The sequence below is a fragment of the Styela clava genome, chromosome 11 (assembly GCF_964204865.1).
Source record: "Styela clava chromosome 11, kaStyClav1.hap1.2, whole genome shotgun sequence".
Classification (NCBI taxonomy): Eukaryota; Metazoa; Chordata; class Ascidiacea; order Stolidobranchia; family Styelidae; genus Styela; species Styela clava.
In genome coordinates, this window is record NC_135260.1 from 10,796,351 (window position 1) to 10,901,786 (window position 105,436).

At 34.9% G+C, this 105,436-nt stretch overlaps 3 protein-coding genes, 1 long non-coding RNA gene and 1 pseudogene across 9 annotated transcripts; 3 read left to right on the plus strand and 2 right to left on the minus strand.

The window, feature by feature from the left end:
* Positions 1-4,586: 4,586 nt before the first annotated feature.
* On the plus strand, positions 4,587-14,701 carry LOC120347741 (uncharacterized). Its single transcript, XM_039417812.2, has 11 exons — positions 4,587-4,736; positions 4,820-4,957; positions 5,914-5,960; positions 8,076-8,290; positions 8,593-8,736; positions 9,251-10,016; positions 10,413-11,445; positions 11,590-11,735; positions 12,251-12,528; positions 12,607-13,120; positions 13,492-14,701. The coding sequence occupies exons 1-11, from the start codon at positions 4,621-4,623 to the stop codon at positions 13,800-13,802; spliced, it is 3,708 nt and encodes a 1,235-aa protein (XP_039273746.2). The 5' UTR covers positions 4,587-4,620; the 3' UTR covers positions 13,803-14,701.
* Positions 14,702-20,996: 6,295 nt separating this feature from the next.
* On the plus strand, positions 20,997-21,785 carry LOC120347937 (phosphoglycerate mutase 2 pseudogene; annotated as a pseudogene).
* A 2,631-nt stretch (positions 21,786-24,416) lies between these two features.
* On the plus strand, positions 24,417-26,657 carry LOC120347633 (uncharacterized). The gene is made up of 3 exons (XM_039417680.2): positions 24,417-24,821; positions 25,159-25,348; positions 25,691-26,657. The coding sequence occupies exons 1-3, from the start codon at positions 24,631-24,633 to the stop codon at positions 26,408-26,410; spliced, it is 1,101 nt and encodes a 366-aa protein (XP_039273614.2). The 5' UTR covers positions 24,417-24,630; the 3' UTR covers positions 26,411-26,657.
* A 5,095-nt stretch (positions 26,658-31,752) lies between these two features.
* LOC120347508 (rap guanine nucleotide exchange factor 6-like) lies at positions 31,753-91,530 on the minus strand. Of its 6 annotated transcripts, none has more exons than XM_078117737.1 (34): positions 91,074-91,418; positions 90,397-90,524; positions 89,311-89,394; positions 63,029-63,104; positions 60,718-60,840; positions 59,548-59,827; positions 58,891-59,027; positions 57,991-58,158; positions 57,629-57,778; positions 56,939-57,100; positions 56,136-56,315; positions 55,620-55,740; positions 55,417-55,533; positions 54,851-55,030; positions 54,640-54,742; positions 51,288-51,478; positions 50,390-50,544; positions 49,772-49,857; positions 49,234-49,342; positions 48,823-48,943; positions 47,229-47,379; positions 46,437-46,648; positions 45,719-45,839; positions 45,550-45,642; positions 45,300-45,415; positions 44,734-44,949; positions 40,566-40,759; positions 39,750-39,819; positions 38,985-39,317; positions 35,660-37,882; positions 35,132-35,294; positions 33,840-34,114; positions 33,325-33,444; positions 31,753-33,036 (listed from the first exon to the last, which is right to left on the minus strand). In XM_078117737.1, exons 1-34 carry the CDS (start codon positions 91,143-91,145, stop codon positions 32,999-33,001), a joined length of 7,068 nt encoding a protein of 2,355 aa, XP_077973863.1. In that variant the 5' UTR covers positions 91,146-91,418; the 3' UTR covers positions 31,753-32,998. The 6 variants fall into 6 exon arrangements, with proteins under 6 accessions (XP_077973863.1, XP_039273455.2, XP_039273456.2 ...); XM_039417521.2 differs by lacking the exon at positions 54,640-54,742 and adding an exon at positions 53,446-53,563 and having other exon boundaries at positions 91,074-91,417; XM_039417522.2 differs by lacking the exon at positions 54,640-54,742 and adding an exon at positions 54,046-54,118 and having other exon boundaries at positions 91,074-91,417.
* A 12,409-nt stretch (positions 91,531-103,939) lies between these two features.
* On the minus strand, positions 103,940-104,295 carry LOC144429572 (uncharacterized). Its single transcript, XR_013478870.1, has 2 exons — positions 104,222-104,295; positions 103,940-104,152 (listed from the first exon to the last, which is right to left on the minus strand). It is a non-coding gene; the product is annotated as an uncharacterized LOC144429572 (long non-coding RNA).
* Positions 104,296-105,436: the final 1,141 nt, after the last annotated feature.

Here is a 105,436-nt window from a genome sequence, read left to right on the forward strand (position 1 = left end):
TCAACTAGATGGGCGGGTTGCTATTGCGCTCTGACAACTGCACTTTCGATGTTTCTATAATTTAAAACTGTACACAAAAAAGCTCTTTGAAGAGTTGGAAACGGCTATCCCAGTCCCGCATGTGAGCAGAACAAATGAACTGATCCTGACTGTTTACAAAATTGAGAACGCTCACATGACGATCACTTTTTGTTTTGCTCTTGAGCGTTTTTGTGTTTCTCGTGCGCCAACTGAGGGCTTGCTAAGTGACGGGAGTAAATCGGTAATTTGGAAAGGTTGATTTCAGTTTTCCTATTTATCTCAGAGAAGATCAATATATTTTGAAAAAGATCAGAAGTGGTGGGTGTCAAACATACTGTTTATAGCTAAACCTTGGACACATTAATCTGCAAATTGGGTAATAACTGAAACAAATAACTGGTAAACTATTCGCCTAACTGACATGAACTGACGACCGGACGACAGGCGTGGCATGGCATGTGAATATGCTATCTCATAGCCATTCTTCTCCCCAAAGATAAATATGATAATCCTATCCCCAATCCTAATCCCAGCGCTTCTTAAACAAGGGTCCACAAAAACTGTACATTTTTGTTATTTGCAAGTTAACTTAAAAAAACAATAGGCTACCTAGTAATGGGTATATTTTTATTATTACTGTAATAAATATAATGATTCAGAAATCATCATCGTCTTACTTTTCCAAAACTAACAAAGATACATTGTAGTTTAAAAGAAAAACGTCTATGAATCCGGTCAGACGTTAAAAAAGATGCGCCTACTTACATAAGTAGGTTAATAGACAGGAAGTATACTTTATTTGTCATCAGGAATGAGAGAATATAAATTCAATTCAATTCGTTTATTACTCCAGACCGCTGCAGTCCATATAAAAACAACACAAACAAATAAACACGAGCAAAAACAAAAATAACGCAATAAACATGCTACATAAAATACCTGATACGACAATCAGATTCACAGTAGATCTCAAAAAAGAGTAATACAGTAATGGGGCCAAAAGTGAAGTATAGAATCCAAGATAGCCTGTCACAAATAGTATCTGGGAATCAAATAATGATTGTTATATGATGTTATTGAATTTCCTGCATCTCGTCATTAACAACCACTGATTTTTTCTATGGGGTGCTCCGAAAGAGGGAATGTTACCAGATACCATCGCCATCGCCCGATTCCCATTGCTACAACAATAGTAACATAAAAGAATGTGCTCTCATTCTAAATGTGGCTCGGCGTGCTTTGTGTTGAAAGCGCGCCTGTCATCTAATGAATGCTCTGTTTGGATTTGTAAGAAATAAGAACGGAACACGTAGGTCAGTGATTCCCAAACTTTTTCGATAAATTCCTTTTTTTGCTGTTCTGGATCTCTTTATTCCTAACTCGCTAAACATAAGATTTTGTTCCCTTTTGTTGTTCAATCTCTAATTTTTCATTAGATACTGTTATGCACAACTCGCACTCTGGCTCTTGAACAAATTGAATAGTTTATAATTTGTAGATGAACAACTACACCAAACACAAAGTAAAATGTCTACTCCAAATCAGCCAATTCTCGCTCATGGGTGGAATTCCTTTCCGGTTGGGAAACGTCGACATAGGGCAACCAACAGCGAACCTACTACAATATTACCATCCCAATACTAAATCTGCGTTTCTAACCTTGGGGTTGGGGGTCGTCATTTGCCACCTTTTGCCGGTTTTACTTCCCCGGTATAAATATGCATATTTATCTTAAATTTTGCATTTAGTAATTTTGTTTGTGTTTTTGCTATTTTTATACTTTGCAACAAAAGATTTACATGAAAAGTTCCATAAGTTTATGGGCGTTTTTTTTTTGAGTCAACGAAACCACCAAATTGATTATTTATAATAACTAATATCCAAAAACTAGCTTAATTGAAGATATCAAATTAAAGGTTATTGGTTCGGTGATAAAATGAAGGAAATTTTTCGTCTCTTTCAGTTTATTAGGGATGATGCATTTCAGCCAGAAGTCAAAATGTTCGATGCAGTTTTTCACACGAGTTGGGCAACATATATATGGTATGGTTTTGCATTTTCCAGGTAATAAAGGCTCAAGCACTAAGTGCTCAAGTGAGTGACCTTGTCCCAATCAAACTATAATCAAAAGTTTGTTCTCTATTGTGATACGGGAACACTTTGCAAATCCCAAGAGACTCGTGGTTGCTTAAGCCAGCCGTATACCACAGCTGTTTGATGACGTTGCGTACCACGTGTCAAATTCAACTTTGCTGCTAACAAACCTGAGTTAGTGATCTCCAATTCTAAAAATAAACCCAATAATAGCTGGTCATTACCTAGTAATGAGCATCGATGCATTTATTGTGCTTGTGTGTTATTAAAGAGTATGTAACAGACAACCGGAGCACAGAAAACACGTCCCAATAATTTCAGGGGCCAATGAATTAAAATTTGGAAACTTATCTTAGAGACGAGTTTAGAGAAGACGCTGCACTCGATTTTTCTAAAATGATTTGTTGAACCAATAAATAACACTTATTTGCTTCACAAAATATATATGCATTTGCCTCACATATAAATGTTCGATAAAATGAAACACTTGCTCGGGCGTCTGAGTGGCTTGCCTAGGTGGATAAGAGGGGGCACAAAGGCGGTGAACAAGGCACCAATTTTAAAACCACCGAATTCACATTAGCCGATGTAAGTTGATGTCGAAAAAATGTTATGTGCCATAAACATTTCTACCTTGCTCACATACCTATGGATATCATATAAACTCTCGTTATGAACATTTTAGGGGTGCATAGACAAATTTCCACCGAGACGGTAAACTGTGTAGCGAGCGTAGTTTCTGACAATTCTTTTGGACGCTAGTGGGGCTACTTTTGCGTCATTGCAGTATAATATTAAATCATAACCTAACTTATTTCAAGACTCAGTCGCCTGTGCATAGAATATGAACTTATCGAAAGTATAATTTGTTTTTTTGTTTAAATAAAAAACAAAAATACTAAATAGTCAACAATTGAAACAACATCATAAAATATAACCTCACTTCTCTTCTGAAATGTTTTTATATTTATGATTAAATGTGATTATTCCAACCTGCAGTGATAATGCAAATAGACATATTTAAATATGACGACAGTGCTGGCCACGCACCTCTATTCAAAGAATAAAATCAAGAGGAGATATGATGCCATATTAATTACCATTAGTCTCAGATTAACATTTGCATCTTGAATTGTGCTGATCTAATAACGTCATGACGTAAGAACCCAATCTGGTAATACAAACCACAGATCCTTTGTGACATCGACGTTCAAATTCAAGGTGTGACGAAATTCAAATCAATGAAAATTGATCATGTAATATCCTCATGTAGAACTGTTAAAACCAGCAATTAAGGTTCATAACATCTTAAGGTAAGCTGCATTAATTGGGCGGAATAAAAATCAAGGTATTTCGTATGTATAGACTGGAATACTGCGTCTATGTCTATACGTATATATTTTGAAATAAAATTTTTGCCAGCATGTGGTAGTCACCGTAGTGGTTTATAGACTGGTCGTTCTCGTCCGATTCAACATTGCTGCTTATGTATACGCGGGGCCAATTCACATTAATTTGGTTGTTTTTGTCGTTTTACGCCAGATAAGATAATCATATCTTTGAGGATATCCAGATGTCTCTAATTACCTCAAGATAATATTCATCGTGTCTGAACAACATGCATGCGTGAAATAGTTGTAAGCGCGCACCACAGACTATTTTAGTCTGAACGTTTCGAGGCTCTCGGTGTGTAATAATTTGGGTAGGCTATACGCTAACCCAGTTTTACAAACCATGGTATCTCCTTACGTACTACTATTTGTAATTGCTTGTCTGTAATCTTGTTCAAAACATACGAATGAGCCACAAGAAAACTTATAGGCAATAAGTTTCGTTTCAACTCGAATTTCCAGGGTTAAAGTGTCATATTAATTTATACTACTTCCCCTGAGAATAGACGTACTCGGTTACCAAACACACACTTGCGTAGCGGTTTTGCTGCATAAAATTGACAAAGACCGATACTTCAGGTTGAGGTAACGATTCAAAGAACGTGAAATCATGCATCAATGATTTTGATAGAGGAGAATGATTAATGAAGATCAGTAGTTACCAGGATGACAGGAAAGCTCGCTTGCGATATATATATATATATATATAAAAGCGCAGAAAAGGCTATTGGAAATGTTATTATTGTCAATGTTAAATATGATGTTTCTATTATTTATCCATTATAAATAAGTCAGTCAAATTTTCCGAACATGCGATAGATAGTAAGATTGATATATATTATATAAATTACGCGTAGATTATTGCGTATCCTGAGTAATGTTCTTGCTAAAGTGGCAAGTAAAATTAGGGCCAGATCAACTCTATTATTATAGGGAACTATAACATACTCATCCTTGAAAATGTTTTCGAAATGGGTATATGCATACTTTGAACATAAGTTGAACAGGGAAATCCTTGAATATTATTAGTGTTTTGGAATTGATATGAAATATGTTTTGATTTGAAGGTAGTGAGGTCTTAACAGAGTAACAATACTATCATTAATACGTAATAATGGACTACTATTATGAAGACGACTCGGACGAGCGTTCGACTACATCCACACAAATCAGCCAAACTGGCGAAAACTATTCTTATGACAGCCAACGATCAGTTCCAAAGTCACCAAGGTAAGAAGATCAACTCAAAGCATCATAGCTGATATAGCCATACAAACTGTATTGTGTTATTTTTTAATATATATATATTATAGATTTCAAGCCCTTGGAAATTCAAGCAGGCGCAGTAGCGGGAATATCTCAAATTCTTATCACCCATCACCATATGGATGGCAGCCTCCGAACATGAGCAGACAACAAAGCAATACAAGCGAATTAGAATCTCTTCCCAGGTAATGAGTTCTTGTTAGTGTCATCATACCGTAACTAGAAACTACATTGTGGTATTAAAATACCCTTGTTATCAGAAATATTTGATACAAAGTTGGAAAAAAGTACCTAATGATTATAGGCGACTAAGGCTTGAAATTGCCATTATGGTTTGGGTTTGATAATTATCCCTGATTAATGTACCATAACCATAGAGAGGTGGTGGTCTGCATGTGTGACCCCCAGAACCAGTGAATGAACCAAGATCTCTAAGCTGTGATGACAAATTGGGTGGATCGACTCAATTTCAAAACTCTATCGCTGGGACATTCCAACCCACAAAAATTATTATTACAAAAAAGTACGCAATGTAGAAAAGCATGCAATATTTACCAATTTGAATGAATCCTTTCTGTAGTCATAGTGTAGTTTAATTTCTGTGTTTTCCCCAGAACTTTCGAACTTTTGAGAATAACAGTTTGGGTATTTTGCTCGACAATAGAGATAAGTCGTGAAATTCTTATTCGATATATCATGACCCCATTACCAAATATAAAACATTATTGATAAATGAAATTCGTTGCTGTTTAGATAAGTTAGAATAGAGGTATATCGGTATTTTTTTAGAAAACAAAGGCATTATTAGGGCTTAAACTTTGTAAATTAGTTTGAAGTAGCGTATTTTGTTTTAGGTTAAAGGATTAAGAGATTTCATATTTATGCAAATTTATTCATTCGACTGTATTTAATTTTTGACCCTTTTAGAATGTAAATATATATTTGGAACCAGAAACTTGATTAAAAAATTGAACGAATATAATATTAAACTGTTTTAATTTAACTCAAGCCTTCAAATTTTGAAAACGACTTGAATGAATAAAAGTTCAAAATGTCAAGGCTTGAGGCTCCTATAGGCTTCGGTCTACCTTGCCAAATGATAAACCCGGGCCTAATTGCCAGTATATATATCTGTTTGCAGCGATTTCGGAACAGAATTTTCAGACGGATTCATATATGTTAACCCAGGTGAGTGTTATGATTCAATTGTGCAATAACTGCTCTTGAAACCAAGGACCCCATAAATAAAGTCTGAAATAAGTAATATTAGGAATAAATAATCGAATTGAAGATGTTTCTCCCCTTTGAGGAAGGAGTCGCACGCGTGTCATAATTTTGGTCCAAACTGCTGCTGCCATCGGATGACTTATACGTGTTGACATATTATACGAACGTTTGTATAGTTAATTGAAGTTCAATGGTAATTACGCTACACATGCAAAAGGTCTTGTCACTCCATTACTCATACACCAGAACAGAATTGGTGCTGCATTTCGCACTTTTACTGAAATTAACGTTGTTTTAATTACTTTTAACTCGATTCGTCTTTGCTGATTCAATTAAACTATTACTAGAATGAAATTGGACGGTCATCGGTAGTCATTGTCACCTTTTTGGAACATCAATGCTTCGCGTTAACTAGCCTTGGCTTTTAAATAGCCAAGATTTGTAGATCGTCTTCATTATATAGAATGGATTCATTGAAACAGTTGGAGGTATTCAGCCAGTGCTAAAGCAATATGATACATATTACATGAAGTGTTTATATTTCAGCGTATAGTATAGACTAGAAATTTGAAAAATAGTATTTACTTCACCGCATTCGTTAAACTTTATTGTAACTGCCTTTTCATAATGTGGCAACATAGAATCATATATTGGAACCGGTAACTTGAATTATCCACAGTGAATTTCATTATTGTACCTAAGCTTGTCTCGGTCGAGATTATGGTAGTATCTTTTGAGCCATATGTTCTATATTTAGATGACAGGCGCAGGCAACAGTAACCGCAGTCCAGGAGCAATCGATAATCTATCATCGCGTAATTTGGTTGTTAGTCCGTGATTCATTATATTCGTAATGATTGTTGATTTGATGGTATGTGTTTTAGCGAGGCTCAAACCCTCCTTCGTGTTTGACCCATGAGAGGAATTGATCAATTGACATACGGTAACGTAACACAAAGCGCTAAACAACAATTTCTGCTCAATCAGGACTAATAGTGAGACTGCGTAGATGTATATCATTTCTGTAAATAGCGAATTTAAATTGACTCAACACCTGTCGATTAATGTTAGACATACCATTTTGATGCCAATGCTATAAACGATTTGTGATTCAACAAACAGCAAAAGTAGATGAAAACAATCCTCTGTTCCACGTTATGAATGAAATATTGGAGAAAACAACATAATTCATATGATATATTTGCAGCAAACTTTATCTCCTATTTCTATGCAAAAATAAATCCGAGTATACCGTTGAAATTGCTGTTAAAATGAATGAATACACACAAGTTGCCATCTGACGTTGTAATATTTGATCTATAATATGATCATGCATGGGCCGTCATATACCGAAAAATAATTCGGAATATTTAGTGTTTATAGTTTAAATACTTGAAGGCAGACACAGCTGCTATAAACCCTAAGTTTTCTCTTGGGAGCAATTATTAGTGGCTTCCGAAATGACGGTGCATTGATGCTTCATTTTGTATTCCGATTTAAAAAATGATTACTGAAAAAGATAATGTAGGAAAATGAGGGATTTCTGACTCGAAAAAGGTTTTAAAGTCGGTTCTTATTAAATTCATTTAATCAGAATATTTTAGCTTTATGCAGTACATTAGGGTCAAGGGTCAGTGTAGCATTTTTTGTAAATCTTGAGTGAGATGCATTTGGCGCTGATAGGTTATTCCTATCCCACTTTCGAGATTTCACATTGCAGCGTATATGCCGCTCATATTTATCTTAGGTCATAGATACGTTGCAATTTATATATATACTAGTTTAATATATGATGCTGAAATACAGATTCATGAATGGAAACAAATAAACTAAATGTGAGAATGGAGCAAACTTTAACTGATAGAGATATTTACGCCAAATGAAGCCGAATAAGGCATTTTAAGTCAATTTATCGCCACTATAAAATTTGTGTCTCGTTGCATCACTGATCAAAATAGTAAAAGTATTCCAATCTCCTTTAATTGGTTCCGAGATTGTGTTTTATTTAATATACAATCAATGCGATAAGCAGTAGAAATTTTTTAAATTCTCATAACTGATCATATTGCATTTCAGACCTGACCTATAGTAAAGTAGAAAAGACTGTCCCAGAAAACTTAGATAATAAAGGAGTACAAGCAAAAGACGTTTGTCGACAAATATCCAAGTTGCTCAGAGACAAAGATTCCCCTTCAAGGGGATCTCGGATGTTCCAGAAAAGACGAAAAAGAGCGCATAAGTTCACTACTGTGGGATACGGAACACAACCGCCTGACGAAAACCAGGCACAGGTATGCAAGACTAATCTATAAATATTTAATCGCACCTGAGCAGCTCAATCCCTATATTTGACGTTATCATTTATACCTAAACAGAAAAATCACTATTTAATATAGAGGAGAAATACTTGAATATTTGGACACCAACCTCAATAAAATGGCCACCGCAGCAAAACATTAACATCAACCTCAATAAGAACAATGTAGTAAAAAATCCACAGGATCACTTTATATCCAATAAAATGAGACACTCAACACCATTATCATTATTCAATGTAGTACAAACATTGTTATACCAATTCTTATTTTCTTAGGTAGTGTATAACGACGATACTTCATCATCTGAAGAACTATCAAGATTAGATTATACAACAGACGACGAAGAGATAGCAGCGTATGATAAACCAGGCGTGCACAACGTACTGACGTCAAGCACACACTTAAATCCTTCAGACCAGGTAAGCTGAAACCCTTTTTAAATTTTAGTTAGACCTAACAAATAGTAATCAACAATCCAAAAATTTTCCACGTCGGCGTAATTAATAGGGCAAGGGTGTATAAACTACAGAACGTAGACGCTCGCATAAGCTAACCAGTGCTCACTCCCGCTTCTGGATCCGAACTAGGCCAGTTACAATCAACCATTGGTATCTAACGAAAAAGCTCTCCAGACTCACTCTGTTTTCGAAGTTATCCCAGTTATAAAAGCGCGAGATTTCATCTATCTCAGTCGGTTGCTTTGGTGGAGGAATTGATAGTAAGCCAAGCACGTCAGTGAATCGGAGACAAATATGACAAAGTAGAGTTGAGAAAAAAGTAAGAATTTGTGTCTCCCAACAAAATACGTAAAATAGCACAGGTTGAATATTGAGTGTGGGGGTGGGGGGCATTCCCCCCAAACCTAATGTAGCTTCATATGATCTGCCATCTTCTATCTATTTATCTTTTATTCGACTTCAATTTTTCATACAGCTTATTCAAAAGCAATTACGAAATCTAGCTATGGACGCCAGTGGAATGCGTGGAAAGGGTGCAAAAATATTTGCTAAGCGACAACAGCGCATGGAAAATTACGTCATCACGGATGAGAATAGAAAGCAAGTTCGAAACCGAAGTGCATCAACCGATAGAGAGCTTCCGCCTAGAGCACCAAGAGATTATTCCCAGGGAAGCTACGTCAGACCAAGTTCTTCTATTGCAATCACCCCCAAACCAATGTACAATAAAGTACCTGTCAACTTTAATCGTGGCCAATCGGGGTATTCTACAGATGTAGAAGATGATCATAGAAGTTTTTCTAAACCCCAGGTAAACTATTTTAGTGACTGCGAGGGTATAGTTCCTGAAAGACAAAGCCGGTCAAGACGCACCCGACCGATCAACCGCAGAGCATGGGAAGACGATAATAGCCAGGAGAGTGATTATTCATTGAATAATGTATACACTGCTCAATCTATGAATAACAGCATTCAAAGGCCACCAAATCCAGGCTATGTCAGCGGCGTAGAAGAATCTCAATCAAGGTCGCCATTCAGAAGAGTACTTCCCCCTGGAAGATCCCCACTTATGTCTCCCAGTAGGGGTAGTCGAGAGTCATCTTTGACTAGAAATTGCAGCCTCTCGCCCGCAAGACCGGAGCTTTCAGTCGAAGAATCTCCTACACCAAGAAGAAATTGGTCACGTGTGACATTCAATCCTAGAAAAATTACAAGCCAGCCCGTCCCAACACCATCATCAGGTATATTGAATAGGCTGAGATTGTCCTGTATAAAATATGTGTTGCACAATAATGCGTGAATCAATGGCCATTTTAATATCATTTCTATATTAAATATTGCTTCCTGTGCAAATCTTTAAAAAGTAATCTTGCCTCCTCAATGAACGTTTGAATTGTGGTTTTTCTCGGAGTTATCAAATCTACAAATTATAAGGTTATATTATGCTGAATACTGTTTGTAATGATAGCCTAAAAATCAGTGTATTTTATAAGTATAAATATTCTTCTCATTAGCGTTTCTGATTCTAGAGACGGCTAAATGTATTCTAATCCTCCTTATATTGTAGATTATATCATATTAGCGTTAAATATTTTTGAGATTCAGAATCCATAATTATATTTTATATTCATTTTCAGTTGTCGACTATCCGTGTAATCGTACTCACGCTGCACAAAGTAAGCCTCTAATTGCTAAAAATCTTGTTTCGAGAGCACCGTCTAACTCTCCACAAAGGCAACATCCTACTCAGACCGCAACATATAGCAGACCACCAATGCCAAAGACTACTCCACAAGCTGCCCTTCCCATACCTCAGCCTCCTAGAGTACCAATGCAACAACAACCCAGAGTAAGCCAGAAACCGTTGGCTGCAAATCCGAACAACGCAACCGCGTCTTCTAGTAAAAATAACTTGAATCCGACTGCATACAAGCCAAGTTCAGCAGTTTCGTTGCTCGAAAAACCAATGGCCCGTAAAATCAAAACAACGGCGCATTTGACCCCAAATAAATTTGCTGATGATGTGCCTCCTAGTGACAACGATTTTATAGGAAATACAGAAATAAATTTATCAGATATTGTCTCTTCGATTAAAAATGAAATGCCCGAAGCATCAGAAAATAATCCCGAAAAGGATTCATTCGAGGAACAAGACAATGCTGCGCCAACTAATGGGGTAAAAGAAGAAGATAATGTTAGAGGGAGTTCCCCCGCCAGCGTGTTGTCGTATGTGAGCTCTAACTCGAATTCATCAACGTTCACATCAATGCTTCCTTCTAGATGTTTGACGCCACCTGCTCGCCCTTTCACGCCAAATGGATCCAGATCTGTCAAAGTTGTTTCAAAAAATTCTACATTGGAAAAACCTGCTTCTATTGTCACCCATAACACCGGTTCCGTTGGTACTGTAACAACAGAAGCGCCGATCAAGGCACCTCTTGTGTCTAGCTCGTTTGTGAAACAAAAAGAGGATCAACCACCTAAAGGGGATAAAATATCTGCTTGCATGAAGGTTCTGGATCCATCAAAAATGTTATTTAAACCAAAACCACCCGTGCAATACCAACCCTCCCCTACATTGAATGCTATACTTCAAAGCGAAAGCGAAAAGTCGTACGGGAATATGAAAACACCTCCAATGTCATACGAGTACCCATGCAAGAAAGTGACGTAAGAATAAAATATTTTACAAGTCATCTGTTTTAAATTACATCGCAATGAAATTTTAAAGTAGTTTTGTAAACGTATAGTATCTCGATTTAAACAATATCACGTAGACATGAGCGTGAAATGTAAATATTATTTTTATTTCAGTGAAGTTGAATCGCCTCTGCCCGTTCCAAAACCAGCAACGAAACAACAGTCGGCATTTTCTTACCACCCTCCCCCGTCGCCGTCAACAAAAAAACGGTATTCACCTCCTGGTCAAGAAGCTCTACCCCTTGGAATGATCGCGGAAGGTTTGTAACAGCATAATATCTTAGATATTTTGTTTCTTCTTCCCGTGTACAATCTATATATATACAAGAGTCTGATCAACTCTTTTCTACTATTAAGTTACCATATTTCAAACGGTGTGCAATTTGTTTCAGGTTTACTCGGAACAAGGTTTCATGCCCGTAGTTATAATTTCCCTTTTCAACCTACTAAACCCCTTACTCCACTTTACTTGGAAGAGTGGGCTATGATATTAGTAATGTCATTTTTTATTAATAAGGACAACATCCGTCCTTTCAGACACCGCAGTACAGTCAACTTGAACACCACGTACTGCAAAATAAAAAATAAGCCGTTAATCCTAAAGCATCTTTTTATTTAATATTGAATTTATTTAAACGGCTGATTTATGTGGCAAAAAAAACTACAGCCACTTTCACAGCTCATATAATACTTCCACTGTCTGTAACTTGGCGTAACGGTCATGCAATGAGCTGTATGTAATCTTTCTGAGCTGATACTATTTTGTTTTATGCAGGAATGAAAGGGAAGGGTGCAAAAATGTTTGAAAAGCAGTTGAAACGCATGCAACAATACACCAAAGAAACAACGCATGACGATTTTCCGGAGCTGTCAAGTCCACAGCCAAACGAATCTGCAAATTCTCCGACACCCAGTGGCCGTTTTACGTACCAACCTTTACGAATGGCGGGATTTTCACCAACAGGAAAAAAACTGGAGCCCGGAAAAGAAGTCAAAAATGGTATGAGAGATGTCATGGGTGAATTCAAAAATGGTTCAAAACCAGGCAAGGCGGTACGTATCTTTCTATCACATAACTCATCATATCAACCCAGTCAAAAGTTATCATGACTGTATTTTTTAATCATCCAGAAACGCCCAAGTGAAACAAAAAAGAAAGGAAGAGATCCGTTATATTATCAACAGCAGTTATTTTACCGACCACCATCTGCGGATGACTTTGTCGAACCACCCCCAGAAGTTATGGAGTCTCAATCTGATGCATCATCAGTTACGTCATCTAAAACAAATACCTCATCGCTATCATCGTTCAACACAGATCGGACTTCTACTGATGCGCTTCTCACGCCACAGCAGCACGACAATACCATCTTATCATCTCCAACTGCTTCTACGTCGTCATTGAGTGGTAACATACGTTCAACAAATTCCTCCTCTTCAATTTCATCACAAAAGTCAGTTGGACCAAAAACAGCGCCAAAACCTTCAAGGGCTCTTATAACACGTCAACTGTCAAAGCCTAACAGTCCTCCGCCATCCGATCTAGTAGTGTCAACTTCTCCTACGCCAGAAATACAGACGTTTATACCTACGTCACCTGCAAAAACTGATGAAGATAGTGCTTTCGTTTTCCAAGGAACTGAAGGTAACTGATTTATTCCAAACTATTAAAATTGATTTTGGGTTTTGAACGAGTGTGCTAGGGTTAGGATTTGCACGCTGGTGAGGAAATGTTTTCGCCAATGGTTGAAGATCTCGCCTTACTATTTTCTCCCATTGGTGGTAATGGTATAGCGACACCTAGGTCCGGGTCGCGTCGAATATTGATTGGTCGATTGATGTGTTGACGCGTTTCGATTTTGGGGGCGTTTATTAGATTGCCACTCGACCAACCAACGATCGACGCGAGCCGGACCTAGGTGTTGCTATAACGGTATAAACTTCACCAGAAACTTTTTTATGAAGTGCAGTAGATATACTGGTGGAAGTTACGAGTAATAAACTGATCAATTTCAGAAAAAGACCTGAAATGCATTGAAAATCTGATTGAAAGAATGCCGGACGATCATCGATGCGACGGTAGTATCGTGGATGAAACTAGATCAAGACGACGAGTCTTGTCAATTGATCAAACAAATGGACATTCTAACGACACGGAACAATCTCTTGGCTATGCTCCTGAGTTCCAGCCACCATCTTATGACGATGTAATATCATCTGCAGGGGAACCAGAAGTGAAAAGATCTGGTGGATTTGCAGTATCAAAGCCCAAATTTAACATAAAGAAAAGCGGTGTCCCGGTACAAATGTGGAAACCAGGACAATGAGACAAAAAATGACTAACCTGTTACAATGGTTTTGCCAAAGTAAAATGTGAAGATTTGAAAACTTTGAGCAGAAATATAGCAATTACCACTTCGTATTTTACTGTGTGAATTCGCAATTCGTTGACTTTTCACAAACTAACGGGCAAGCTTATGCATGCAAATTTCTTTACATACTTGCTTTATATTTGCTTGAAATAGATTCTACTGCAAAAAATATTTCACTGCAACTTTTATTTTGTTCTAAGATAATCCTATTATCACTTCAAAGTGTTTTGTATTATTGCGGAAATGTAATCCTAAAATAGAAGATTGTTTTAAGTTTATGGTTTGCGTTTGACCATAATGGGTAATACTGTCGAAAAGTTAAACAAATGTACTTGTATTCATGTTACACCATTTTTCTAACCTTAATTTGCTTTATCATTTTCCTTTTAAACTTATATTTCTCCCCAAGTTAAGTAACATTTTACTGGTATCAAGTGCATTATCTCTGTATTCTTTCTCTGTACGTTTTTAATACTTTTGCCTGGTAAAATTACCTTTAATTTATATAACTGTCAATAGTAATTGTTACAACAAAATTACGTTGAATCATCTCAAAAATCAGTTCAAACCATGTTGCTTTTAAATTGTCAATCCATGGCTTTTTGATATAACATAGCGAGCATTTACAGCAGAAGACTGATTTTTTGTGTGATTAGGATTATTTTATAATACAAATGTCGTGAAAAGTACGGTAGCTTTTTGTACTCCTTTGTCGAACTTGGAGATATGATATTTCCATTTTTGATTTTGCTACATTTATAAGCATAGTCATTTTCATAACTTTTGTAAAAAATATGAACTTGTAATTATCTATTTATTTGCATGATCAAACATGATGAAAATTTGTAACACAAGCTTTTGAAATGAGGTCAGATTGGGGATGCTGAATTAGGAATTGTAACGAATGAAGAAGCATTGATTTCTGTCTTGCACCGCGTTGCCGGAAAACCGATACCACAAACGATACGGCAAACGCATATTCAACTCATACACATCCGTATAGTAGAGCTTCATATTTCAGCGAATCTCGTGCTTAGCGAAAGTGTGAAGCCTATTTATGTGTCATGACATGAAAATAAGTTTATTTCGACTCCATACTCGAATAATACACGATAAAATAATTGATAAAAAAGAATAAACAAAACTGATTGCAGAATCGGGAGAGCAAACAAAACCTTTTGGTAAGGTTCAAAACGTATAGATTTTAGATTGAAGGGTGTTGTCAAAATAAGTGATACGTGTTTGCTCACCCAAAAGTATCGAATTAATTAAAATATGTAAATCCTAACACATACATACAATCGCGGAGACATAATAAATTAGAAAAGAACGAAAAAGAAACATAATATATATATATTACTCCACTGCAGATGGAAGTGGACTAAATACTGCGAAAAAGCGTTTCTCGAAGCCAAAAAGCTTATGACCTCGAGCACTGTATTAACTCATTATGATCCTTCATTAACTTTAAAACTGGCATGTGATGCTTCACAGTATGGTCTCGGGGCGGTAATGTCTCATGTAATGAAAGATGGTTCCGAACGTCCCATAGCTTTTGCTTCAAAATCGCTTACCGAGACACAAAGGAAATATTCACAAATAGAAAAAGAGGCCTTTGCAATTATTTGGGGAGTCAAAAAGTTCTATTGTTACGTATGTGGAAGGAAATTTACTCTAGTTACCGATCACCGTCCTCTAACGTCTATTTTCCATCCAAACAGAGGGATCCCTGTTACAACAGCTGCAAGGTTACAAAGATATGCTTTGTTTCTAGCAGGTTTCGACTATGAAATTGAATTCAAACCAACGGCAAAACACTGTAACGCAGATGGGTTATCTAGAACATAGGTTCTCAAAGTGCTCCGTACGGAGCCCCAGGGCTCCGCGAGAGAAACCTAGGGGCTCCGCGAGATATTCGATCAAAATACGGACTTGGTTGTTCTGTAACTGTTAATAAGCAAAAACACCAATGATAAAATTTGACGACAGTAGAGTTGAAATATGGCAACGAGGTGGTAATTCAAATTTGACAGTATCTGGAAGCAGAAGCGTAGTCAGGATTTTTAAAAGGGAGGGTAGAAGGTTCAAAATTGAAATTGGAAATTCCCGGGCAACATTATTCGCGATTAGGCCACTCGTTTCAAATAAACTTTTTCAGTGGATAACGAGTTTCCATCCATGGCCGATGCGAGCATTCAAAATGTTTTGGTCGTAGTAATTTAATTGTGTTCATCGTTGCCTTTGAGTCAGAAATAAGATCGGACCGAAAAATTCCATCCCGACACAGGACGTGGGTATCAAGCCCGACTGGATTTGCAGGCCCGAGACCGAAGCAAACCCGAAATTTTCATATTTTATTTAGGAGTTCTTTGAATTGTCATTGCAAGAGTTTAGTACAGTATGTTTCGTGTTGATAAGGCAACTTCTGTTTTTTGCAGACCACGGTCTCTCGTGGCCAAAACACGGTCGAAACGCCTCATTTAAAAGAAAAAGTCAGCGATAGAGAAGCCCGACCCGAACGTAATGATTGACATTTCAGGCCTGCCAACTATAAATAGATTGGAATCGTATTTTTGCTATCTTGGGATTCATCAAATTTGAGTTGTTTTCACATCTCAATGAATACAATTCACAATTGCGGAATCCTTGACCGATGCGCGCATGTTCAAATGTCTTGTTTATTGGTTCACTGTGTTCAATTCAACCTGCGGAAGAGTTGACTTACGACAATATAAAATCATTATCACCCACAATTAATTACCACGCCAATTCGCGGACCTCAAAGGAGAAACAATAAAGTCAAGTAAACGGAAAAAGGAAACATGAAAATTTATTTTGTTTTCAATAACAAATTATTTGATATAATCTTTATAATTATCTTGTATATCGTCACATATCGAAAAAAGTCGCATTTTGCTCTGTCGGTAGTTTCAGAATGGATAAAAAGGTACATCGGGCGCACAATTATTGGATTGATTTCAGTAACTACGGTACAACACCCATTGATAACCTAACATAACACCAAAGTTTGTGATCCACAATGTCTAGAAAAGCGTTTTTAATCTGTCGCGAGTCCGCTAAAACAAAAATTATCATGTTTTCTTCCGTGTTAGTATTTTATCTTTTCAATCAAGAAATTTGGGTTGCTGATTCACCTCCTTATTAATTATTTTTAGCATCTCGTCGCTGATGAGTATAAAGTATTAACTTGTTTTCCATACTGAACTCACAATTACGCACAGAGACAAAAACGTAATTATCGTATTCGCGGAACAAGCAAGAAAAATGTGTGATTAAGGGAGAATAAACACCCACATATAGATGTTAGGGTCTAACTAAAAAACACGCATCGCTACGAAAACAATCGGTGATTGCAGCAAAATGCAATCGCGCATGTTATGAGCGACTTCTTCATTCTTCCAAAATATCAAAAGGGAGTTCATTAATATGTGTGTCAAATTTACAGGCCTAATATATATAATTTATCCGTGCAATTTAGATTAAAGAGTTTTAGCATTTAAATTAGGTAAAGTAATTTTAACTTACTCAGGAATATTAATCAGTAAATATCAACATGTGTTTTTTGTCTGCTTTATTTTCAAAATTTATTTGTGGGGCTCCGTGAAGAATAGTCAACCTCTTCAAGGGCTCCGTAACATCAAAAGTTTGAGAACCACTGATCTAGAATGCCGCTTCAAACACAAGAGAGCGAAACTGAAGACGATATTACCGATGCTACAGTAAACAGCTCTGCCATTTGTGACTCTCTGCCGATAACGTGCAAACAGGTTAGAAATCAAACTTGTTGTGACGCTGATTTAATGGAAGTATATGACTCTGTAATGAAAGGGTGGTCGTTGTTCCAGTCACAAAAACCCAGTATCAAGCCCTACTATTTTCATAAACGTGAAATAACGGCACATGATGGTTGTTTGATGTGGGGTTCGAGAGTAATCATACCAAATTCTCTGAGATCACGTTTGTTAAAAGAATTGCATGATGGTCATGTTGGAATTGTGAAAATGAAATCTTTGGCTCGAAGTTATTTCTGGTGGCCAGGATTAGACAAAGACATAGAAAATATGATTAAAAATTGCAATGACTGCCAAATGCAGCAAAATGAACCTTTGAAAGCTCCTCTACACCACTGGGAGTGGCCCCAAGCACCATGGATCCGAGTCCATGTAGATTTTGCCGGGCCATTCAAGGGGGCGATGTTTTTAATAGTAGTAGATGCATATTCAAAATGGCCGGAAGTTATTAAAATGTCGTCAACTAACGCCAATAGTACTATCCGTGTCATAAGAAGTCTTTTTGCTAGATATGGTTTACCGGAATATCTTGTGAGTGACAATGGGCCTCAATTTTCTTCACATGAATTTGCGAACTTTTTAAAAGCAAATGGCATCAAGCATAAGAAATCTGCACCTTATCATCCAGCATCTAACGGCGCTGCCAAACGATTTGTACAAACGTTCAAGCGCGCTATGCGCTCAGTTAATGATGCCAACAAATTCGACTTACATTTGGATGATTTTTTACTGGGGTATCGAAATACTCCTCATTGCACAACGGGTGAGGCACCGTCTGTATTATTCTGTAAACGACGTCTTCGTACTATTTTGGACTTGATCAAACCTAACATTCGTAATCGTGTTGAGGAAAAACAATATACAGTGCGGACGAAGAGAAACAAAACTCTGCGATCATTTAACGTTGGTGGAACAGTCCTCGTTAGAGATTACCGTGGGAATTCGAATGGAAACGTGGTGAAATAACAAAAATAATAGGTCCACTGACTTATATGGTCAGTGTTGCTCCTAATGTTAGTTGGAAGAGGCATATAGACCAGATTATTAAATCTGACTTGAAGATCGAGCAAGAACATAGATATGAAGAGCAACTGCTTGAATCTGAAGATGATCATTTTGAACATGACGAGCCTGCAAGTAAGGATCTAGATGCAACAGACAGTGCAGTATCCAAAAGTCCAGTGCCGTCTCCAAACATAGAGTTATCACCACCGAACTCTCCCATCGATCAGACACCGGAAACAGACGAATCGCAGAATCCGACACCAACTCCAAAGTCGACAACAGACATGGAACGACGTTATCCACTTCGGCAGAGAAGGAGACCAGATAGATTTTAATTTTAAATTGTTTTGATGTAAAACTCTGGTTACTACGTCATTTTATATCATTGTCAGCTTTAAATCATGTTACTAACAATTCTTAGTTTTAGGAGGGAGGTGATGTGGTGTATTTATTACGTCATAAATCGCATGACTGCTCATGCGATTTACTTAACACGTTATGTCCTTGGCCGGAGTTCCCGGCCAGTCGATGGTTTGAGTTGGTCAATAAGGGGTGTTGCTACAACGTCTATACTCGTGTATTTCTGACAAATAAAGGGGACTTAAGAACACAACGGTAAAGCTTAAGCTTGTTGGGTGGGATTAAGATGTAGGTGCGATCACAATCATTACACAAAACAAAATCATAGTTATGCCAAATCATAGTCATGATATTTAGTAATCACGGAGTTTTCTAGGAGGTGCAACAGGTGAAGTTAATAAAAGCACTCTCTATTTCGTTTTTATAAAACAAAATTACTAATGTTGGAAAATCATAAGGCTTTAGTGATAATCTTGTTATTTTAGTAAGATTTTGCTTTTTTTTCAAATTACTAATATTAAACGAAGTCAAACCAGTTAATTTAGACTTTCTTGGAATTATAAACCATCATAACTTGTTTTTTCACTGGACACAATTAAGCTAAATAGCCCCAAGCTATTTCTCAAGGACTAACCTTTTTTTTATATAATTCATCTCATTTTTAGGACATTTTCGTGCATTGGTAGTTAGTATATGAGCTATTCAATATTCACTGATTATTTATGGTATCATAAAGTACCTTATCGTATTGTGTGGTATCGTGCAGCGATCATGTTGTACCGTGATCGTATGTTGGAAGCTGATAATAAAGACATTGTCTCGTTATGGCAGTGGTTCCAAACCACCGTGCCGTGGCACATTAGGGTGCCACGGAATGATTAATTATTGGTGTGCCGCGAAGAGATTTCATTTTTGAATTTATTTCAAGTGATTCCAATTTCCAAAAGACAGTTAAAAGTTAATATATCGACTAACAGGCGTGCATTTTGATTCAAAACTTAGAAAGAACATGAGAGTAAACTCCCTACCTATGTGAGCTAGTTTTTTTTTACCTAAACAATATTAAGATAAAAATGTGAAAGATCAAAAAACACAGAAGAAGAGTTAAGAGCATGTCTCTCTCACATTCGTCCACAAATTGAAGCAGTAGTAAAGAAGCACCAGGCACAACAGTCGCCCTGACATTCACCATTACTATTCTATACCTGTTACTATTAACAGGGTATGTTGTATTTACATGAATAATCCCGTATCTGATCTTCTTTGGTTTTTATTATTTTATGGCAATATGAGTAGAAAATGTTCATGATTTGTGATAGGTGTGAATGTTTAAAGAGCCCAGTGCCGCAATATAAAAAGCGAACCACTACGTTAAGTTAGGGTTTCTGAAAAAGTTTTTGGGAGATTGGTGAAAGTCTCTACCGTTGCTATTCGTCGTCGTTTAACGACAGACGATAAGCTGTCGTCTACCAGACAAGCCGACAAAAACAGTCAATTTATATAACTTTCTTACCGCTAAAAACCCTCCACAACTCACTAAATTGTTTTGAAATTTTATATACAATTGCCCTATTTGGCGTCTTTGACTTTGGCTTCACTGCATTTCCTTTGTACAGGAAGATACAGATCGATATCGAATATCCTGATGTCAACTACGAGCGGAGGAGTTTGTCTTCAATATGAGAGCCCAGTGCAAAAATTGCCAAATTGTGCGGACTGAGCTGTAGATTAATACCAAGTAGGCTACTATTCCAGTATGGTTAAGATTGTGTTTTCGAAATAGCAAAATGATAGTATTTCTACTACTAAGTTAATTTGGTAGATGGTTGTATTATCTGCGCTCTGTGATATAACAATTACCCACAAGCAATTCTATATATCGCCTTACCTTACTGAAGAATTGTTTTCCGTAATTAAGTTTTTTCCATTTTGTAGTGCTAAGTTTAAATAAAGTATCAAAGTAGGCTACATAATGTCAACCTTTACTATCGTTTTAGTTCGTCACGGAGAAAGCTCTTGGTACAAAGAATCTCGGTTTTGTGGATGGGTAGACGATCCCCTGACCGAAAATGGTAGACAGAATGCTATGGGAGCTGGGAAAGCATTGAAAAAAGCGGGCCTAACAGTTGACTTGGCGTATACTTCTGTTCTGCAACGAAGTCGTGAATCGGCTGCTTTGGCATTAGAAGTTCTAAGTCAGGGGTCAGAGGTCCCGATAAAATCATCGTGGAGACTGAATGAACGTCATTACGGAGAACTCACAGGTCAAAGTCCTAATGAGTTAGAGAAAAAACATGGCTACGACAACGTCATACTATGGAGACGAGGTTACGATGCCAAAATTCCTATTATGGGTGAAAATCATCCATTTTACGACCAAATTATGAATGATAGGAAATATGCAGATGTACCGAAGGACCAAATGCCCTTTGCGGAAAATCTGAAACAAACTTTCGAAAGAACAATTCCTTACTGGGAAGAAGAAATCGTGCCCCAAATCAAGGCCGGAAAAAAGATTCTAATATATGCGCATTGTAACAGTTTGAGATCCATTGTCCAACATATCGATGATTTGCCAGATAACGAAATTGTCAAATTAAACATACCTCCTGGAATACCATTCGTTTATGAGTTTGACGAAGCTATGAAACCGGTAGTTTCAATGAAGTTCCTAGATGACGAAGATAAAGTGAAAAATATGATGGCTTCTTTGGCCGCTAGAGGGACAAAGGGAGGACAGCTAATGCCACGATTTGGTTAGGAGACCTTGCACAAAGATTACAGAAACTTAATGTTGTTTGTAAGATGAAATTTGAAGATGCCACTATTCTATATTCAGAGTACTGTATTATTCGAGTGTTTGTGACGTTTTTTGTCCTCGTTATCTCTATCTATAACAGCTATCTTTACCTATAACAGCTATCTCATTTTGTGTTTTATTCACTCGACTCCTCGATTCACTCTTGGTGTCAAATCTTGTCAGGTATTAAATCTATATCAAATAAAGAAACTACTTTTGCTTGGTATAGTTGAGGGTGGTTAATCAGCTTTATCGAATATAGGTTTTGCTGAAGCAACAGAATTCTGTATACCAGAGGAGGCCAACACGTCGATCGCGTCTGATGTTGAGTGTATTTTATTGAAATACCACCAAAATTTGCCTCGAGTCAGAAGAATACAGTAGTACTTTACATGCGCAAAAAACAATATACACATTACACACAATATTTGAGTCTGGGCAAGCCCGATAAAGCATATTATTACGTGACAAATGTAAGTTTTTCCGCAGTTAAAGTTTTAAAAATGAGGTGTCGAATATCGCGTGTCTACTAGAGTCTAGACTGACAAACGATCCTACAATAACTTCCGCAGTATGCGAAAATTATTGTTTCACTCCAAGAGTAGTGTGATAAATTTTATTCGCAATGGTAGCAGTGGCAGCAAAATGCTCAATTTGTTCTAATTCTAAGCAAGCAAGAAAATTGTAAATTAGATAGGCTACTGAAGTTTGGGCAGTCATGTAATATTCATTCAATATTTATTTTTCGCTGTTTGGATAATACTTGGCAAGGTTGAAGAATTTTCAACGCTTACGAATTAAAATTAGGCACGCCCTTGAATTGTATGATTTAAATAAATGAATGAAACATTCACTCCGGGTACAATTAAATATTCAAACTAGATAGCGATCGACCGCCGACTTATCGATCTTGCGGTTTCGATTTCTTCGATCTGACTCAATAGCGACACCGCGTGTCCCATCACTAATTATTTAATAACTCGCTAATTACACGACATAATTCATCCAAAACCAATACGCTTCTGGTCCGAGATATGATGAATGCACAAAATTTGAAGTAGATACAACCTTGCTTTCGTGAGATATCGCGTAACATACGAAAGTGAAACAAACAAAATATCTATTAGCATACTTACCGATCGAGATCGATAAGTAACAACTTAAATGGAACACAAAAACTACAAATTTTGTGTCGATTTTGAATAATAATGTGCTCACAAAGCCTTGTTATTGGCAGCGGTGGAATTTTTTGTATGGGTGTTTGCAGTTATCTGCACATTCAGTGTCCATTCGTTTTTGTGAAAAACCTTATTACCGATCAGTCGATCGCGGTCGAAAGCAGGTTGGCCATCCCTGGTATATTTCAATATATCTATCTGTATTCGATTGTACAATATACGGACATTTTGCATTATAATACATTGTGTGCTCATTGACTTCTGAGGAGTCAGTTGGAGTTACACTCTATCAAACGTGTGTTAAATAAAACGGGAGTGCGGACACACAGTTAGGGCCAACTCTCCCCTATAGTGGTTCTGATTTTCGCGCGTATTACAAATACAATAAAAAGGTGGAATTACCACGAAAATTGCCACACTTTCAAGAGGTTACTTTTCACGTCATTCATGGTCTTTGAAGTATTGAACAAAATCAATTTGCATTTTTGTATAATAAATCAATCATCATTTTATCTGTCAACACGATATCATGAGTAAATATCAAAATCAATAACTGACTTAAATTGTGTGACAGCGACACCTACAGCGCTGACTAAAGTTGACGAGTATAAAAAATTAGCACATGCAGATACTTCTGAGATCTCCATAAAAAAAAACGAAAAGAACTGACTCGAAGCATCTAGCGCCCATCAACAGTCCAAACCTAAATTATTGTCAAGATAATAGAAAACGAAGCAACAGCCCACTTTAAAATATTTTTAAATCAAAGAACTATTTTAGAAAATAGGAAAATCACCGAATATGTAATAAAAATGTTTTACAAAAACAGAATGTCCCTGGTTGTGTGTACATATATTTTCAAATGTGCGCGATAGATTACATAAGATGCAGAATAAATAGCTGTGAGTGTGTATTTAATCATACATTGTGGAATGATGCAGGTCAAAATCATCGGCCATTCATATACTTTTCTCTGTCATATTAACTTGCAAAAGATGATGTTGGGCAATATGGCTAGTACTATACTAGAACTTGAAGAGACTTAGAATGGAAAATCGGTAAATGATTATAGCTTATTTCATGAATTCGAAAAGAGTCCCATGGGAAAATGGTTAACCTACTCATACATATTAAAACTTTTGTTTAACCAGTTTGTTGTTCCCCCGACAAGAGGTAGAAATGATTGTTATCTCCTTTTAGAAATGATATGAATTCATTCTGATCACGAATCAAAACGGCGCTTCTGATCGAAACTTCAAAATAATCTTCAATTTTGACATCCGGTCCACTATAAACATTTGATTGTAACGCGAACGGCGGTGCCTTCGAATACATATTTATTGCCTGATCTGTGTTAAACGGGTTAACCAACCAGTCGTAGGCGTCTAATTTTGGCTCCAGCTAAGAGCACCGCCAGGCCGTGGCAGCTGTTGTATAGCGGCGTCGAATACATCTCTTCTTGAGGTCTGGTGGCTAAGACGGAACGAAAATCTAATCTCTAAAATAGGGGGCGGAACACTTTTTTCGGTAGTGGAGCTTAGTCTCCATCGTGGAGAATAACGCATTTTATATTCTATTCATTATTTAAACCTGTTAGCGTTGATGCCGGTCCCAGTATAGTTACCAAGATGAAAATTGAAACGAAACTTCAGAAACCATATAGAAGAGTTCCGAGACCAATTGAGAAGTTCACCCCGTCAAAAGTTGTTTCCAAGCCTCCTGCGCCACCAGCTGTGTCCCACAAACCAGGAAGTAAGGTGTATTTGTACGTCTATGACAGCGAGCCAGAAACTCCAGCTTCAGCACCACAGTATTACAGGTAAGATATTATGCTGTGATAAGTTATATTAAAGACGTCTGCATTTATCATTCTTGTTTAGTATGAGAAACAAGTCCGAGATTTTGGCAGCATATATTCCAAACTTACATTCAAGATTGCTGTGTTTGGGATAAACCTGAGACTTGGTCATTATTAATATGAATATATAGATATAATAGTCCTGTCGTTTGCATAAGGGCTGCGAAGTCATATTTGTTGTCTAATTCATTTCATCATGTAACTGCACTAGGCTAAAATTTTGTGAAACGAAGTAGAGGATAATTCATTATAAAAATATATATATTAAACACGCAAACGTAGCTCTTTGTATACCTAGGAATCCACATTTCACAAGACAGACATCAGAGGGATCAGTTCAGTATCCATACGCAAACGAAAAGAAGCAAAGACAAGAAACTGATGCACAACACCCCTCACCTCCTATTGCACAAAACCGGACAGGGAGACAAAGAGTGAGAGATCAAGGAAAAAAGAGTGACAAGGGATACAAAGTGCTAGCCGAAGTGGTAAGAAATTATTTGGAGTAAAAAAATCATAGTTATTAGATTTTATCACCAATTACATTTATTCAAATACTATTTATTTTGTATTATTTTTCATGTTCACTTTTCGCAATTCAATCTACTTAAGCGTTTTAGCAGGGTTAAAGTAATATGGTTTCTAATATTTAAAGCAGTTACCACAATAAAATGTATCAAAATAGTAAAATCGCAGCGATTATTCGAGCCATAGTTAAGCCATGACTTACAACCGGGTCCCGAATCCAAGACCAGCCTATTTACGTCATATCACGTATTTCTCGTATAACCATCTGTTCAAACGTAACTGCGTTGTCGTTCACCTTTCAGACGCCTCACTTGAGGTCCAGTTCACGCGGAGGACGTATGTTCGTAAAACAAAGACAGAGAATGGAGCAATATACTAAGGAGAGTCAAAATACTAGAAATGATGAAAATAATCCTTACGCAGCAGGACATAATGATTTTGTCGATCAAGGAGCTAGTGACGGGTGGGCAACGCCTTGGAATATGGCAAACAAATCACCAACAGCTGTAAAATACATCACAGCAAAAAGGTTAGCCGGACCTATGAACAAAACGTCGAGGCGCGCTCTGAGAGACCCACTGGGTTTTCTACCAAAGCCACCAGATTTTTGGCGAGCAAAGGTGGAGCAAAATTTTCCTAATGGTCCCAAAGTAGCACCACCAATTCGTCCAAGAAGTCGACAGTGGCACAATCCTGGTTATGGGGAAATGAACGGCTACTCGCTTCATCGTCCGGACTCTGCTCCTCCAGATGATTCCCCTTCCCTACACGACGATCAATACTACAATCCTAATAATATTTATGACGAATACGATAATGGATATCTCTCCGAATATGATGTGCCCAGAAGGCCCGCATCAGTATCTCTTCCGGGGGCTACAATTCATTTCAATGCTAAGCAGTATTACGCAGCCCCGCATCGTCGTCAAGGGCTAAGAAAAGGATGGAACACCTATACTACTACGCCTCATGTCGAAAGGGATTTCAATGCAAGACCTAAAGGATGGAACCGATATTACTAGAATTCACGCATTTTAAACAAACGGATACATAAAAACGATGTTTTCATTGCTTCATTGGCCTTTGGCTACATAGAACCATGATAGTCAATATAGAATCTATATTTTTACAAAAATTATAATAATCGAGATTAGGAGAATCAGTGAGTGTATGAGAACATTTATGCGACCGCATATGAATGTTTGAGATGATCAACTATGTTTTAGAATTTCAGAATTGTTTACCAAATTATATCTTTTTTGTTCTGAATTCCGTTATGTGTGTATTGTCTAAGGTGGCTTATATTTTGTAGCTATTGGGGATAAAGTCAGAAACTTTGCAATTGTGGCGAAATGGCAGCGATCGTAATGCTATTTTTATTCGTGAAAAAGTCTTGTTCGATTTCAAGTCTGACTTGGCAAAATTTTGCTGAAGCGACGAATTATAGGAAAGAATTTGGTTAACATTGAAGTAATTCGTGAGAGCATCGTTGTTGTACTCTCATGTGAGGTTATATTTTGATGGTCTTGGAATGCGTAAACACAGTTTTTAATATTGGGTCTGAGGGACATGCTGTCACTGAAGCAATAAATCAAATTTTTTTTAAGTATTTTTCAGATCACACCTTACGTTCTCATAACTGCTATTGGCGCACCAGACAAATACCTGTGTACAATAATCAAATTCCTGCGTCATATATTACAGTTAGCCTACTGATTTCTAGATCTCTGGACATTTCTGTTTGAATATTTGCGCAAATCGACATGCTTGTTTTTCTTCGCAATATAAGCTAATCAACAATTAAGTGACTAAAAAACAGAAAACCAGTCGCCAAGACACTTTTTTACTCAAACATATTTTCAGGCATGATTGCAGAACATTAATTCGGCTTCGTTGTGATGTGTCGTATATCTATGTATGAATCAAATAACTCAGTGATCATTTTGTTGCGAGGAATTCCAATTTAGTTAAGGTAATCAAAAATGACTCGGAAAAGCTGGAATAGACTGCCAATAAATCTCAAAACTCCATACGAAGTGTAAAACTTATCTAACGAAATAAGAGTAGCACACGTGTCTTCCAAATAAAACAAACAAAACCGTAAATTATAATACCCGATTTGTATTAAATAAATCAACCATAATAATACTTCAAGTATATATGTTAACCTAATGACCGTAGTTAAACTATACAATAATAATCGCTGTAAATGGACTTGGATCGGTGGCAGGTCTCTCTATCTAAAGTCTTTTCTATCAAGTCGGTATATTGATTCTAAAATAGCCATAATTTCACAAATCCGAGACAACTCATCCACATTCACGAAGGTTTGAGTTGTAATGAATATAACGAATGTATATAACGCCAGTGGTTCACGACGCTATAAAAAGTTGCATCTCTTCACCGTGACGATATTTGTAAAATACCCGCGTATTCCACTTGTACAAATCACGGATACTTCCATACATGGAATATTGCTATCATATTTGGACTGACGCTGCAGTCAACGTACTAGACTTCCTAGGCTGCATTCAAAAGAGATTGTTAAATACGATAGGCTTCCAATTATCAAATAAAAAACAATTGTTCACGGTTCATGTTATCATTATTAGCGTATGATAGTTTTCGTAATATAGCGTATAAATATAAACAGTGTTAACATATGATCCATTCGACACAACCAGCGTGTAATAAGATATATATGTTGAATCTTTTGCCGGTGACAAGCTCCTCATACATATTTATTTAAATTTTTGTTTTATTTATTCCTTCCTAACCAATCTTTTGGTGATTTTCAACCTTTTTTTGATTTTTTGCGGAACACCAAACGAAAAATTCTGTGTATACTATCCGAATGACTAATCATCCCGATCAGCTGTAGCGTATGAATGAAATTACAACAATCGCTCATGACTAGAGTTGTAGAAAGACGTAAGAAAATTTAAAATCATGACTACAGAAAACAAAAGTACGCTGAAATACCAATGAGAGTTATTTAAAACTGGTTGTTCGTAGCGTTAATTGCAATGCAATATTAATATGATATATGAGATTGTTTAGATGAGCACCAATCCTATATTTCTGCTGGGATTTATGGAAGGCAAACTCGTCGTTCTTCTACAACGGTTGTCGGTTTTTATATGTATGATATATTGTGCAGTATGCATTATGAATAACGTTGATAAACTTCCTTGAAATAGCTTACTCAAATGAGATTCTGGTATTTTAGAGGTCGCGTTGTTGATGGACGTTATTGTTTCCCCGAGCATCGATTTTTTTTATACGTATTGATGACCAATCAGCAATAAGTTAAAATTGAAATTTAGGCGGTGCTTCGACTTATTGGCTCGATTTAATGTGACATTTGTCAGTTTTATTAGTGGCCCTAAAATTTAGACAAAAAATAAAATAACTCTTTCGCGCGTGAGAAATTTGACACAGGTTCTCACAGGTCGAAAATCAATTGCGTATGGAACCATACCGGTAAAATACGCTAGGCCAGTGCTCTTCAACCGGGTATACTGTATACCTAAGTGTATACCAGACCATTCGTAGGGTATACGACTGATAAAAGGTATACAACTGATAATTGGTATACGAAGGGTGTACAGCCTAAATCAGGAGCTGTAAGCTCTAATATAATAAATTATAAAATATTCAATTAGAGACAACAATGCAAACTCGACGCACATGAAACATAAAATGTCATTCGCGCAATGACTCGACTTGAGCAAATTGTTACATCACAAATTATGTAGATAAGGCAGGTCGCTAGATCTGCGGAAAGAAAATGAATTACACGATGTTCTACGAGAAGTCGTATATTTTTTGAATACGATTAAGAAAAGTTCAAAACAAACGAAAATTTTTTCGAAACTGTGTGAAGAAAAAGCTTTCAAAGAACTTCTTTTACATTCAGAAGTACGGTGGCAGTCCCGAGGAAAAGTTCTTTCCCGTGTGTTTGAACTTCGCGAGCAATTAGGGGCGTATTACACTGAAAAGGGAGACCAAAAAGCCACCAAGTTTCGTAATATATATTGGGTTGCAAAATTAGCGTACATGGCGTCGATTTTTGATCGTTTTAATCAAGTGACTGTCAGTCTTGAAGGGAAAGGATGTGATATATTTCGATCAACTAGCAAAATCAATGCTCTGAAGATGAAAATTCAACTCTGGAAAAACAATGCCTCTTCACGAAACTTTATTGACTTTCCTTTTTTAAATCAATCATTGAAAGAGTCTGGGTGGGAGTTTGAAGACGTTTCAACGATAAATACCATGTCTACCCTAATTGTTGGTCATTTGAACGTACTGGGTGATAAATGGGCTTTGTACTTTCCCTAAGATAATAACAGACGCCTGGAAGAAAACTCGTGGATAATGCAGCCATTTACTAATAACCAACAGAAGACGAAGAATTGTTGGAACTCCGTGAGGATTTAAATCAAAAAATGTTATTCCGCGAAATGGATTACTCGGGAGTTTTGGGTTTCTCTTTTTAAATTTGCCGATCACAAAAATCTGGCAGATGCGTACGACTTATTTGTGTGAAGAAGGGGTTTCCAGTCTTGTTGAAATCAAGCCGAAAAAGCGAAACTCAATACTTGATATTGATTCACTAATGCGGGGAGCAATTGAAAAGGAACTAAAACCCTGTTATGAACTAATTGCCGAAACTATACAAGAACAAAGAAGCCACTGGAACTAAATTAACATTGTCTTTACTTTTTTTACACAATTTGATGTTAAATTAATTGCATCTGTGAGTAAAAACTAAAAGAAGCATGCATAATGACTCGCCCCGCTACCTAGATTTTAGTTTTTTCTCAATATGTGCCCAACATTTCATGTTCATTTTAGCTTGAAATAAACATTGGTATTTGTAAGGTATACGAAGTTCTCGAAAAACTGTAAAAGGTATACCACGGTAAAAAAGGTTGAAGAACACTGCAGCGGCTGTGGCTTAGTAACGAGTTCGCAAAATCTTGGAGGACAGTCGTTGATGCCACACTTAACGGGACTTTTTTTCTGACGCAGTTCTATTCGATAGGCCTATACACAGTTTAGCCTAAAACGATTGTTCGAAAGATCTTTATTCTCGAATGTTGACTAATATGGTATGGGCAAAATTGGTGAAATAGCAGTCAAATAGAAATCCGGTAAAATACAGTGCTATCTCACAGGAGGGACTAATATTAACTATATCAAACAAGGAAAACATAAACATTAGTTATAAATGCAGACCAAGCCTAAATAATGTTCTCTTCGAACCCCCCGATTGGCGAGATACAAATTTAAAACATTCTACCTCCAAGCGGCTCACGTCGAAAGAGATCGAGCCAACGCCAAAATGGTCAGGCTTCAATGCCCAAGTTACCGTTGCCAGTTTGGTGACATAAGCAAAATACTGAGAGCGATCACTGTCTAGAACAGTGGTTCTCAAACTTTTTAAGCCGTGCCCCCATTTTCGACTTTGTCAAGTCTCGCGCCCAACTTCGAAAATAACTAGCTAACAATAAGCAATGGTAAACATGCATGAAGTTGAACCCTCAGACATGCTAAGGTCAATCAAGGTACAAGCACAAAAGCTCTCGGCAATCTCTAACTAAACAATAAAGAAATATAAAAATATCCAAAATGAGGCGAGCAAGATCAAATCTAATAAATATTTTTTATTTTTAACTAGCTTTACTCCCCTTCGCAGAATTGTCTACGTCGTCCTTGTGGGGCGCGCCTCGCCGTTTGAAAACCACTGGTCTTGAATCATGGTCTCTACAACATTGAAAAAATACAAAAGTAATAGCTTTATGGCGACAAATGCCATCTTTTGGGTATCGAGAGTCTTGAAGTCTGTACCGAATAACTTTGTTTATCTTTATTGTTGCAATGCTTGTTTTCTGGTCTATGAAAAAATAAATCTGTTCGAAATTGATCAGCCGATCAGTTACGGATGACAGAGTTTTCCCACACCAAATACGTCACCCAACGACAACGCTTTAGTAGAAGGATCCAAATGACTATTTCGTGTACAATTAGAATTTACATATTTATCCCGTGTAGAGGAAAGACGGCTTAATCTTATGGTTAACAATGGCCTCACGTCCGATTGCAGGTCCATGTCTGGTATTATATGGGATAAGTTACCAATTATACGTTTTCTGATGCATAAACTCGATGGTGTAGGAAGCAGCGAAGAGTCCAGCAATCCTCTCGCTTAGCACGACGCGCCATACTGCCGAGCCAGTTAGCTTAGAGTGGAGATACCTAATAAAACTACATGTACAGATCTGACAAGGAATCAGTATGTCGAAAGAAACAAGTTTTTATCTGCCCCCTTAAGTCGGTAACAATAAGAATCACAAAATATACTTTCTAATTTTCTTATCTTCATTTGTAATCGATCAGAATGGAAACATTGCTGAGCATAATAACAATAAGTAGGATAACCATAGAAATAAGAAGAAAACAAAAAATAATAAAAAGAAAACATAAAAAACAGTAGTTTAGCAAACGCAAAATTGTCGTCAGTTTCTGTTGAGCACGAAATGTAATTAAGACGTTACAAAACGTACTTATCCACACACATTACCAACGCTCAGTCTATGATGACGTCATCACATCTCCCAGTCGAGAGTTGATAAAAAAATCTTTTCTTTTATTCAGACCGAAGAACGAGTGTAAACTACCTTACAGACTAGGCCGAATATGATCTTTCAAAAGTAAAATAAGCAGCAAAAACGTCATGGTTTTTAAAGGATATAACATACAAATTCTTTATAGTTAAATAAGTTACAAACGCTCGAACCAGCATGGCCATGGTAGAACGGATAATATGTTATAAGTAATAAATTATATATCAAAAACTCGTCCTCTATAACTTTCAGAATGAAAAACGTCAGACTGACTCGATGCTCATTCGATCAAAATATTAGTGTGATGAAATAGAAATATTGTACTGATTAAAATAACCTCCTTCACTAATGAATTATCACTTTATTTAGAAGTGAAAAATAGATTTAATTCATTAACTTTTAGAGTAACAGTTTGAGAGAAACCAAGCATAATATTTGATGTCTATAGAATCTAGATTTCATTTTTGATTGAGTTTGTAACAAAACAAAGATATATTCTGATAAAATGGTAGGAAAACAATGAACACTACTTCATGAATCTGTATATGGAAATGAAATCATTAGATAGGTATATTTTTCAGTGTTTGCAATATAATATATGGTCTATGGTGTGAAGTTGATTTAACTCCGAAATTAATTGGCGGTCACAAATTTCTTTAACAAAGTTTTGGGCAGTAGAGAGAAAATATTTCTGATGTGATTTCATTTGAACAATTCATCTGAAATATAGAAAACAGACCAACACTCATATCATAAACAGGGCAGTCGTAAACGAAAATTGATGTAAAATTTAAAAAAAAAAATTGGTAAATTCATGGATTTTCACAGCGAAAATAAAATCGATTAGAGAATGAACGAAAAAGCAAAAAATAGCAATGTAATTTTTAAGTAATAAAATTAGAACATTTTCATAGTTTTTTATATAGTAAATCATTCAACGTCTGCACAGAAAAGACTATGCTGGTGGAAAATATAATATCACACTTGTGACGTCTGCTCCTTAGTCTCTCTCATATCTGAAAAGTAAAAGAAGTTATAAATAAACAGAGCCCTAATACCCAGTAAGAGTTAGAGATTTAGTTTTTAAAGAAAGTCTGATATGAAAAGTGTTAAATTTGGAATAATCAAATCAGTTTTATACAATAATTCCTTTGAATTGGGTATTTTTCTGTAAAAGGAATTATGAAAATTTTTCACAGAATTTCAATATTAACAAAAAGTTCCGACATACAATATAATCTCTAAAATGTTCTTATTTGACAATGAACAATGGTGATTCAACCTGAACAGCTTATAAAATTTACCTTGATAGTTTTGGTAACTCGGTAAATTGGAATTAGATGGTGAAAAAGATGACTGCAGTGAAATATGATTCATAGCTTCATTATAAGATGGTAAAGTTCTTCCAGAAGTGAATGACGATTCTAAATTGATGGCAAATTGATTAAAACTGTATCAAACATGAATGAAACAAAATGTTTTGTCGTCAAGAACAGTTCAGTTTGAAAAAAAAAGCAAACGATAAGTGAAAAAAGTCAGTAATACTTCCTCGGGGTAGATATTGAAATCACATACATTAATTAATAGTTTTGGGCTAGCAGCTCTGCAGTTTAGAATTTTTTCTTTCTATTCGAAAAACTTCATTATAAGCTACCGAACCATTAAGAATTTTATTAGCTGCGAAAAGCTAATAATTTTACAAAACATATTTGAATTTGGATTTCACTTTTAGGATAGCTGTTTCAATTTCAATCAAAACACAAACTTTCTAGCGAGTTACTGGCAATATATAAAATATATAAGGATAAAAAAATCCTACCTGAATGAAAAGATGTATCTTTCCTTATCATATTACTCTGTGTCATGTTCGGAACTACGCCATTCGATTGCACAAGAGGTTTTGATCGTGTTGTTTGTGGAACATCGCTAGAATTAAGATTCGGTCCATTCACCATTGTTTTAACAACTAATTGAGGATGTGTCTCACTCAGAGATATTTTCATCATAGCCATTGGTGTTGTGGGTGAGTTTGGTGGTGATGATAATGGTGATAACGTACTGCTACTGAGACGAAGTTGTCGTGTGGCACCATAACTGAAAAGTGAAAAATGTTCCAATGAATGACGTAAGCTGTAAGAAAGTAACTAAAAAGAGGAAATGGATAACTAAAAATTCCATATTTCTTTGTGCTAATTACAAGAAACATTCGGAATAGAAAGGTAAATCTAATCTCTTTAATCACACGGCATCATGGTTTGTTGGTCAACTACATTGATCATTGGTCACGACCGATTTCGTCTGATGCCCTTTTACTTCCGAAAAAATTATCGTGACAGCTTTCGTTATCAATCTTTGTCAAAAACATAGTTGAAAAATTATTGCATGCATTGAAAAATGGGTACTCCTGAAGTATGCGCACCAAGATGTCGCACAACCTGAACCCTAACCTGGTACACAACCTGAGTTCAGGTTGTGCGCCATCTTGGTGCGCATACTTCAGGAGGTCCAAAAAATGTTATGAACTGCAAGAGTTTATTTGATACTCCTATTGCCACATACCAACTGTGCTAATTTTTTTAATATCAGTGCAGCAACAGTAGTTAACATACAATGATTGGAAGTAACAGCCTGTAGTCACCAAGATATAGCACGCCAAAATTTTACAAAAATCTGGTATTCCTCCGTGCCAGAATGTTATAGCCAGAACTGTTATCCAAACCATCATGCAATGCCGACATAGTCAAGCCAAGGTTCTAACTCTGACACGGGCAAACTATGGCCCGCGGGCCAAGTCTGGTCCGCTGGGTAATTCAATCTGGCCTGCCTGATACTGCCACAACCAAACTAAAACCAAATTTTGATGTTTTAGCTAAAAATAGCTCAAGGGATTTGTTGAGATTGCAATTAAATTTAGTTTCAGCACGAGGCTTATTGTTTTCCACTTTTGCTTTTGTAACACTGTTAATATTGTTCATGAAATGTAATTTTTTACGTCACACTCAGTTTAGGTGGGCAAAACTTTTTGGCCCCTGAAACCTTGCCCCCCACTGTTATAACCTCCAGGTGAGAGATCTTAAAATAATTGACACATTGTAAGAATATGAAAAATACCTCGAGTTTCTTTGGGGAGGAAGTGGAGGAGGCGGCTTCTTTCTTTTCTGTACAGTCTGTGTTGGGGGAGGTTGATCTTTAGATGGCGTTGATGTATTGCTTTTACCACCGATAGATGAATCGTTTGATGCATTTATAGTTGATGAAGAACTGCTTGTCCAAACTGAAATATATGGAATAGCATCATTAATATGGATTCTTATTTAAAAAAAATTTACGTATTTTATATTCATCTCTGAAACAGCACATCTTGTACAATTTCTCAATTATACTATCAAAAATTATGTGATATAGGGTATAAGTCCTGTTGCAATCGAAATTTTGTTAGAAAGTCAGTTCTCAATATATCCTAACCAGGTTAGTATTATTTTAATCGGTCTTGATTCAGGCATTACCTATCCAATTGTCCTTTTTTGGAGGAATAAGCCATGAAAACCTCATATACCAACTCTTAGATAAAGACGTTACACTTGAAGAAAATTTCAGTCAAATTTTTAAAAGAATATTAACAGAACTGTTATGACGAACCTTGCATTGCTTGTTGATTATTTTCTTTGTCTAAATCAGTGACGGCCCACTCGCTTGATTTTCTGCGAACGGGTGGATTGGCAGAAGAATTATGTAATTTTGGTGTTGAGTTAATAGAAACATTGCTCAAAGAATTCCGACTTGTCTGTAATGATTGTGGTGTTTCATTAGGAGAATCTCTGTAATATCCACCTTTTAGACGAGGACTATCCACATAACTATCAATCGGGCTCGGATACATTTGACCATTATCTATACTTTTCAATGAAGTGTTTTGAGTATTCGAGTCTGCGAATTCATACCCACTCGAATGCAGACTTATATCGCTTGAACTTCGTGTGTGGGCTATTACATGCTTCTCGGAAATGTCATTCATATGATTTTGGTGTCTGTAATTATAACGTGGGTCAACCCTGTAATGCATTTCAGGTGCATCAGGTGTTCCACTCAATGGAGGCGGAAGCGGCAAGCTAGAAAATTCCGGTAGACCGTGAAATGCTTGTGGACTACTAGTTTTGTAATGAGCCCCCGCATGCTGGTTAATATAAGGACTTCCATGTTTTGGACAGTGGAACGGACCGGAAACGTTATCTTCTTCGGACAATCTGATATTGTCTCTGTTGGGATACATGCCTTGGTCGGGACGTGCTCTGACAAATGTTCTTGGATCAGGATTGCCAAAATCAGACATGTACATATTTTCACCCTCTCTTCGAAACGGAACTTTGCCACGCATATCAGGTGGTAAAGCATTTTGTTTAGGTGATGAAGTTCTGCCAGGAGAAGTGAACTCGAAACCTCTTTTGATAGCGGCTGAGTTGGGTTGTTCTTGTATAGAACGAGAAGCAGGGCATTTACATCCTGGTTTCGTACATACATTTCCTGAACATGGATAATTTGAATACTCTGAAGGAAAATTCCCTTTCATTCCTGAATTTCGTATTGATGGATCCGAGCTATCCAAACTCAACTGATGCATCATGGGAAGGTTTGACGAGACTGGAGTACCTGGGGTGCTTGAACTGTCATGGTACCCAGGAGGTAGACCCCCGAATGATGCTGAATGCCTCTCGCACAGTGGGGCTTGGTTGCGACCATTTCGAGACTGATAATACACAGAGCTACTAGCGCTGTCGAAACTTTTATTTAATCTCGGTTTTTGTTGTTGCAACTCGAGAAGTAATTTTTCTTCTAAAATTGCTTCGGGTGTTTTTGAATCACAACTTCGTGAAGGCCCCATACGGAAATTCAGTGTTGATGGCGGATTTGGACGCTCTTGTAGTCTCAATCGCTCATAGTATTGTTGTATTTCAGCTCCTGTTCCAGAAACAGCTCTTTTCTTCGGTGAATATTGCATTGTTCCGTCGACAGAATCCCCACCCCCACCTTTGAATTCTCTCGACAAAGGAGAGTTCGGAATTGTTTTCTGTGACTGGTTTCTTGGAAATTCGCTGCGGTTAGGACCAACAGAAGACATGTTGTCAGCAGGAGATTGCGATGACCAGCTCAAAGGCGGCATCGCAACTCCTGGTGGCATCATGGCTTCTATCGGCCAGGGATCTTTATCTCTCATTAGCGGGGCATCCCCCCAACCCCTAGATCCAGATAAAAAAGTCTGTTTAATGTCATCTGTACCCTCGTTTTCGGTTTGTGAAGTAGTGACCCTAGGAGGGGTAGCTCCTGGTCCACCTGGAACAATTCTTTGAGTAGTAGCGCTTACACAACCGTCGGCTCCCTCCGACAATCTACTATTTCCCTTAGATGCATCATCTTGCTTATGTTGCATGTTACGTAAATGTCGTCGCATCACTGGACTTTGACTATTACCCTCACCCTGTATATGTTGAAGTGATTGCTGACTGGCAAACCCTTCGCTGGATAAAAGACTGACTGTGCTTCGGTGCGCAGGTCTTTGAAATATTTCACCGGGGTCGGAGTTCAAAAAACGTGTAGAATCGGCAGAGAGTGACCCCATACTGACCACACCACTATCCATACTCGGAGATCTCGGTAATTGAGGATTAAATTGATTTGGTAAAATCAAATGATGTTGGCTCGCTGCTGCTCGTACGGAGAGTGAGGGCGATGATGAAGATCCAGTCATTTTTCGTTCCGAACTACCCGGTGGAATAAGTCTTTCTGACTTCACTGTTGTAACAGAAAGAGCACCGAATGATCCACTTCGACCTTGCATGATAACTGGACGATCAGAAACCGGTCGACCTGTAAAATAAAATTTAACTATAAAGGATATATCACAGCTTAAAATTACTGCCATTTGAAGTTCCATAAGGCATTTTGATAATATCAATGCTACACGGTATACACGAGCAATAACTACAAAAATTATATTCTTAGGACAAACAAGCTATAAAATTGAATTAAAAATAACACAGTAATATGCTGTATATAACAATTGATACTTGAGTCACTATGGTTACAATTCTTCGTAAAATTTTCATGATAAAATGAATGAAATCAAAAAAAATTTTCCCAATGATGGTTACTTATAATTAACTTAATAATCATCTTATACCAAATTAATATTTGTAAATGTGCCCATAAATGCATGTACTTTGAGAGTTCTAGATAAATTGGAACATAATATAACAAATCATATCCAACTATAACAAAACAAATTAGCCATATTTCATATTTTAAAATGGCCTTATTAGATAAGCTGACTTGTACCATGTCAATATAAATTTGATTGAAAAGAGGTTTGGCAAAAAATAGACAGTTTTTTCTGCTGTTTATTTTTGAGTGAATTTCCTTTCGAGTACATTCTTGAGACTTTTCTCAGAGCAACTATTATTGAATGAACAGAATGAACTAAAAATCATTCTAACAATAATAAGTTATCGCTGTATACACCAATTATGATTATAAAATTATGAATGCTACATGCAAAATGAATTATTATAATGAGAAAGTACTGCACACCATGCTAAAATAACAGACTAACAGTCCTTCATCCCCAAAATTTCTCCATCAAAAAGTTCCACTCATGAAAAATCCCTTCCATAAAATATTTTAGACAATTTAGTTTGATTTTCTGTAGATTTCATACTTTTTAAAGTTGTTTTGAAATTTTCTAGAGCAGTGGTTCTCAAACGGCGAGTCGTAGACAATTTTTTTAGGGGCGCGAAGCTAATTAAAAATAAAAATATGTTAGATGTGATCTTGCTCGCCTTATTTTAGATATTTAAGTGGGGCGCGAGACTTGACAAATTCTAAAAAGGGGGCGCGGCCCAAAAAGTTTGAGAACTACTGTTCTAGAGGGATTTTTCATGGGTGAAATTCTCCTTACACCAGAATAACATACCATGGCCTGTTGATTTAATTGTGTCAGCAGATGAACTTGAACTTGACCTAACTGGGCTGTTACGAAATGTCGAATGATGAGACTTATTTGAGTGTGTTCCTCTAGATGCCATGATGTGATTCGGTGATGAGCGAGGACTGAGTGAGTGACTCGAAGAAGATGATGAAAGACCGGGAGCATTGAGTGAAGTGGATGAAATCCCCAAGCTTGAGGAACTCGCTATACTCGATCTAGCACTCGATGAGTTTGAGTGAGAAGCGAGTGCAGGTGGATGAGAAAGATGTTTAGATTGAATCGATGCTCGAGAGACGGAAGAAGATAAATCATGTCGTCCTGCGATTAGAAAATCAAAATTCATGATCTTCACAAAACCATGAATTTCTATAAGGAAGAGACCAAATAAAATAATGCTATCATTATTTAGTATGGAGCACCCGAAGAATAATGGAATCATGCAAAAATTAAATTATAAAAATGACATGAATTAAAAATTAAAATGAATTACTAAACTGGAAATTTGAAAAGCACCAAGCTTGATTATAATGAAATATCACCCAAATTTGTGACTACTTTATTCAAAATATGGCCATAGATGAAACAGCTTAAAAGTGTGGCCTGACCACTATTTGTGACTTGCGACCTTTATTTTGATTTGAAGTAGCAATGATAAAATTGAAAATAAGAAAAGCAAATTATAAAAAAAATAATTCACCAGTTAATAATGACAAATGAATATATTATATCAAAAATCTTCAATAGCAGTACCTTTATTATTGTTTCGATTTGAATTTTCGTGAGCCACACTGTGTCCACTGTCGCTGCTGCTTATACTTCCCTGAAATGATAAAACAAACTTATTTTATTTCCACTTACAAAACTACATGATAAGAAGACATGTGCATTTCATGAGCAAATTACAACTGGTCAGTTGGTGGGTCAATTTCTTTGGTCAGTTGGTAGGATCAATTTCGCTGGTCAGTCGGCCAGTCAATTTTGTTGGTCAGTCGAACAAAAGAACAAATTACATTTTACATATGAGATGGACGAACCCTCTTATAATATACTATGTCTCTTGTCAATATAATCATTACAAAGAGCCTTTTAAGTCAAAAAAACACCAGTTTTAGGCAGAGCATACTGGTATATGATTCTAGTCGAAAAATGCAGTATGGCAAGTTGGCAACATAATGGACGTTTCCCTGACCCTTGATCCCAGAAAATTACTTCCTATACTAAATTTTTGATACTTATTTCGAGAGTGTTGGTGATAATAAACTGGTTTACCTGTTTGAAACCATCATTTTTATTGAAACTATTCAACAACGTGCCGCTTATAGGTACACATAGCTAATTTTGGCCTAGTCTATCGCAGCATTTGCGAGACTAATTTTTGATTCCCGCAACTAAACTAAAGCTCTTCGGTAGACATAATGACAATTAAAGTATTCAGTTTACAACTATTTTCAATATCTGTCTGAGCTACAGAACTGTCTGAGTGGTGGCGAAAATTGCGATTGTTACATCATCGATGAGTTATTGTTACAAAAATAAACAAGAACATCCACGGCATGCTTTACTAACCTTAGATCTTGTCACATCTCTGTCTCGTCTAGGAGACAAATACGGTGAAGTGGCAGGTGAAAGTTCACGACTGCTGGCAGAGCCGCTACGTCTTTGTTCCAGCGAGCCGCGCTTGCTACTTCCAGATGAACCACCATCCCCACTCTCTTCGGAAAGTGCAAGTAATTTTCTGATAGCTTGAGGTGATGTTGTGCCTAACGAAATACTAACTGGTGATATTTGCCACTAATTTTTGAAGAAAGTTGTACAAGAAAGAATAGATGTGCATAAGAGAGATCCTCTTACTAGTGTAAATAGCTTGTTGAGTATAGTTTTGAAGCTCAACAAATCCAGATTAGCTTTTATTACTAAATTTTCAAATTATTATCAAATAAATTGTCAAATAAATAAAATAAAATTTTTCACTAATCAAATAGATTAATTTTTGTACCAAAATTAATTTAGGTTTGCATTCTGAATTTCCCAAAATTCATATCAACTACTCTTATTACTCATCATTCCCAGAATTCGGAAAAACTTAGTAACCCAAAAAGACTGGGATTTTATTATCCTAATTTTGTCATAAATTCCAGCACGCTACCGACTGTATATTACGGAGAGAGATATGGGCTAATATAACATTAGAACAGTAATTTCAATGGAAATGTGTTTCATTTTGTTACAAAATTCATGATTACTTAGATCCGAGTTTTTTTTTAAATATGAAGACAAAAACTGAATTGTTAGTGAAACTCGCGTCATCTGTAGATAAAATTTCGGTAACCTCGTAGTGTGTGTACCAGGTTAGGGTTAGGCCACAATTTTATTCAGAGTTTCCTTATTTTGGTTCTATTACGAGTTCGGGACTGTCTGTGTTAGCCATGTGATAACCCCATAGGTTTCAGTCCCTTCAACTTGATATAAAGTAGGCGAACAAATTTAGTAACCCCCATATTGGTACACACTTCTGGAGCGTCAAAATTTCTACCAACATGTAACTCTACTCGAAAAAGAGTTTGCTTTGCTTAGAGCAAATTCGCATACCAAAAGCACATGGCCATTGTGGGTCAATCGAAATGCTTGAAATCATGAACATTTGAGCCAATTCTGTAAAAATGACTATTCCTATAAGAACATCCCTAAACTTAACATGAAAACTACCTAATACTAATCATTTCTATTTAATAACGAAGCCGAGAAAGATTTCAGAAAAAAAATGTATTGTGAAAAGATTTGTATACACTGTCAGGCACAGAGTAGAAAAAGCCAAGCCTTCATGCAGTGGAATAAATATTCAGAACAAAAGAGATGGAAAAGAGAAAGATACTGTTATAAAAATTCAGTAAATTGTAAGATGAACTCGAGCGTCATGATAAAAGTAATGAAACAAGTATGAGCGAGAAATAGTAAAGATAAATATTATATAAGAATATGGTAATATAACGAAACACAGTTTATAAAACAAGATCATGAAATAGCATGAAGTGAAGTAAGAAGACAAACAAAAAGAATGATACTGATGTAGTATGTGTACCAGGTTAAGGTTAGGCCATGATTTTATTCTGATTTTCCTTATTTTAGTTCTATTACGAGTTCGTAGACTGTCTGTGTTAGCCAAGTGAATAGGTTTCAGTCCTTTTACACATCTTGATGTAAAATAGGCGAACCAAATTAGTTAACTCCATATTGGTACACATACTTCTGGAGCGCTGATTGAAGATAGGTAATAAAAAGGATCAAACAGTTGATATGTCCTTTCATTCCAAAAAGCAGGTCATTGTCATCAACTTCTATTACCAATTTGTGATTCAATGCAAAAATCTTCGTTCAGTAGCTGGGGATGCTAAAACCTTCTTCGGAATCAAGGATCCACTTTTTACAGAATTTGACTTTATTTTTGCGGAATTACGAGGAATCGTGTTTGTGCTATACTCTGATTTTCTTTGTACAGCGAGGATTAATTCAAAGTGTTTCTTATGTCGCGTCGAAGCAATTCCATCTTTGACATTTTCGACAATATTTATTTCTGGTGATAGATGATTACCATTAGCAATACAATCATTTCTAGTGGTGCCATCAGGCATTCTAAATGTCTTTTGTAATTTAATTTTCAATTCCTGTGGGTCAAGATGGGATTGCTGTGAAGGGCGGAATAAAGTTTGAGGGCGATGAGCAAATACATAATTATTATTACATTCATCATTGTCCTTAGTTTTATACGAGAGCAGCGTAGGTGCAGAATTGACTTTCTCTTGTAAAGATGTTGAACGTCTGATTGCCAATTTCGCGGATGTTTTGATTTGTAATCCAGAATATGTTGTCAATTCTTTAGGCTTTGGAATTTTGGGGCGTACCCTTGGCGATGGGGTCGGGATGGTAGATAATTGCCTTGATGACGTTGACTTTGTGCTTGTGATGCTATCCGATCTCGATAAACTTCTAACTGGCGTTTGTGGCGATGACCTAATTTCTGGGCATGGGACTGGGATAAGTCTAGATTTTCTGGTCAATGTACCATTAGGTGTATCAGGCGAGGGTATTCCAGTTTTCAATTTCCGATTTAAAGTACTTTTGTATGGCCGTGACAAGATATTTTTATGCGATGTATCACATGATTTTTGTTCAACGGAAGCTGTATTTTGTGGACTTTCATGTTGCAGGACGTTTTCATTCCGAAGACATTTCTTGCAAACACCCTTTGACAAACGTGTTTTGGTCGGAGTTCGCAGTGATTTAACATCACTGGGTTTTATATTAGCAACTTTATCGCTGTTGTCGACTGTGCAGCCATATGGTAAAGGTGGTAACTTGGTTCTATTGTTAGCGTTTCCAACAGCAGTTTTCGTTTTCACATGGTTTGGCGATAAACTTTCTTTGTCTTTTTTAACATTTTTAGCTTCATGTTTCTTACGTTTTTCAACTGCTTTGTTCGTTTCTATCTTAATGATTTCTGAATTTGGTTCTTTTTTTTTTGAATTTTTCTTGTCTATTTTTACTTCAGTTAGGCTTCTTGATTTCTTCGGCTGGTTTTCTTCAAGTAAAGAGGGTTTAGATTTTGAACGAGGTAATAGTAGCCTGGATAACGATCTAGACTTTTCCTTTGTTTTGTTTGATTTGTCTCTGCCAACTTTAGGTGACTTTGGAATAGCACTCTTCTTTTCATTCTTTGCGACAGAATTACCATTGCAATTTTTATCCACCAAAGTATCCATTTTTTGTGTCTTTTTCAACTTTTCATTCTTTGGCTCCTTGGTAGGTTTCGTGGTAATGGTCTCTGGAGTTTTAAGCTGCCTTTTTGGAGAAGATATCTTGGATTCACAATTTGTTTTTGAAATAGAATCAGAAACTATTTTTGGTGGAAGATCTACTTCAATTTCTGGATGCGGGGCAAGCGACAGATGATTTATATTCGGCATAAAGGAGAGAGACTTTCTTTTTATTCTTGATAAATGCCTGCTGTGTTTCGCACGTCCGAGCTGTCGTATTTGTGACAAATCTTGTATCGACAATTGCATTTCACCATCGAGTGATCTAGTTTCATGTTCAAGAATGGGTATGTCCGAAAAGATGGGAAAGCAGTCATCATTAGCGAGTTTCCCTAAATCACAAGTCGACGCAGATCTTGATTCTGTGTTTAATTGCAGAGGAGTAATACGTTTGTTATTGCCGACTGTTGCCAGAAGCGACCAGTTTGAACCGGATAAAGTTCGCAAAGATTGATAACTGTTAGTAAGAAGGAGTGAAGATTCTGAAGTATTATCAGTTGATTTAGTAGTATCATCTGAAGTTGGAGATTGTTGTGAAGATTTCTTCGTTTTAGAAGGAGAATAATAGGTATTGAGAAGAGAAGAGAAAGACTTAGATCGACTTCGAATACCTTAGAAAAAAGGCAAGAAAGAAAGAATCAAAAAGTAGAAAGACAAAGCAAACAATTAAAAAAACAGATAGGAAAGGGAACGTGGAATAAGTAGATGAATAAAAGAACGGTGAAGAAAGTATAGTGGAAAATCCAAAATTAAATCGCACCTCACAAAAAAAGGCGGAAAACTATCCTACAGGTTGTAAGTCTTCAATGAAAATTATGGGAGAAAAGCAGGGCAGTCCTACAGTTAGTTCTTTGTGCAAGAGTTCTGCTAACTCACAATCGTCTCTAAAACCATAACATTTTTGATAGCAGAAACCAACTTACCAAATTTTGGAAAAGACGAGACTGGATTCTTCTTGCGAGCATTCTGTTGTGTTATCATTCCAGGAACAACTGGAATCTGTGGTTCTGAATTGTTGCGACCTTGCGAACGTTTTGCTGCATTTGCCGACAATCCTTGTCCGCCAGGTAAGGTCTTTGATGACCTTGAAGGGGAATCTGCTGATCCAGCATTTCGTCTCTTTGTTTGTGCAGATGACACTGAAATTTCAAAATAGATTTGAAATAATATATAAAAAATTGCGGTTTTTAAATTGGAGAAAAATGAATTCTTTTAACAAATAACCAAGAAAATATTGATCAATTATGAAGTAGAACAATATGTGTTCTTAACCGGCATTTGAATGGCATTCTCCTTATTGGGTTGTCAAATATACAGACTGTTCGATTTTGCACTGCTACACAAGAGGGCCAACAAGACGATTTTCAAAAAAATGTGTCATTGGTATAGGTTTGCAAATAAGTCACAATTTGGCACAAAGCTACCTTCTCGATACTATCAGCTTTGAAAATTCATACAAAATTTGTTACTCCATTTGTTTTTTTCTTACCAGAAGATGGTTCGACTTGTTTTGACATCTCCATCAATTTGTCTTCATCTTTTTCTATGTCGAGTTGTTGCATGTATTGTTTCACTCTCCTTGCATTGACGGCATCTTCATACATCCTGTGAAAGAAACATTTGGAATTTAAAAAAAAAATAAAATACAATATTTTGTTCAAGAAAGATATGAATCAACAAGTTTAAAAATGAACGATGAAAACAGATGTTTACTAAAAAGAATCAAAAAATTCACTCACTTTCTCGCATTATTGAATGATGACCTACGACCTTTTCTCGTTAATGTGTGGTAAATATTTGATGACGGTCTATCTGCTTCATGATTGTGTGCACTGTCATAAAAAACAAAGTTTTAGATATTGCTAATGCAAGCATTGATTCTAATAAATAGTTGTCTTCAAAACTTACATTGCACTGGAAATAATCTGTGACGAATCAGCGGAACAAAGTCGACATACGTTCCGTACTTCACGTCCTATCATTCTCATTTTTTCAAAATTGACCAGATCATCAACTTTTGTATCATTTCCTGAAAAAAACAACAGAAAAAGGTTTATGAAACTGAATATAGTAATCCATAAAAGCACTATAAATCCGAAACAAAATGCTTAAGCGCACGATGGCACAGTTGTCTGAAACTTGAGGTGTGCAACAGGCGGCTCGCAACCCTGCCTACCAAGCCATCTATCCAGTGTGGCCCGTCTCTCAAAATATTTCTCCAGCAAGCATAAAATCCTAATCCGACAATTTATGTTTAAAAAGGCGCTCAAACATGGATATTATACAATAACAGAATATTTTGATAAATTTATTTGTTGAACATAACACAATATAGAATATATTCATTATTCCATATTCCAAATAAATATTTTAGAATACATCGAAATAGTTAATTATTGAATTTTGGCAGTCCCGCTTCATAGCCATGCCTAGGAAAGTTATTTTTGATCAATTTCCATATTTACGTTTCATAAAATCTTTTTTAATGGAAAAATAATGTTACTTTTTTACTTATTTTTAAATTGAAAATAAATACTTTTAGCCAAAAATTTTTAACCATAATCTACTAACAACTTTGTTTCAACATTGAAAAGCTTAATAAAAAAAATAAGAGTTGATAACTCACCCAAATGCAAGAACGTTAAATCTTTCTTAACGACAGGGATATATGGTAATGCAGGTGGTTGTGCTGCTAGCTCATTCAATAATGTTCGATATTTTGACATATTTCGTGACGGATCCATAAGAGATTGTAAATCATCAAATGTTCTTTGTACTTTAGCTGGAACTTTTTCCCACGAAGCTTTCATACGTGATACAGCTCTATATCCGAGCCCACTGAATGGAAAACGTATGACAGTAAATTAGTTTTGTTAATGTAAGCTTATATAGTGACTGAGTGCATCTAAAAAATTATCAAGTTTGAAAAGGAATTTCAAATGGTTCAACTGAATCGAATTTGAAAAAAATGCAATAGTAAGAGATTTGATATTCATGTGGGCAAAGAAATAATCTGTTAAGCTGACATAGTGATATGGCAAGTTGTAGCCTGTAAGCAAGCCAAAGGAACATTCCCATTGAATGGTCATGGCGGAAGTAATTTGCAAACCAAGTTTTTAGGGAAATACCACAATAACAACAATCCCCTCAATGTGCCAACATCTGGCAATACTAAAGCATTTGATGGGAAAAGTTATATTGCAGCGTTCCCAGCCCTGGAGTAATCTTGTAGTGTTGAAGGTAGAATAAAGAGGTCTGAGCAAAAAATGAGCAAAGAGAGGAATTTAGCGTGAAAACGTTGGGAACCACTGTTCTATTGCCAAATCCTAGATACATTCTGAAATTTCAGAAATGCATACCGGTAATTATATATTTCTATACAACGACTATGACTCTGTAATAGAACATGATGACATACCTTATGATTGCAAAAGTTGAGTTGAGATTTTTCAACGCTTTACAATGATGAGCAATCTTTGTAAAATGTTTTAACATTTTTGATCTTCTTAATAAATTTGGTTCCAAACAAAGAGTTGATACAACCCAGAACAATTCCCGATTCACAAGATCTAAATAAACATTGACGTTATGTTCATATAGTGCAAGGATGGCGAACCACTGACCCGCGGGTCACAAAGTGACCCACCGCGTTTTATTCGTGACCCACCAAGGCACGAATAAAGTAGAAATAAAATACCAACATATCTGCGATTATAATTGATGAAACCGGCCTTAAATTAGTCTAACAATAAGTAAACTATTATAATGTACCGTCGTTTGGGCAGTCAGGGCTGCGATTGCTCATATTTAAATTGTAAATTCCTGGCCGGTATGGTAATTTTCAAAACCCCTAATCTTAGACGCATGTCTGCACCGCTGTGTACCTTTATTCGGCGCTCCGGAAGGATGTGTACCAAGATGATGCATAACCTGAAACCTTACCTGGTACACATACCATGTTCAGGTTGTGCGTCATCTTGGTACACATACTTTGGGAGCATCTTTTATTCAGCTATTGGCTCAGACATCGTTTATGACATAACAATGCAATTGATATTAATATCTCGCAATGTCTTGTCTCTTCAGGAAGTGCATTTGCAGACTGTTTTAGGGGTTATGCGAAAACAATGTCATTTGCGAGAACTAGAAGCTACTTTGTATTTTATTAGTTTCTCGCCTACAATGCCGTTCAGAAAACAAAATTTTTCAGACTTGAAATAAAAACCTAGAAATAACAATGGGACAGCGTAAAAGTGCCTCAATGTGGTATAAAGCTGATCAAAAAGTATAACACTATCAGAGTGGTATTACCTCCAAACTCTTTGGAAGGAATTCACCGTAAATAATTTGCGCATCATCCTAAACGTATTTGGTAATTCGTATGCGTGTTTTCGTACTCTAATTTCCTAAAATCGAGTGCCATAAGAGTCCATGATAGAAGACATGCTAATAAGATATGTTTCAGAAGTTTCTTATTGATACAAACATTGTTCAAATATCTGTGACCCACTATCTTCTGTTCCGCGATGAAAATATAATATTTTGACCCATTCTCTGAAAAAGGTTCGCCCTCCCTGATATAGTGGATCAAATAATATATATCGGTACTAAGCACCAATGATAGCAATACTAGCAAAAAAGGGTGCACCAGAAGTATGTGTACCAATATGGAGGTAACTAATTTTGTTCGTCTACTTTACATCAAGTTGCGTAAAGGGACTGAAACCTATGAGCAGGGGTTATATCCACTTGGCTAACACAGACAGTATCTGAACTCGTAATAGGACTAAAATAGGGAAAATTGGAATGAAATTATGGCCTAACCCTAACCAGATACACATACTGGAGTGCTGGGTCTTGTACAAAGCCAAATACACTCAATATAGAAAATCCATTTAAAAATTTTGTGAAAATAACTGGAATTTTATAGCAAATCACATCTATTCTCTTTTATAGAAATGTGTATAAATAACTCAAATTGTAACAAACTAAAAGTGAACAAAAGACATTACCTTCAAAAGACTTGAAGTTTGTCAAACTTTCCTCATTCAAATGAAACAAATCATCAATGAAATCGGTTTGTTCCACAGTCTTGAAACGTTCATAATCTTGAAGTGTTAAATGAAGAGCAACCTGGCGTGCAAAGGTCATAGGTCAAAAACAAGGAAAACAGAAAGAAATGAGAAAATTAGATCATTAACAGTAATAAAAATATGACAGAAACGCGTGAAAAATGTTACAATTGAACAGAAGTAAAATTTCTGGCGCTCCCGAAGTATGTGGACCAAGATAGCGCACAACCTGAACCCTAACCTGTTACACATATTATGTTCAGGTTGTGCATCATCTTGATGCACATACTTCTGGAGGTCCAAATTTTTTGCTAATTTTTCAATTTATAATAAATATGCAAATAAAGTTACCTCAAAGCAATTCAAATCGAGGAAAGTATAATTTGCTTCTTTCAAAAGTTCAGGAATGTTTTCATCTGGAAGTAACTGTTCACTTTCCATGTTATTTTTCAAATAGTACCTGAATCAAGCAAAGAGATTTAAGTAATATTGAATGGTCGAGTAATACATTATGATTGACAATAACTAAACATAAATTCAAAAACTAACAAAACAATATAAATGTCTCTTTGAAAGTTATATTCTTTTTGCCACATACTGGACCACAATAAAAACAAATGCAATATTGAAACAGACAAGGCTCAATAATTTATATGCCGCACATGTGATGATTAATATGCACTTTTGTATTAGATTCCATAAAATTTGTAATAAATCATCACGCTTTTTATAAATTTACCAAAATTCCACCCCAAAAATTATTGTTATAATAAAATGTGTGGATATTCAAACCAGAACACTCAAAAAATTTCATTTTAAAAACAGATTTTTCCTTGAAACTATATCTAATAAGAAAATTCTGTTGAAGAATCTACAAAGCATTACATACCTTGCACTTAATGGTATTTCTGATAATTTCGACCAAGTATCTGGTAGTTTTGATTGTTTAACGAATGTTTCATTTTGAACTGTTACCTGTAAATAAAGTGGAATAATTATTTGCATCTGTCGTTTTTATATTCAAATGAAGACTACTTTAAGATGATTAGAACAGAACAGCAGATGTTCTTCTCCATTTATATCATTTATTCAAAAGTGCGTGTATTTAAGAAAATAAATTAAAAATAAATAATGAGTGAAAAGTAATATCTTTCCACAATAAAATAGTATAAAATACCAAATAATTATAATTATTAAACCAGACAATCAACTAGTAGGAAGAATCTTATTAGTGCACATTGGATGATTAAAATATCAACCGCTTACATAATGAGACAATTTGCTACGAAAAGTCACAATGCCATTGTTTTGATAACATCGGGTAACCATATTTTATATGCAAGACCTTAAACGCATTTCAGTTTTTTATTTTGTTAATATTTGTTTAACTATTTTCAAACCTAGCTATATTATGATCATTTTTCTTAGTGGAGTAACTTATTAACCGAAAGTAAGTTATTGGATAAAAGCATTTTTGCTGGTAATTGGATTAAACCTGTATACTTACTCGACAGAGTGAATAATTTTTTGAACTATCGGCTGCAATTCCAAATTCTTTACAAGCCGCTCTCACAGCTTCTTCTGCTGTTGTATCTTGATTTACAAAAACAAATCTGTACGTCTGATCAGCTCTGAATACTTTGATGACATCTTCAGGAACTTCTGTAATTTTGGGAAAATAATGATTAACAAATTAAATATAGAAATAGACAATTTTTTTCATGTCCAACTATTCGAGAATAAGTGGGAAATATTCAAATGTGTCCATGAAACATGAAAATTTTTTGAATTAGCATTGTCATCTTTGAACAAGAAAAAAATAACCTTCAATCATCTACGACCTTTAGGAATATTCTATTAAAGTTTCATTTATATTATTATCATGAATATTATCTTATTCATCTGGGGGGAAACAAAGCTGATAAGACGATATACAGTGGACCATAAACATATAAATCTGATAAACATATAAAATCTCTCCTGGAGCATCGTCTTGGATTAGGTAAAGGCCCTGAACAACTAGTGAACTAGTGAATAGGTAATCTGCGTAATGATCACCTCGCACATAATCATCCTGATATTCATACAAACATGGGTACGGCAATAGGTGCACTTGTAACATTAAGTGCATCAGAACGATGCGTCATTTGGCTGAGAAAAATACCAAAACTCAACTTTGGATAGGATTCAGACCTCCCAATCTGCATCGATTTGTTAAGAGCAAATCAAAAAGATAATCTTGCTTCTGACAAAATTCTTGGAAATTTTCTATAATTCTATAATAATCTATCATTGATACCAACACTTATTCTGCAGACAACCTTTTCTCAACTAATAAAAAATCAATATACTTGTACAATAATCAATGAAAAAAAAGTAAAATTAAAAACATCCTGTTTTGTCACCTGCCAGTGACGGATTCTCCACTCCAACATAACACCCAGGATCAAGTAAATCTGGATTGCTTGAACTGTGTGCTGCAGCCTGCCTAAATGACCGTGGTCCATCTACAGTGGCGGCAGAACCAGGCTGATATTTCGTGTTTTTCAATGCCGACAAAAATGAATCATCCTTGGCGACAGCATCCGTTTCGCTACTGTATTTTGGAAGTAATGTGAAGATGTAGGTTTGTTTTACAATGTGTTTTTGTTATATTGAATCAATGTAATAATGTATTGTTGGTATGTATTTGAATGTTAATAACAGATTTGAGTTTTTTTTTTAAATTTTATCAAAGTATTGATGAACGGGTATGATAATGAAGAATTCAAGATGAAGAGGGATGAAATGGGAGAAAATAGGAAATATAATACAAAGATAAGATGTCGTGAAATGATAGAAGAACAGCGTTCATGTAATTTCAGTAGTAGATTGAAAATAATATTTTAGAAAAGACGGAGATTTGAGAATTGTTGAAGATGCATGAAAAAGTCATGCGAAAATGATGTGACATTGCATTAATGGATTTTAATATGAAGATATGCATGTGTGTTAATAATTTTATAAATGTGGTGATGAGAAGCATTCAATAATATTGTGATATGTGGGATAGAATAGAAAGAATGTGTGAAAAAAGATTAGAAAAATTTATTAGTTAAAATTCCAATTATAATAAATACAATTTCAAAATATTAATTATTATATTTATATAGACCAAAATTATCACCAAATACAAATTTCTTTACAAATACATTGTGATATCATAAATGAAACTGACTGTTTAGGATTTTTTTCTTCTTTTCTAATCAATGAAGGTAGATCAATATTAGTAATTTACAAAATTTAGGGACAAATTGTAATAAATATATAACATTTCAATGAATTTTTTTTCCAATTTACAATATAAATCAATCAACTATTTTTAAGAAAAAATCCAATTTCTACCACTATGACAGTACTAAACTAACATGAATGGTAGAACCTGGTATGATACTACAATTTTGCATTTTGAAATTTTTGACCTTCATGTTAGTTGTATACTTTTATCTACAAATTAAATGATATTAAATATAGCTAGTGCAGTGAGCCACCCATGCAAATCAAAATGAGGCATAAGTGAAATAAAAATGATAATTTGAATTTAGACGGTAATGAAATCATATTTTTAAATGTGATCAGTGATTTTCATGCATTTGAATAAAACAGAAGTGCAATTACATATGATTGTGAAATGTGAAATGAATGTATATTTTTTACAAATAAAATGAAAATAAGAGACATGCATTTGGGTTTAGGGCAATACTAAAATATGTCATGGATCTGCGAGATATTACCAATGATTGAGTTAGATACTTTGTGATAAAGTTAGTGCTCGCAAGCTCGCAAGTTACTGCGATTAGTATATACTGTGAGTAAATGATGGTTACCCAATTAAACAAAGATACAAAAGAGTTTCTATGAATTCTGTGTCTAACATTCATTTATTTTTGAGAAAAAAGGGGTAATATATTTATATACTTTAACAAATGTGTATATTTTGTAATCTATTTTTTGTAAAGATTTGTAAATTTATATTTTGAATTACTGAAACACCAAATGGATAATAGATTTCAGTGTTTATTTCTACCTGTGAGGTTATATATTTATCAAAAACCATAGTTAACTAAGACGGATATTTTGAATTACTGAAACACCAAATGGATAATAGATTTCAGTGTTTATTTCTACCTGTGAGGTTATATATTTATCAAAAACCATAGTTAACTAAGACGGATATTTTGAATTACTGAAACACCAAATGGATAATAGATTTCAGTGTTTATTTCTACCTGTGAGGTTATATATTTACCAAAAACCATAGTCTTTCAAAATAGGGATTTGATTTAATTTTGATACTTCGATATTGTGCTTTGTTACATATACCAGATTGACCCTGACTGCAAATTAACAAAATTTAGAACAAATGTGAATTTTTTAGGAATGACGTACAGCATCATGAAACAATAGACAACGTAAATGAACGAAACTGATCAGAACGAAAATGCAAATTTTAATAACGGAAACAAAATAAACTGATTTTTTTTGAATGCCACAATTCACAACGTTTAACCATTCTTATCTTACATCATTCCACCGTGCTGATCGAGATATTCTCGAAACGATGGATCTCTTTTTGTTTGAAACATCTTACTTCGTACTCTATTCACTTTATTCAAGCCTCGCCTGCCAAGCGTGCCAGCTCCTGAATTGTTTTATATGGTTATGGTGAGTTAATAATACATTTGACTAAGCAATAACTTCTCAGAAAAACTGGCGTTTTGTGAAAATAATGGTGAATAAGATTCAATAACAAAAAATACATCTTGCTAAGTTGGCTTGAATGAATTTCTAAATTATTTTGATTTGGAAATTTCAGTTGAAAAATGAAATCGAGTTTTCTGTGAAATTTCTCTTTTTTAGGTTTGAATTTGAATATAGACACTACAAAACTCTGTGGATTATAAACAAATTCTTAAGGCAAAAAACATGACTCAAATATCAACTCAAAAAAATGGCAAAACCCTTGAAAAAAGTGTTGTGTGTATAAGTATAATGCATATATATTATAAAACTCAAGCGTATCAAATGATGATACATCTTGTAATTTGTTACAAGCCGTGCCATAGTAGTGTATGTTAAAAGCAAGAGCAATTACTAAAATTGTTTTTGTGCCAAGCGACTCACTCTATGTAAAGTTTGGGTAAGACAGAAAACTTTTGCATCAGTCTTTTCTTTTTATCAGAAAAACTTCCATATCCTAGATAGAAGTTTTTTATCAGATTTATGCAAATGAAATTTTTAAATTCTATTTAATTGTATAATCGAACAAGACATCGTCCTGACAAACAAAAACCGAGACTGGGTATTTCGACGACAGATAGTGGCCGATTGAATAGGGGAATGTTCGGAGCGAAAAACGTAAATAAGCGTCGGATAAAAAAATGCCCAATCTTGGCAAATAAACCAGGTCAGATATAGTCATCATATTTTACTATGATAAGTTGAAAACTCGAAAATTTTTCTATCTTAGTGGGCACCGTTATCATAACGTAATTTGGGTACAAAATGCGTTACATCAAGCAAAAAAAAGTTAACAATAAAATAGCAGGTATAAATTATTTCAATTTTGAAAGCATAATCATATTCTGAACCTTTCTACTAGCAGGAGATCAACAATATTAAATAAATACACTACCCTGATATTTTCTATCTACACCAACTAATACCACTATGATTTGCAATTTATTTGGTTTCCGATTTTGTTTTCTACGGACTTACAACTTCCGATAATTTACGAGAGGTAAAACAGGCATCCTGGTTATAGCAAGGCTCAATTTTCGCATTCTTGTGACTGCGACCGTTCCAATATTTCCTATCGATGCTATATTCAAATAGAAATCGAATTTATTTAATCATTATCAAATGACTGTAACTGCAATAAAAAATGTTTTAGGTTTATGTAGTCGAAAAAACAATAACTTCAACAAACCTTTCTTAGTTTTTCCATCGTACGCTTCGGCTTCAGATGTTATAGATGGCATTCGAGATGCTTTCGTAGGTTGCATTGTTAAAATCTGTGCAATCACTGGTGTGTTTTCGTGTTTCCCTTTTTTCGCTTTTTCTCTCTTCTTTTGGGGATTTTTAATGTCTGCCATCATTTCTTTGAAGGCTATTAGAAAATATGTTGAATAGTAAGTTAAATACAATTTAATACAAGTCACCGAAGATGTTATAAATTGGGAATTTCAAACCAGAAAGACTCCGGTTTCGTTCACAAAACTCTCTGCATATTAGTCTTTACAGAACCACGTTCGTAGTGAAAGGTGGATAAAATGATGTATAAAAATATTTTATTAAATAAATTTGATTTCATTATTAAATATTTATATTTTTTATTCTTGCATTGTGTTAATATCTTTTCATACATCGGACATAGACACTTTAATGGGAGGAAATAAGAAAAGGTGCTGTTTCCAAATTACTATCTCACTGCAACATCACATAGTTTTTTGCTTGTGTTAGACCAAAAAAATTAAAAAAAAAAAAGCTACATACCAAATAAATTAGTTTTTACAGTAAGAGTTAAATCCGTGTTTTTCCGTAATATTGCGTTTGCTCTCTCCATGTTGAGTTTTTCAAAATTTTGTCCATTCACATTGAGAAGTTGGTCACCTGAAAAATTTATTAAATCATTCAACTCACAAACCATCGAAAACAAAGCAATCGACGAGACAAACTTAAAGAAATAAAACACCAACCTCTTTTTAAACCTTTTTCTTCTGCGACTGAGTTAGCGGTGACTTTTAATATATAAATAGGATAACCATCTGTACCTCCTGTTATGCTGAAACCAAGATCTTCTTCATTTGATGATCGTGACTAAAAAAAGGAATCAAATTTCATGTTGGTGTTTAGATATTAAATGGCCACCTTTTATACATCATTTAATTTAGAATAGCTATCAGATACCATTATCCTCTAGATTTGAAAAAAAAATTATGTATTCCGAATATTCAATGCATGTAAGTTGCTAGATGCTACAACGTGTGTGCTGAATGTTTCCTAGACTCAAATAAGATAGTTTTGCGAAATTTGATGTTCTTGTTGAAATTTTTTATTATGAAAAAAATCGATTCTCCGCAACAACTAGAACAACCAACTTCAAATTTTCAGTTCTCAAAGATGAAAGATTTTACGTTATTACTTACTTAGGCCTCCTCTTGGGGGACCAACGACCGAGTTTAAAAAAGAAAAAAAAAGTTTAAAATATTTACCAGTGTTATGATTTTGGATTTTGCTTTAGTTGAGCAAGCAATATTGAACAATTTACATTGCCCTGTTTTATTGCACGTTTGTAATTTTTCTTCAAATTTTTCAAGTAAGTTCATCATGTGTCGATCGCGTTCAAAGTCGTTAAAATGATTGTTAACCCAGAGTAATATTACTCTTGTCACCTGGAATTGAGATAAATAATATTTTAGAGTGTGTTAAAGAATTAAATAAGAGAGACAATAATCAGATGATAGATTAAAATTCAAAAATAACTTTAGCTTGACTAAACTGATGTAAAGTATGTTGTATATCACGTTGAAAATAGCTTATAAAAAAATGATAATTTAACTGGATGGTGAAACAGGATTGTATTTTAAGCAAGTATTTTTCCCGAAGTACAATCAAAATTGTATTTCAGATTAATGGTAATAACTGCAAACTTTGTCAGAGAAAAATATATCCGCACCAGCACTTTATATTTAAACAATTTAATCAAAAGACTTCTCAACTCAAAATACAGTGCTATCATATTATGTTTTTAGCATAAAGCAAGGCAAAAATATTTTATTGTTTTTATCAGATGTTATGACGGCTACAATGATCAAAAAGTTTGAGGTATACAAAATATATTGTTATTATGTAACTATCATACAATTAGAGAGCGCATGTCTTTGAATTCAGTGCTCAGAAAATAATAGGAGTTTAAAATATGATAAGCAAAATTGACTCAGGATACAAAAGATTAATAGTATGCTTGTATTCCATTGTTCTTATTAATTAATTAAAATAAACTTTGATTCTGTACCTTGGCCTGAAATTCTTCTCTGTCAAACCATTCTAATAACTGATTACAAATTTTTATTGGTTCGTTAGAAAAAGCTCTGTATGTAAGGAGGTAGTCTTCTGCATAAGTGGTATCGATTGAATTTTCTTCTAACAAATGAGCACGTAATGTTTCTGGAGTTCCCTGTAAAAATAAACAACAGTTAATAGAGGGTAAATGGCAAATGACATCATGGTAAGAAAATACTCTTAATACAAATATTACAGATAGCTCATGTTTCATGACTACTGTAATGAAATTTTGAATTTCCAAAAATTGAAATTCAAAATATTTTAAAAATACGAGACTCGAAATAATTGAAAATCACCATATTTGACAATAAATTCAATATTTTCCCATTAATATCCTTGTTCTTTTAAACAAAACTTCATGGACAACTTCAAATGTAATCCTGTAGAAATGTACTCCAAATCAATTACATGCTCTATTAGCATCCAATAACAAAATAATTTCAAAATAAACAAAACCTCATTCAAATAGGGCCGTATATTCGAAACACCCATCAACAAGAGCAAAAGATTGTGAAATATAATGTAAATAAATAGAAAATGTTTGCAGTAGGCAAAAATAAACCATTATGAACAAAATAGCCATTAGGAACAGCTGTTGTTTAGGATTATATTTCAGTTAACTATATCATAGATGACGCACCCTGATGACAATATGGCCTTTCCTTCCACCTTCGATTTCACGTTTTTCTTTGACCATTTCTACAACGCCATCTTCTCCCATAATATTTTCCATATTCTCTTTGCCTTGGTGGAGAACATTGCAATAGTCTTCTTGTGCTATACAGAGGAACTGAAAAAATAATGAAAAATATTTTAATGGTATTCATTTTCGCTGTGAAAAAACATCAGAATGACTACTGGAATCTATTAGAAATCTTCTATCTATGAAGAAATATTGACACAAGGTATTCCAAATGATAAAAAAAAAAATTCACCTAGGACAAGTGGGAAATTCTTAAACAGCATTGTTAGTGCAATTGGTGTATATAATATATATAATACCTGGCAATCGTCGACCATAGTGTACATTGTACCCTTGTGATATTGGGTCTGCATGCTGGGTGTAACCCCAAAACTTTCGCCCATATATAATAATGTATCATTATTTTCATCACTATCAGGATATACGATTTGAACTTGTCCATTGATGATGACAGACCATGAATCAAGCTGAAAAATAAAGAAAATTAAGATCATGAATTTTCAATAAAATGGATATTTATGGGTAATGATATATGAATAAATGGGAGTGTTCTCATTGTTTGCAGTTGGGAGGATAGTTGTTACTGGGATATGAGATAACTAAAATATTTCTGGTTCAATATAATATAGTATGTCAAATTTAAAGATTCTAGTACTGATGCACCAAAATATTTAATAATATACTAAGAAAATGGTATATTTTACAAAACTTATTGATTGTTTAGCTAAATTGCTGTTTCGAAAAAAATTACTTTTTCTTAGACTACTGGACCAATTGCTTTGCAATTTTTAGTGGTTTAAGATTGTTTTTTCTGATATTATATTCATCAATTTCAAAATTTCTGTAAGCTCTATGGATTCATTTTTCACTTCAAAGTTTTGTGTGATGACGTCATCAAAATCGAATATTGTACAATGTAGGCTACATCATGCGGCCGTTTAGCGATTGAATTCAAGCGATTTCAGCGAACTCATGGTTGGTGAAGTCTGGGTTTTCTTTGATAAGGTAGACTACTGTTACCAGTACTGTAAAAGATTTATTACTATTTCATTTTGACCTTCCTGTACTTATATTTGAGCAATACTCTCTCATTTTCTGCCTACAACATGGGTCTTTATAAAAATAGTCAACGGAGGTTAAATTATTATATAATAAACAGAACCCAGAGTTGGTCTCATAAAAATGATATATGAACTTACAGCTTCATTGTCTTTCAATAATTCAGTACCGGCTTTGTCGACATGTGCAAAGACCATAACTTTACATAACTCTCTTCTTGTTGGTTCTGTCATATTTGAGAATGCTTGCAAACTCCGTGTGAATTCCAGAAGGACATCTGAAAGTGAAAAAGCGAGCAATTTATTGCTTGGAAAGTTTAAGCTAAAACTTACAATGACATCTAATTTGGTTCAATAAGAGTTGATGATTGATACATAAACTCAATGTCTTAGTGACAAAGTAACATCTACTGTATTTGGAGTTGAAAATGAACAAAGCATTTCATTCATGAACATTTCATCGCCAGATATGAAAAAACTGGGTAATCAAATATTTTTGTTCGAGAATCTGGCATTTGAAGAAATACTGAGTGCCAATAACTTCCACCCCGTTAATAAACACAGGAATAGGAGTTGCGGGTGCGTCATATGTATATAGACAGAAATTGATGCTGAACCCATGCTACAGGAAATGTGTAGGCTATATATTTGGCCTGGTAATGCATAAAAGTTTGCCTACCACTCATCCAACTCTACTAACCTTGTAGGTCTTATTATTTCAGTGGGAAATATACTATTAGTACGGTTATCAAATTTAATGCTTTCAAATTTTTTTCCTTGCATTTCGTATATACATACCATGGTCATCCTCATTTCGTTCTGATATATCCTTCTTTAAAACATCTGTTACAAGATCCTTGATGACGAAAGAAGAAGATGAATGGAGTGAGATGCTATCCTCCTGCTCCTCCAAAAAATCTTCATCATCTTGTTCAGGATCATCTTGGCTTCTGGAATCTTCTTGATTTATATAATATTCCCGAGAATCCTTACTAATGTCTGAAGTATTGTCTGTTTGTACTTGTCCATTAGCCATTGTTCCACTGGACTTTCGTGAGACGTTTTGCTTGGGAGAACTCTGATTACACGAGAAAAGAAAAGAGGATCGATCAGAATTTAACAGTACATGCAAAGGACCAAAAAATGTGGAAAATTTAATTTTTTTTTGTGTGTGAATAAGAATGCAAAAAATTGAAATGATTACTAGTATATGAAATTCACAATTACTGATATAAGTGGAAAATTATATTTTGTATGCACTATTGCAATAAATTTTTTTATTTTTATTGGTGAAATTAGCCATCATTATAATAATAATTGAAATGGAAATTACTAATTACAACTACAAGACCACTAAGTACAATAAATAATGAAACATCTGCATCTAACTGTAATTTGAAAAATCAAATCCCAACCCATTAATACCGAATCAGGAATAGGGATGCTTATTATTGCGCTAATTGTCATTTGAATAGCCTCACCCACAATAAGCTGTTGTGCAATACAATCCTGCATTAACAAAACAACATACTAAAAGTTGGTAAATAACTTTTCTGCAGAGATAGCTAATGCCCTAAATATGGAGAATGTTTAAATAAGTCATACAAATACTCTTCATATCATGAAACAAATATACATAGATATTGGGTAAATAATAAATATAGGGTGTACCATAAAACATAATATTATGCAAACATGTATATTAACTACGAGGTCAAAAAGGCGTCTTCGAGTCGATGTCAAATATGTACATCGCGATGATAATACATTCGCATATCTGAGAGTGGGTTACTTAGAAATTGCTGTTTACTGAGCAAACGCCAGAGAAAGACTTAGCCTAATTGTAAGTTATCAGTATCCAATGCCATGCGTAACTGTGACATAAATAAAAAAGTTGCAATTTTGAAATCTTAAGTTAAAAATCTTTGTAAAAATTGTGTATTTATCTCACAAAAGTGCGTAACAAACCTCAACTGATGAGCTATTCGCTTCAGCAACACTGTCCAATGTACTTTTTGAACTTGTACTGTGATTCCGTAAATCCGGTACACGTACTGTGTGTAAAGGTGGATGCATTTCAGGGTAGTCAATCTATAACACAAAAGAAGAGAAACCCTGTTACTTGGGTTGGCAATTTGGTAAAATACACCATATATAACAACATAAACAAGTAGGTATTTCTGGAGATATGAATAAATAGTCAAACCCACAAGATGGCAAATGGCAAGTACTACCATGAACGTCAAGTACTTTGATATTTCAAAAAAAATGAATTGAATTTTTGAACGCAATCAAAATTTGATACATTCCATATCGTGAATTTTTAAAAAATTGAAAACAATTCCATTTGAAAATTTGACTTTTGCATAAATAAATTAATTAACTATAAATTTACATAAATGTATAATACGTAACTTGTTATATATATATATATATGTAATGCTTGATAGTGAAATACAGTTAGGTTAATTTCATTATGCAAATTAATATGTTAACCCGATGTAGAACATATCCAATTTCCATATTGAAAAATATTGTTTTAGAATGTATACGGTATAATAGATTATTCAGTTTTGGCCAAGCCAGATTTCAAGGTTAAAAATTATTTGTTACATTAAAATCAACCTATGACGATAGGCAGGTGATAAGAAATCTCAAATTCAGATCTCCACATAATTTCTTACCTTACATGTTCAATTATGAGCGAGTAAATGCCTTTAGGCTAGATTTTCACGTTGCTTTAACTAAATGTAGGCTAAATCACAGGCCTTCCTTTGTAATTAATGAACGACTAATAGAAATTATAATAGTATGCTTTCCCAACCACAGTATATTTGAGAGTTGCCAATTTAAAAACCTTCAATAAAGGTGTGAGAAGTGTTTCATAAGTAAAAACTATTCCTAACAATTTAGATAAGTAGGTAATATATTTTAGATGCCCTAAAATAAATTTTAGAGTACAAGCTATAAACTTATTATACAACATTTATTTCTTCAAAGTAGTTCACTATGTCATTAAATTTTTAAGAGAGAGATGCCGGTGACAAAAACACAATGCTATTATAAAATAACTTTTTTTATATTCAACTATAAAATGTAACTTATAATGTATGTAACATAAGATCTTGGGTGAGAAATGCCAAACCAAAAAAATTCTGGCCTTTCAAATTAAAGTAGCACCTTACCCAGCAGTGGCTGATTGTGCAGACCCTTATTCAGAGCAAAAGGCACATAATATGCTACTGTTACATAAAATGATTCTGAATCCAAATGTTTAGTTTTTCAATGGTCACAATGTAATATTGAAAATTAAATTGAAACTAATCACAATTTCACTTAAAACGAGTCAGTTTCAATATTGAATACAATATGGAACAATATTGAATTTCGTTTTCACAAATTCTCAAAAATTCCTGATTTATTTGACTGGGAATAAAAAAAGGCGAATAACGGTATTGACAACAAAAAGTTAGAATTACACCCTCAATGGGCAGTGTTTTTCAAAACACTTTACCGAACTTGCAAACAATAACGGAAATTACACATTAAAGTGCTGGACAGTGGTCAAAAGAATGTGGAGCACTATTTGAGTATTGATTTAATAGACCAGCCTAAAGACTCTCAGAAAGTTCTGAGTACTTTTTACCTCAAACCACACTCCATGCCAAAATGACAATTTATAAAAAAAAAGAATGCAAAAAACTGATTGACAAAAAGGAATAATTTTGATGTTACCCATATTTGAAAATATTATACAATAAACATTTGCTAATAGTCGAATTATAAGCAAAACAAAAACAATGCTTCATTATGAGCAATAGATACAGGAAAGTCCACTCATATGAGGAAATGACAATTATACATAGGCCTACATCATATTTTAACTCAAATAAAGATTTTTCTTCTAATAATTCCTATCGTATTTCACGAGCAACTTATTTATTCTCCAATTTGTGAAAATTCCAAAAATTCATAAAAAAAACTCATACAATTTGTTAAATTTATTTTGTCTAAGTCAAAGAATTTGTGAACAATAATAATACAAATCTACAGTAACTATTAAAACAATTCGTTATAACATATTTTTCAAAATATTTCTAAATTGAAATAATGACATATGGTTTTGAAACTATCAAATTACAGGAGTAAGAACACTTTATACGATGTCAAGGAAAGCAGTGAAAAGACTGTCTTAAATAGCATATTCCCTTTTAAACCAATTTAAAAAACGATATAAATTTTACGGTAGTTTTAGAAAAATATGAATAGTTTTACTCACTGCAATCATTTCAGATGGTTCAAGAACAAGGCATTGGCAACCTCTTGATGTAGTTCCAGGTATACGTTTACCAAAACTGTTTAAAAACAAAACATACTTAAGTTATGGCAACACAAGTATAAGAGATAAAGACTTATAAAAACAGGAAATATGAACATGTGGTTGTGGTGGGTGTAAAATTGACTGTACAATGTTTTCAAAGCAATGCAAACACCTTTACATACGCGAAAGAACTAACGACTTAACTTGGTCAACTAGTCAACTTGGTTAACATGATCTGATCTAAAGAATTCTCATTGAACTTTTGGTATTTACCTATAAGAAACTGCCAACTACAAAAGTCTGCTGAGGTAATCAGATAATGCCTGTTGAGACATCCACAGTGCTAAATATACTACAGAACTTTCTCTCAAATACAGAACCCTGCCTGTTACCTTGCTGAAACTACTTTCTCACAACTGATATTACAAAACCACAACGATATTATTATTCATATTATACCATATTGAGATAAATAAAACTAAACCCAAATATTGGAAATCCTAGGTGACATCTTTGTAGATAAATATAAAATATTGATATGTTTGTATAACATATATTGAACAATAGTTTGACAACTGAACATAAAAGACGTTAAATATAATATATTCGGCCCTCCTGAAGTATGAGCACCAAGATGGCGCACAACCTGAATTTAGGTTGTGTACCAGGTTGTGGTTCAGGTTGTGCGACATCTTGGTGTGCATACTTCAGGAGTACCATATATTCAATCAACTCCAATTAATATTTGTACGTTGCTGCTTCAAGAATCTGCAATCGACTTTGGCCAAACAATTTCCTAGCAACCAGTTCATCCAAGTTCATTACCATCGACTGATATTCACAACATAAATTTATTATTAGGCTATTAATATTTTTATAAATTCATTATTTCCCAGAAAATTTTAACAAATCCAGTTAATTATAAACCCTTTCAGTTTATTTTGTGAATTGTGAAAGGTTATTTAGAAGTCAAGAAAGCATATAGTACAAAACCCGGCGCTTCAGAAGTGTGTGTACCAATATGGAGGTAAATAATTTTGTCCGCCTACTTTGCATCAAGTTGTGTAAAGGGTATGAAACCTATGGGCAGGGTGGATATTCACTTGGCAAACACAGAGAGTCCCCGAACTCGTAATAGAACTAAACAAGTTCTATTACTAACGCTAAATTGGTACACACACTACGGGAATACCCAAAACCTGATACAAACTATATCATTATACTTTACTACTCGAAAAACTACCAACTCTCAAAAAGGCACCACTGCCTATAGTTATTATCTCGACATTTATTGTTTTAATATTATTACCTACTACAATATTGCGGACAAGCATAGCTAACAGAACAGTTCAGACTGTGTAACGCAGGTCAATATATATGAACGATAAATTGTCTCGGAATTTTGTAGTCATATCTTATCGCGCAGATGTAAAGTAAACAACAATAACAGACGTGTGATTTTAACGCACCGTTTCCGTAAAATAACTTAACCAGTCAGAGTCAGCCATTCACATATTCAGTAGTTCGTACCAATCAAAAGTACTCCCGCCTGATGTGTCGTCTGCAGAAGAGATTAATCTACAATCCATACCAGGCAATCGTAATATACGCTCTCGGCACGTGATCCATGGTTGAGCGAACACGGTTAAGATCAAAATACATATTACCACCAAATATCCAATAATACAAACCCATTGCGAACAACATAACCATAGAGAGTAACTTCTATATTATATGGATGTGTAAGAAATAATTGTATTGGGGAATATTCCCCAGGCCTAAGCTATTATTCGGATTGCTAAAAGTTGTAAGCGATACCTAGTCTAGCACACCGTGCGACATCAACACACAAAACTGCCGAAAATGGAAGTGCATACATTTTCCGTATCACTGAATTGAACAAATAACGGATCACGATCAGATAAGCAACAAAGCCTTACACGGACCTAGGGCCCGTTTCCATTCTAGCGACAGGTATGAAACAACTACCGTATTCCCAAACTAAATATCGTTACTTGTGTTGTGTCAAGTACCAATATGGAGGTAACTAATTTTGTTCGCCTACTTCACATCAAGTTGTGTACAGAGACTGATTGCTATGGGAATATGGGTATATTCACTCGGCTATCACAGACATTCCCCGAACTGGAAATAAAACTAAAATAAGGGAAATCGGAATAAAATTATGCTCTAACCCTAACCTGGTACAAATACTACGGAAGTGTACCTCAAGTTGTATATGTAGGTAGATTGTCATCTTTGTGCACCGGAATTGAATTTTCAAGGAGACAAATGTCTTGGATTCTATCCAGACAACATTTTGAAAAAAGTTATATATAAATCAAAACTGAAATATTCGATTTGAAATGTGTTTATTTCCTGTCTAGGGGCCATTACAAGGTAATACACAAAATAATTGACAATACACATGCCAAAGAGTAAGCCATTTGTACTGAGCCCAAAATTCTAAATTTCAAAGTGTAAACGGAGAAAAAAGTGACAGAGCGTTACCACGATCACGATCGTTACGAAAACAAGCGGAAACTGCGGCCGATATATAACATCATCAGTGAGCGAGCGGTCTAGACGTCTATTAGCTTAATCTAAAACTGCCGAGTCCAGAAAAATGTTACAATCCTGTTAGAAATTAAACCCAAAATCGTAAACCCAAAATAACAACAAAGAAGTTACATAGCATATTCAAAGGTAAGTAATTCAATCGAACTGACGAAATATTATACATACCCCAAGCACGAAACATGGATAGGCGTGCATGTTGTGTTACAAAAACATGTTTGGCCAAGGATATTCAGTGATATTAGCAAAGTTGAAAATCACAAAAATAATCATTTTTCTCATAGTGACGGCCGTTCTGATAAATCACACAAGGGGCCTCAACGGTACAGCAAGAATGTTATAACTTTCAGTGATAAATCATATTTTTTCATTTATTATTAGCGTAATTTATCTCAAAGAAATTAATCACCATTAGGGAAAGTATTCTACGCTCGATCGTATTTGGTTAACATAAATCGAAATATTAGAATTTAGGGATATGATGAACGACCAAGCATACGACAGAGTGAAAATCGTCAGAAAATAGAGGAAAGCTTTCATCTTTCGGGTATCGAGCGGGGGCGTCGGTATGAGCATGTTATTACATGATGATTTATACTTGCTGGTCTTCTACGGTCAATAATAAAATAAATCGTAATATGATGTCACGTAACCTATTTAGTCATAAAATTAATCAAAATATCGCTCTACGTATATATCTACAAGTTATACAATTGCGGATTACCAATATGGAACAGTTTCAAGGCGCAGATAATTATAAAGTTGAACGACGAAAAATTATTAGTCTTGTCCCGCCCAGACAAACAAAAAAATAATTAAACAAAATAATCGAAGTAGGTACCTATGGTAACAAAATGAATGTCCAGACTTATTGATAAACAATTTCCGATTCCGGTATTTGCAAATACCACAAGTAACTAACTTCTAAATCTAACTATACGATTTCAACCACGATGGTATTGTACACTTCCAAACATGAGCATATTTTCAAGTATATCCAGAACAAATCCATTAGCTTCCGTCGGCATCGGGTAATCAACGTTGGCAAATATCACGGCAAACCAAAAACTACTTACATATAAGATATTCACAATACCGTTTCTACCATCTCCAACAACATAGAAACATTGGAGCTTCCTTTCTACCATCCCACTAAAAACATTTGTGCTGGCGAATATTAAAATTGCGTGTTTTTCTCGCATTAGATCAGGAGCACTTACTGTAATATGGCATGATTGCAATTGGGAAACATAAAACATGGCCATATTGCCATGTCATGCAATGAAAGTGAAATCAACAACCGTTTTTCGTAGAACTACTGCAATATGTATTTCTCATAAACCACACTACTATACAAACTATCAATGATAGACTTGGAACTATTACTTGGCATGCTTACTGATTTACATCGTAAGGTATATTATATTTTGATGACGGTGACATGCTACATAAATCACATGTCTCTAGGGCCTAGGGCTTGCAAAATATATAAATTAAACGCTAGCTTAGATGAAATAACTTTTTACAAGCGACTTATTCGTGATACATGTTTGAAGCGCATTATATCCCTCGATGTGGAAATTGGTCATATTACGGTAATATAGGAGATGTTCTAAAAAGCAATTATTGTGCAACATTTTACGGTGGTAGGCATTGCTATCGTAATGATGTTTCAAATAACATTCATGACTGGCGCTGCAATTACAATATCCAAAACGTTCTAAATTATCTTTTGTCCTTCTGAATATTTCCGACATAAGTTTTACAAAAGTCTAAGAATTTAGCTTTTGGAAATATGGCCAACATGGGATACTCTAACACAGGGCTACTCGACTATTTTTTACCGAAGATCCGCATACAAAACTTTCTTTCTTTCCAGAAATTATATTTCGGCACCCTTAAACACGCACTTCCTCGGTCGACTAATGATTATTAGCTAATCAAGATTGTTTTGTATGGTGTTCTAGTTATTTTCATATATATTTAAATCCATAAACGGGATTTTATAAAAGGAAACTTCAAAAGTGCGGCTAATAATTCAAAATAAAGAATTAGACGCGGTCCGAATCGAATACCCGAAAGGTCCGGATTTGGACCGCGGTCCGCCAGTTGAGTAGCCCTGTCTAACAAACCACAGCGAGCAAAGTGAAATACGTTGTGATTTTGTATTATGTTAGTCACATACCGGCACATAGTACAACTGCGATTTGTTTCAAGAATATATATAAATATACTAATTCAAGGAGATGCAAAACACAGTTACAACTTGACGACAAACGATAAGACGAAAACTTTAATCTTATGAGCTTGTGAAAACGATTCCAAGGCCTGACAAGCTTCTGTAATTGAACTATACGGTGAATTCAGATAAATATTGAAATATGTTTCATGCTAAGATATCGCCAATTATCGCATACCAATTGAAAGACGTGGCAAAAAATGTGACAGAGATATCGCATGGGAAAAATGTGAAAATATAATTTCCACAAAAATGCCCTAAATAAAACGAAAATTCAATAACATAAAATTACAAGTAAATCAACTCAAAAGCACAAAGTTTCCTATTCAAGTTGTCAGGGATATCGCAATAAGTATATTCTAAAGAGACAAACTAACGTGTGGAAACACCCAAACGTTTTGATACTGTGAAATCGAATACTGATAAAAATCAACACAGTCTTGTACGAACAATGAACAAGTATAAAGATTGCGGAACGATTTTTTCTCGCTAAATGACGTATATCAGACGATTATCAAGGTTAGGTACTTCCTGGTATGACTACACTAAAAAAAGTAATAAACATTAAATAACTTATCAATACCAACTCAACGGGACATTGTTACATGAATACCGGTACATATTCATAGCATGATTAATGGATCGCGTTAGACATTGCTAAAATAGATAATTTTATTACTGAATATCGTACATTATCGTATTTAGAGTTCATGAACGTCCCACTTTCCTCGCCCTTAGAGAAACAATGGAACATTCTTATTTAACAAATTGCTTATCCTAAGATAATAAGATGCGAGCTAGCAGGGACCAGGGATAAGTACATAGTTAGATTTTCCACTGGAATACCTCGATGTGAGAATTATTATACTGGGGCTGGGCTATTTGCATGTAACCCCTTTTCATACAATAAAATGGTTAGCGAATCAGGATTGGAGCATACTACCTATGGTTCCTGGAACTCAAAACCAGAACAATTGCAACAGAATACCAATACCAATATGATATCACTATACTAGTATCTTATAATCCTCGCACAAAGCCTCGAAGCACACATCCTGAACAAAACCAGATAACAACAACACAGCGTTGTTACTTTAACAAGCATTGGCAGCGAAAGGTGCGAATTACTTCGACACAATAAATAATAATAATTTCAAGTCTGTAATTTAGCGTAGGTTTTTTATCGCGCGGTGGTACCGAGCGCGACTTGTCTCTGGTACATATATGGCCAAGCACGGAGGCAGAACACAACAATGCATTATTATGTAAGAAAGCAGTATTGTTCTATAAACCACTAGCCTAAGGCACTAGCTTAAACTTGTAGATCATGTAATGATACTACATAAGCCTGATAAACAGCTGCGTTCGAATCAACTATAAATAGGTCTTCTATCGCTGAGTTACAATTGGATTTTCGAACATGTAAATAATAGGTCTCACATCAATGAGAACCCGTATAAGTTTTCTGTTATTTACTATTAATTCCTATTAAAACTATTGTTTTTTGTAAATCAATATCCAGAACAAAGCTGTAAACCACGAAAGTTTGTCAGTTAATATGTTCAAGTCACAAAAAAATCAAAACTTAAGCTAATTCAAAGATCACGAGTGTCTTGTGTGCATGTTGTTATGAAGTCCAATACACACATAATAATCCTCTGGAAAGCATATCATTTTTAAACTAACGCGGTCTTTCAAATAATAATGACTCTTGGACATGCTATTGCCTCGTCACCTACCTGTCTGTTTTTCAGCAAACCAAACCTAAATATTTTTCTATTTTTCCCCGTATAACGCGCTGTTTTAAAGCCAGGTGAAATGCACATTGCGGTTTCGATCCAAATCGATATGTAGTTTCGTTGCAATAAAACAAACTTAAATAATTTAAATTTTCAAAATATTTTTACGTTGATAAAAGACAAAAAAAAAATGTTTCGTTTATTTTTTTACAATTGAGGTCTCTAGAGGTCAAGCACTATGTTTCACGCAGAAACAAAATTGTATAATTGGTAGCAATTATAGCTAATGTATGACACTAATTAACGTTCAACCACAATTTTAAACTTATTGATAAGAAAACGTTCGCGAAAACGATTTAATCAACAGTCGATTTTCAGAAGCATAAATGAAGTACTTTACCGCGAACTAAACAAAATTTGGTTTTCTGATAAATACAATGTAAACGATGATCATATACACATAATTTGTGTAATTTCATTCAATTGATTTGAATCTGAAAAACATCGAATTATATACGAACACCTGAGTTCCTGAGTTGGTATTGGAAGATCTATGCTACATACTCAACATCTATCATAATTGCGCTGCATGCGGACTAATTTAAAAGCTAGCCCGTAGTACCGGAGCTTCTAAATTTTATTATCCGAAATCGTTTACATTTAATTCTTTGCACATCTCTTATATTGAATACAAATACTGACTACCGTTTGCAAGTGTCAGATTTCCGAATGAAATAATCGACAGTGCAGTGATATACAGTAGAGTCATATACATGCAGGTTGCCTTATATAGGTAAAAGTTTTAAAGTGTCTTACATTTATGTCGAAAACTCCGGATATGTCGTCATCTTAATGTTAACAGGAGGACAATAGATGGAAGATACAGAAAAATCGACGATGGTGCATTGCTGTGAACGTACTAGTTTCTTATAAAGCTTGGCGCAAAACGACTAGTCTGATATTATAAGCAAGGCAGTAATGATGCATTACTTTCTTATAGTAAATAATATTTTACACGCCACAACTTTCTTAACAGTAGCATAGGAACAGATCAAAATATATAATTTCAGCGACATTTAAGCCAATTGGAAATATTTACAGGCATTTCTCTATAAAAACAGTCGGCGACTGATCTGCGCGATTCGCCGATTGATTTACCGTGTGTAATAATTTGCACATGCTTTCTCATCTCTGGAATATTTACCTTACATAGTCATAGTCAAAACTAACAACATATGCATCATAATGCAAAAAAAATAGAGCAGATTTCTATTGCGTTGCTAAATAATTTGAAAATATATATGCAAACGTCGCGTTGAACATTCAGCATTGAGTGACGTTGCGTCGTCACTTAATCTTAGCGACAGCTTCGTGCCTTCGCGAAAACGAATTTACTGCACGTTCCAGCGTGCCCTTTTGAACTACCAAGTCAATCATAAACTGAATAAATAAAAAAAAATGCGATTCAGAGAGTGACATTGAGTCACAACTATGAAGATGACAATCAAATAGAAATTCGAATATTGTTAAAAGTTTTGGTATACGTATTTAAAAATGCTTTTGGCACCGAAACTAACAATATAACTGAGAGACAAAATAACGAATGCATTGTAGAATCGAAAACAAACATGATGTCATTTCAACACCAAACAATAACAAACCGAAATTATAATATAGGCCGAAATTGTAATGCATGAACTTGACAATGGCATTGAAACCGATTATTTGGTAGTCATTTTGGTCTTGTAATAGATCTACTCAGCAATGAAACTGCAAACAGTATCGTTCAACAAAAATCACCCTTGCATCAGATATTATAAATAGAGAACAATGTCGAAATGGAAATTTCATTTTTCTGTTTCTATATCCGAAGTGGAATTAATTGTCGGCAATATTTTCCCTTCGAAAATCTCGATGACGAAATAACAATACAATGGTATATTTAGCTGGTTACTCAGTATTTGTACTCAAACTACCTCAACTGAGATATTCGTGTCAAGATAGTAGAACGGATTCATACATCCTCAAGACATCTTAACCAGTGTTAAATAATCTTTTTTTTTTACTTTTACACCTTTATATATGCTTACCATTAGGTTGCAAGAAGTACATCAACGTTTTCTTACCCAACCTATTATACAGGACTTTCTGAATACCCCGAATAATTCAGCATACCACAAGATACCTCGCAGTTATTGTAGCATAATATAATTAAAAGTAATCGAACAAAAAATATACATCTAGAGGGCTGATACCGATTATATACACCCATGCTTAATCAGAACACGTCACGATCATAATAAATTATCGGACTGGTACCTCGACAAATTCCATCTGATATTCATTCGGCCATAAATCATCACAAAATATCACTGAGGCAGAGAATAATAAAAACTAATTGCATTAGAATTCAAAATATTATTACAAGCCACAGTAATGCTTAATATAGTTCTTATGCTGCTATGAGACCAATTTTCGTTGTGGTGTAGACATGCCACAATCTGGACCTCTCTGCTAAGATGTATAATATTTCTTGCAAGACATTCAGCGAGTATTCACTACCTTTTCTCTACCGAGCGTTAATAGTCCACATTAATTTGAGGAGTTATCGATCGAACGTGCTTGGTTGGCCATTTCGTAAGCCTGACGAACACAGGGGAAACGGATAGATAGATAATCGGGCAATTGGTTTTGAATTACCACAACTTAGATGGGTAATTTGTTTACACAAGGCAAAAAACTTGTTGGATGGCATCGAAAAAATAACAGAAATGGAGAATTTGATACCCGATAAGTGCTTTCTATAAGAATGCACGAAAGGGGGCCTTTAAATGGGTAATAAGTATAAACATTAAAAGCGGGGGCTAATAGGCTCTTCTGAAAGACCACAATAGGAAAACCCGGTAAACCCCTTTTAAATATTATTCAATCAATGCCGAGTGTCAAGTAAAAAAAACGAGCAAATCTGATAACCGCATAAAAGGACAATAAAATTATGTCCTAACCCTAACATGGTACACACACTACGTTCCGGTGTTCGCCATCTTGACTCGCGTTACTACGTCCATCTTTTAACTGATACTCATATAGGGTCCTAAATCTGGTAGTATAAATAAGAAGGCTGTTATCCATCATTTGTCCTTCGTTCCGGCAGCATTGTATCAGTTTGTCTTGTACCATACTTGAGGGAAAACAAGTAACCAACACTTTCGGTTCTAAGCGATTTGCTCTGACAGCTGGTCCATTAAAACTGTTACTGAAAATAAAATTACGATACAAAAAGAACTTGACTGAAGAGAGCTCTTGTGATAACTGCAAACAAAGCAAGCAGACTTCAAGCATGCCGAACAACAACCAGACGCGTGGTAGCAAAGGTCTTATAGGTACTTTCAAAATGGTTTAATGGGATGACATTGGAGAATATAATGGGTTATCCCCAATGGGCGAACGAAACCAAGAAATCATCGACAAAATTTGCTGAAACAAATCGAATGTAATACTTGTTTTCCCAACCAACACGTGATTCAATCTACACATAATAACATAGACTACCTTCCAAGGCTATTTCATAAACCGGCAAAATTAAATTTTTTTCTCACTGTCTAAATCGCAAATAAGAATGGGGAAAACACACGTCCAGTTTACCATATCAAAAAATTATCTGCCAACAAGTTAAACTACCTATTATATTGATCTTAAAACAAAATGTCTTCTTTTGCATTTCCCAAAATTCAATATTCAAAACCAATGCAAATTCATGCCAATGAAAACTTTTAAAACTGTCCGATATCTGCACTTAATATTCTCACTCCAGTAGCCGTTTTCCTAACCCACAATCCAAACCTTAGAATTTATTTCAGAGGGCAGTAATTAACATCCATTTCGCGTCATAACATTACAAAGTTGTCCAAATAAGTTTCACGTCATCAGACGTCCGTAATCGTCCCTCATTAACCTTACTACACTCCAACGAACTATATCATAGCGGAAGATTAATAACTTCACTGAACTAGGTATCAATATCAAAGCTACTGGTAATAAATTAAAGTAACCTACCATCAACAAAGATATAGAATAGCAGAGGGACGTTAAATTAATGTCATAATTATTACGACGGACGTGACAATTTGATTATAGCGTAATGCCGCAATGACGCGGTTCGGCTATGAATTATCAGATGAGAATAAATAAACCAAAAAAAATCCCGCTAAGATTTAAGGAATAAAACGTCAGTGATTATTTTTGAAATGCAACCACTCAAAAAAAATAAAAATAAATGAGACCGTGTGAATACGATATAATTATATGCATATATATACGCCACATCGATGCCTGGTCCTGAAATACAGCCACAAGAACAAGAAGATTAGTCACTACTTGAAGCTTTCGCTAACGTCTAAAAATACAACAAAAAGATGTATCTAACTCTACCAGTATCATATATACTCGCCCTGAAATGGCCAACTTGGTGGAGCTCATTTTCTACGAGACTGCATTGTAAACTTCACAGATGATTCAACCAAGCATGTAAGAGCGAATTAACGCTGACAAGTGGCTTATGGTTAAGAGCCTCACCAAGAAAACCTGAGCTAACTAAGCGTCGGTTTCCTAATTTTGGAACAATGCCCAACATTATGCAAATATGCCCGGAACAGCGATCGTGCTGTGTCTAACAAAATACTATATGGCTTGCTGAGTTCCGGTACAACTCAGTGGGATTTCCGGTTAATATGGTGATTGCATTGACTTCATATTTCAACTGCATAATAATAAGAATGCGATCAAGTTCAAATTACACTGGGCAATTCGGTATCAATAGCAAGAACATGTCCATATCTCAATGCACAATGTTCGTTTTAATCAGAGCTTTAGAAAGATCATCGTCTGGCTACTCCAGACATATTAAATAGTTCATAATTAAGTTCAATGTTGGAATTTATAGTTTAATATTCCATATAATTGGAGGGCTAATACCAAAATTTTCTGACATTTACTACGAAGGAAATTTAACAGAAACCGATGTAAAACAGCGTTAAAAACGCACATTTGCGTTGTGTGGCATATTACGTAAAACGTTTAATTAGCATATAAAATTTCATGGAATAGACATAATTGCAGAGAAAGGCAACAACGGCTCAAGTTTCTACATAAATTAAGTTAAGAATGTGAAACACAATTTCACTGTCATTAGGAAAGAACCAAAGTAATAAATGATTACATTCATTATCTTAAAAACATTTCCAGCATTCCAGCTTACCTGTAAGTGTTCTGCGTTTATTATCCGTTTATAATGAAATTTTATCCCACAAAGTACATATTTTATAAGACATATAAACCATCTGATTTAAAGCCAAATTTATTCGAGCGCAAAAACGGAACTGAAAATCAGCTGTTTGTTCCTTAAAAAAGTTTTCTTACCTACTTATCAAAACATTTTCGCAAAGACCGGCATGTAAATCATGCTAGTCAGAGTCAATAAGTATCCAGCGTAAAATGCCAAAACGCAAAATTCATGAATAGTCGCAAATGAGCGTCTGTCTATAGACTGTCTTCCTATAACGGTTCTGAAGTTCATGTTAATTTATCAATACCCAGAAACTTTCGGCGGGATTCTGTCACGATCTGAGATTTTCGACATGTTAAACTCGACGCCGACTACACAAGGCGGACTAGTTAACAGATAACCAATTGCAAGTGCAATTGCGTGAAGTCTTTTTCAGGCTGAAAAGCGTGTAGAAATACCAATATAATACAGAAAACGCAAATCAAGCGATTGAATTGAACATATTGCTTCAATATTCATAAAACGTGACGATATTCTAGATCAAAATGGAGACGAGGCAGGTAACTTCGGAAGTTAACTGTGATGAACCGAAAGACACAAAAATAATCCATTGTCCTGTATAGGTATTAGAACGGTCATGAGAGTGCATGGACATCGAGATAATTCGCTTTCTATCGCCAGCTGTGTAGATAATAACAATAGTCGAAATAGGTTATCATTCTCATCGTTGACTTCTTATGCACTTTGTAAAGAAAATGCTTAAGGTCGACCCGATTCGACGTAAAAAGCATACGTATATTCCCCTCGAAATCAAAAGGGCTTCATCTGGTAGAGAATTCGATACCTTTGGTCACTGGTCAGCTCTTGTACCTCGATGATAGGACAACATAAATTTATTTTTAAAAAGAGACTAGGGCCAAAACGCGACACAGTATGCTTACATGTTTTGATGGTCTGACGAACTGCACAATATCTTATGATATGACATTTCATAACTGACAATTCAAAAATTATACATTGTGTAGGCGTAACATAAAAGTATACAAGTTTCAAAGGATATGCGAAAACATTGCTCAGAAAGATATGTTCGACAAGCGTGGGGTTCGATATACGACATAGTAATTGCACCACCTAGCCATGGCCAAATGTAATCAATAATATGTGCTTAAGAAATTTGATACCGATGTGTCTTGTTCAGTGCACGCGTCCCAATTAAAAAGACAATTAAATTATGAAACTGGAGGGCAACTGGATGTAATACAGTAATAAATCGCTGCTGCGTTTTGTAATCCGAGTGGTTAAAATAAAACACGATCTTCCACTAGAGAGTATTTTGACTACTCCATTGAAAAAGCATAGCACAAATGGTCGTCTGGCACAACAGGTACCATCTAACTAACGATACTATGTAGGAATGAATCGAAAAAAATCAGAATCTGGTACAAATTTGCAGAAGACACAAATGCAATATTAATACAGCATAAAATTCGCAACATAAATATCTAACTGACAATTCTGAACCTTCATTCTAAACTATATGGAAATCTGTAACACGGCCATTCAGCCGAGAAGCCTAAATGACGTCACCAGTGATTCACGGATATGTCATTTCACATTCTACATATATGGCTGGCAGAAGATCACGTAACTAAGACTTACATTAACTAATACAACATCACTTTCAATCAAGCAAGTCTGTAAATCATAGGATGAATAGAATCTAACCCGGCTATGATTGCATCACAAAAATGCGTGACGAGTTTTACACGGTTGGCGTAGTACAACTGGGCATAAGACAGTAAAACCGCGTTTACAAGCAAAAGAAATATAATACCCGATGACTGCATGTACGACATTCCTGAGCATACATTGATGATATACGTTGAGAGTATGTTAAATCATGTCAACTATCTCTAGTACAAATACACGAATATTGTACCAAACATATAAAAATGGAAGAAAAACTTATCATGATGTCGTTCGTCTATCAATCTGACTGCGCCTAAATCTGATCCCAACCGTTGTCTTGTGGCGCAAGAATATCTCCACAATCGCACATGGTGGCGATAAGTCACTTTATTTCATATCGAAGTTAAATTACACAGCTATTTTTGCTGGTAATAAACTTCAATTTTAGCCATTACTAATGTGGAGCTTAGTGCCATTGAGTTAACTTTTGCACAACATGGTTAACATGTCATAAGATAGAACACAAAACGTCTTGCGCGTTAGGTTCAAAGTAACGTATGCTGTCCATGAGAAAATACCCTATATAGCCTAATATTGCGCCAATTAAAGACACAAATTTGTAGCCGATGACGCACATTTCATATACTTGTGAGGCGCCGGTCATAAAAGCGGCTGGTCTTACTGTATCGAACAGCCAATAAATAGGGTTTGTCCTAAATTAGATGCACTTGCGCTCTGGAATACACTGCAGGTATAAATATAGCATACTATCTTAATTACCCTGCCAAACACTATACTACGATTTAATTTGAATTCAGTGAACTCTTTTTCAATTCATATTTGTTCGATTCAAAAGTTGCGGACAACAACGTTTTAGCAAATTAAGATTTCAATCTCTGAACATACCCGTCTCTTTATATCAAAAACTGACTCGAATACAATAGAACAGATAATATCGTATCACGACCTCTCACCAAACGCTGTAATCACACCCAAAATCGACGAATGCCTGCGAGCTTATCGCATATAATTTCCGCCTATTATCAATTTTTCTGTCAACCATATTATCATTGATGTTTCTGTTTTTTATGTACATGGGAAAAGACTAAATGGCATATATTCAGTTAACATTTAATAATAAAAAAAAACGATGTAAATGTCTCTAATATTGCTTTGGCCCCTGACAAACTAAATTACCACATATTAAAGTTAATCAAAATGGAGAATCATGCTAAACTGTGTCGTCATACATCCCTTCTGAAGATAAGCTCGTAAGATCATATATATTTCAAACTGATAACAAAATTTCCAATCAAACTGAAACACAAAAATGCACACTTCCATATTGGAAATATGGAAATTTAATCCTAAAAATTACTGAATATGAAATATTGGTCCTAAATTTCGCAATTTAAAATATAACTGTTCGAGTATACGGAAAAGACAAAATTTACTGAAACTTTCTAAATTTTCAGAAAACTCAATCATAGCTCAAATTTACAAGACACATGCCACGATATCGACTCAATACTGAAATAAATATAAATTAGGCTTCAAGCTCAGTATTAACGCTAAATGCGGCGAAAGACGAACATGCTTCGATGTCGACGATAAAAATCCACCATTGGCGAAGTGGAATCGAAGAAAAAATGTTTCATGGACTAGTAAGCACAAAACGAGCAGAGGGAAGAGAGAGGGAGAGAGCGATAGATTACGTTGCGCGGAAAAGTACTGTGTTTACCAATACTGGTCCAAGGGACAAAGGCACTCGACTATACACAGTAAAATTAAACTGCTAGATCTGTGAAAGCGTTATCCGCGCTTGATCTGGCACTTACGAAAATCTGTTTTGGAAGGAGGGGCATAGTATTACCGCTGTCTACTGTCGAGAGCTCAGAACGAAATTCAATACGACATTCACTCGTTACGGATAGTGAACGTTTTAAGATATAATTTGCAGCCACCCCTCTCCTATAAGGTACTACGTCAAAAACTATTGTCAAAACTTAAGTTTATTCGTACGTCACATGAAATTGTATTGTATTTGCAATCCTTGAAGACTTCCTGTGACTATTTACAGCTAGCGTAGCCTGGATTACCTTGGCAAAAAAATAAAAATACTTAACCTCAAAAGTAGCATTTTCAAAATTAGTTTCTCAAAAAAGGATTATCTGTTAGGCTTAACGCGTTTTAAAAACATCGCGGATTGCCAAACTACTGAAGCATGCAAAATTGACGGTTTTAGTGTTCATCGTATTAAATGGCAAATAAATTCTACAAAAACAGAATTAAAATGCAAATTGCAGCGGAGGTCGCCAAATTTTCATTCCATAACTTTGCTTAAAAATTTTTGATTCTGATTTTTGTGTTGTACGTTGATAGATAATGTGCTTTCAACCATTTCACTGCAATTGGTAATTTTAAATATTATTTAATCTGATGTTCTCAAGTTTCAATTCAGTCTATTCTCAGGGTCATGATTTATTCCCCAAAAATTTGTTAGGCCAGCGATGCATTGCCCAGTCAAAAAAGAAGAAAAACAATTTCATATGACATATAGGATATTGAGATAATTGTATAGTTATCATTGCCAAAGCGGAATACTACAAAACGAACATTTCCTTGATTATAGTCGAGGAGAATAGGACCAGCACTTGAGAGTCGCGTCGGAAAGACGTGAGCTCTGCTGTTATTGAATCACTAGAAAACCGACAACCAGGCCTCATAAGTCATAATGATTTCAATGCCAATGGGGGGAACGTCATAAAGTCGAAATTTCAAAATGTTTTTAACGCGCCTTCTCCATCTACGGTACAGGCAACTTAATATACTATTGAAATGTATTTTAGAAAGTATATTGAAATGACCCAGCGATACAATAGCGCTTTATATTCAAGTGGCACTTCAGTGGAAAATGAACTAACGACGTGGCAACGACGAAAAGGTTGAATACAATATAGGTTACCAAGGACACCTATTGAAACCGATTCCCTTCATACTTTCGGAAATCCAAAAATGGATAACAATATTGAATGACGCACGAGTCGAACCATGATTACAGAATTAGCATTAGTGAGGGAATAAACTTAATGTGCTACATTCAAAAAAATAAAAATTTCACCGATATATACAATGCTCTTGGCAATGTTAATACATGGGTTAAGTCATCACCCAACGCAAAATTACTATCTCAAAAACAATGACTTACAAAGAATACTGAACCAAACTATCCACATCCCACGCCTGACCTCGAATACGTAACTTGGTGTATTACTGTAGCTAGAAGGCGACACAATCACCAGGTGTAAAGTGAGATCTACCACATTATTGTGTGAGATTTACCTCAATTTAATAGAAAAGTGTAAGCTCCATGGCTGCATTTTCCATCCCTATTGCGCACAACCTATTTTTATACATTTTTTCATGGCATTTATGGCATGGATCTCAGCCTGCCGAGACTGGCATGGATCTCATCCTATAGCGACATAAGGCAATAGACCTCATGCTATATAGCATTATGTAATTTAACATGTGAGTCAGGATTTGTCATTGGAAATTTGCAAAAAAAAACGCCAATGTCACATTAATGAAAGAAACAATGACGTCGGTCGCAACTTCATTGGAATTTTTGATGACCTTTCTTTTGATCAGTGCCATGAAAATTTTCTAATAAGTTAAATCATATTGTTCTATTAAATACACTCATCGGCAAATAGGAATCAAGGCTATATACAGACCAGGTTATGTATCCATGATCAATTGAAATTACCTTGTGGTCGAAACGGAACTCAGCGGTTTTATTTCTTGAACTCCCGTATGTTTTTAACTAGAAGTTCACATTCTAAATGATTGCTCCTTGCTAAACGACTGAACCAATCAAAAACCACGAACTGTCTCATTCAACAAAAACTCTGCGCTGAAAATATTAAAAAATACATCGTCGCTGCATTTGAAATTTTGGTATTCCCGTGGTATGTGTACCAGGTTGGGCTTAGGCCATTCAGGTTCTATTACGAGTTCGAAGAATGTCTGTGTTAGCCAAGTGAATACACCCCCTGCCCATAGGCTTCCGTACCGTTACACAACTTGGTGTAAAAAAGACGAAAAAAAATTAGTTACCTTCATATTGGTACACATACTTCTGGAGCGCCGAAATTTTTATTCACAATTCTGATCTCATCCACTTAGCCACACCTAGCAACTGAAGGCCATCATGTGCAAGGTAGAGCAATTCTTGCTCAACTCCATTAATATAAATTATTCATTTGAATTTCTAATTTCCGCGAGCAAGACACGCCGGGTCGAAAGCGCAGAATTCGAGTACGTCGGGCCCAGTATGATCCAAACATATAAACGAATCTGGAGGTAATTGCGTGAAAATATGGGTTTCAATCGCATTAGTGTGGGTATCACATCACTTGTGAAACGTGATAGTTTTGCAACTTTTTATGTATTATCTTAAATTCTTATCATAAAGTAAAAAATGAGGAGCTTTTCAGAACAGACAAACGTTTTTAATCATCAAAATCGATCATTAAATTGAGAGATTATCATGACGGAAAACGAGACATGGGAATTTTGTATCAAAAATGACTGCGTAATTTTTGCCAGTATGAATTTTTAAACTCGAAATTTTTTTTCTATATACATTTGAAGCTAAATATGCCTTTCACAGTACGGACCCAACTCCTTTTTATAGTACTAATTAACAATTGGCACCATTCAAATTTTAAATGAGAAGATTGAGATACATTTGCGAACCATGTACCCTCTCCTCACCCAAACGGAGAAGATTCAAAACAATATTATACTATTCACTTGCCGTATATAAACTAACAAATTAGCACAAAAGTCATAATGGAGACCAAGCGCATAATCAATTTTAATTTAAAACAAGAAATTGCGTTTCAACACTAAGTCTGCTTCTATCTGACAATAATATGCGACATTAGTCCTCTGAAGATGACTACGAAATGATATGTTAATTCGATATATATCACAAGAAAAGGCAGGGACTATTGGACCTAATGGGACGAACCTAACGAAACAGTCAAGAGGTTAGATATTCAATAAATAAATGGTATAAATGAGATTTTACTAACGATCGAAGAATAGAAATCGATATGCATTTTGAGGAGGCGCCGAGATAGGTTCAAATTTATATGATATTTAAATTATGTAACCATAACGTCGATAACGATTTTACAACAAGATTGTCACTAACATACTTCGATTTGATAATTAATAAACCATGTTATCGCACTAGCAAGAGCTAAATTTGGAAAGATATAGTAAATTATTAAAATCCCGAAGCATGCAGGCACACCTAAACAAATAAAATAACTTCCGCCTCCCACAAGCAATTGAAAACTAGATAGCCAAATTCGGGATATAAAAACAACCAATTGTTACACAAACCAATCGTACAGGAAACTTAAGTGCTTCGATAGAATAGAGAACAAATATTATTAAAACTAATAATGCACACTATCTAAATTTAACATATAATAGACGGATATTAATACAAGAGCAACGTAATACAAAAGCTAAATCAAAAACGCTGCTAACTCAACAGTTGACATACGAAATTTAATGAATCACTAAGTTACATACATCGCTCAGCTGTTTTGACTAATTAGCAAATTATCTAATCCAAGTTCGATGAGGGGGATTAGTAAATACATGGGCGAAAAATTCATCACTTCATTACGATGCCTGTTTGGCAATGACCTTCACGACAGCCGTCCGGGATCTCGACCTATTATTATTATCATCATCTGTGTTAGGCGTAGCTAACTTTAATCCCCGTAATATCAGAAACTATACTCAGAACTCAGTCGCTGATAAGAATATGGTGAATCGCCAAACAATAAGTTACTGAGTTATTGTAAACGTTCGTAGCTGCGAACTTTATAATAATTACATTGATGGGTAGTGGAGTGTCATCCAATTCCCAAGTTGATTTCTTTCATATGGCTGCGATGAAACAATGCCAAGCAATGCTATAGACTAGCCCAAGCATAATGGGTATTCGAGTGTCGATGATGCTAAAATTATATTGCCACTTATGCTTCTGGTCAAAATGGCCGGTTGTTGCGGGCAATCGAACTTCACCAAGCACAATCAAATGAATAGATGATATTTAGTCGGCACAATTTCTCGATTCTATAATTTATCTTAGACTGTGAATATAGCAGTCAACCGGGCGAAGGTAAGAATATACGGTATATCAAGCTCGCTTCACGGTGAAAATTCAGCCAAATTACATCGATCAAATAAGCACATAAGCTGCAAACATTGACGGGACCACATAATTCAAACTTCTCTCTGGACCTGTCAAACGGGGAGCGTTCTAACAAATTGATTGACAACTGCGAACCTAACATTTACTGATTTACAAGATAAAGAAAACTCTCGACAAGTTCAGTCAGATTGATTAAATTAAATGTAATAATACTAATAACCGATTAGCAGATGCGATAGAAAAGCGAACGTACATTACAAAATATATTTTACTGAAACAGTAACACACTTTTTCGTTGAAAAGTGTACTAATCAAGTTCAGTGCGGTTATCTCAAAAACGAGAGCACATATTACCTGGAATAAAAACACACGGAATATTACTTCTATCAATGTTAATAATAATATTTCATAACAATCATCAGCTCTATATATTAAATAATTTTAAACTTGATACTCGCGAAATTAAATACATGACAATTTTAAGGAGGCTGTTGTTGTAAAAATGGTCGAATATTTTCAAATTTTAATTATCCATTTGGTATGCAGAAAACACTCTAATGCACCTTAATTTTACGTTTACAGCACACACAAGTCAAATCTAACTTTAAACATAAATGTTAAATATCGTTATAATGGCTAAATGCCAATTGACGTCAATTTCATTTATCTCATCAATCAGTTGTGATAATGTAGAAAAGAACACTCGAAAAATTATAAATATAGTCGTGTAATTCTAATCGATATTGTGTTACCAAAAGTCGAAACAAAAGTCAAAAGTTGCTTGTTGCGGTCCAAAATTTCAACCGGAATTGTGTGCGCCGCACAAACCATACACATATGTTCCACTTGAGCGTTTGAAAATGCAAGAACGCTATGCAAATTATCGAAGTATATGAAGACAGTTTCTTAGCAGGAGTAGCGGAATTTGACATAGCATGCCATCTTGGCTTTGTCATTTTATCGCAACTTCCTACATACAAGCATCACTTTCTTGGATAAAAATCAAAGTAACTCATTGAAGAAATAAACAATCTAACAAACCAATCTTGAGAAACGAACAATTGCTGGTATATTCTTTAAACAGCCGCCCGGAATAAACGTGATGAGTTGCTCAAAGCTCGTGGGTATTGGTTTAACAGGCGCATGGATCCTTTGGGACATCAACTATTGTCTTCTTATATAGGCGACAATATAAAAGATGATAATGATATCTAAGGAGTATGGACATTGCAAATGCTAGCCAAGACTATTTAGTGGTTCACGAGGTTAATCAATCTACTGTGGCAAACGGGTCACTAAAGGAATGTTACTAACTGATATTGTGAAATTTCGATAATTACGAAGTAATTGTTGTTCATAAATTGAAGTAATACCTAATACCATCTCTGAAGTTTCTAAACATTCAAAGGTGCCACTGATTTACAACGCCATATTATGCGTTTAAACATTTCATTATTCATGTAGGCCTACTGGTCTGGGACCATTCACTCGTTTTTATGAGTCAAACTTCAAACGTGTACCGGGTTTATAACCAGCAAAGCAGTTGGAAATTGCGTGATCGTATGTACAAGTCAATGCAAAAAGTGTAGAATTTTGCCCTAGTTCTATGAGATGGAATAGGCTAAACTTTCTCGTCCTTTTATCCTTAACAAATTTTTATAATATACAAAATTCATCGCGTCGAATTAAAATTCATTAGAGAAATACATAACAATAAAACATCACTACACCACACACGTGGCGCCAAAATTTGAGCCTTTGATCATTGGTATAAACGCCGACTTGAACGCGGAAATACGAAAGTAGTACTTGCATATTATTTCGAACTCACCAAGCGTAAATGAAATGTCATTAAAGCGAATGCGAACAAAAGAAATTAAGATGTACTTTCCACTCCTACATGAAAGAAACAACGCGCAATACATTAAGTGAAAATACGGAAATATAAATGGGAATATCTAGTAATTTAACCAAAAATCAATAAATCTTGAGCGCAACTAACCATAATCAAAAATAAAGCAGCCCTTCTCAGTACAAGGTTTGTTCACAATTGTAATATATTTTACATACATTTTTCACAGTATGCGTTATAAAGACTGTTTATGGCCCTCGTATTTATATTGCTTCACTTCACAATACACATACTTGGCTTTGATTGAAGATCAAGCGAAATAAATTTACGATTTAATGGCGACTTTCAGAGGTTTCTATTCATTATTTCTTTTTTAATTCTAATACAAAAATAGAACGTCAATTCAGATGTGTATTGTGAAAACAATCTTAATAATTTGTTCCATTTCACTTCAGCTGAACCTGGCTCTAATTAACATTCCTTCAATCTGAATCTGGGTACTCAAGTCTGGCTGTTTACCAAACGTGATAGTTATTCCAAAAAATAGCCTAAGTTTTTCAAATATGACAATAAAAAATGATTATGTTTTCGACGTTATTTACAACTGCTTTGCGCGACTGCCGCTTGATTTCAGTAACAAACTTCGCCACATATGGTTATGATTCGAAAGATAACAACGAGACATTGCATTTGCCGGGAGCATTGTGCATGAATCCTATTATCTAATCTTGAACGATCGTACGACAACAGTCAGGCGGTTGGTTGGAAAAACAAGTCAAGGCGGATGACAATCGGATAAACTGGAAAATGTTGAGTTCGTGGAACCGCAGGTCAATCGATTAAAAACTGAAGACTAGCAAGATCGCCCCGATGACGACTTAATTGATGACTAACTTGAGAATTTTGTCAAAAAAATAACTTATTTTCCAGCGTTATATAAACGCACGCACTTTTCGGGATGAAAATGTATAGATAGGTTCTAGTTATTTTGAAGAACGTGGTCACCCTTCGGCGGAACTGCCTATCGTGACCTGGATAGTAAAACAATAAACGCCAAAACAATGGATTAATACATACAACTATAAATGTGAATGAAATATTCACAACAAATACAGCGTAGTGTACAGCAATAGTACGGTAAGTTTTAAATTAAGACCCAACGTATCGTAATTAACACAAGAAACACAGGTTAATCTGATCTAATCATAAAAAAAATCAGAATTTATCGCAGCAGAATATCAGAATTTCTCTGGCACGATTAACAAACAAGCGGAGATAAGAATGATCTTGATAAGTGACGCATTGCGGTCGGTTAGAAGAAGACCAAACATACCTATCTGTTTGCTGTCCAAATAATTTTATGTACCAAGAACACGAGAGTAGTACTGATATCGCAAAGTGGAGTACTTGAACCGGAGACAGGAAGAGTGCTTAACTGAGTCTTTTCAAGCTAAACTGCAGCTGGAACTTGAGGTTACAGTAATGAACTCAACAACTAAGTAAACACGATATATATATATAATTCAGCAGGATAACCAAAACACATAACACAAAACACATTCACTTTCACCATATTATAATTCTATACTTTTAGTTGAGAAAGTGTTCGAAGTAGTGACAAAAATGAACCTCTTGCTGTAATAACTATTAAATTTTATTGAATTTCGGCAGTATTCTTTTGAACAGTGACCGCGCTCATATAAACCAGTTTATGTAAAGTACATAAAACAATAAATGCACTCCCGTTTCCAAATGTTTACAATGGCAAATTGAAATTCCACAGCGTTCAAGAGTCCCCCTTTTAATAATGCATGAATGGAGATGGCGAACGGGAAATTACGGTTTAATAGATACCAAGAAAACTAATGCCGTGCAAAATTATATTCTTTGATATCAAAGAGATACGTTTCAAGTATTTTCACTGTTCACAACATGATCATAGAAGATCAGTTTCCCCTGAATTAGCACTTGGTTAAGATTCGAAAACTTCATGACAATAGTGATATATGGCAGTGATATATGTTAAATATAACTGCACAATCACCAAGAAACAGTGAAAACATCATCTAAATGCAGGTCTGCAATTCGGGAACGCACCAAACGCTAAATTGTCAGTAGTGATTGCAACACGCTGTGCTTCAATTTTCATCGGCACATTTTCTCGCTCCACATCGCACTCTGGCGGACAACTTTTAAATGAAAACATGAAACGCCCGAGAAATGTTAAAACAACATCCGGCAGTATGGCGACTAAATCGGGATTGATGTTATCTCGGCAAGTAGAAAATACCCAAAAGAATATGCCTATTCAAACAACAGCTTGGTGTTATTCTAATATGAAGAGTGACGATATCGTAAACTAGGGCATAAAAATTACATAAATTATGGTATACAATCAAAATAGTTTTTGACCAACAGAAATAAAAAAGGAATTTTTTTTTATATTTATCGCATAGATGCCGATGAGAAGTGAATAAAATGGCTTAATCGTATGGAAAACCACAACCTCTCAACCAGTTACTAATTTAAGTTGGGTACGAATATGAAAGAACAGTTCAAGTTAATTGTTACAAATTAATTTGGTGGAAGACACTGTACGCACCCACAATACCATTGTTACATGAATCCCTCTAACATTCCTCTAGCACAAAATTATCCCCAATGCCAATCTACAGGCCAATGCAGTGGTAAGAGTGTTACTCATGAATGCAAGCTCCATTTTAAAAATTCCCAGAGTTCACATTACAAAAAAATACCTTGCTTCAGTGTGGATTTATTAAAGTAATTAATAATTGGTTATTGTACCAATATTTTACCAAATTCCAATGAAAAAATATCAACAATGGTGTAACATTCCCAGAAAAGATCAATCGAAACTAATCAATAGAAAACGACAATCAACTGCTAAGACTGTGTCCATTATGACCGACTGTTAGTGTGGTAATCATTCAATGTAGCGTGTATAAAAATGAATGCCAAAACTAATTTTAGAACAAGACAAGAATATCATCGGAAGTGTTTTACCAACAGTGAAAACACAGCGATGAATTTTTAGTAGATTAATATTTAACTGCTCTCAACAAAACGTAGCAAAATAGCTCGACGACTAATCACCAAATCCAGGATATAATTTTGCAGGAGAGCATGTGCACTTATCATTGAAACAGTCCTATTATTTTTCCTCTCCGCCAAGATAAATCTGAAATTCCATCACAAGACAACAAATCCATATATATAGTGTATTGCAGACTAGACATACTTATGATCATAACGACTCTATTAGGGTGTGTAATGAGGCAATATTCCATAATTACGAGCTATAAACTAAATATTGAACTATCGCTTCACCTCTTACTAATAGTTCTGATCATTAGTTGTTAAAACCAAAATAAAATACTATGTAAATAAAGTCTGTTTGGTACTTTCAGACAACTTCCATCAATTTAGCGTGATATGAATTATAGAACGTTCCATCTGAATCAATTTTGCAACATGGTTGTGTTATAAAGTATGTCTTAAATAAGTTCCTTTATTCAAAATGAAAAATTACAACATAAAATTTTTTTTTTCAATATTTGAATCATTGAAATGTTTGACAACAAAATAAATAACAAGCATAGGCATGTTAGGAAGTTGAAATTCTGCTTTGTAATTATTACATACAAAGTTGCCATTAACTTGATCAATATCCACGGCTAGCTTGAATCACTAGTAAGGCTGACCGAAGTATGACTTGGTTAGAGTTCTTCTTACAAAAGTAGATATGATTAATGCAATTAATGTTGTGAATTTGTTGGTCAATTATTTTTAGTTTGACACAAAATAGGCCTGACAAGTCAGGCTTCTTTAGGGCTGTGGAAAAGTTCAGATTGCAAAACATACAATATTTTAATAAAGCACAGGCACTTCGGTATTAGACTAAGTCAACCACTCAATTTCATTGTTATTCCCATTAAGCAAACATAACGATATGGCTAAGCTGAATTGACATGAATGATTAGGCTCATATGACATAGCCTTAGGGCAACGTCTCATATAATTGGGTTGAGGTGAATTTATGAACTCATGATTCCAAAATTAGTATAATGCATGAATAACAAGTACAATTATATTAATAAAAAATGTGTATGATCAAGAAGTAAATGTTAAAAATGTCCTTCAATGTATTATTTAAATTTTTGAGATATGATTATTTCAAATCTCCATTTGAAAAATATCACTTCTGAAGTTTATTTGTGAATAAGATATACTATTTTGCTTTATAAAATGGTTCATCTCCAGCATAACTTCATTTACTTAATAATAACTAAAGATTTTTTCCTTGAATAAAGCTGTTTTATCTTTATATCTAAACTGAGGTAACTAAATACGTGAGTCAATATCAACCTTTTCTTCTTGAAACCAGGATTTCCTTTCCTTCCTATTGATGTAGATTGTATGTAGATTGTGAACATGAAGCATTGTAATACAATACAAAATAGTACCTTAAATTCATTCAAGATGGTAAAACCAAAACTGCCTATTAACTATTCTTTTATGCATTATATACATCGAACTATTTATCAAATCTGAAATACTGTACATTTTTGAATAAAATTCATCACATAAATGCATACCTTGTGTTTCGTAGAAACATAGAGCCCTGAATAAATATGGATCCAGACAACAAAATAAACCAGCAGGTACAAGGATCATCTTTCCTAGAAACACAAGTTGAGAGACAAGATAAACAAAGTGGTAACATTATTTAAATTATACATTTCCCAGTTGACATGGTTAACACAACAAAACAAATTCATTCATGAGTTCATATTTCATAGACCAAGGCTCTTCAAACTGGGGTCCTGACCTCCCGGTTAAGTCGTGAAAGAGCACAATGGGGGTCGCATTAACATTTTTATAGCCACTAGCTTATGTCAAAACAAAATATATCTAAGATTTGAAACCAAATGCACCATCACCAAAATAAAGCCAAGATTCGATCTTTAGTGAGAGAATATGCAAACACATCAAGTTTAATAAGGTATTGTGATTTTTATGATTTATTTTTTAATATTTTCTGTATCAATAAATTTAACTTTATTTTTATTTTAGTTCTTGAAGCTCACAAAACATTTGGCCATGCCAAGTGGGTCACAATGAAAAAAGTTTTCAGAACATAGACATTGACCATCAAATCCAAATACTTCTGTGTTGAGGCTGAATTTGAAGTTCATAATTTGTAATGGAACTAGATGACATATAATTATTCATTCCTATTACATTTGGCTTTGGGATAATATTACTATCACCATTTTGTAATTTTTGTACAATACTTATTTATGTCTATTGCTATCATAATTAGAGCAAACAAACAATAACAAATTTTGAACTTTCTGTTTTTTTAAAGACTCTTGAATGCATCAAGAATCTCAAATCACAAAAAGAAAAGTACTGGTCATCTTGCTACAGTATCCATACGGACCATACCCAATATGCATACAGATACATCAGCACAAACATATAGAGCACAATAGGTAGTTAGTCTTGCGTAACCCTAACTGATGTAGAATACCAAATTTTATGAAAAATACAGCAACTTTAGCTATTTGAATACACAAAAAATATTTCTTGGAATTGCAATAATATTATCGTAATAGTAATAAAAACTATTACCCAAATATCACTAATTTATGGAGAATTATGAAAATATAATTACTTACCCATATAGTATCTCGTTTGAATCATGCCATTCATACCTCACTTCAGCACAAAGTTTTTTGAGACCTTGTTCTCTCAAATTTGAAAGAGCTTCAAATCGGTGTAGTCGAGAAAAGATGATCTCAAGATCCTGCCGTTTAAAATGGGTAGTTTATTATGTGTATATATATTGCATTTGTTAGCAGATATTACACTTACCAAAATAAATTTGAAGAAATATAAGTAAATTATAAAAAGAGTCCGAAACAAATTGATCATGGCATGTATCATCAATACATATGGCATCAATTCGAAAATTCACTCCGTAATTAATATAGTATTTTTATCACTGAAGATAGTTCAGAACCTCAATATTTGTATTTTTTTTCATTTTAATAATCAATAACAATGATATAATAATTCGACTGAGAGTAATAAACTTAGTAGTATATTAGATTACTAAATAGCATAACAGTTCGTTTTTCTCCGTCGTTCTCATAATCTCCGATTTAAAATATTCTACATATTATATTGGAAAATATTATAACTATAAGCATCAATCATTGAGTTGAAAATATATTGCAAAATTACCAATTTTGAGAGAAGCTACCTAGTTAAAACTACGAATATCAACCAGTACCACAAACCAAATCGACCCAGTCATTAAAAACATAAATATAATGAGTGGTTGTTATATTACCTTGTTTGTTCTTTGGTTTGGGTTCTTTTTGAGAGCGCAGATAAAAGCTTCATCTCGATTAAACATTGACATCTTACAGATATCACATTAAATCCAAACTACGCATAAGTCCTGTTTGACCTGAATCTTTTTGAAAAGCAAACTTTAGACAGCTCGTTGTATTGGAAGTCTTTCCCCCAATTTCAGGAATAAACAGCAGAAAATAAGAGTACGAAAGAAGTTTTCTTTGTTAGTTACTCAAGTCCAAGGACCAAGAGATTTCATGAAGTCGGAAGACATTATAAAATTACATTTACTGTCGATTCATGCAAAGAAAAGCTGTAGAAGAGATTTCAATATCTTGTTAATAAGCAAAGGCAATATTGAGGCAGCATGTCAAATATAATTTTTAGTTTACACCAAAATCCATATAGTTGCCAGAAAATGACAGGAAAGAAAATGCCATGCGGTTAATGTTGGGCATAAATTGAAGTTGAAATTATAGGCTAATGCATATAATAAACTTAGCACACAATGCACTCTTGCATATAAGAACCAAATATTATTAAAGAAACATATCTATACAACTTCTGCCTCACATTTTATATTTAACTTTGTCTAGTTTTGGGGAACGAGGCTACACTCTACTACATTGGCCCCACCCCTATATCAAAAAAAGATTACAGCATGAAGGTACCATTTCCGATTAGTCAAGATGAAAATGATAAGAACATCACAACTTCTAAATGTACAACATTATTCGTAACTAATGTAAAAATTGAACCTTAACAAAACAATTTGAAACATATCCAATAAATGCTCATTCATTTTAATACATGAAGAGCACTTGTCTGGAATAATTGTCAATCAATTCCGTCACATTATCTAATATACAATCACGAATGAACCCACTCAGCAGACCTGGACCATTATGCAAAATATTTCAGCTTCTTGGCCCTTACCATTTTACAACTGCTGATTATTACAAGATTCTAAATTTTATTTTGATTCTTCATTGATGATTTGCTTGGTAGTTTGAATGAAAGATCAGTTAAATCTCAGAGGATCACAATGGCATTTGTCTAACACTTCTTTCTTATCTAAATATATACGATACACTATATAACTCTAAGGCATGTGCTACACCCCTCTATTTAACCTTTATAATAAAGCACATGATTGTTTTTTCATTCCTACAGGGAATTAACGAGTTGAAATCATCACTCAGGCAGAGTTAACAGTATAGTTGATTGGGAATGAGACATAGCAATGCTGCATTTTAAACGACAATCAAGTATATAAAGATTTTGAAAACGACTTCAGCTGAGATATAAAATGATCCCAAGCATGGGCTTCGTCTGATTGTTCATGATTAAGCATTTCATTTTTAAATCTCCATATATCGTCATTATAACAGAATGAATTGGTACAGACTCTCATTTTGAAAAATCCGGACAAGTTAATTTCATGTCCACTAATTTTTAGGTAGCTACTCGGCCTACTCTCAGCTGGTTTCAAATGTCAAAATAAACTCAATTTCAAGAATGCCATACACTAAACCCAGTGCTGTTCAGTTCTGACAATCTTATCCTATCTGTAACCATTTAATAAATCACATCATGCATTCTCTAGTGATTTAGCACTTGCAGCAAAGCCACATTTAATCCATTACCAACTCCTTGATTGATTAGGAAATCCAATAAATTCAATTTCATTGCATTGCACTGCATTTACAAATCAATACTTTAGCCTTAAATGATGATTTTATCCTACTGCAATAATGTCTGAAAGAAAAAATTATGCACCTAAACACGTAAATTTCAAATCAACATTACATCAATACTCAGACTGCATTATGATAAAACATAGCTCCTTGTGAGTTAGCATTTAGTCAAATTTACACTAACAATTTGTAATCCTGAACTCTAGATTTGTTTTCTATAATTTCATTCAAACTTCGTCTAAGCTTATGTCTAAAAGAGATAAGGTCGGCATAGAAACAACACAATATAAGTAGCACAGTATATATTTTACTTTCTTCGGATATCAGTATTAGACAAACCAGCCAAACCAAACAGTTGGACAAAAATCATAAGAACTATACAATAATCAATAATCTGCATGAACAAGTAAGACGATGTGACAAAAATTTTTGGAGTGAGAATTCAGCACTACAATGTAAAAGTATGACCCGACAATAACAGTTGTCACCGGTCACACAATCCGCGCTGTCCAACTGTTGAGGCCTTTGGCGCGAGAAGTACCATTAGCAACAGCAATATTCTATTGGGTCTAAGAGCATCCTGTTTGGTATTCCGCGATACATTGCGTTCTTCATTAATAGTTACAAACTTATAAACGATACGCTAAGTCGTTTGAGCAGGGCCGACAATAATCGCGCTATAGTATGCACGGTTTATATATCACCCAGACTCGCCAAGCAAATAACCCGCGGTACAATTTTACTTTAGCCTACATGAAGTGACTAACTGATAGTCACTACGTTAGCTAACGCCTGTGTACGTAGGTGGTTAATTGTCATCTTGGATTACATTTCTGCATAGATTAAGTTAGTCTTTATTATTAGTTTATTTAGTTTTTATTTTTTTAATAAGAAACGTCGTGAGAAAACGAAAACGAAAAGCGTTTACCGGTCATAACGGCGGCATGTATATTATACAACAAACCATACGTCCTACTTTTACTTTTCTATCAATATCATATCCCAACTTGAAAACACTGTTTGTTGACTATTTGAAGGTCTAAATATGTCCCAAAATAATAATTAATCTATATTTATGTTGATAACGAATAACATACACTTGTGTAAAGCGATTGCTATAATCAAATTTAAATCAGCTTCTATTTCAAAATATCCGAGTCATAACAAAACTATTAACGAGAGCAATAAATGCCTTAACTTTTCAAGATATTTACTCTTTCGGCCCGCTATTAAATGCTGTAATGCTAAGGTCGGAATGCCGAGGTTTTATGATTGGGCTTCGCGGCGAACCATAATTTTACCGAGCCGTGCGCTTGGTAAATACTGATAACTTTTTGAAAAACAATACTACTAATCTACGGCGAAAGAAATATGACAAATACGAAAATGTAACTACTAAATGTATGAAGAAACAAAAACGGAAAAAGTCAAAGTACTTTTAATTCAGTAACGACAACATGAAACCGATAGCCATTTTACTACATTCACAATTTGACGTATAGCTTTCCTAATAAATTCGAATAACTGCAAGGCATGAATAATTTCGTACGTATTCCCCATCCTTTATGTATATCTATGCATTAAATTATAATAGAATACCTTTAATAGATACTTGTACAGATTTACGGAATACGGCACGCTGACCAAGATGAAAAAATAAATAAATAAATAAATAAATACGACGACAAGAAAATCGACGATCGCGCAAATTGAGGCCACGTATGATATGACACTAAGATTTCAATGAATCGGCACTGAATTTTTATCAAATTGGTGATTCAAAATAAAATTCCAATATACGTAGAGTGTAGACCCTCCCTTGTGGCAATTTAAATGTCGCAGTCGCCATACGAGTAAATCTCATTATCCGTCCAGACTAAACCCGGAAAACACTTTAACTGGTAGTCAGAAATTGGGGAGAAAATGACAAAAGCGTCCCGACTGGTTTGTCTCTCCGGACGATGATGAATCCCTTTAAATGCAGATCACAGTGTCATTTTTTAATTTAGGAATTAAAAAAGACCGCTATAAATATTTGCGGGGATTTCGAAAATATACGCCGAGACAAATTTAGTTTTCATTTTATTGAATTCAACAAACTGCAGTTTATGTAGGCAAATTTTAAAATAATTTTAATCCATGAACCGATCCAAGTTAACGGGTTTTACTAACCGAAAAGAATGAAAAGAATTATGGAGGGCTAATCGTCGATAAATTAATTGCTTTAATGATTACGATAGAGCAAGTCGCATAAGCGTTTATTACAATATAAATATCAAAACTGTTTTTGATAAACTGGTTCGGCGGAGTTGCATGTACATCTTTTACTCTGTTTGAACATTCTCGAGTTAGGAAAAATAAAGTCAAATCAAGAAGAAAATACCGGTGAATATAACTTCTTGCTTCGGTTTGGTGTCACATGCGTGAAAACACGCGCTGCTGTCGCGCCAGTCAATTTTGTCACGAATTCAACATTTAAATATTTATTTGAATGTCCTAAAACTATTCTAATTCTAACCCTTTTGTTTCAACATACGATACCACATCAAATGAAACATTTGGCTAAGCTTGAACATTCGGTACATACACTCCACAGGAGAATTAATAAATAAACCCACCGGCTAAACATGGTGATCATATCTAGTAAAAGCTAAATGCCTTTCAACCCTGCAACTCCAAGGGTTTTCAATTTTTCACCAAATAGGGTTTAACAAGCATGGCCTTGATGGATCAAAGTGAACAGAGATGTGCACTGTATATTCACTAATATTCATAGTCATATTAATGTTTGTTGTCTAGCTTCAATATAATTAGTACTTCCTGTCATTCAAAAATTTGTATTAGAAATTATATGTGTTCAACCAAAAATAAAAAATTAGGTCATGGTATCAATTTCCACTGTGCATTAGTTGTGCCCATGAGCAATGAACACAGAAAAAAAAACTTGTCAAACAAGTAATGTAAGAAGGCCTCCATTAGAAAACTCTTTGCCAAAATAGATTTTACATACCCAGCGCCTGACCTCAACAGTATATTAGGAGTTTTGAGCATTTTCATGTTATGTCTAAATTTTGAATAATCAAATTTCAAAAAAAATAATATCTATTTTGAGAATAAAACATACAATCAGTAACATTTTATCAATAACTATAAGTTCATTCAGCATCATTTACAGTTCAAATGGTTGGTTGATTTAATCAGAACTTCAAGAATGTATAAAATAGGCTACTTTACTGCTGAAATCAAAGAAAAACAGTTTAAATGATTAGAGCCCTAGTCAATTATATTATATATTATACCTATAAACCAATAAGGCTGTCAATATTTTACCTTTCAAATTACCATATTTTACGAACCATGAGGCGCAAATTGAATCATTTTTAATTGTCAAGATGTGATCGTGTGCCTTATAAGTCAGTGTGCCTAATGTATGGATCAGTTAGTGCTTTATGCTTTACTGCCAACACACAAAACGAGTACAGGTGCTTCAATAAAAACTGTTGCGTTTTTTAGCTCAATGCACATTATGTAGGAAAAAAATCCAATCTAAGCAATTTATTCACAGTGCGCCTTATGGTCTGTAAAATACGGTACCAAAGTTTTAGTTTGATCCTATATTGTAATTTAAGAAACATACAACAAAATAGTGGTGTTAATTAAATATATCGTCAAATCATTCCTTCTGATTGAAAAAAATGCATCTACAAAATGAAACTTCTGTGGAAGTTGAGCAAATTTATACTGTTACCAGTCGCCACAACCTTTTCTCAAATACATTATTATTTAACACACGCATTATTGTCTCACTCGTGTACTGAGCACATCAGCTGCCAAGCTCAAGCTGGTGTTACTGCACTTGCACTGAACTTGAAGTTGACTAAAAAATACCTAGTATGAGGAGGCCAAACTGGCGTAAAAATGTTGTTATCAATTTTACTCTGGTTTAATTGTGCATATATGCATTATATATTTATTAAGTTAAGTCACACTAATATTTCTATTCTGAAATCACACAATGAAACAGAAAATATAGAATGTATTCAATATTCCAAATTGGAAAATATTTTTTCAGAAAAATTTCGAAATATTCGGTTCTAATATTTGGCCATCCCTGTGTATAACAAAAGTGTACTTAATTTGCTGCACTCTCATTTATTCATTGTTTTTCCTTTATTATTCCCCAAAATTTCAACAAAATGAATCTCTCTCTGATACACATCTAACCAAATAGACATGCTCAATGTATCCACAAAAGATTTTACTATGTATAATATTTTCATAGAATTCACAGTAAGCAATTTTTAAATTAAGTATGTTAAATATATTTCTAAATTTTCTCTTCCAAATAGCTAATAAATAAACGATATCTGGAGTGAGAACAATGATGACTCATATCAGGAAAATCACCAGTTATCGACAGATCATCACAACGAAATAAATGATTCTATTTAGGAATAGCGTAACTTTATAATAATAGCATAGCATAATAGCACTTCCTAACCAATATACAAACACAAATATTGCTGCTTAATAAATCTTCAAATACCAAAGTTATACATCGCATTCTATTGTCTCTGCATTATTGGGACATTGATATATTAACCGCACCTTTAAACAGTTTAATGAAATTGCTCTGCAAATAATCTGCGCTACATTGCTTTTATGCAATAACCAAAAGCATAATAATAGCTACTGATATAATACATTACCAACCAAGAAATTAAAAACAGTAAACTCTACTAGCACAGCTGTTGGCAAGGTAATGTTACAAGCTTTGCAACTAAAACACACCAACTATGGCAATGCCTCCCTTGGTACTCTTACGGCGAAAATACATTTACCGCTAGCTCAAAAACAATACCACAGTCTAAATTAGTTGCTCGATATCATAAATCGGCACTTAATTCTTCGCAGAAAAAGAACTAAATAAAATCCAAGTTTTTTAAATTATATATAAACTTACTACGCAATCAATTTAAACACAAGAATTAGGAAAAGAATTATAAGTTATAACAAGTTAAAAGCATTCTAATAAAGCACACACACACCATGACAGTTAATAAAATGAAAGTATATCTGAGTAATTTTAGTTCAACAAGCCATAATATGAAAAGATATAACAGCGAGTATGTCAGGCAAATTCATGGAAAAGGCAAAAATAATTAAGCGCTTTTTTTAAGCAACACCAGAAAAGAGCAAATGAAAATTAAGACAATATATATTTTAACCAAAACAGTTGTTCATTTTGAGCTATGCTTTCATACTAAATACAAGTATATCTAAGTCAGTGCTCTTCAACAGGGTTTCCGCGGAACCCTGGGGTTCCGCAATACATGCAGTGGGGTTCCGTAAGTTTATATGTAAAACCGTTAGATACTGATAAGCAAGTAAGAACGGAACTACACAGCGTTTTGGACGTAGTTGTAAAAACAGTAAATTGTATGAAAGGTGGTGGTAAAGAAAAATCCGCCAGAGTTTTTGAAAAACTGTTTGAACAAGTGGAAGCTGATAATGTCTCTCTTCTGTTACAATGTACAATTTTGATACTTGGGGTTCCATAAAAACTGAAAAATTATATCAGGTGTTCCACAATAACAAAAAGGTTGAAGATGAAGAGCACTGATCTAAGTGCTGCATAAAAACAATGAATGTAGAGATGACCGTGTTCAAATAGTTTCAGAGTTTAATATTCTATTTTCTAAATTGGGGTACACGATTACATTGCTCAAATGGCAAATATTCTAGACAAGTATAGTTATTTTGATATCCAAAGTTTTAAAAACAAATGTGACAAATATCGATAATGAAATTACTATTTTTTGTTTTTAATTTGCAACATGTTTAATTTACAAAGGAAAAGAATGGTATGTCTGTATGCGAGATATATCACAATTTCACCGTTCAATAGGATAATGCTGTACCGGTATCGGTAATGTGATATGCTGGATTGCTGGTACAAAGGTATGAGAAGCGCATTCAGGCATTAATAAATTCTGGGATATTCAGCTACACTACCGGTAATACAGTAATATGGGCATTCCAAGCTTCAGAGCCAAAAGTCCGTTACCGCTGAATTAACGTAAGAAATTACTACGGTACGGTACCGGTACCGGTATACTGGTTTAGCAAAACAAACTTCACGGATACTGACTGCAAAGCAGCATCATACGGTACTGTGCATACAGGCATAAAAGGTACCGGTACCCGTTAAGTTACCTAATAGAGCACCAGCGGTACCCGCACAGTCAATCCAATCACAATCAATACTAGTGGCATTGGTGTGCGTTGAAAGATTAAAATAATAAAGTTCAAATCTCCCCTGAACAAACAAAAAATATAACTTGTAAGGTCGGCCATTCTCTCTTTTTTGTGCCAAAGGCCTTCCTAGGACAACACTAAAAGGCTGAAGGAAGAAACGGATGAAGTGGAGGGAAAACGGAAGTTGAAGTGTTCCCAAAGGTAAAAAACTAAAAAACACCAAAAGGCTGAACACTAAAAGGAAGAAGTGGATGAAATTTCTTCCGACGAATAATGAGGTGGTTGAAGTCACTAAAAAGCTGAACACTAAAAAGAAGAAGTGGATGAAATTTCTTCCGACGAATAATGAGGTGGTTGAAGTCACTAAAAAGCTGAACACTAAAAGGAAGAAGTGGATGAAATTTCTTCCGACGGGTAGTTAGGTGGCTGAAGTCACTAAAAAGCTGAACACTAAAAGGAAGAGGTGGATGAAATATTTTCCGACGAATAATGAGGTGGTTGAAGTCACTAAAAAGCTGAACACTAAAAGGAAGAAGTGGATGAAATTTCTTCCGACGAATAATGAGGTGGTTGAAGTCACTAAAAAGCTGAACACTAAAAAGAAGAAGTGGATGAAATTTCTTCCGACGAATAATGAGGTGGTTGAAGTCACTAAAAAGCTGAACACTAAAAGGAAGAAGTGGATGAAGTTTTTTCCGACGAATAATAAGGTGATTGACGTCACTAAAAAGCTGAACACTAAAAGGAAGAAGTGGATGAAATTTTTTCCGACGAATAATGAGGTGGTCCAAGTCACTGGTTGAAGTCACTAAAAAGCTGAACACTAAAAGGAAGAAGTTGATGAAATTTCTTCCGACGAATAATGAGGTGGTTGAAGTCACTAAAAAGCTGAACACTAAAAGGAAGAAGTTGATGAAATTTCTTCCGACGAATAATGAGGTGGTTGAAGTCACTAAAAAGCTGAACACTAAAAGGAAGAAGTTGATGAAATTTCTTCCGACGAATAATGAGGTGGTTGAAGTCACTAAAAAGCTGAACACTAAAAGGAAGAAGTTGATGAAATTTCTTCCGACGAATAATGAGGTGGTTGAAGTCACTAAAAAGCTGAACACTAAAAGGAAGAAGTTGATGAAATTTCTTCCGACGAATAATGAGGTGGTTGAAGTCACTAAAAAGCTGAACACTAAAAAGAAGAAGTGGATGAAATTTCTTCCGACGAATAATGAGGTGGTTGAAGTCACTAAAAAGCTGAACACTAAAAGGAAGAAGTTGATGAAATTTCTTCCGACGAATAATGAGGTGGTTGAAGTCACTAAAAAGCTGAACAGTAAAAGGAAGAAGTTGATGAAATTTCTTCCGGCGAATAATGAGGTGGTTGAAGTCACTAATAAGCTGAACACTAAAAGGAAGAAATGGATGAAATTTCTTCCGACGGATAATGAGGTGGCGGAGGTCACTGAAAAGCTGAACACTAACAGAAAGAAGTGGATGGAATTTCTTCCGACGGGTGGTGAGGTGGCTGAGGTCACTAAAAATCTAATCACTATAAGGAAGAAGTACGTTAGGGTTAGATGATATTTTGTCCTATCAATTTTGAGGCGGTTGAAGTCACTCGAGATGCTGACGTGCTGTGTGGGTAATTAATTTCCTTCAATCTGTCAGTTGAATGACTGACCTAAGTTTCTATCACACGCAAATTTAAATGGATCGTATACCCGAAAGTTCGTTGCAATTTTGTTAAAAATATGCAACAGCACACCTTCTCTGCGACTAAGTTATGGTACGCCTTGACATGATTTGATAAACGATCAGATACCGACTTCTAGAAAACATTTAATTTTGATTGAAATTTAATTTAAACTTCGTTGAAATTGAAATATTGGTACTACTGAAGTATGCGCACAAAGATGTCGCACAACCTGATCCCTAACCTCGTACACCAGTGATTTTCAACCTTTTTTGTATCGCGGAACACTTTTTTTATTCTAAAATTGTGACGGAACACCAAATGAGAATTTTGGAAATAAACTATATTATGCAATTAACTGACATCGATCATTTCGGAAAAAATAAATTAACGAGATTTAATATTAGCTTGTCAACTTCAGCTGGAAAAGACGTTACACATATTCCGATTCAGAGCTACCGATGAGCTAGGAACAGAAATGGTATTTTAATGTAATATCTGGGCCTGTTTCGATAAGTTTCAATTTTTTATTCTGGCTGGAATTTAATTGAGAGAGACAAACACGCAGCTCTTTCTCGACGACTCTCAATTTTTCGTGTTTTTATACTCTTATGGCGGCCAAGAAAAGGGTGGGCAAAATCGAATATTTTTTTCGAATCAAATAATTCGAATATTCTTAACAAATACCGAATAGTCCAATACCGAATATTTTTTATACGCAGCAGGGTCCAGAACGTCGGAGGTAGATTTGGAAATTAATAGAAACATTGAAAATCGGCAACAAAGCGATTTTTACTGGTTAATTTCGTCATATGCGCTGATATTTTGTCCCCCTGAACGTTTTTAAATTCCCGCCATTTGTTCTTTTGCGCAACTATTAATTCCCGTGGGTCGGCGGAGATCGAAGTTTTATATTATTGATATAACTATGAGTTCACATCAGCGACAGATTTTAATGACATTAAGGAGTGATTTCAAAGCCAAATTAATTGTATTCTGATATTTATCTTTTGCGCCGACTCTGATCTAACTTATCGCCGTTTGCAAATTAAATGTCCCAGTTTTAAGCAAATAATATTATCATTATCGTCAACGGGATGCACACATTTATTATTAAGACGACAATTGACTTTCTTAGGCTCAGTGTTATTTTCGAAATAAATCAATTTGATACTGTGATTAGATAAATCTGTGAAGCTGTGATTGCGTGAATAAAGAATGTTGATTTAAAATCTGAAATAAAGGCATTTCTACGTTGTCGTTTGGCAGCACTCTTGAACGATATTTTACATACGCGACCTGATACCAAAAAAATTGTAAACAATTTTGTGCCCAAGTGCTTTTCGTACCTAGTAGAAGGGAAGACGCTAATTATAATTAATCACCTCAAGTCACCATTTATTTTACAACAAATCAATACCCCGACCAATATCATAGCTAATATCGTTACCGGGAAATTCATAATTTTATTTACGGAATTTGCAAATTCAACACTCCAAAAAAAACGTCTTTGTAACTCTTAATTTCCGAAAATGATTTTCTATTCGGGTCATGCATGCGGAGGCTAATAACATTTTTAAAATCTGGTAACTTTATTTTAGATATCTTATTTGGGTTGACGTTTCTACATTTACGGACTAGTGTCGGCACGCTTTTTGCATAATAACAGTGGAAGCCGAGGGTGAATTCTCGCGTAATCCAAGCGATCGATTTACCGGCGTGAATTCCGTGCCCAAGCAAAGCGGTACAGATTATGTGGTATTGTACATACGAATAGTAAAATGGCATTCGAATATTTTAATATTGTATTCGCTATTCGAATATTTTGCACAGCTCTAGACCGGCCATGCTTAAAAACTCATTTCGCAAAGATAGGTAGTGGAAAATGATAGCAAGATTGGAAGCGGTTGTGAACCGCGCTTTGTGAAATTTATACAAATCCATCGGACGGTTAAATATCAGTTATGACGTCATAATACTGCAAAAAAGCAATTTTCTGCGGAACACCCGGAGGTCTCTCGCGGAACACCGGTGTTCCGCGGAACACCGGTTGAAAATCAATGATCTATAGCAGTGGCCGGCAACCTTTTTTCAGTAACGGACCGATAAAGCCTGACCAAAATTTTGGCGGACCACCTTTATACAAACGAACTAATCTAATGTAATAAATAATATGCGTTAGAAAATGTATGTTGACAATACATTCAAAAACGAAGGTGATACTATTCACGTAACGTATTTCTTACGTTAAACCCACTTCGATCTTTCGTTTTTGTAATTGCCATTTTAAAAACCCAACCTCACATGAAGATAACAATGGCATTGTACGTTTTCATGTCACCTTTCTGCGGACCGGTAGTGACCTTTCCGCAGACCGGCGATGGGCCGCGGCCCGGTGGTTGCCGACTACTGATCTATAGTATATGAAGGAATTTGCATACAATAAACAATGGAATAACTGTTATCTACAACATGACTATATTACCATGCATTTCATGTTTGCAGATTACTGCGATATATTTTTATATACCATGAGTTACGTTATCAGAATTAAATTAATACGGCAAGCATTTAAAATAGTGCTATCGGTCATAGATTTGAACATTTTGCGCAACACAAAATCATCCTAGTAAAAGTCCATACTTTTAAATACCAACCATTATCCAAATTATTTGCCAAAAAGCGGGATAAAGTATAAATTATATTTCTGACTTGCGACAATTTTTTCGTGAGTACGTAAATACGAATGGATTTTTTTTATATTCGGGCACTTCAATGTCCGCATATATATCTTTTATTATTTTATAAATACGAAAATATGTATCAAGAATTAATTATAATCGGGCAGTTTACCACACATTTTAGGTCCATGGATCGCCGTTGTATTTTGTAAATACGAAAATAGGAATCAAAAATTAATAATAATTGCCGTGATAATTGCCGTGATTAATAATAGATTGCCGTGATATTGTGCCCGAATATAATTTATTTTTGATTCCATATTTCATTCCTTGAACTTAATATCTGTTTTTCTAAATTTTGCAAGCAGTTCACGCACGAAGACTTTGAATAATGATGTATTAGTCAAATCGAAGTCCTGTTATACCACTGGTTCTCAACCAATGGGCCATGGGCCACTGGTAAGCCTCAGAGGCATTTTGAGGTGGGCCACAAACATATTATAAATTACGAGGTTTGTTGATCTAGAACAGCTAGATATGAAAATATATATATATTAATTTGTTTGCACATTACATCAAAATTAAAAAGAATATAACGAGAATGTCATGGCCTTCAATTCGCCAGGCTCGAACTGAGCATAACATATAAAAAATTAACAAAAAACGAATCCACGAGGACATTGTCTCATAAATACGAACAGAACAAACATTAAATTACCCAATTCCTAATATATTAAATTTTCAAGTATTCCTCACTATCCATCGGAAGAAATTTCATCCACTTCTTCCTTTTAGTGTTCAGCTTTTTAGTGACTTCAACCACCTCATTATTCGTCGGAAGGTAATTTCATCCACTTCTTCTTTTTAGTGTTCAGCTTTTTAGTGACTTCAACCACCTCATTATTCGTCGGAAGAAATTTCATCCACTTCTTCCTTTTAGTGTTCAGCTTTTTAGTGACTTCAACCACCTCATTATTCGTCGGAAGAAATTTTATCCACTTCTTCCTTTTAGTGTTCAGCTTTTTAGTGACTTCAACCACCTCATTATTCGTCGGAAAAAATTTCATCCACCTATTCTTTTTAGTGTTCAGCTTTTTAGTGACTTCAACCACCTCATTATTCGTCGGAAGAAATTTCATCCACTTCTTCCTTTTAGTGTTCAGCTTTTTAGTGACTTCAACCACCTCATTATTCGTCGGAAGAAATTTCATCCACTTCTTCCTTTTAGTGTTCAGCTTTTTAGTGACTTTAACCACCTCATTATTCGTCGGAAGAAATTTCATCCACTTCTTCCTTTTAGTGTTCAGCTTTTTAGTGACTTCAACCACCTCATTATTCGTCGGAAGAAATTTCATCCACTTCTTCCTTTTAGTGTTCAGCTTTTTAGTGACTTCAACCACATCATTATTCGTCGGAAGAAATTTCATCCACTTCTTCCTTTTAGTGTTCAGGTTTTTAGTGACTTCAACCACCTCATTATTCGTCGGAAAAAATTTCATCCACTTCTTCCTTTTAGTGTTCAGCTTTTTAGTGACTTCAACCACCTCATTATTCGTCGGAAGAAATTTCATCCACTTCTTCCTTTTAGTGTTCAGCTTTTTAGTGACTTCAACCACCTCATTATTCGTCGGAAGAAATTTCATCCACTTCTTCCTTTTAGTGTTCAGCTTTTTAGTGACTTCAACCACCTCATTATTCGTCGGAAGAAATTTCATCCACTTCTTCTTTTTAGTGTTCAGCTTTTTAGTGACTTCAACCACCTCATTATTCGTCGGAAGAAATTTCATCCACTTCTTCCTTTTAGTGTTCAGCTTTTTAGTGACTTCAACCACCTCATTATTCGTCGGAAGAAATTTCATCCACTTCTTCTTTTTAGTGTTCAGCTTTTTAGTGACTTCAACCACCTCATTATTCGTCGGAAGAAATTTCATCCACTTCTTCCTTTTAGTGTTCAGCTTTTTAGTGACTTCAACCACCTCATTATTCGTCGGAAGAAATTTCATCCACTTCTTCCTTTTAGTGTTCAGCTTTTTAG

Excerpts from the sequence above, each read along its gene's own strand:
- LOC120347741 (XM_039417812.2), top strand. The coding sequence starts at position 4,621 with ATGGACTACTATTATGAAGACGACTCGGACGAGCGTTCGACTACATCC. Across the intron at positions 5,961-8,075 it reads ATTCATATATGTTAACCCAG|ACCTGACCTATAGTAAAGTA; the intron begins GTGAGTGTTATG and ends ATTGCATTTCAG. Across the intron at positions 12,529-12,606 it reads GTTCAAAACCAGGCAAGGCG|AAACGCCCAAGTGAAACAAA; the intron begins GTACGTATCTTT and ends TTAATCATCCAG.
- LOC120347633 (XM_039417680.2), top strand. The coding sequence starts at position 24,631 with ATGAAAATTGAAACGAAACTTCAGAAACCATATAGAAGAGTTCCGAGA. Across the intron at positions 24,822-25,158 it reads TCAGCACCACAGTATTACAG|GAATCCACATTTCACAAGAC; the intron begins GTAAGATATTAT and ends TTGTATACCTAG. Across the intron at positions 25,349-25,690 it reads ACAAAGTGCTAGCCGAAGTG|ACGCCTCACTTGAGGTCCAG; the intron begins GTAAGAAATTAT and ends TTCACCTTTCAG.
- LOC120347508 (XM_039417521.2), bottom strand. The coding sequence starts at position 91,145 with ATGTCAATGTTTAATCGAGATGAAGCTTTTATCTGCGCTCTCAAAAAG. Across the intron at positions 48,944-49,233 it reads TCGATTTGAATTGCTTTGAG|GTTGCTCTTCATTTAACACT; the intron begins GTAACTTTATTT and ends TTTGCACGCCAG. Across the intron at positions 34,115-35,131 it reads CCTCCCCAAAGAAACTCGAG|TTATGGTGCCACACGACAAC; the intron begins GTATTTTTCATA and ends TTCACTTTTCAG.